This window comes from Styela clava, chromosome 10 (assembly GCF_964204865.1).
Source record: "Styela clava chromosome 10, kaStyClav1.hap1.2, whole genome shotgun sequence".
In the NCBI taxonomy this organism is placed as follows: domain Eukaryota; kingdom Metazoa; phylum Chordata; class Ascidiacea; order Stolidobranchia; family Styelidae; genus Styela; species Styela clava.
The window spans coordinates 2108549-2225591 of record NC_135259.1 but is presented as its reverse complement, the minus strand read 5'-3'; the positions used below and the strand labels follow the sequence as shown (position 1 = coordinate 2225591).

Genomic DNA, 117043 nt, shown 5'->3' with positions numbered 1-117043 from the left:
CATTCTCATCTTGAATTAAATAGGCCAAGATTGAACAAAAGAGTGGTTTTTGTGACGGAAATCACAACCAGCGATATCACCGGTTGGCGTGGCTTTTCCCAAATATATATATATATACATAAACGCATGTATTAGCTATTCAGCGGTTATCAATCCTTTACTGGCCGCGTACCACCGACAAAACCTTTTTGTAGTGGGGAACAATGGCACAAGAAACGCGGTATTGTAGTATTTAAGTTGCGCTGCATCCATTTTAGATCTTCGTGCAAAGTTTCAACGTATTTACTTTATGCAGTAACAACGTATTAATTGCGCGCAAAAGCACGAGAGAATTTGCGCTGATTGCCGTCAGGGCTGAAAGCAGGGGCGTGCCAAACTCTCCTGCTGCCCGGGGCGAGTTTCGGATAATGCTGCCCCATATATCTAACTTCAAAAATAATTCGTGGAATGAACAATTTATAGACGTTGTTATGCATGAGAATAAATGTAAACGTTTGTTTTATCAAATAAATCATCAACCTAAGAAACAAACTCATATTTACAAGATCGAACACATTTATTAGCATAGGCATGTCCATTCGCTACAAATGTCTGAACAACGAGCTCTTTCACCTCGTTAGTCAGGAATTCCTTTTCGATGCTGATCAAAAATAAACTTGACAGTCCCTGATTTCACATCGAAGACATTAAATATGTTTTTATCTGTTTCAACTTTAAGAAAGATCGTTCGCAACTAGCAATTGAATAGCCAATTATGAATAATAAAGAATATGCAATGCACAATGTATGAAAAACATTCCAGTCGAGCCCAATAAACAAAGCAATAAAATCTTCAACATTTTTTGAAAAATATCCGTTTCCATGTCGAAAAAGCGACGCATCAGTAGACATTTTAGCAGCCACACAGACAGATTTTCTCGCATGATTGTAAACATTTCACCTTTTTGCGTGCTATTTGTCAGTTTTTGGTTATGTTTCGGAAATTTCGGTGCGGATCAAATATTTCAACGATTATTCTGTCTACTTATAGTGTAATCGCTACTAATCAAAAATTGGACTGGAAATAACTGTGAAAAACTAGGCTAAACTTTTTTACTGATACTTTCAAATATCAGGTTTACATATTTTGAATTAGAATGATCGTTTGAAACATATAAACCAGTTCAAGGCACTAACTCGCGAAACCACACTGAAAATGAGCATCAGAAATGTTGCAATCGTGGCATATGGGAGTTTTTCTGGGCTCAATAGTCAGGGAAACATCCATTGTTGACTCACCATCACCACAGTTAGTCACAAAAGTCTAAACACCTAATGTCAGCTTCTAATTAAATAAAAACACGTCGAGAAAAACATGTGTACACGCAAACTAAAGTTCCGTTCTGCTGCCCCTATACGTGCTGCCCGGGGCGACTGCCCCCCCCCCCCCACCCCTCTAGGCACGCCACTGGCTGAAAGGATTTGTCCATCGTATCGTTTCGTTTTAGGTGTGCAGTAGCGGGCGAGGGCGCTCTCAAGACAGGAACTGCTGCTAGCGCTATAAAGCAGTTGTCGCCCTATTTTAGCCAACTCAAAAGTTAATTGTTGCAATAATGCTCGCGTACCACTTGAAAAGCTTCCGCGTACCACTAGTGATACGCATACCTAAGGTTGAGAATCACTGATGTAATTTATCCAACTCTGATTAGAAGTGCGAAGTATTGCAGAATATTTGCTTTTACATTCGCGGTTGATTCTGTAGTTAGGATTACGTTTATACAAAAAAAATATATATATAAAGGAGTAGAAAGATCGACTTTCATTGTCTGGTTCTTGACTTGATGAAGTATGGAGAAGACCAAAGTAGACAGATTGCATGAATGTAATTTCTGTGGTAAAGTGTTTAAACAGAAAGGCAACCTAAAGCGACACGAAATAACACATACTGGTGAACGCCCACATAAATGTGTAATTCGTGACAAGAGATATACCCGCAAAGAGCATTTTCAAGAACATTTAGGATCACATTTTCCCAAGCAGCCAGGAAAGATTCTTTGCAATCATATGAAAAGTCATTCAAAAAAAATCGAGTGTGAAATATGTCAACGGGAATTTGGACGCAAATCTCATTTGACCACACATTCTATCACGCATACAAACGAAAAGAGATTTCACTGCAGGATTTGCAAAACGAAGTTCAAGCTAAAAGGAAATTTGGACATGCATATGAGAAGGCACACAAAGGCATATCAGTTTAAATGTGTGTAGCGTACCGGCAATGTATGAAATAATTATCCAGGTTCAGAATATCTTCTAATATGATCTAACGTCAAGTTTTCTCTCAATAGTCCAAGTCTTTATGCTATTTTATGTCATTTATTAACAAATCGAACAGTAAACGATCCAAAACAACCAAACACTCCCCAAAGGAACGAAAAGCATAAAATAAAAATAACAGATACCAGGCAGTAAAATGCAAGAAAGACCACATACACAACAAAAACACTGACCAACCCTGAAATCCCAGACAACTCTGAATAAAAAACCAAATGACCCCTAGAATCTGGTACAATGAACTAGCTACTGCAATTTGCAAAACAGGCCGAAAGTAACTTATGACAGGCATTTATAAAAACTATGAACAATTCTATAGGTGCACAACATTTGAACAATACTGATGGAAGCTAATTCCACGATAAAACTGAAAATACAACACTACGGTAAATGAACTGTAATGGCACTGTACTGGTAAAAACAATAACATGCAGACATGGTCCCTACGTCAGCCCACTGTCCAGCACAAAACATCCGACAGTCACACAACACAGACAAACATTCCTGAAGACCAGAGGCATTCACACAGACATTCAAAACCCACCAATCTAACCGAAACACTCAGACGACTGCCATCTGTCACACACAGCATACACCAACAGACCACGCTGCCCCCGAGAACCGATCGACCGTGTCGCAGCGTCTAAACTGCTAGACTACCAAATATTGAAACGATATCACATGACGTCATTTAACAGGCAAAACAAGGGTCGTCACATTACCCCCCTCTTCTAGATGAAACATTATGAAAGGATGTTTTCATCTCTAGAAAAAGATCCGAACCACAAAAAAGCAGTAGTCAAAACAAAATATGTCCACGAATGTCCTTAAAATACACAGAGTGTCCATGCTCACGCTTACACATCCGTAAAGTTTGTCATTCTGGATTGAGTCCACAAACGTCATCGAAGCGACCAAATTGATGCTGCATATCTCCATTGGCTCAACAACGGCTACTATGTTAGATCTCCGGACGGCCAAGGCTGTTGTAGCTGAACTAGAACAACCAGTCCCGAGCGGCCGGTATTACCACATCTTCAACTATAGTCCCATGACAGCAGGGAGAAGCTGTTTGGTGCTGTACCTTAACATCCTGTCCCTCAAGAACAAAACGATGCGACGAATTTGCCAAGATAGTCCATCCGTGACCCTAGATCGGCGACGGCAACGGTATGCTCCACAGGCCAGCTTTCAATCGTCAGGTTGACATCAAGTGCACCATGAGACACTAACGACTCGCCACTGGCAGTACGCAATGGTACTGGAAAAGAATACAGTTCTGAAATGTCCGAATTTCCTGCAACGTTGAGTAAACAGCGGTGTCTATGAGCGAGACACCCGAACCGAATTTCCCGCAACGTCAAGTAAACAGCGGTGTCTATGAGCGAGACACCCGCACGTGACCCTGGATCGGCGACCACAACCGCATGCTCCACAGACCAGCTTTCAATCGTCAGGTTGACATCAAGTACACCATGAGACACCAATGACTCGCAACCGGCAGTACGGAGTGGCACTGGAACAGGATGCAGCCCCGAAATGTTCGAATCTTCCTGCAACGTCAAGTAAACAGCGGTGTCAATGAGCCAGACACCCGCACCGGTATCAATCAAAAACAAAACAGGCACGTTATTGACCAGAGCCTTGACATATCATCCATTAGTCCAAGTAGGAGAAAAAAAATCATAGTTCATAGAAAATATCCTGGCGTGCTCTCGCCAAAAATTGTAGCGTACCGGCAATGTATGAAATAATTATCCAGGTTCAGAATATCTTCTAATATGATCTAACGTCAAGTTTTCTCTCAATAGTCCAAGTCTTTATGCTATTTTATGTCATTTATTAACAACTCGAACAGTAAACGATCCAAAACAACCAAACACTCCCCAAAGGAACGAAAAGCATAAAATAAAAATAACAGATACCAGGCAGTAAAATGCAAGAAAGACCACATACACAACAAAAACACTGACCAACCCTGAAATCCCAGACAACTCTGAATAAAAAACCAAATGACCCCTAGAATCTGGTACAATGAACTAGCTACTGCAATTTGCAAAACAGGCCGAAAGTAACTTATGACAGGCATTTATAAAAACTATGAACAATTCTATAGGTGCACAACATTTGAACAATACTGATGGAAGCTAATTCCACGATAAAACTGAAAATACAACACTACGGTAAATGAACTGTAATGGCACTGTACTGGTAAAAACAATAACATGCAGACATGGTCCCTACGTCAGCCCACTGTCCAGCACAAAACATCCGACAGTCACACAACACAGACAAACATTCCTGAAGACCAGAGGCATTCACACAGACATTCAAAACCCACCAATCTAACCGAAACACTCAGACGACTGCCATCTGTCACACACAGCATACACCAACAGACCACGCTGCCCCCGAGAACCGATCGACCGTGTCGCAGCGTCTAAACTGCTAGACTACCAAATATTGAAACGATATCACATGACGTCATTTAACAGGCAAAACAAGGGTCGTCACATGTGAAATATGCGGTGTGGGTAAAGTGGTACAATCTCAGCTGGATATACATATGCGTAAACATACGGGTGAAAAACCGTTCAGTTGCAGCATTTGTGATAAGGCATTTGCTACAAAGGGACATTTGAATTTGCATTTGAAAAAACACGCAAATGAATACAGAATCAAATGTGAGATATGTGGTGTTGCAAAAGTACTAAAATCTGAGCTGGATAAGCATATGAGTAAACATTCCAATGAAAAACCTTTCGGTTGCAAGATTTGTGGGAGGTCGTTCAAACATCAAAGTAATCTAAGGACACATCTAGAAGCAGTTCATTTCAATGACAAGCGCTATGAATGTGAGATATGTGAAAAGAGCTTTGCCACACGAGGATATTTGGGAAAACATATCAAAACACACGCTTATTGAGTATTCCAACGCAGGGAACGATACAACTCAACGTCACTTTACAATTGCTGTGTTAAGAGAATCAAGGCTTCGCATAGTCAATAGGGATTTAACACAAACAGCAGATTATAAATAATGCATGTCCTACCTTGTTTTTCTAATTAACAAGACATTGAATCGTTTCAGCTTGTTCATTGCATATGCTTTTTACTTACTATCAATATTGTGAGTTAGGACTTGACCTAAGTTTTTTGTGCGATAACTTATGTGACTTTTAAACTATTCGAAAAATATTACACGTTCTGTTTTGATATAAATCAAGTTCAGAAATGATAGCTGAATAATAGGTAATACATAGTTAAATTTATTGAGTGAATTCTGCCGGGCTTCGTCTTTAGTGAGTGCATGCACAACTAGTAGGTGCAAAGTATGTATACTTTCGTATTACGTTTCGAATGTTTCCATCACGCAGAATTTGAATGTACTTTCTAATATATGAATGAAAATGATAAGTATTCGCCAATACTTATGTACGGATTACCGGTGTCTCTTGCAAGTTTTTACACACTTTGTAAAAATAAGCGCGCGGATTACAAAGGTTAAATTGGCGTACAGCTTTCACAGTATAATTCGATTATTCTAATATTGTGTAATAGTTTTTCTTGAGACTATTCACACTGTTGTTCCGAGAAAGGTTCTGAGCGGCTGTTATGTATATTGAGGACCCCTGACATTAAAAATGCATTAGATTCAAGATGCTCATGAATAAATATATACTGGTACATTGAATGTATTTTCGACTGATACAATCGAGTAACTTGTAATGTCATTGAGGAATTTGAGATAATGACACTAAAGTAGGATAAATTCAGAGTATTACTGAGCAAGAAGACATGTCGCACCAACTATAACAGTAAAACCAACTCCGTATAACTCCCGATATTTGCAGATTACAAAAACAAAATAGAATGAGCAATCATTTGAGAGGGAAGGACCTACAATCGGTCCTAGCACTTGAAAGCATGTTGACAAATGACAGTAAGATCTGAAGATTTTAAATTTACTCTCTAAAAGCTCTAATGAGTAGATGTAGTAGAGAATCACTTTGTATGAATATGTCAGAATATTTTTCATAACTTACCTATTACGTACATTACGTCTGTTCTATCGGTTTACATTTCGATTATTTGCGTTGATTAACCATACGCGATATTCCTTCATCCTTGGATAGTGTGCGGCCGAGTATATTACATTTTCAACCACAACCACAACCACATCAAGAACTGGGAAAGTGATTTTTGAGAATCTCGGACAATTTGCTCATGATTTACCCCAGAGGTTCCCAATTTTTTGTACCCTCGCCTCCTTACAGTACTTTTTACGTTTCCACCGCCTACTTGGCATTACATTAAAACATGAAGGTATAATCAAATTTATTACAAATCAATTCGACAAATAAACTAATCATAGTACATGATGTTTTTGATAGATTGAAGAGTTGCAATTGCAACAAATTTTTTTATAATTATTTAAAAATCTTTTAGTCTCGAGTACAATTTCAAATCTTCGTCATTTTTTAACTTTACGACATTTCTACCAAAAAATATGTTAGAAATGAAAGAATCAACAGTTCTATTTTGTCGAAAATGCCAGATAACTTGCATTAAATTAGATTTAACAAAATTTGACTTATCGAAAATGCGTAATCGCCTTCGGATTTTTCACCCCCTGTTTTATCTCTTTCGATCCACAAAGATCGTGAAATCCTCCCATTCTAAAACAAACACATTATATATATATATTATATAGTAAACAAAAAAAAAATGCAGGAAAATAGTAGCTCCCTATTAGGTCAAAATAATACCTTGCTAGAAACCTAAGACCATACATGTGAGATCATCATGTGCTGAATACATGCTGTGGGGAGTCAAAGGTTTTGAGTTTTCTCTATTTTGAAAATACATGATTTGTATCACCAATCCTAAAATGTCAAAACTGCCTGTAATATGACCTCAGAACAAATATCAGTCACTGGGAGACAGAAATCTTATTGGCCCACAGGTTCATCATTGTTGTTTTGTTCTAAATTCTCGTAATATTCTACAGCATGTGATACGACATCCTGCTGTATTACTGATGTACCCGTTATACGACCAGTAAGCGACGTTGTTGCTGTGTTAGATACTGCTGAAGTGGGCTGTTTCTTTGTTTCCCTTTTGCCCAGCATTTCCCTCAATTTTCCAACCCACATATCTCGAACATCTTTGCGTTTAACACATAGAAGTAAGAAAATGACCAGGCCCTTTAAAACAGAGGTAACGAAAAAAAAATAAGTTTCTGTGTTATGATTACTCTAAAACAGTAAGGAGGGTTAATTGAAAAATGTTGTTAACCAAGAAATGAATTTGCAGAATTTAAAAACGTCTTGAATTTCTCGTATTCATTAACTGTGCCATCTTTCACAATATAGTTTACAAATAGGATAAACAAAAATAGTACTTAAAATTAAAATCCAATGGCCTCCTAAACACCCATGTACATGGTGCCACAGTAAAATAGGATCATGATAAAAAAAAATTCAGCAAATAATGAGGTATTGAATCAAATCGTGTATCACGAAACAGTCACTGGTCACCTGAAAGGCATTGAAGATATTGAAAAGCCATCCAAAAATTCCGTTAACGATTTCATCGTGGGTCAATGTCAGTGGAATCGCAAATACCCAAGTTACTCCAAGAAGTACACCAACCATCACCGTTCGAAAAATATGCTCTGAAACCTCGGTTTTCTTTGAGCGGACCTTGAATGGTAAATAAGTTTTCATTTTATTCATTCATTTAATCGTTAGTGCGAATAAGTTACTGCAAATGGTGGCTTCCTAGAACAAAATTCAAATGATAATCAATGATTTTTATGTAAATGCCTTCATATATTTTACAAGTCGTAAAGCTAAGCATACTTGTTGTGTTAAGTTTTGAATTTGATATGAAAATATTGTGGAGTGAAAATGAACCATCAGAGTAGAAAAATAACATATGATAAGCAAGGTCTGATGGGAATATGATAAATAAAAAAAGCGCCCAGCTATATGCTGAATCGAATCATATTTCATACCTTGGATCCGCTCATTGCGATTTTCCGCGCAATAGCAACACACCCAATCATATTGATTACCAAAACTATTCCGATAGGTGTAAGAAATCCAAAGTACAAAGAATAGCCATGTAACCAGCACAGAGTATCTCCGATGTATTCTGAAGGCCTGAATCTTGTTCCTATAATACACAGGAAACATAACAGATTAGCAACGAAAACGAACTAAAGGAAAGCACTAGTTGCTGATTTTACTAAGCAATGGTAATGAGAATATAAATCTAATCCCGAATACGACATTTTTTATGTGAATTTAATAATTAATTACATGGATCTCTGGGATATGTGCGAGAAACAGACTTTTTAATATTATTTAAGCGCAGTTCGGAAGCCAATTATGCCCGCCTCTTTTTTCGTTCTGATTCTTAACAATCCCCTGCTATTCAAATTTAATAAAATATGTACCATTACATTGCGGAGTTAAATCCATTCAATATATTCTAAGAGGCATTCCGGCGGCAAAAATCGGTATTGTAAGAAGCAGTGTGTTGATATCGCTTGCATTTCCAAGAAGATGTTTGCTTATGAATTTGGATCCAGGTGCCGAGGAATAGTAAAATCTGACCTCCACTAATATAAAGTCATAAGACTATTTTTACAATAATTGCTTAAAATTACTCTTGGAACCTCACCATTTTCTTGTACTAATTTCCATTGATCCCAGCGATTTTTGTCTTTCATAGATATAACCCCAGCATTAATGGAAGCTGCAGCTGCGCATACAACGTAGATTACTACAGCAAATTTCAGAGTATACTTTGGTCCACACTTGGAGTTCATGGTAAAGAATTTCCTGAGTGATATTAAAAATAGCGATTAAAATTGTAATGCGTATAATATTCCGAACCGCCTTAATAGTAAGAAAATATATGATAATGAATTAGGTACTTCAGAGATATGTGCACCAAGATGGCGGACACCGGAACGTATTAGGGTTAGGCTGCAATTTCAGATACAAATAATACGGGAGTCACTTGGCTAGTCCCCGAACTCGTAATAGAACAAAATAACGTAAATAGGAATAAAATTATGGTCTAACCTAAAACACAGACTACGTTCCGGTGTCCGCCATCTTGGTGCACATACTTCTGGAGCACCATGAATTATACTTTGAATTGGCTTACAAATGAGTCAAGGAGTATATTTGCAAGAATTAAAAAATTTTGAAGCTATCATAATTGTTTCGAGGTTCTAACTCACCTGCACATTGTAATATTTTCAGCAAGCATCCAACCCCACACGGAGAGAAGCGTAAACTGAAGAAATGCAGCCACGGACATGCATGCAATATAATTTTTATTTCTCTCAATTCCAACCAGAAAAGCAATATACATTGCTAAAAGACAGAATCCCATATGCATGTGTATTTGATTTATTTGTCCTGAACGCAAGTCTCTGCAAAATTAAAATTTGCATGTCGTGTTTAATTGAACATGCAACATACACAATGTGGATCAATGAGTTAAAAACAAAATATAATTTCTATAACACATCAAATTTCAAACGTTTAATTGATCAAATATGGTAAAACATATATCAAGGAAGATGATAATCGAATAAAATGTGGACATCGGAATAACAGCATAAATTATGAACATTACAAAACAGCATTGCTGCCGAAAATGTGAAAAAAACGTTTAATTATCTAATTAGTCATCAAATTAACGTATTTATTTTTAGATGTGCGTGATCGATGATGTGTCATTGTATAAATGCACCAAAATTACCTCAAAAATGAGGAAATAAAATCGCTTTATTTCAGAATTCAATTATTATTATTGTTCCATTTGCTATATGCTCATAAATTTTCATTTGGCGCATATTTGTACCCTTCGTGTACGGCACATGCAATGCATATAGCTAACGAAACATTCTTTCTGTGCACATACTTCAGATATATATATCCGCATTATTATGCTCAGATTTGTAAATGCAGGTATCTTACCTGAATAATCCATAAATTAGAAGGAAAAAGAACAGACCAACAATAGATGAAACGCATCCTATATATCCAACAATTTGTAGTTCGAATGCAACTGGTACTTTGTATGTTTGCTGAAAATATAATTAAGGTGCATTCATTTACAACTAGGAGAAATTAAACATCCTTCATGTTTAATGTATATAAACAAACATATTACCACAAGAACCGCAAAACTTGTAGCGTGATCGCAAAAGCACCTCGTCACTCTGTCTTCGTTTAATTCTATTCTACATCCATACGTTTCCCATTCATTAGTACTCGTGTTTAGATAAGCACATTTTTCAAAGTGAATAACCTATATTGAAATAAAAAAATAATATGAGGAGAGAAAGATAAATAGTGTGAGTTGAATCTTAGTTGAAATGTAAGAAATAAAATGAAATTCAGCAATTATGAATCATATTTGTCTATAACGATACTTAGACGACACAATATCAAGTATGAGCAGAAAACTATAAATTTATTGTACTTACTTTAGCCTTTTTAAAATCTGGGAACTTCTCAATAATATCCTCTTCATACCCGAATCCCAATTTGATTGACTCAGTAAGATTTGTCAAAGTTATCCCAGCAACTTTCACACTGAGAACCTGTAGAATATTGATAACGAGGTGTTACAGACAAAGTTTCTTTGTTTTATTTTGTATATATTTGACCCGGGGTTATCTCGAGATATATTGGTCATTGCACTTTGTCGAATGACCGTTCACGAAATTACTCCCTTCAAAGCGATTTCACCATCTGTTGGTGGGCAGGAATGAGCATGTTGGCGTAAACAAAGTCTGTTATCGGTCTTTTCCTCTTCTCTCGTTTTTGTTTGCTTATTATTTCGAATCACTGCCATTCGGCTGTTTACAATTTATTTCGTGTTAGGAGTTTGCCGTTTAAGTAGTGCTAATTTATTTGTCGCAATGAGCACATTTGTTTGCTTGTTTCTCAGTTTAATAACAGGGTTTGATTCATTTTGCATACCTTGTATTTTAATGTTGCTATTGTTTGCATAATCTAGAATTAAGTATGTAGTTAACCTGCCTGTTGGGTTGGTCGTAAACTTTAGCAACCCTCAACAATTGATCATTCGACCTCAACACCTCTACAATTGATCATTCGTATTCTACAATGATCATTTCGACCTCAACACCTCAACAATTGATCATTCGACCTCATCACATCAACAATTGATCATTCGTATTCTACAATGATCATAGTTGATCGTTGCGTCTCGACAATGATCATTTGATCTCAATAGTATTGTAATCAATTAAATATTTGGACCTCTACATTCTACAATCTACAATACTGTGATCATTTGTGTTTCTACAATACTGGAATCATTTTGGGTTTTATCACCACACAATTTCGTATTTCACGTGACTGCAATAGATTTCAATCATATTCAAATTGTGGAGTTGTTAACATCGAGAAACCTGGCAGGTTATACATAAAAGGAAGTTAATAGCGCGAAGTGTCACCAGTTATAGGCTTCTTGTAGAGCCTCATCATAAGTACTAAGTCGCTTATAATCTACACGAGGGTTATTTGCAGTAAAATATTGAAATGCTAGAAATAATAAGATGAATTATGCTCTTTTCAAAGATTGTATTTATATTGATGGTTGCTAATTAAAGTGTATCTAAAAATAGCATTATTTATACTTTTTATTATATAAATTTAGACTTCTAACTAGCCTTCGAAATTTTGGTGTTTTCCACTTTTGGATTCGGATACAATGCTGAATCTCTGTGCAAATAAAATGAAGCAACTTTATTTGAAATGGTGTTGTTGTCTGTGGCATTTGTAAACGCAGATGCTGGAATTTCGGCTGTAACTAACTGTGACTTAGTAACGTTAGTATGCTGAAAAGTTACGTTTTGAATATTTGTTCCATTTACTTCTGTTGCCTGTAAAATCAGAGCAAATAATTAATAACAGCTATTTATCAAGAAACTTTTGTTTCCACGACAACGAATAATGAATGGTAAATAATTTCATAACATTCTAGTTTAGACTTATCATTTGTATTTTTGTAATTTTCATACTTGAAAACTCAAGGTGCAGGTTTTAAGCTTACAGCCTGGCTTGAATAGGTTAGAACATTATAGTTGTTGCTCGATAATAACTCCACAATTAAATCATTTTAATACGGTGGATATTCAATATTTAATTTTTCTTCGACATTCTGTGCAAACTCATTATTAGAGAGAGATATATAATAAAAGTATTAAACTAGCCTCACTATGATTTTTTGCGCATTTATCGTAGTTAGTTTTACAGAGATATCTTGAAACTTCATTTGAAAATATAGCGACCGTCGAATTTTTAGTTTAAAGTATCAAATTGTAAACTAATCAAGGCAAACCTCGAACACAGAAGAATAAGTTTCGACAATCATTTTTCCTTCTTCAGAATCTACATTTAAATTATTCGAAAAGTCCTCAACCGCTGTTGTAAACACTGTTATCGTACTATCGTTTGGCTTGTTCGATTTTCCATCAAGTTCGGCTGTGACTGCAGTATGAAACTGATCAGTTGACCACACCAAGAATGTCATTCCAGATTTTTCTACCTAAAATACGGATTTAAATTTACTTTCATAACAAAATCAATGAAGTAACAAACGGAAATAGAGAATTTGTTGTTGGATCAAAAATGATAAGACGTACTGACAGACAATATAGAAACTTGCCGTTGCGTCGCCTTGACTGACTCCTTTCTGTAAATTACTGACGATATCTACAACCATTTGAATATCAGTTTCATTTTCTTGGTTGGATGTAGACATATTTGCAGATATTGCACTCAAATCACCCAAAATAGCTTTTGCTTTGTTAGTTTTAATTTCGGCACTAGCCACCTGAAAGCAGCAATCATCGTCATTATACGTAAATATTTATTAATTTGCTAATATGAGATTTCAGTATAGCCTATTTACATACCTCCTCCAAGAGAGAATTGAATGTAGAATTGCAATTAAATTCCACGTATGTTGAGTAATCAAAATCAATGTCAACGCCATCCGATATAATTGTCGATTTGCATTCTATCGATGAAGCCAGTTCTGAAATAAATATTTGAAATGAGAAATATTTGTCCACATGAATTCAGAATTTATTTATAGCTATTCGGTTGCTTCATTAGTCGTCTATTTAATAAATCTATTGGTATTATTATACTATTTTCACAGGAATATTATATCGAGGTAAAACAAGATTTAGGCCATCACTTCAGCATCTGCATATGATGCGTCCTGGTCCTCATACGAACCGTGTCCCTGCGTACTGTCGTTGCCTTTGCAAATATAGATAAATGATTTTGTGGTTACGATATACGATCATACATGTCAACCTTTACAAAAATATTTTTCTACGCATAAAGTAATCATTTGACTTTCCACAGCGATTTGTGGCAGAATATTAGGACTTCTCGGTTACCACAATTAACAAATCAGAACCTGAATTAACGATATCTGGGTTAATCTAATAAATCCAATAATGAGGCAGTATTCAATCAGGATCAGAATATTTCTAATCTTTTTAATCTGGAAAACTGTGGAACACGCCCAGAAATCTGAAAAGGGGGTTCGTACAAGAGTGGCTTGACATATTAGACAAGTTGGGAGACAATCCAAAATAACACAATGTCAACCCAATACTGCTGTGTGGACTGATGGGATCAGGTAATGCAAAATGAGTAATAAATTTATCGATACCAGCCTGCAATCAATGTGCTAAAAATAAAAATTTGGGTGAATCATATAACAATATGTTAATAGTATGTTAATGTATTATACATCAATTAGAATATTTCTTGAATACATAGGCGTAGCAAGGGGTAGGGGTTAGGTACCTGAGGGGCCATGTCACCCCCCCTCCATAAATTCATACGACTTTTTCAATTTGGTCTGTTCTTGAACGATTTAACGAAAACCGGGCGGTCCTGGCTTGCTATCAATAATCCTTTAACCAGATGGACCAAACGAGATAGATGAAAATGCGCGCTTCGTCGCTCTGTTTGTAGAGCGAATCTTATTACTTATCGATCTTAAGATCGGTAAGTATGTTGATAGGTAATTGTCTGTTTGTTTGTTTGTTTGTTTATTTGTTCGTTTGTTTGTTTGTCTGTTAGATACAGGCGATATCTCACGAAAGCGAAAATGAATCCGCTCCAAATTTTGCATATGCATTCATCATATCTCGGATCAGAAGCCTATTGATTTTGGATGAATTATGTCGTATAATTAGTGATGGGACACAAGATGTCACTATGGAGTAAGAGCGTTGTTTTGGGGGATCCCCTTACTTTCGATCGATAAGTATTCGGTCTCTGACCCATATTCTCGTTGGTATTATTGTTAGATATGAGTGGCCACTTTTAACTGGCTTTGCTAGGAACAAAAGGCACGAGTGAGCGTCGTATTAGGTCATTATACAAAAAAAAATTTGAGTGCTGTCTTGCTACGCTCTTGCTTGAATACTTGTGCTTGGCATTGTCTTTTTTTAGTCCCTCACCAATTCGTCATAATTCTTACCTGAATTATCACACGTCTCATTTGAACGAACATAACGTGAGTTGTTTGCGTCTCTGCATACGAAGTTGTATGTCTCATTTGTTTCATAACTTAGATATTTCAAGTGTGCAACGCCGGGTCCAGCGCTGATCGAATCTGATGAGCATAAGAATTTTAGTTAAATTTGTGGCATTGAAAACATTCAGACTTATAGAACCAAATAATTTTAAATCAAATAATTTAATTTAATAACATTGAGGCATTCATCTCGTCATAGAAGTCTAATCGTCAGCTGTATGATCTAATAAGAAAAATCGAGGCTACCATTAATAAATGTTGTTGTGATCAGTAAAAAGCTTGTACCTGTACATACAATTTTTGCCCACTGCTTGTTAGTACAGTCGCTTGACGTAGTGAGTTTTCCGTGCGTGCAGTTTCTAAGATGATTCTCTTTCCCTGTACATGATATGTTGTCCAAGAATACGGATGAATTTGGTTGAGTAGCTGCCACTGGTAGTAAGGACACTCTGTAATAACCAAGTTGACGACAAACCACTTCCTTATTTAACATCCCCCAATCATTGTCGCACACCAATCCCCATTCCCCTTCCGACAGTATTTCCACAAATCCCTGATTTCTTGATCGACCTCCTCTGAGCCGCACTGCCTCAATCTCTGTGAAATAGAAAATAAGCAATAAATCGTAATTCAATTTTTTTGAGTGTATCCAACTGTAGAAATAAATATAGTAAAAATGTTTTAATGAATACTTACCGGAACAAACAATAGTCACATTTTCTTTGTTTTCGCTACAATTAGAAAACCCAATTGATTGATGTTGACAATCCCTCAAATTTGTTTCGTTTCCAGCGCATTCTAAGTTATCTAAGAAACCCGGAGATGCAGGTTGATCTACTGTAATAGCGTGGATGAATGCAATTCTCTCGTATCCGAGGTGTCGACAAACAGCTTTTGTTTCTTTTGCACTCCACTTCTTGCTGCAAATTTTCCCCCATTCTCCAGCAGATTGAACTTCAACGTATCCTTGATTGATTTTGTCTCCTCCAGACAATCGCACGTTTTCAATTTCTAGAATAGAAAAAAAATCAGTCGACCCTATGCCCACGAAAAAAATTGGCGATGTGTTTTTACACTTCGCAATGTAACGACAGTCATAGGAATCAGTTGGAATTTTAGCTAATTTCTAACTGAAGTCAAAAAAAGACAACCAATACTTTAATGCCCTTCAAATATGCAACTGAGTCGTATGCTCAAGGGTTTCGAATTCCGGCGAAGATAATTGACTTGTGTGGTTCATATAAGATTACCCATTTAGTGAGTAGAATGTTTCTAACAAGCAGAAATTTTTTCTACGTCATTATCATATTATGTCGCAATCGCATCAATTTTGTGCTACAAAATATTGAAAAAAGTTATTGAAATATTTTTATATTTATATTAAATACCCACCCGAACATACAATAGTTACATTTTCCTTGTTCGTGCAGTTGGATTCGCCAAGTAATCCATGATTACAAAATCTAAGTTCCGTTTCGTCACCGGCACATGTAATGTTGTTTAAAAAAATAGGTAATATTGATTTTGTCAGTATTTTTGCTTTAAGAGACTTCCCAATTCGCTGAAATCCGACCTGGCGACAAACTGCTTCTGTTTCATTGTCTCCCCAGTTTGCGGAACAAAGTTGTCCCCATTTGCCCTCTGATTTAACCTCAACATAACCCTGGTTTGGTTTGTATCCGCCAGACAAACGAACATCCTCTATTTCTAAAATTTAAAAACGTGTTACTATTAAACATAGCAATCTTTTGAAACGATATGACTATAACATGATGCAATGCTTTCACATCCGTAGGCTTTCCACATCCGTGAATTCTTCAGGAGAATATTATTGCACGATTTTACATTTTTAGGAAAAAAACTCCATACGTATAACCTTGCAACATTCTGTCATGTGCAATAGCCAGAATTCACACTGATATTCTCGTTTATTTTTTCACCAGCTTTTTCCGCTGGGATTTGGATTTGCGTGTTGTGTTGTTGTTATTATTCAACGCTGAACGATAGGATTAGAAAGGCAAATGATTCATTCCTAACTTCCTGTATTCTATTACGTTAAATCAGCTAAAACGTATTCTATTATGTCATTCAGCTAAAACTATAATACCTCACCTGAGCAAAACACCTTGACTATTGCAATCGAGCAACTAGAAGTTTTTAATAAATCTATGGTACAATCGGTCAGTCTTGTCTCCGTACCCACACACTGCAAACCATTGGTATAAACAAAAGGCGTCCCAGGATCGGTTGCATCGACGGAAAGGTTAGCAAATCGATTAAAATTTAGCATGCGACAGACAACTGCACTCTCCTCGATTCCCCAGTCGTCGACGCATATTCTACCCCATCTTCCGCCAGAAAGAATTTCTACAAAACCTTGATTTTCGGTTTTTCCACCAGTTAATCGAATGTCTTAATAAAAACAATTAGAGAAAATTTACAAAAACTCGGAATTTTTTAATTTAGAAGCGATTTTTTCGGAATATTTTAAACAACAGATTTGCATCAAGTTGTTATGCGTAATCAGAAGTGAAGGTATGTACTGTCTCGATCAATATCACATAAAAACCACACATATATCTAAAATATTTAATAAATTAACAAAAACAAAAACATACACGATTTGGTAAATTGGTACAATATAAAAGTTTGGCATGTAAACGTTTCACATCGAAAAAAATTGATGAAGAAGGCTCTCTACATCTACCATCTAATTTTCTAGTCATGTATTCAAAAGTTGCTTCTAAATGATTTAACACTAACACAAATATATTACTGTAACGTTTCTGTAACTTCCTCAGACATACATAATTTAACTATAGTCAGAAAACAGTTAGAATAGTTATCTCTAATCTTGCTATAAATAGTTTCCTTTTATTATATGTATACGAATCTACAGGCACATAGAAGAAGGATGAGTAATAGTACCCGCAGCGCATATCTATATGGTCTTTCAGGGTAAATTATAATCACTTACCCGAAACTTCCAAGTTTGCTCTGGCAATACCTAAAAATAAACGAAAATATATATTAGTCGTTAAGTATTTAATTTCGAGAAAATCGGTCGTATCGCTAATAACCGTGGCCTTCCCTGCGCAGGAGGGCAATAATAGTATTTTGGTAGATTGACGATTAATAAATTTAGCAAATGAACTTTATCTAAAACAGAGAAAATATGCAGGAGCTCATACAATACGCCATATATCATACTTGTAACAAAAAATGCTTTAGGCACAAATATGTGATTTTGATAAAACAAAGCATTTTCGATTGTATGACGCTGCATCACTATTAGGACAATAGCACAAAATAATTTGGTTGAATTTATAGCGTGATTTCATATAGGCAGTAAATCGGACTGGTTTGGGTGTAACATTGTTAATTACGATATAAAAAATTGGTAATGAGATTACCCACGCAAGTTTTCTATTAACAGAAGCAAAAAGTTTCTTACCGATAAAAATTGAAATTATTAGTATTCTTTCAATCATAATAAAGTTCACATATGAATAATCAAATGATCTACAGATCTACTGCCAGATTTAAATTAAATAACGAATACATTTAAGAATTGATAAAAATAAAAATCCAATCAATGTTAAGAAATGGAAAAAGTAGAGAGAGACATAAAACAGTTTCTGATTCTTGGCGGGTTGAGGGTGAAAACGATATGCAGAAACAGAAACTTATATAAATATCGATGGAGTCAATAAGGTTTGTAGAATTTGCGGGAAGATATCTAATATTTATACAAAAACCATTTGTTTAGCAAAAATGTGTTGTTTACAATTCATTTTTTACAGTTTTACAATGTGTTGTCTCAAAATGAACATCGGCTTTTATCATTTATTTGTAAATTCTATATATGAATTATTCATGAAGATTCGTTGAATTGTACTAAATTCACCAATCTTTAAAGCTTATCCAAATTCAGATACTCAGTCTTCAGGAACTTTTTTTTTCATTTTTCACTTTTATCAGAAACATATAAATAGCCAACATCAACGATCTCACTTAAATTTAAGCGCTGTTTCTCTTGAAGTATTCTATTCAAATATACACATATAAAATGAGATTTTTTATTCCTGCCATCAATAATACTCATTTTCCATACACGCGAGTGGAAACAAGCATCAATAATACTGAAACTGAATCGGGATTGCATGCTCAACCTGCGACAGTACGAACAGTATATGACCGCGATCATCACGTCGTATCCAATAACAACTCTGACTGCAGTTGATGAACAATCTATTTTTAATCGACGTTTTTATATGTTTCAGTGTCATGCTTAGTCATATATTTCCTCTTCCTCGTTTAATTTTTAAATTAAAACTAGAAAACTTTTCTATTTGGGTATTGGATTTAAAGTAATTTTTGATGTTTGATGAAGCATTGCAAGCAAGCATTAAAATTATCGTGGAGTTATCAAATTCAAACAATTCTTCTGTCAAATAGGCATTTTACGCGATACAAAAAGTTTAATTTTTTTTTTCAAATTGCATAAATATTTCTTTCTTATCACTCTCAAAAAATATATTCAAACAGGTTGTCGTATTTCAATAACTACCGCACTTTAATGAAATGTTTTTAAATTTAAGTTTTACGAGTTGTATGGTGGAAATATTAGCTGATTTGACAAAATAGAATACAAAAGATAAAAATGAAGTTAGGAATGAATTAGTTGCCTTTTCAATTCTATCGTCCAACAATGAATATTCAATCACAATACGATTCGAGCAAACCCAAATCACAGTGAAAAAGATGGTGAAAAATAAACGAGAATATCAGTGTAATTTCTTGCTAATGCACTTGCCAAAATGTTGCAAGGTTAAAAATTTATATTTAAACGACTTGAAGAAAACATGAGAGATAAAATTGTTCTCTTCGTTGACTTCTGGTAAAAATAGTTACACATCAGATCCGCATCGGTTTGCCAAAACCCCAATCGAAAACCTGTTTTTGTGACGTGAATCCCTACCACTGCACCGCTAATATAGACGATATCAGCGTCACAATATTGCGCTTTTTACATATAAGAAGAGGTACCCAACACAGCGCGTAGAATGTGCTTAATACACAATTGTTCTTGTTTTATTTTTGATAACATAGAAAATAAAACCCCTGGTGTGTCGGTTTCTATTGTTATGCAATAGGTAACATGATTCTTTATTTTAGTTGTGAACAATAGTCAATTAACCAACTTAATCGAATAAAAATATATTTCCGGCACATTAAGTAATTGATTGATTATAGTCTATTTTAGGGCAGCATTTTCTCGGGACAACACTATATTAAATTCCCCATCAGTCGAATGCCTCGATATTTCGAACAAACAAAACTTTCATTCATTTTGCAAATCGGTATCTGTGTCATCATATTATACAGCCTCAAAGTAATGGGCAATTGAAATTTTCACAGTATGCCAATATGCTTAAGCAATTAGGTCGAATTTTATTACTTTATAGCCGGATATTAGCTCATCAATTCTTATTATTTTCATTCTCGATTGGAATCTGCGAGGGATACCGGAATATATTAGGATGTACTGAGGGTTTGAAGAAATGGGATTGTTTTCATTTGATGAAAATAAACTAGGTAATATCGACACTGCGAGTAGTCATGGTCTATATATTTGCTTATGCTGCCTTGCTCAACTGAAAGATAGTATAAATACAAACACATTTTAAAGAGAATGTTGATGGTTTGGGCTGTAAAGTAGACATTTTGTTACCAGAAATGCTGGAAACGATAGCGGTTTGTTACAGGATTCGACTCGCGCGTCTGTCACTGAATGCTGACTTCGTAACATAAAGTAACATGCAATAAGTCAAAGTTTTGATTGGCTCTTCTATAGAACCGGGTTTATTTTTTAACCTCAAATCTTAGATCATAATTACCCATATATGCAGAATAAGCTCTCTTACTGAAAACACATGGTGGCCAAGGCCTATAAACAGGTGCTTCAGAATTCGGAACTTGTCAATGAACATGTCTGGCAGTTTGCATTATTGTGCACAAGATCTGTTTATGCAGTCTTGCCATGTTTTGTATATCTTTATGTAGCTAGCACGCGAGGCCCGACAGACACATACCATTTGCTGAATAATTACGAACGCGATCTGTATTATAAGTTTAATTTGTTTATGATCGCCTAATTTTTTGGCAAAAACTCGACAGAATTTTGATTTTCTGGTCGACTGAAAATTGAGACTGTTATGGTCATCTAAAATCACTTATAGGGCTGTTGAAAAGCGACCCTATTCTATAACGTTTATCTCAATGTCGAAGGATGTCTTGTTGTAATGACTGCCGATAAGAGTTTTAATACCTTGTCATGTATTTCTGATTTTGTGTTGCACTGTTCTTCCAAGTCCAATACTCTTTTTGCTAAACAGCTTGTGTTTCAAACCCGTTTTGCCGGTACTATTCTGTAGGCTGTTCCGATAATAAAAATATACATTGTAATAGACCTATTTGTATTGACCTAATAGTATTTGGAAATAGCAATTGAAATTACCTCCGTAGTCTATCTATTAATCCACTTTTGATGGCATTCTCGTACATTCACATGAAGATTTTAACCAGTTATAGTTGTATATTCAAAAATCGATTATCGTGCAGATGCAAGACTGCATTGACTGAATAAAAAAAGATGTGAGAAATTAACATGAATCACTGCCCTTTTTCGAGTTGAGGTAGTTGACAATAAGAGCATATATTTTTATATGGGAAAAAATGTGCGTATGTATACAAAACTTAAAATCAAACAAAAGCTCTTGGAGATGATCCCAACAAAACGAGATTAATGAGGAAAATAATCAGGCTTGTCCATGGGACATATTTTTTTGTCCCATTTCCATAGCAATTATGCTTGTCCCATCCCATGGGATTCCCATTGGAAAAGAATTCAATAAAAATTGTTAAATTTAGGTTTAGCTTCTACTAAATAGGACTACATGTACGAAGAGACAAAACAACAAAATTTACGGACCTCGTTAACTTTATATTCATAACTAGTATACATGTGTCCATCATACCCTTCACGAAGTATATTGTTAAGGCTGAATATATTTTGCTCTTTATAGCTAAAAAAGAGATATTCTCAAATATCTGGATAAGAAGTTCATAACAAAATGTTTTACCATCATTTACCCGAAAATCATACGGTTTTCGTGTCCCATGGGAAATATAAATTTGTGCTGTCCCCTCCCATTCCATGGGACGTTTTCCATGGGAATCCCATTCCCATGGACAAGCCTGGAAATAATCCTATAAGGGGATCCCTTAGACCAGTTGTTCTCGAAGAGTGCGCGCGGCGAGTTCCTATGTGCGCCGCGAGAATTATTAACAGAATTGTGTTAACCATAACCAAAAAATAATTGAATACTTTGAATATTGTATTCAATATAAATGTTCTATTGTTTATTATTTAAAATGCCGTGTATAAGAATCAATAAATTCATTTTACCTTTCTATGACGTTTACTTTCTGTTGCGTAGTAACTTCCCCTCTTGTTACGTAACAATAAAGATACTACTTGCTGCGATTTCGTGATCTGCAGTTTATTTATCTGCTGAACCCAGTTTAGCGTATATGAGTGATTTTTTCAGTATCTCGAATAAAAATCAGGCAGAGATGAGAAAGAAGAGTTGAACTTTTTCTTTATTCCTTACAGGACCACATGTTTGCAATCAAAAACTGAGTGTTATTTAGAATTAGCACGAACGAAACGCACGAACAAAACGTTCGGGTACCGCTGTCCTAGACAAAGCAATTAGCCATTAAATGAGAGTGGCATTGTAAGCAACGAGAGTCTAATAGAATGTTATCTCATTGCACACTGTAACAGTTGTTGGTGGCGTCAAGAGCAAAAACAATTAAACATTTTTTATGTAATATGGGCTTATTAGAATTAGACTCCATTAAAATTTTGTGGTAACCCACCTAGATGAAACGTGCATGAAAGGCTTTTTTGTTCATGATCCATAGATGAACGTTATAAATAAAAGATTTATCAAGCGATGTAAAAAGTTATTTTTCACCAACCAACATGTGCATGAAAAAATGGTTTTGACTTGTGTTGCGCTGCTTTGAATGCAGGCAGGATATAAATGACAAACTACTTCCCTCCAGTAACATTGATGCGCACTAAACTTTTAGACGACATGGACGCCAAGCAAAACAGCGTAGACATTGATCAGGGAATGATACAGAATGGTTATTGTGAGAAAAGAAATTTTTTGAGATTCACAGCAAGTGATGATAGTTATTCAAACAAATTTATGAACTGGTATATTAACCAACAATGGACGTCGATTTGTGCAGTACCTGATGGTATCCTCATTTAAAATATGGATTGTATTATGTCCACGGTATAATCTAAAACCGCTTGCCCAATTTGTCATGGTAAAACTCATTGAATCAAATACAATGAAATGCAAAAAACTACGCCATTAAGAAAATTCAAAGTAAATTGTGTGATGAAATCAGTCTGGTCAGACGTTATTGAGAACCTTAAATATCAGACATGAATATACTTACGCACAATCCAGATATCGATTCTTACGTTAATAGAGCCCTAAATAAAAGCGCCAACAGTAATTATTAACGTAAAATATTACCGTGTTGCTAATTGAAAATTTCAGCGTATGACTAAAAAATATCGCAAAACGAAATATGAATTTTGATTTCATCACTTTTTAAATATTTACCGTATTTACTTTGAATTTTATCTTTCACAAATAATGCATGCGTCAACCTTTGGAAATATACAGAGGAAATTTGAATTTTTAAGATTCAATTAATATGTATACAGATTGGTTACAGTTGATTGGTAAATACAAGCTGTTAGCGTCATTCCATTTCCGGATGTCAATGGCAAACCTTCATGAAAGACCTCTTAGATCGCTTCATTCAAGTCGCATGTCAGCAGTGACAATTATTGATAGGTCATATTGACGCATTTGCGAAAAAATACTACTAAAATGTTATACATACTATTTGGAATAAAACTTAATTCCCTTTTATTAGAGTTCAACATAGAGTGTATCGTATATGCACGTAAGATTGAGTTTATGGAGTGAATGAAGGTTTAAATATTTCAGGTTCACTGCAGATAAGGAAAGTATCTCTGTTGCATGCCAGATAAAGTGTCCGTATAGATACAGAAACACTCAATCCGAGGCGAATTCTCCTGTGTTTTACTTTAGAATAAATATCATTGGGCGTGACTTCACACCATTTCTTTTTCTAGCAAGATTTATGCACAGTATAACTGAACTCTTCATTACACGATGCAGTCAATGGCATTGATTTCGATGTTGTTCATCTTTTCATTTTTTGGATTCACAAAATTTACTAATGCTGGCTCGAGGTAGGAGCTTTCAAAATTTATTTTATTGAATAGATTGTTTTTATTTTATCTGTAAAAGTCATTGGTGTCTCACTGCTGCAACAGCATTTATGCAAAAAAGGTCTGTCGCAAGCAGCGCAATGTTGCTGTAATAAATATCGTGGATATTTCGATTCTTGATTGGGTTAAATATTACTTTATGAGGAAAATTACATTATGTTAAAAGTATCTATCGACAAATAACAACGCGGACCAGGCCAATCAGCATGTCTGTCTGTGGCATACTAATGTTATTAATTTTATGAGTAGCCGTTTATCATTGTTAACGAAGACAATTCAACTTTGGCGCGGTTCTGTTTCATGAAATATATTGTCGCATTGAAATATAAAACTACTATGTAATTTTATAAAATATCATCACGCGAAGTATGGTTATGATACTTACATATTCCAGAATAGACATCCCGAGTGGCCAATTGAACGGAAATTGGTTTTCAGATCAGAAACAAATTTCAAGAAGAAATTTTGATAAGCAGGAGAGGGGTAAGAATGAATTTTGATCAATATCAAACCACGAGCAATTTATGGTCATGTACGTTTATAATATCTTGAAATATAGAAAAACTTGAAGATACCTATTTAATTTTAAAGTGTTATTGTCAAAATATACAGCTTGCAGAAAGTGAGGTTGCTTCACAGATTGACGAATCTCACTAAGTATATTGAAATATGATAGTCCGGAAGGAATTAGCTCTAATCTATTCCATGCAGCATAGCCAGGATCGCATTTTAGTAACAGTAATAATTATGCACAGCTGTTCCATACTTTTGATGTAAATTGTGATATACATATTTGAAATTTAATGTAATACAAATTATTCCTAGATGTTGAAGTTATATTCGATGATTAACGGTTGCTGGACAATGCTTCAATTCTCGCTGATATATTTCCAATCAAGAAATTTTTGTGAAGAAAATAACTCAAAACCATTTTCAATGAAGCAAGCTTTTAAGTTTTACCAGTCGACCATTTAACACAAAATATCATTTATTTTGTTAAAAAATTTTAAAAGCATGCCGTCTTTAATTTTTGTTCAAGTCGCACCGAATGATATTGATTCGGTTCCGTTAGCTTTAAACTACCAATTCCAACTGAAGTTTCATCATTTCATGCCGGTATATCTTTTAACTTTAAATTATTATTTTTGTTTTGGTTGAATAAACGTAAAACAATTTACAGATATTTTTGTTGGTATATATGTGATTCTTGAGGCGTGAGTGTGGGCCCTTTTAAAATGCAAAAAATGATTGAAATGACATACATATTGATTTGATACAAAAACTGTAAATTTATTCCGTACTGATTGATCCACGGGAAAATTTAACTTGGTTAAACCAAGATCTCTAACAGCAATAAATTTAACATGTTTCTCAGTTTCATCTAATAATTTCTCGCTTTATTTATAACGTAGAACCTCAACTCTCGCACTTGTTTTGGACTTTTGTAAATGAATTCAAGTGGTATGCAATCTATTACCAGTTCAAACTCGATACAAAGGGAATCTTTCGAATGTCAAAACTATGGCCATCTCTGCTTTCTCCGTCTAGAAATGTCTGGGGTAACTAATTTTGTTCGCCTACTTTACATCAAGTTGTGTAAAAGGGACGAAAGCCTATGGGCAGGGGATATATTCACTTGGCTAACACAAACAGTCCCCGAACTCGTAATATAACCAAAATTAGGAAAATCGGAATAAAATTATGGCCTAACCCTAACCTGGTACACACGATACGGGAGGGGAGTATCAATTAAACTATTGCGTGCAAAGAAAATTATTTGCTTCTTGGGTATTTGCTCTTATACCAACACACTTTCAACTTCTACTGGACCGGCGTCAATCATAACTTGTTTTTTAGAACTTTTGTCGTAGTTTTCCAATATGCTTGCGTTTGTCAATCTATGGCGCATCGTTTCACGTAAACATTTTTGTTCTCGATCCCATTTTCAGTTTTCTCATTTTCTTGTCCTTTTCAAATAGTTCTGACAATGTTGCATGGTCGGAAATATATATATCCTGCACACCAAAAAATATTCGTATTTGGATGGTAATTCAGATTCTCTTTCGTTTTCACTAGATTTAACTTTCCAATCATAGGGACATATTCCGTTGGCTTGTTATAACATGCCCCATAAATTCAGTTTTTGACATTCTAAATTAACACTTTCCTTTATTCAATGTGAGACCCAAATTTTGGAGTCGCATCAGAAGTCTCTTCAATTTTTCATCATGATCGGTTTCTATCACCCGATGAACCACTATAATATCATCTAGAACATTTTAGACTCCACCAAGACCTTGCAATGCTTGTAGCAATATTCATTACCTATTATTGGCTAAATCAGTGGTAAATCGGCTCCCTGTAATATCTATGAAATACTGCTATATTCTATGTCTTATATTTGGTATATGACGCAATAATATGAGGACACCTAGTGATCTAGTTCAGGCCACGTGATAGAACACTTTAAAACTAATCTATGTGAGTGACAGACGTATGTTGTATTTCCATTTACTTCCATTCAATATATATTCTGTGAGCAATTGAAACCTGTGTTACTTGTATTCAAGCCCTTGAATATTACATCTGGCGATGAGGATTATTTTTAAGTCTCCAAAATACGTGGAATAGAAAAGCTCGTCGGAAAAGTTTGCTCTAGGTGCTACCGTAACGCTACTCACAGACGTAGTGTCACCGCTAATTTCAAACGTGAAAAATGGCGTGTGGCGTACAGGACTATCCAATTTTTGATTGCGCTGATTTGTCAAGTTCCGGACCAAGATGGAAGAAATGGCTTGGACGATTTTATAACTTGACCATTGCAATGAATATCAAAGATTCTGACGAAGACAAGGAAAGAAAAAAATCTCTAATGTTGCACTACATGGGTGAGCAATGTTACGACAATTACAAAACCTTGAAGAAGGAAAATGATACTTGACGTAATATTTTGCCCCTAAAGCCAATAGCGAGTACGAAATTCATCTGTTTCGCAAAACAAAATGAATGTGAGTCACTCGATCAATTTTGTACACGACTTAAGAAAATGGCAGTAACCTGTGAGTTCGATCCCGGAAAAGTGAAATCAAATTCAAATAATTCAGGGATGCAAATCGTCTGAATTATAGAAAAAATCTTTAAGCAAAAAGATGGATTCAAAATCCCTATCCGACACTGGTAAAGCAATTGAACTTGCAAAATCCCACTTGTCTGTGATGGAAGGAAACACTGAAGAAACTGCACAAGAAAAATGCGCATCGGATCAAATCAGTGAACCGAAACAAAACACGCAAGAAAAACAATTACTCAGTAAAAATTTGTTTTTATTGTGGCGGCTCGTTACCACACAAAGGTCAGTGTCCAGCTAAGGGGCGAAAATGTTTCAAGTGCAATGATTGTGGTCATTTTGCAAAGTTTTGTAGGGCGCCAAAACAAAAGGAGTTTTCACACTCACTTAATAATTTGAAATCAAGCTCAAGCAACATAATTAAAGTTGAATCTCAAAGTTGTGAAAATTCTGAATACTCAATCAAGGTTGAACAAATTCAGATTTCTAGAAAGCTTCCAACAGTTGAATTGAATGTTAATGGGATTAAATGCTGTTTTATTGTTGACAGTGGTTCTAGTGTTAATATCCTAGACAACAAAGCGTATCAAGAAATACGGAGGAATACTTCCAAATGTTGCACTCACTATGTCCTGCTGATACAAAGTTATTTGCTTATGGTAGTGAAAAACCACTGCAGTAAATTGGCAAATTTGCTGCAAACGGAATGTCAAATGGTGGCCACCAACTGTCAGATGATTTTTATGTAACAAAACATGCCACAGGTTGTTTAATGTCTAATGGCACAGCAAAACAACTCGGAATACTGGAGATTATATATTCCATTGAAAATGAACGAGAAAAGCGTACAAAGGAAATTCTATCAGAGTATGATAGTATATGTCATGGTGTCGGAAAGCTCAAAGGATACCAATTAAAGCTGAACATCGATGACTTTGTGGATCCAGTACATCAAAAACACAGAAGAATAACATTTAAAACCAGAACCTAAGTGGAAAAAGCAATTAAAGGACTATATGAAAAGGATATCTGTGAAGATAACACACCAACTCCGTGGGTATCTCCTATAGTTGCGGTACCAAAATCCAGTGATCCTGATAATATCCGATTGTGCACGGATATGAGAGCTGCGAATAAAGCTATCAAAAGGGTGAACCTTCAAATGCCAGCAATGGATGAACTAATTCACGACTTGAATGGATGCAAGGTATTTTCAAAATTCGATTTAAACCGAGGATATCATCAAATAGAGTTACACCTAGACAGCAGATATATTACAACGTTTAGTACACACCTTGGGATTCATAGACATAATCGTCTCAATTTCGGGGTGAATGCAGCGACTAAAAATTCCAATTCATAATTGAACAAGTTCTTCAAAGACTAGAAGGCGTGAAGAATATTTCTGATGACATCTATATTTTTAGCAAAAATTATGCTGATCACGAGAAGCATATCAGAGCATGCTTATACCGAGTCAAAAAATGGTCTTAAGATGAATTAAAGAAAATGTGAGTTTTTTAAATCATATATGGAGTTCTATGGTAATATTTTTGGTGAACGTGGAGTGTCTCCTGATCCAAAAAAATTTAAAGCACTCAAAGAAGCTTTGAGACCTACAGATAAATCACAAGTGAAGTTTTTGTTGGGGATGGCACGATATCTTTCAAGATTCGTTGAAGATTCAGCAATCCATGTGAAGCCACTGAGGGAATTGACAAATAAAAATTCTGATTTCATCTGTAGTGATGAATGTGAAAGTGCCTGGTTGAAGTTGAAAAAATTAACAATTGACACCATTATGTCATATTTTGATCCTGATCTAAAGACTGAATTAATTGTAGATGGATCATCATTGGGAATAGGAGCAATTTTGACACAAAGAAGCTCAAAAAGTGGAAAAGTACAAGTTGTTGCCTATGCATCAAGAAGTCTTGATGACGTAAAAACTCGTTACTCTCAAATCGAACGTGAAGCACTGGCTGTTCGTTGAGAAGTTGAACATTTTCACTTGTACCTATATGGAGTAAAATTCAATGTTATTACTGACCACAGACCTCTGATTAGTATATTTTTGAATGTCACTGCAAAGCCGTCTGTTAGAATAGAAAGATGGTGTTTACAGCTACAGTAATATGATTATGCTGTAATATACAGACCCGGAGCGAATAATCCAGCAGATTATTTGTCACGTCATCCATCGAAAGCAGAGAATAACCGTGATCTGAAAATTGCAGAAGAATTTCTGAACTATGTGTGTGAAAGTGCTTGTCCAAAAGCTATCGCACAGAAAGAAATAGAAGGAGAGACTTTCAATGACCCCGTGATGCAAAATGTGAAGAAGTGTAATGTTTCTGGAAAACGGCAAGATTATCGAAACCGTGAATAAATGCGAAATTTTGAAAGTTTATTTAGTGAATTGAGCATAACTGAACAAGGCATGATTCTTCGTGGACATTGTATTGTGACATCTTGTAAAGATGAGAAAGGTCTCCATAGCACATGAGAGTAGTAGTTCCTCATGTAGTTCCTGTGAAGATGACAAATGATCTCCATAGCACATGAGGGACATCAAGGAGTTGCTGAAACAAAAGCATTGATTAGAGCAAAATTGTGGTTCCCTAATATTGACTCAATGGTGGAAGACTACATAAAAAATCAGCTGGCAGTGTGGTTCCAATTTTTGACAAAATATTTGCTACACCTGGATTTTGTGAAGTGCTCAAGACAAATAATGGAACACTATTTCAAGGACACGGATTTGAAAGATTCATTGACTACTGTGGAATTCATCATCAGAAAAAACTCCGTTATGGCCAAGAGGAAATGCCCAAGCTGAAAATACCACACAAGATCACCAACATTAAAAGATAAAGGCTTAATAGTTGCATTGAAATTACGTTTCTGTCGAACAGCAGATTTACCTAACTGTTCTCGAGCAAATTCAAAAGCTTCAGATGTTGACGTTTTAATCTTATGTTTGACTACAGAAGTTTGTCCCAGTTTTTCATCAGGACCAGCAAAAACGTCCTGAAATTCGACAAGCAAATCATGAACACGGTGACGTTGTTCTTCCGTTAAATCTTCTGGGTCGTCGACGAGCTTCTTTAAATGTTTAAGGTAGTTCCCTGGTGTCCATGACATCACCCAGCACCACTTGTTCCAGAGAAGAGACAGTCAGGTTTTCTCTTGGGCATAGTAAACCGATCAGCAAATCCGCAGGTATTTCTCCCGCTTCCTTGCTAACATTGATCACCATGAGAGGCACTAGAGAGCATGAGGCGGCCACCACTCCAAGGAATAAAAATAAACCACGATGTCCATACTCGCTCTCAAACACACACGCAGCTTCTGCCACAGCTGTGACCTAACTATTGGATGTCCACGGGCAATTCAAACGACCATAAATCACCATCTCACTCTCTCTGGGAACAGTCACACATTTATCTACAACAATTCTACAACTAGGAACAGACGAAACAGGCTTAGTCAGGGAAACAGTTTTACCATCAACTTCCATTTGACCTACAGACATATGCAAAACACAGTCATGCTTTTGGAAATAATCCATACCAAGCAAACCATAGGGGGCACGGAGATCAGCAACAATCACTCTCTGAACAGCACACACAGAATCAATACAAACTTTCAAGTCAATCATACCACGAGCTTTCAGAGAAGTTCCATTAGCACTTTGAAAACAAACGTCACAAGGAGACAAATCACACTCCTTTCCACCAATAGAACAAAAAACTGCATAATCTATAAGCGTAGCAGCGCTACCAGAATCAATACGAAAACGTACGGTAATGCCATCCACATCCACCATAGCATACCAGCTAGTGGGTAATCTTAAAGAACAAATCAAATTATCAAAGTCTTGGTCCTTGCATAAATTCGTCATTTTTCCAGTAGCAGCTGAGGACCCCCGTGCTACTGATTTCTGTTTAAAGGCATATCAATATTCTTGAGAGCAGGGTGAAACTGGGAAATATTCCCACTCTCACGAGTTTGGCCATTCCCACCACAGGCAGAATTTGAGCTATTCCCTGCTGAAAAATTTCCTACTGAGCCATTGGCCATTTGCTGGGCCGAATACGCAGTAGAAGGCTGCGAATTCTGTGGAACATAATATCTATCACACTGAGAAGCTATATGACCTCTGCCATGACATCTCTGGCACAGGTTCTCCGGGCAATTCCTACGTATGTGACCCTTGGCACCACAACCATAACAAGTAATACCTTTATTCCTACGCCCACCCGTCTGACGGGAAAATCGGGGTTGATGACCTTTGTCAAACATGGCACGGAAACAGTCAAGCATCTCCCTAATATCATTCCGCAGCTTACTAAAGTCAGATTCACACACACCATCATCACAGTCAGAATTATTCACAACAGCTACCATGGGCTTACTATCACGATTACAACCAGGTGCACTGTGCGTAGCATCAATAGAATGACAAACATCAGCCACAGTAATTAATTCATCCAAACTCTGAGTCTGCCTGATGGTCAAAGTCTTACACATCTCGAAATCAGGAAAACCTGAAATGAAACGCTGCTTAATCAGATTCTCACAAGCAATAACATCCAAAGAAGGATAAGCCTTCCTTGACAATGCACGAAGAGAAGTAGCATATTCCGTTGACGTCTCAGTGGCCAACTTCTTCCTGTTATTAAACAAGTAGCAAAGTATGACTCCCTACCGTCTGGATAATAACGCTTTTTCAAGTGATTCACTGCAACACTCAAACTGTGCCTATATGAAAGGAATAATTCATTCAACAAGGACAAAGCCTTCCCACGCATACATGCAGCAAAGTGTACACCAGCGATTTTATCAGTCCATCCATTACAGGTAGTAATGGATGAAAAATGACACAAATAATCATCCAAAGACATACCATCACCATTAAAAGTATCAGGCTGTATATCAATTCTCATACTATGATTCATACCAAAAGGAACTGCGTTGCAATCAGTAATATTACTATTCACACTTGCATACATAGGTGTAGACTGGTCAACCACACACTCATCAGCAAAATTCAATTTTTTAATAGTACCGGTACCATCTATCAAACATTCATTATCAGAGCAGTCTGGTTCACCATTCTTATCAACACTCTTAGGCACCTCAAGGGTTTGTTTTCAAAATAGGTTTATGAATAAATGATGGCACCTCACCCTCAGCCATGGCCTCATCAATGCTCTCCAGACGGCATATCACTCGTTCGAGTGCTTCCTTCATGCCAAAATCTCTTTCTTCAAGTTGTATAACACTGGTCTTGTCTACTTTCAGTTGAGACAAAGCATCTTGCAGTTGTCTAGCCAGTTCTTTTTTTCAGCTTCCAGTGATTTATTTTTAACTTCAATTTCTTTATTTGTGTTTTTAATTTCTTTGTTTTCGGTTTCCATCTCAACAATTTTATCCCATATTTTCGTGCGTTCAAGGTCGCAATTCTTTCTTCGGTGTGACATCATGAACTTTTTATCAAAAAATCGTGTGACTTTCCAATCCTGGCGCTTGCTCGTCAATTTGCAGCAGTACGACTTAACCGGAATACCGGTAGGTGCTCGCCACTAATGGACCTTTCCCCGACATCAAAACATCCGTATTCTCAACCAATCACAAGCGAGCAGATGTAAACAAACATTCTCCGCTGAAAAGTCGCTCAGACAACTTTGGACGCGTTCATCACAGGTTGCTGGCGGTTTAGGCAGATCTTTGTCCCTTTTTTTTCTCAGGGCTGCGAGAATTAGAAAGCGGTAATACTGTATGTTACTTGTTGCAAGTCACGTTCACGAAATCTATATATCTATACTAAAAGGATGTACCGGTACCCGTTGCAGGCACCTTACAGTTAAGGTACCGTACCGTACAGGTCAACCAACTGCTATTTCGAACCAAAAAATTGTAGACAGTCATATCATACCGGTACTGATGCAATCAAGGGTACCGGTACCGTAGCCTACCGTATGTCAGTACGGAAGAATTGGCCTTCGATACAAAGTTGCATTTTTATTAAACAGAATCTATTAGTGAATTATTTTCGTAGACTAACTATGTTTAAACGCTGCGCATATGGTATTTGCCGGTCTGACAACCTGTACGGTACCCCTGCCGTTCAAATGGAGTAAGATTTGTGCCTTTTCCGAAGCCACATATTGACCGCCAAAAAGCAATGATGTGGATAAAGGAATGCAACAGACCTCACATTCAAACTAGTAAAAATCACCAGAAATACCTACGTGTGTACCAAGGTAGGCCAACATAAATATTGTTTTCGATACCTATGATATATTCAATATGTTAATTTTTATATGAAATAAATTTTCATACAAGCAATGCATTTTCATGGAGGCGATGGACCAACTGATGAATACCCTGACCCTATATCAGATTCTTGTCGCCCAAAGCACCATCAAATAGTGAGGTAAGGATTACTTATACCATAATTCAACTTTGGATCATAATTTAACAGGATCTGTCACCAGATACTTGCGAATCTGACGAAAGTGAGAAAGGATTGTCTGGGATTGCCCCCAGACTCTTTAGGTGAAACTACCTCAAGTGCCGCTAATGAAAATGACAGTGCTTTGCCAGACAGCAGAAAATGTAAGCAAGCATCATCATCATTTTATTTTGGTTCTCTGGCATAAAACAACACAAAAAGTCAACATAAAACAAAATGCAGAGAAAACTGGAAGTCAAGCATAACTTAAAATACCGTAGATTTCAAAAAGTAGCTACCAACAAAAAATACGAAATAATGATAATGAAACGGCACGAAAGAATTAACAAGATTCAGAATCGGGCAACAATTTTAACGTAATTCAAAATTAGAAAACACGTACTTCTTCCAGCATTGGGGTCATAATTGCTAACTGTTAAAATGATGAATAAAGAAGGAAAATTAATATTGAAGACTTGGGACTTCATGCAGAATTTTTTACAATCTATTGGTGATAAAATGATGTTACTTTATGGAGGATGCTTCGCATGCAAGCCATGTCCGATGTGACCCTGGTGATTGCAATATCATTTTTATGCGGACTGCAAAGTCATACCAAGCTGATTCTGATACCAGAAGTTGACCCTGCACTTGGTAGTATCTGTGGTGTGTGCATTATTTTGTTAGGTTGTTTTGCATTTATCACTGTCATATAAATTACAACTTGTTCATAATCCCCAGATAACTTTCGAACCGAACCAAGTGGTGGGTGTTTGCCCATCTGACTATGGGCTGACTATATAACAACGAGGTAGTGCTCAGTGAGCGCAATTCTCCCATATTATCAGGAGATGGAACCAGGCAGCTTTAATAAAATAACTCGGCAGTAAAATCTTTGTGATGCATTATGTCTGTGAATGGAATTGTGAAATGAATTTAATTCTATTATTTTAACGTTCCATTGCTTCCATGGTTTTAGTTTGTTGTGCCTAAAAGCATATATCTGGTGTGTATTTTTATCCTATACAACACAATATCTGGGAAACTGTATAATTTGTAGTAATTTTCTTGGATTTTTTTTCTTGCTTGTTCCTTCATCATATATTTTTTATAATCTGTTATATTCTATTTCGACACTGAATGAATAAACTATATTGTAAAACCTATCAGATACCCGACTGTTTTTGGTTGAACCGGTATGCTTGGAACTCTGGCTCGATCTAACTTTGTGGGCTTAGCACCAACTACAGACGACAAAACTGTTGGATCTATTTTGTTCCCTCCATATAGGTTGTTACCAATGCTGGGGAAGGCTTGTACATGCTTGGCTCGGCGGAAAATCTTTTACCCCCTCACTTTCATCTGTTGGATAGTCTTGGTTAGTCCAACGATATGGCAACAAGCACCAGTAGTCTAGTTCTGATGAATATTCAACAATTTTCAAACCATGTTTATCACTATAACATTATTGGTCTTGTAATTTCATGTGGTATGTAATCAATCATAATACCTCAATAAACCTGTTGAATCTAATCTTTCGATAGTATATTTGCACCCATCTTACTGAGCTAATAAATCTGTGTTTCTATGATACGGCATAAACTTAAGTGCCCTCACCGTGCCTAGCATGTACAAATTGCACCAGAGACTTGGTGACTATCCAGCGACACCCCTTTTTGAAGATGGTGTGGTGGCAGAGTCTCCTGAACTTATCTATAGCACTTGGCTTTGAACTCCAGCGTTGAAGATTGACGACTGAACCATCTGGAAAAAATATTCATCTGTTCATAAAAACAGATTGCTGTAGTTTGTGCAATTTTTCCAAAAATGTATTTAAAAGACTTTTCAAACTGCCCCTGCATTTCATTTGTTTCTATACTAAACCCACCACTTTAGTCCTAACTTGGACGCTATCTATTACGGTAGTCTATGAACCATGGGATACGGTACCGGTAGTCACGCAGGTCTCACAGTCCTCTGACATTCTTCAACCATATAAGTTTAAATATCAACTTTCAATGAAAAGTTTTGTATCCTTCTCCAGCTGGTGGAAAGAAAGGTTCTTGGAGAACCAAGTCATCTCTGAGTGATTCCATTTTTGTATGTTAATGAAGCTTTTGGAACTAGGTTAGGTAGGGTAACGGCATTGTGAAGGCGGAATAACGTTAATAATAGATCACTTGACAATATCTTATAACTTTAGAAGCACGAAAATACCGCCATCACCAGTGAAATGCCATTCGAAGGCCTTTAAAACGAGCAACGTACCACTCTATCGCCCTACACAAGCCTGAATATTTGCAATGTTCGTCTGAGCGACCAAAATCAAAACAATAAAAGTCAAAGGTCGGGGAAAGGTCCATACAGTCTAGTAATACTGTATTATTTAGTTCAGAAGATCCCGTGTGCTGCAAAGCCACACAAATAGGTTCAAAGTTCACGATGCAAACGAAGAGACTTTATTAAAATAGTGTAAAATCCACGCTTAAAGCAGATAAAATAAGAGCGACAAAATACAAAGCTTACACTTAGGACAGCAAAGCAGAAAGAGGCTGACACTGCGAATCCGCAGCACAGTTTACATATGCAGTGGTGGTTGGAGTCGAGTAACTGAATCTAACTATTGGGCGAATTAGGGCTCAGACTCCACACACCAATGCATATGCAAAAACTAGGGCTGGGCATTTCGAATCGAATAGTGAATTATTCGAATAGGTTCAGAGCTTAATTTCGAATCGCCACCATCTTGTGTTTTTCTTTCCGCCAATGGTCGAGGTGAATTTTCAAATTTTTTTCCAATTGAAGCCATATATTTTCAACGCGATTCTAACATATGACTATACTCTCTAGTGAGAAACGTGTTTGTTATTAGGTGTGAACGCTCAGTAATCTATCTGAATGACGTATTCTATTTCTACAGTAAATCATTTGTTAAGAAGACCAATTGCTATAAAAAAGTCGCTTCCAATTATATATTTCCAAGTATTCAAGATTCGATTCGAAAAAATTATTCGATTCGATTCTGAAATCACAAGGTATTCGAAAATGCCCAGCCCCAGCAATAACTAGACACTAAATATAAATAAAATACAAAACAATGACAAAATAGGACAATTCCAGTCCCGCCACACTATAACGTCCGCGATAAATGCCTGTTCCATGTTTCACGTGTATTCAGGTTAGCACTTTTTATTGTGGTGTCCCCCACGTGTCCATTACATCCGAGTACCTTGATTTATCTCAGACGGGCGTTTTTAGCCTGGGCCTGGGCTACATTGCCGTCCGGTGTCGCATTCCGAAATTCTTATTACGCGCCATGAACTTCGTGTTGTCACGCCGGCGAAGTTTGTTTGTTGTCCGTAGCGTAGTTAATAAAGATATGGAAGGTTTAAAATCTAAATAGGTATTTGGTAGATAGTTGTAAAGCTTGTGTCCACTGTTTGTTACAGGAAATTTGTTGGTTGCCCGTAGATGATTAGGCTAGACCAGTTGGAACTTGAAGCAGAGCTGCGTTTAACGGAGCGCAAGCGCTGTCGGCTCCTGACTTGAGTCGCGAGCTTCAGGCACACGCGGTCATTAGCTTATAAGTACATAGATCCAAAATATATGCTCTTCCTTCCAAGCCTCCATTGTCGACTGTGAACGAAGGTTCAGCCTCGTGTACAGAATCAAGACAACGAACAGGTCTAGATCGGAGTCGTATCATCTCGACCAACTCATAATGGTCCTGACTGGTCAAGTCTGTCCTGACTAAATAATCAGAAACAATAGATAATAGAGATAATAATGAATCAGCTACATATCAAAATTCAGCAATATACATAGATAAAGTGTATAAACATTGGAAAAGAACAAAACTATGTGTTTTACTTTGCTGGGTTATAATATAAATGCCATTTAAAAATATATATATTTTCTCATGTTTCACGCTGTACTTCATTATCACCGTCGCCAAATTGTACTGTTTTTCACCCAAACAGATTTATTAAACCAGATTCAACTTGCGTATTTAACTCAGAACTCTGATACTCAAATTGCACGTGCTCGCATCTCACTAGACAAGACTGTATAACTCCAACAACGAAGCACAACAATGTGACGTCTTTCAGTGTTCAATGAACATACACCCCACATACCATGTTTAATTTTATCCATGAAAGGAATTTGTACTTGCTTTTTCAGCTTTCAATTTTTTTTTTCTAGATCAGTGAAAGCAACTTTACTTGATAATTACAGTATATATAACATTGCTCCCACACTCTATACAGACATAGTCATACAAATCACAAAAGAGAACTTCGGTGCCAGATGTACAATCTGCCTTCTGGGTGAACAAAATTTTTGATTCCGACAACCAAATCCGGTTTGTAAAAAATTTTGACTCCGAAATCAAATCCGAACAATGAAAAAAACAATTTAGCATATGAAGCATATAGACTTCGGAGTATATCTGTATTCCTAGCAACAATACGTCGCTTTATAGAGTTGACGCATTTCTCGTTTAGAACATCACGCCAATTCCAACATTATAAAAACCACTTCAATTGCCATAAACGTGAGTCACCCGATACATGCAGATAATAATGTACTACAGCCATCAATTTATAATAAGTTTTGTGTATCTGAGAAATAGATAGGAAAAGATTTGTTAATTTAGGCATGTTTTGTATATTATGCTAATAGGCTTTCGTACGAAGCAAAGAAACGACTGTACCGCAAATTATTTCTACAATTATTTTTTATAATTTTGCATCTACCATTTGCTGCAAAACCCGCATTACACCAGTATATAGTCAGTGTTAAACTACCAATCACAAAAGAGAACTTCGGTGCCAGATATACAATCTGCCTTCCGGGTGAACAAAATTTTTGATTCCGACAACCAAATCCGGTTTGTAAAAAATTTTGACTCCGAAATCAAATCCGAACAATGAAAAAAATATTTTTTTTTGCATGAAATATCGTTTAGTAGTTTTTCCGAGTTTCTGTACAAAATTTCAACTTGTTTCTCATCACGAATGAGATTGTCTCAAGTCTGGAATTCTCAGTTCGACTCTTTAATTCGCGTAGACGATGACTCCAGTGAAAACATTACAAACTCGTCGACCTTGCCCCGTATATTATTCATGATGTTGAAGCTAAAGAATTCAAGAGTCATAATCTAGCTTAGACAAGACCGAGAAAAATGTATTGCTTGGCCTACTAGTTTGAAACCACAAATATTGCAATTTTGAGCAAATCGTATGTCAAAACAATTATATCACCATAGGTAAATTTTACACCCTGTAACGCCACCTTCTATAATCTTCGTATCGAGGGAAAGTAGGAACGATTTTTTGGCGCTCCCGTAGTATGTGTACCAAGATGGCGCACAACCCTAACCTGGTACTAATACTATGTTCAGGTTGTGCTCCATCTTGGTACACATACTACGGGAGCACCTCTTTTTTACTACAGTTGTTCGGAACGAGTGGTTACCGTTACAAAGTATATATATATTGAATACAATCCGTATATAGGTCTGACAAAGCAGTTACACCCAAGCTTCGCGAAAAATAAAGCACAAAAATTCATTATCTACAACTCCTCGTCTGAAATCAATTAATTATATTTATTAGAACAGCATGGTGATGAATTGCATATAACATTCTTCCGCCTTTCTGTGAAATTTTCTGCTCAGCGTCATCACCATCAGTAATTTCCAGATTTTAGTTAGTATATCGGAAACATATGGTTTCTAAACGCGTGGGTCATCGATTATTATTATTTGTTGCTTTCCTGTAGGAAAAAGGATGTTAGATAGCTATAATAATTTATATCTTCGATGTGAAAGAGAAATAAGTGCGTGGACTCGTCGCGTTTATATTTTCCGAATCGCACATATGAAAGGCGGTAATATTCTAATCGCACTAAACAACGTTATGCTAACCCAGGGGTGTGCGAATTCTGTGAGAATGCATTTAATACAGGAGCGCTGACTGGATGGAACCGCGGGCCGCACCTTAACATAGACTATCTAGTAGTTGCAGGCGCAAAATTTTTGGTTATTGATCTTGTGGCATGCGTTGTTGGCACAAGCTAGCTGTTAAGGCATTGTAAAGTCATAGGCATAGCCATAGATAATAAAGTGAACTCAAGGCTTCGAAAGGCAAATGGATCGGAATTACTCGCACATACTAAATTAAAAATTTGTTTCGCGGGCCGCACATCATTCGAAATTGGCACTTTTCCGCGGGCACAATTTTTCCTTAATGGCGCATTCGACCAGCGTGTTGCATGTTACACACCCCTGTGCTAACTGATTAGCAAACTGACATTTTTTAAGTAAATATGCGTGATTTATGTAAAATAGAGTTTTGTTCAGTTGTCCTCGCTCCGTGTTTCAAATCATGTCGGTCAATTTATTTATGTTATCCACGTCAGGAGCATATAGAATTCGGAGTATATCTGTATTCCTAGCAACAATACGTCGCTTTATAGAAGTTGACGCGTGTCTCGTTTAGAACATCACGCCAATTCCGCCATTATAAAAACCATTTCAATTGCCATAAACGTGAGTCACCCGATACATGCAGATAATAATGTACTATTCTGTGGGAAAGATACAGCCATCAATTTATAATAAGTTTTGTGTATCTGAGAAATAGATAGAAAAAGATTTGTCAATTTAGGCATGTTATGTATATTATGCAAATAAGTTTTTGTACAAAGCAAACAAACGACTGTACCACAAACTAGTTCTACATTTTTTTTATAATTTTGCTTTTACCATTTCTTGCGAAATTCGCATTACACCAGTATATAGTCGGATAGTCAGTGTTGAACTAAAATCTATATACACCTTCTTTTGCTGTTTCATTCAAACACATTAGCATTAGCTTTTTTAATAATTCGAAATGACTCGAAATGTTCGAAATGACTAACCATTTTTCGAGAATGACTAAAAACAAACCTTTTGATTGTATCTTTTGTTTTTAATAACGACTCTACTGAACAAAAGATGTTCAAGTGGAAGTGCATTTATTTAGCAATTTCAATCCCCACTTATGTTAGGATGTTATCACGATGATATTGATGTAATTTTTTCAACTTGCAGGGTTAGTGATGGGAGCAATAGTACTCAATTTTACAGTGTGGAATCTTGTTATATTTAATAAATATATAGTTTGTATTTGATTCAAAATTTACGCTGCGCACTAACACAAATATATTTCTGTAACGTTTCGTCTGACCCAATGCAGAAATACATTTGTGTTAGTGTGCAGCGAGACTCTTGAATTAAATATAATAGTATACGCCAAGGTAAGGTATGCAGTAGTTTGTTTCACGTAACCCCTGATCTCTGATAGCAGGTCTCAGCCAATATCAGGCCACAACACTTTTAACCTTATCACTTATCGATTTTAATCGGTAAGTATGTTGATAGGTATTTGTCTGCTTGTCTGTCTGTTTGTCTGTTAGATGCACGCGATATCTCACGAAAGCGAGATTGAATCTGCTCCAGATTTTGCTTGTGCATTCATCATATGTCAGAACAGAATCCTATTGATTTTAGATGAATTATGTCGTATAATTAGCGAGTTATTAATTAATTAGTGATGGGACACAAGGTGTCACTATGGAGTAAGAGCGCTGTTTTGGGGGATCCCCTGACTTTCGATCGATAAGTCTTTGGTCTCTGACCGATATTCTCGTCTTTTCGATGTCGTCATTGCAATGCCAAATTTAACATCTGTGACACCCATTATGCAATAAAACAGATAGTTGCATTGTCAGTTGAATATTCATTCGTATTGTTATCTTCTTTTATTTGATATTTTTAGAAGATAATAAACAAATGAATTCATCGTCGTTTCTGCTTTGTCTGGTTTTATTTCCAATAATTTGCACGGCTTCTGTTCTTGGTAAGTAATATTAAATTTACACTATGCTTACTACAGAACGAGACCGTTTCTGGTCAGTTCTAATGTCACAGCAATTTAATAATGGGACTCTTTTCAGAAATAATGTCGAGGTTGAACGTAAAAAAAAATTATCTTTTCGCGAGTAGCTCGCGAGAGTTTTTATGGTAGTTGTTTCAAAAATACAAGCACAAATAGTATGGCTTTCTGATATGGAAGTCACAAATGACAACGGAGGCCAGTTTTGTCGCTTTCTCTGTGTATGATATCGACTGAAACTAAACGAACATTTTCCTAGTCCAAGTCGGCGAATGGACTTGATATTAGTATTGACAGATTATCGTAAATCGAGAACATCAGTTGTATCCTTTCTGGAAAGGTTAATTTAAACTATAAACAACAGACTACGTTTTCGGAGCTTGAGAATATTTCTATTTAATCCAATAGAACCTTCATGGACCCAGTGGTCTTCTTGCAGTGTGACGTGTGGACGCGGATCTCAAACTAGATGGAGAAAAACCTGCAAATATCCCACATCATTCTGCAAAGTGACCAAAGAAGAACAGCGACCTTGCATGTTCCAGTTTTGTCCAAGTAATTATTCATCTTTTTTCCGTTTTAACAATTAAAATTAATTAACGAACTTTAAAGACCCACTGCTATTCGAAATACCTGTAGCATTTTGACTGGAAAAGGGGATCGCGATGTTGGATTGTTCATTTTTTAGCATATTATGGTTTGAACCCTGTTATATACACCTATAGCACTGTTCTATTCAATGAAAGCATATAAGGAAGATGTTTTGTACGCAAATATTAAAAACAGATCTTGGTAAAAATTATAGAAAAAGGAAACGGAAAAAGGGGACAATTACCTAAAGCAATCAAGAATTTATATTGATATAAGTTAAGTTTACTTCCTTAGGTGTTCGATTGATTGCGTGATGTCAGTGCATGAATGAAAGACGAAATCAACGTCATGAGCTGACTCATGTAGTAAAAACATGCATGAACGCAATTTTTACTAAAATCAAAAAAATTAAATTAGAATGTCTTTTTAATGCAGGCTATCTTTCATGGCCGCGAATTCATTTTCATGGAAAACTAGTATTAGATGTATCAACCGTGAATAACAATCGATGTAACTATGACACAAAACAGTTTCTTACTGCCTCCGCTTCGAAAAACGTAAGTAAAACTTGTATCCTAGCTATCCAAAATTCTAGAGGATTCCTAGCCGTATTTTCATTTGGAATGTAAACGTATAGAGTATTAAACCAATATTTGGAGATGGGGGGTAGATAATTGTAGAAAAGTGTTGAACTTGCTTGTCATAAGTAATTTAAGAGTCTGATACTAGTTATCGTACTCCAAACATGTCCAATCTTTAGATCATCTTCAGATCAACATCTCCACCATCCATGCATCTGAAACGAATAAGTAGTTCACTTTTCCCACCGACATGGAATGGTAGCTGGTGCGGGTGCATGAAAGCTCACATACAAAGTTTTGTCAAAGCATGAAATAGTCATTACCAGCTGGATTCCTCGGAGTTCGAGTTATCAAAAACTTCCAGTAAACTTCCAGTTTTTTGAACGCACAGTGAAGGATTTGTGATTAAATGTTCAATTAGCACTGTCATTTTTTGCCATTAATCGACGAGCGCATTGGTTCTCAATCTTATTTTTTTTCGTGGCCCATTTTCTTAGCCTAAATATTCTGTTACACATTAACTTTTTTATGCAAGGTATAAACTACAAGTAAAATAAAATCTCCTTTCGCAAAAATAAACACTTTCACCTTAATAATTAGAATGAAAAAGAGTACCGTTCATTGCTACCACAATTAAAATCTAACCATAGTGACGTAAATCAGACCAAATTTTTCAATACTAATAGAAATATTCTATAGGTTTGTGGCCCACCTCAAATGTTTCTGTGGCCCAGCAGTTATCCATGGCCCGCTAGTTAAAAACCGGGGGTATAGCGTGGCGATATTTTATAATTTCGCAATCTCAAGTAATGATGAACAAGGAAATGTTTGATTATAATACTCCAAACACGTACATAACCTCAAAGATTAAAGACTAGATAAAAAAAAAATATCGATCATCGATTGAGAAATACATAGTTTTAACATGAGATCACACTATGGAACTCCTTACATTGAGATTATATGTCTTACCCCCCAAGAGTTTCAGGCTCCACATGAATTTTAAAATTCTATCTTCAACAGATCGGAAATTGGAATCCCGATGGCAGCGGTCATTTGTATTTTATCGATACAAAAGTGACATCGATTTGCAAAAAACCTGGGAAATGTTCAACGACAGATAAAATAGTCAACATGAAAATCCGTGGTGGGTTGTATTTGATTAATCCCTACGCTCCATTTTGTCATTTTTGGTACGAGAAACCCGGCAATTTTCCCTTTGAAATTAAGTATTGAACAAATAATCAAAACATGCAATCAGAATTTTAATTAATGTCCGATATCGTGACTATCAATTCCTATGTAACAAATTATTTATTATAAATAAAACACTCTCGAGTTTTACTACAAATTTGGTGTAACAACAAATAAATATGTGTATAACTTCTATCCCGCTAGCGATTTTTTTGCACCTAATAGACTGCGCTAATAAAACGTTAATTAATGACCGCCACAATTATCGTCAAACAGAAACTGAAATGGCAGTAATTGTAGACTTGGATCCTGATTGGCAACAGGCATCTGAAATATGGGGTTTCACGATAATCATACCAAGGATACTGGAAGCGAAATATTCCAGAGTTTCGATGAGGAAGATGAGGAAACGATTAGCTGGGAGTTCTGGTGATGTGAGCAAAAGCACAACTTATAAAAGGTAACATGACATCCACGAATATTGCAAAAATTGACTCTTGTTGTTCGATATTTTTGTGTATAACAGAATTTAATCATTGGTCGAAAAATTTGTGATGAGCTGACCGAACATATTTCCTGAAAAAGATGAATTCAAGCTAAAGCAAACTACTCAAATTGTTAAAACTTACACTTAACAAACATACACTTTCATACTACACACACATAACTCTTCATACAATCAATATTGTTTTGACTTTGACACGAGTATTTGCAAATGTCTACAAAATTTAGACAATACATATTATTAGGTTTGCATAGTGTTAAGGGGATCAAATATCACAATAATATTTATAATGCGTGCATCTTTTACTTTCAAAGACTTTCAAAATAGAGATTTCTGTATCACCAAAGTATTCTTACCTACTTATGGTACAAATGTCCTCATCAAATGCAAAGTACCCTCAAAATGCAACGGTTTAATCGAACTACATTATAAATTACAGTACTCAATTTAATTACCGGCGCAATTTACCTCTTGGTGTTCTCAGATATGATAGTTCACACATGTTCACTGTATTCTTCTAGATAATTCATTGTTGTATTCATTGGTGTTACATCAGTGTGTATGCTATATACGTTTTTCTCGTATTTGTTCGGTTGCAAAAAAAAAACTTTGTGGTTCGTCAAACATTCTGCTTGGAATCGCCTGGATATTCATCCAAATTATGTTAATTTTGTGTTATTATGCTACATATGTCTCCGACTGTATTCACCAATTAACAATCATGTTAAAGCAATAAGGGAATGTGATAACGATTCATAATACCTTCTTTCGTACATGTTGTACATTGTATTTTGTAACAAGCCTGGGATATATAAATATATACAGGGGATTGCGATAGACTATGTCGTAGCACAGTGTCCATTTATAATTTCAGAGTAGTAGCCGTAACATGGCAGTACTATTTTAACAGCAGGCAACATCAGTAGTTTTACAGTGTTCACGATTTATATAACATAGAATCTTTCCTGGAAAATCAAATTTCCATCTGATAAAATAATATGTTTCAGGACAAAAAAATTTAAATGTAATTCGTTGTTCCAACTGTTTTTTGTTTTTATACAGTAGGTTATCAAATATCAAATGGTTCAGCAATCATTACAAGCATATGTTTAATAACGTCACAGAGCTGTCGATCTCATTTGTTCTGGATCAGTTTAGATTCGATCTCACCCGGGGGCGAATAACTGGAACAATAGGTAAGTGCAACATTTTATCAGGATATTTCAAATGTTTAATCTTCTGTTATTCAGAATCATGCAGGAACAATTCATAGCACACTGCATGTCGATATTATATTGGCAATGGGTTTGTCATGATAATTTGACTCTGTCGGGATATAGCATGCTAGTGTGTTATACCCAAATGTGCGTACATTGTGAAGATCCCGATGTTGTTGTTAGTTTGCTACTTTACGCTCTGTATTTATTTTCCTGATCTTTATTCTATAATATATCGCCAATATGTAATCAAAGAATATATGCTATTTATTTGTTCCCTGTACTTGGTTATTTGTTAATAATATACCTTTAGCATTTCAATGATGCATTTCAGGGTTAACGTCAAATGACGATCCGGTTCAAACAGTCGCAACACGAGTCATTAGGGCAGATAGCTGGAAAAATGTCGGTTTTGCTCCGTTTTTCGTTCATTATAAAGAGAAGTATTTGACTATGGATATGTCAAACGCAATCACATGTGATAAGTTCGGAATATTTAAAACAACTAAGATTGTTGATATTGGAGTGCTAGTTAAGTCAAAAGATGCCTGTAGGTGAGGATTTTTGTGAAATAAATGCCAAAAAGCATTCTAGATGTCTGTAATTAACCACGACTGTGATAATAGTGGCGTAATCAATGGGGTATTATTATAACTATGTTATATACATTTGACTTACTTGTGCTCGATTTTGTAATTATTTCATTTCAAATTTGACGACTTGTATAAAGATATTATTGGTCTCCGGAGCTATGTTTGAAGAATTACGAACCCGACAGGACAACTTTGCATCTTTTGACAACCAATGGGGAGATTTCAAGGCGAATTAATGCAGGCGCTGATTGGTATGAAAAGCTTGGCGGAGTTTTTGATATAAGTCTGAAAGACGTTGACGACAAAATGATGAAGTTGTTACGGCAAAATCAACTGGTTCTTGTGTCAAACAAAAATCCTGATAGCAAGTATGTTCCAGGAGAAATAGGCAATTTATTTACTTATATTTATATATAAGTATACTTATATATCGTCACGCTAATAACCGAATTGCGTAAGTCATTTTTGGCGATTTTGAGTTTTTTATAAAATAGGTATTTATGTAATGCTGCGCACCTGTCTATTAACTCAAATTTTATTTTAGAAATTCCGAAACCTATAAAAATGGAGATTTAGTATGACATGCACATTTGTGCAATTGTTTTGTCATAATGAATCATCATTGTTACCGCATGACTATTGTGACAAAAGCAAAATAATCTCGGCGGAGTATTTTCGAGTTTTTGCATCTCGGATTCTAGCTTAGCGCGTATTAATTTGAATTTATACTACAGTATGGGAAGACGTGCACTTGTGATATTCACTGTCCGACCGAGTCCAATTTACTTTGGTTGGCTTTTATATTGGGTGCATTGCTGTTTTATTCTTTATATTAAATCTTAGTCTTATTTCGATGGGTGTGCAGAACGTGTTATATTGATAAAATATATACTTTTAAACATAAAAAATAATGTAATTGAAACTGATTAGCTATTTTGGGGATTAGACATAGTAGATACTGAGAATTACATTCGTTTTTGGAATGTTTAGTTTTCAGGACTGGTGCATATATTAAAGTTGCATAATTGCGTATGTCCCCAAGTCATAGACACATTTCTGCCTAAGTCACAGTGCGCCATTATCACGTCACTTAACTGCGTCAAACAAATTAACTTAAATCCGGCTACGATAAAAAAAAATTGAACCATGGCAAATTATTGACTCTCAATGGCATAACAATATCATTAGGAAGTTTTTCACGTTTTTCTCAAAACTGCTAAAAATGACTTACGCAATTCGGGTATTAGCGTGACGATATTATATATATATTTAGCAATATAGTAGTATATACTATAGTATCTCTTCGAATGAAATGAAACAGGCTATAATATTGTACAACCTAAATATTTATTAAGTCATACGAAATTTCGGAGTAATATGTATACAGCGAAAAGGGCTAACCATTTTTTATAACATTCAAACATTTCTACAGACCTTGGAACCTATTACTAACGGAATCTAAGTTTGGTATGCATATCGGTATTATGGGACCAGCTGTCCACAGAATAAATCCGGGTGAGAGACAACGTTTATCAGTTTTTGTTAGCAGATTCGGTATGCCGTCTGCAGCATCACAAGTGAATGTTAAATCTTTGAAGCATATTAAAATGGGAGCTTGTCCATTCCATTGTAACAGGTATGAGAAACAAAATTCAAAAATGTATTGCATAATGCGTTAAAAAAGTATTTTACAAAATGACTTTAATCTAAAATACCATCTAACTCACGTTTTGTGAACTATGTAAAAATCCTTTGCTGAAAACGTTTTCGATCCCAAGAATGTTTTTCTTCAAACATCCACGAATTGTTCAACTCGTTGGATAAAAACACACAAATAAAGATATATATATCGACAATTTAGCTTTTCTTAAATAATAATTTGTATTTAACGCTGAAAAATTTAATGAAAAACTGCAAGGGCAATGGATTAAATTTAGACTTAGGCATCTCACAGAGATTATCACATAAACCCCGATAGTACAATTCGCTGCACTGATTAGGAGGAAAACACATGTTTTGTGTAGGACCTGTTTATACCTATTTCTTTCTCTAAATATTAAATTCAGTTTCATGAATATTCACAGCACTTTAGGATGGCCAGAGGCAGCTCTCTCAATAACACCTGTTGGGACAAAACCGTTTACTAATTCAACTGGAATCGTTGACTTTGACATGTATGGCGTTCGCTCACCCGGATCCCCAAGACAATGTGGATTAGATGGGCAGATTTATCCCTTACAAATCTTAGTAAGGTAAATTTTACCGCCTAAATATCTGAGCTCTAGTAGAAATTGTTCTAGTTTATGAAAATGGGTGTTTTATACCACGTTACTATAGTCACGATTTAGTCCCCAACGTTACCTTTACCTCAGCACAGTGTTTGATTGAGTGTGATGCTCGTGTGTTACACCCATGATACATTACAATTTCCAAATCATCGACATGCACATGACTATTTTGAGCAGTTGCTCTATATTGCGATATACGCTAAATAGGAAAATTACGTTTTATCTACCTAACCGTTCGCTACTGTAGTCTGGTGTACTTACATATTATTTTCATTAATGATAACACAGCTACGAGATAGCAATGTTTAAATGAACAGTTTAAGTTTATTTCGATATAACGTGAGTTATATGATTTATCATGAATACAAGAATTACTTTTCACCAAATTATTCATGTGCCATGATCGAGCTCATGACATGCCACCTTTGGCACAGTGGGCCACATTTATGTAGCTTCATTACCACCGAAAAAAGGCGTAGTTCAAGACTTTCAAAGTCAGTTCTTGTTGGTATGTCGCTAGATTTTCATCTCATCTGAAGTACCTGATTTGGATTCAATAAAAAATTCATCTAATATCTCCATAGCTTCTCTATTTTCTTTACTAAGTTTCTTTCACTATTCTGCATTCAAATTTTTGATTATGTCCACATTATGTAGAGCGAGTCTACCAGATTTCGATCGATTCACTCTTATTTTTTAAATTAGACACAGCACCGAGTCTCACTCGTATGTTTTTGAAGAGGGTTCAAATGAAGAAGTCACTGGATCCCATATTGATATTACTTCTATACCAATCGCTGCTAGGGTTTATGATGAGGTCGAAAATGTCGAATGTCCGACTTGGCAGGATATAAAAGGTAAATGTTGACAAATGTCTACAAATGTTATTCGTATGTGACTTTTTCAGTGGAATGTTAATCAATAAAGTTGTAAGACTATACCGCGAGCTTTTTTATTCTACCATAATTTGAATTTAATTGGAAAAAACAATAGAAACGAAATACCCCTTTTACGTTTTAAAAACATGCCCCATAATTATCACAGATATTTTCCGTCTTTATTATAATTTGTATCCTGTTATGTGGAAAAACAAGATAATCGACACGAATTCTTATGAAGACGTCAAAGCAAAAGCTCGCATTTTGAAAATGGCAATGTTCGAGTACGATATGGAGAACCCTAGGTAGGAACCCTAGGAAATTTCTGTTTCATAGAAAAGTTACATGACATGTGCAACAAATGTTCATAAACATTATATGAGTTGGTTTAAAAGCATACCACATTCCTACTCGTACACCAGTTCTCGAAACCCATGAGGTCATCGTTCATTTCCCACTGACCTTGTTGATCAGACAGCACTAGCAGAGATTATTGTCCAAAACATGCTCATGATTTGGAACGAGAAATATTTTTGAAGGCAGAAAATAAAATAGTCCATTCTCGCTCGTAAATCTTTTTCAAATGCCAAATCAAATCGAATCCTGGTAATGTATATATCGGTGCAGTTGTAGCCTAGAAAATATCTTTTGGGTTTTATTTGTTGTTTGGAGGAAGACGTTTCCTCTGTCGTCAGAAGACGACAAATGGAAACTGTAGCACCTGCACTAATTCCCCAGTCTGTCAGGCACTTTAACGAGGCAATGTCTTTATTGTCAGCTCACGAACAAAGACGACAAATGGAAACTGTAGCGCCTGCACTAATTCCCCAGTCTGTCAGGCACTTTAACGAGGCAATGTCTTTATTGTCAGCTCACGAACACAGTACAACAATACGATTGTACAGGATGACCCAAAACGATAAAATAATAAGTGTATATTGAGCAGATTATATACTGTTTCAAATATTGAAAGTATAGTAAAGTAACCAGTGAATAAAGTTAAGTTGCAAAATAGATTGCTCGAACCATCCACAAATAGCGACTGTATCTGCTGGTTCGCTGCGTACAAATGTAACTTCAACTAAAAACTACTTTGCTTCATTATCTATTCAGGTTCATGCCGACACAGCGCGATTTATCCTACAGTAAAAGACGTTTGATTTGGAATTGGATGAAATGTGGCATGAAAGAAGGTAAATCTCAAAAAGGTAATGTGATGATGATGTAATTACTCAATCCTTTATCAAAGAGTGTTTTAGAAACAAAATCGAGAGTAAATGTTATATTTGGAAATACACATTTTTGTGGTTATAGTATAAATTTAAAAAACCACCTAATACTATATTTGCATATGCTCCCCTCCTTTTCATAATCTTCAATACATATGCAACTGAAACAAAATTGTTTAACTAATCCCATCTAAACATAGAGTTGTTACCTGATGTAGAAAAAATATTAATATTACTGTAAATATTTATGGTGCAATATAACGTCAAAATGTCAATCAATCAAATGCAATTTTACAGAAAGAAAAATATATATTTGATAAAAGATAAAACTTTTGATATTTTTGGCATTTTTTATTTCAGTAAAAAAAATCTCAAAGAACATATGTAGTAGTAAAGCACTTGAAGAAGAAATTGAAAAGCTGAAGCTGGATATACATAACGCACTTTTCCTCGAGTTTGCGGTCATACCGCCGTATCTGACGGCCTGGCTCAGTATAAAATGGGAGCGTGGTCGAAATAAAGAGGTGGCGGACATTTTGAAAAAAACCGTCAATGATGAGATGAGACACATGGTTCTTGCCAGTAATCTTTTAAACTCGGTATGTCGGTACACTTACAAGTTAAAATATCAAATATATTCATTGATCATATTTATTTATCCAGTAATTTCATTTGCTAATATCTCTTTTCATAATCATTTATCAATAGTTTTTCGAAGCTGACCAAAACTGACCAGCTTCTCTCTCGTGTATCAGCTACTACAATTAAAGTGATAAATTCTGAAAAAACTATATAATAGATTGATCTTTGGGCAATTTGGATTATTGCAAAAATGGAGTTGAAAATCCCAACATAAAAGAAGTACTGTGTGCTCCATCAACATTGTGAAACAGCGATATATATACATTCTTCAAATTGACAACTAATCATATTCCGTAAATATCATTCACTGCATTCCCTTTCGTATAGAACTTCTCACAATGCATAATTTCAGTAATACACTATATATGTTAATAGATTGGAGGCATTCCTAAATTTACATCTCACAATCCGAGTTATCCTTTAACACCAACTCTGGGAGGTATTTACGGGCTTGCGAGAGGAAATGTATTATCGTTAGGACCAATGTCAATCGGAACAGTTAAGGACATTTTCTCGGCTATTGAACGTCCCGTCAATGACAGAGGCAAAAAGGTAAAAGTTTAGGTGCGAATAATTGATTGTATGCATTGGTCGAAGGTAAAAAAACAGGTATACTTGTACATGATATTTTCACCAATAAACTCAACGTCAGAATTAAATAATAAGATTCAGCTGCTAGATTATAGAGAGAAGTTTCCTCATTTATACCTTCTAATCTATAATATATATATACATATCTGTGTATATATATATCGCCTGTGATGGGCAATGTTTTAAGTGAGGATTATTTTCTATGCACCAGTCTGTCGCGGAAATTTGTGATGATAAGTAGACAATTGTCAAATCATATTTTGCAGCTCCTCGGTCACATTGCTACACTTTGGAAATTGGTTTCAGAAACAGAAAAACGTACAAACTCATCACCAGAAAGAAATTTAAGATTATCTGCATTACTGAGAAAATTTCTAAGAAATGAAGAGAGTAAAGGACAAAAGAAACATTCAGTGAACTCGAATGAAGAAATGAGCGGAGCATCGACGAGCAAAGAACATATTACAACAGAAAAAATTTGGACAAATATAAGAGACTTCGCTACTTCAAAACTGGCTCAAATTGATGACGAGGACTTGCATACTGTCGGTGGCTTTTATGCAAAGATAGCCTTAAAACTGGCTCAGCTGGAATCTTGTGTAAAACTCCGAGTACTTGGGGAACCTGATTATGATAGCAAATCTAATCGAAACGTCACCTCGACCATATTCACCGGAGATACCAAGAAACAAATGAATTCAAGGCACTGGTATAAAAGAGCGTCCACTGCTGAGAGTAGACAATGTGCTGCTGAATCTGTATCTCAAACGATGGGGACTTTTCCGCCACTTGGAGAGGCTCATGGAAATGAAGTTCTAAGTGCATCATCGAGTAATATGACGCTTAATGATAGTGGTGTATGCACGTCTACGCCAAATTTAGACAAAATATCTGAAGTTATTTTTGAAGTGACCGATCTGTCATCTGCTCTTCGGTCAATAATAGAGATTGTCTATGAAGGAGAAGGAGGTTCATCCTGCTCGCCATTTGAAGATTTTGATGACGAAAATGTCTCCTCCACGTTGTCACACTATTATCGTTTTCAAGAAATAATTCACGGTCGCAAGTTGATTAAAATTAGAGATAATGACGTTCTAGATTACTACGAATGTTTGAACATATCCAAATGGTGTAAGACATTGCAGTCTCCTTGGAAATACTGTTACGCGGGTAGTACAATAACATTTTTTGAAGACGGTGTTTGGCCGATTGTATCAAATCCGAACCATTTTACATATGTTCGGGGCACATTGGCATCAACATTGAATTTTCAATTTTCATTAATATATTCTAGGTTATTAAGATGTCTAAACAAATCTTTTAATGGTGAACCCGACCATGTAAAGTTTTGTATGGCTAAAATGTATGATTTAACAATGATGGGAAAGAAACTGGTTTCAACTAGCATTCAACATAAAAATAACACTGACGGGCAGCTCGTGCCCACTAGAGTAAATGCGTGCCCAAGCTTTGCTTACATAGGTCTGAATAATCCATTTGTTTAATGCCTCAGTCCCTTTCTTCGCTATTACCTCAGTACCTAGTCAGTTTGGTAAAGGTACCTATATGAATATGTAAGTTATATGGCACTAATTCTTGCCATTCATTCATTGTTGCTTTGATTTTTATGATATGATACTAGTTTTGGTAACCTATAACATCAGAAAACTATCCTATACTATAAACTTAAAATGTCTGTTATGCTTGAAAAATCCGAGATCTTACATATAAAGACTCAACGCGTCAAGTATAGAATACAAGAGTGGGGATCGTAACGTAGAAAATGGTTTTCACAGCCTACATTAAACGCATAATTTTTTATTCTTTGAAACAAAAATGTTTGCACGATCAAGGTTTTGCCTATCAGAGTTAACAATTATGTGGGATAAATATTTTTGTTTGCTGTGTTTGTAACGGATATTCAAAGCAATCTTTTTGAAATACAATGAAAATATATATATAGCAAAAATGTAATGCAAATGAATGCATTTAGAGAATTTCAAATTTTGCGCATCACTGTCAAAGCATTACTAACACATACAAATTAGGAGTGGTCGTTGTCACATTCTATTCTTGTTTATGTGATGTGTAAGATTTGAAATCCTTTATTGCTTACAAGCTATTTTCAAATTTTCTGTACTGTGAAATATCTATATCAACTTATCTGCAATAATTTACAGTTATAGAGAATATACGAAGAGTGAATTTAGTGTATCATCGATGTTTTAATTCCCTAATTGCTATTCGTAAGCTTTCATACGGATTAGTGAAATTTCCTTACTCGGAATACTGCATTTTCAGAACAAGCGTTTTATAATAGTTGATATAAGCGTTAAAACTATTTTGTTTCGAAAACTTCACTTGGTAAACTGTCAAGTCTGTTGTGAAGTTATATACACCCAAACAACGCCGTATGTCAGAACCGTATTCACCAACCACACTGAATGACGCTGAGTGAATTAAAGTTCAAAATTCCAGAGGATTGCGGCCAGTTTTGTCTTTCAAAATCCTAGATAACAATTTTGGTATTTCACACCTGGCAAAACGTTGCTTCAGGCATAATAATGATTTTCTGTACACTTGTTCTTGTTGTCATCATCACACTTCGTAGAAATTGATCGATTCAATGTTCAAACAATGATTTGTGGTTGTTTATTTTTTCCGCTTCCCAGTAAAGATAACAATTGTAAGTCATATGGTCGATTTCTTCAAAAATATAAATTAGAAAATTATTGTTTCTAATTTTTTTCACCTAACTTAGGTTATGTATATAGGTAAGTTACCCACTTTTCATTATCTATGAGATTACAGATTGACTTCGGGTTGGTTGATTGAGTTTGATGATTTATCGTCGATTCTATCAGAAACCATATTACACTGCGGTTTCCTTGCCTTTTTTTGATTGCCAATTAACCTTTCCCCGGCCCAAACCATTCGTGATCTTGTGAGGCGAAAAATAGACATGTAAACGACGCATCCAAGAAATTTCTTCGATTGGCCATTTTTTTTTAATTCATATTTGACATATTACTACAAAACGTATTCAGACAGGAGTGTGTATAATACATTACTACTTCGGTGCAGTTTGGGGCTACGGTAGCAGAGTTCGCCGACGGCCATCAGCAGCTTCAACACATTATGGCCGCTTGCAACCCCATTATTATTATTCTCTATCAGTGCTCCGTCGCCTTTCAGTTGAAGACTCGTGGATTGTATAACAAAAAGCAGCGTTCAATGATGGTTTGTTTTCTTTATAAATTACACAAATATTTAATGTATGACTCATTTCGTCTGAAACATCAAATATCCACACGTTTGAAATGAAGATGTAACGATATATATCACTTTTTCGCCGATACCGATACGTCGATATTTCGAATTGCCATTTCATAATCAACGTATATACAATGTTCCTAATTATTCTAAAATGAAACACTCCTATTGATGAATATCTATGTATGCACCAAGCGTCAGCACGAACTTTTGATTTAAATAAGGATCAAGACAAAAAGAATTGCAAGAGTATTGTGTTGGAAATCATCGGCATACTTTGAGTTCGCGAGCTAGGCGAATCGTTCCATATTTTCCAATGTTTGGTGAGTGAGCTTGATTAATCTGAATGAAAAAACTTCAAATCTAACAAATTTCAAACCTTTAGAATAGACAATATGGCACTGACGTCATACCCGCTTATGTCTCGTTGAATTTTTTTCATATCCGTGCCGAATAATAAATAAAAGAGTTGATCATCATGATTAAAGTTGTTCTATGGCATAATCACAGCAGACCCGGAAAGTGATTGAATCATGCTTGATCATGTTTTTGATTTTTACATCAATCTGAATTATGTAAACGTGAGCCAACTATGAATTCGCGGTTTTAACTAAATTATATTATCCCAAATATAGAATTTAATCAAAAGTTACGAATTAATATAATATGTAATTATGAGGATATAACAGTTCATCAATCTTATACAAACAGTGAGATTATTTTTTCTTTTATCTGCACATTCGGGAAATTGTAGTCGAAACGTCGCGGTTTTTCAAATCTGTCATCATCTGTAAATACTTATTCTGTACTTAAAGTTTCACAGAAAAACTCATCTTAGTTGTTAAAAATATAATAAGGGGTGATCACTTCAGTCCAATGCAGACATGTTAATTACTATATCTGGAATTCAACACTGTCTACTATTTCACTGCGTTTTATAGACCGTTGGCAATTACTCCCCTGCTGGTGGAGAAAACAACATTTTAAACTAGAGATGAACCGATATATCGGGTATCGGTAATATAGGCTATTTTTTCAATATCGGTATTTGTTTTAGTATCGGCTGAAATAGACCGATATTTGCAATATATTCAATTCTTTAATCTCATGTTTTGAAGGACCGGTTAGCTTGCTAATGTTGATAACTGAGATTATTTTTGCTGTGGAGGGTGCATGCTTAAGGTCAGCCAAAATGATGTCAATTTTTGCATACGTACAGAGTTACAAGGCAATTTACGATGCAATTAATTAGTATTAATTTCAGCAAACTGTCAGTAGTGATCCCAGTGACACACCATTTAGACATATGTATTACTAATATCAGTTTTTTTTTTCATGTTCTGAAATAAGTCTTCTTCAAGTTGACTCTCAAATAATACGTCATTATATAAAATCTTAGATACCACTGTTGGCATTGCATTGGCATTATTTGTCAATTTGGTATTATAGATAAGTTACTCACTCATATGTGACTAATCACTTACATTCTCAGATAATATATTAAAGCGATAGTTATATGTTAGCAAACACTTTGTAGTTTGTACTGTCATCTGTCGCGTGGCCTCGGTATATCTAATTGATACAATAATTATATACAAATTTTGACAATTTTCTTTGTGGACTAGATAATCACAAAAATCTTGATTACGCTGCAAAGAGCCAATGTTTTATCAATCGCACCACATGGCAGTCCGATTATATTATAAGTACGTTATTTTTGAGGCAAATAAAGTTCGGTACAGAGTACTAACATAGTTTTTGCCAAAATGTGAATTTCGATGATCCTATTTGTAGTGGCGTTGAGGGCTCGTAAATTTCGTTCGATTACGGGTTTTTTATTTTAATGGGAAATTTGTAATGCAGTATTTCAAATCAATATTCGATACAACGAATTACTTTGAAAACTTTTTTCAAAATACGGGACGGGAAAACTTATTTCAAAACAAATGTTTATGTTCATTTCTTCGTTTGTTTCCTTGTGCGTCTTCGATTTTGGGATTATGTACAATATGCGTTGGCAAACGATTGCTTTATTCGCACCGACAACTTAATTTGATATTGTAAGAAATTTATCGACAGTGAACAATTATCTTAATATAGATTTTAATTAAATAATTAACATTGCAGCATTTCATCTTCTATTTTTAGGTTGAAACGAAAATTTTTTTTATAAATTTTTGACTAATTATTCAGTTCCATTTGTGTAAGAACAAACAGTGCCTTCTAATTAATACAGTGGTTCAGTGCTTTACTTTTATCTGTACCGCATTCTAAAAATTAAATAGTGTAATTGGTGTCGGATTTTTTACTCCTAGAAGGGAACGTTCGAATTTAGATTTCAAGTTTAATTTCTAGATATCATTATTTGATGACAGTTCATGAAACACACTATAATAAATGTTTTTCACGGGAATATATATTACCAATATTCCCAGGTTACCCAATACACAAAAACAATCATTAGAATACGAAGGTATTTTCTGTGTACAATATTTTTCAATTTCAGATATGTATATATGTATGACCTTTTATATTCTTTTTCATTTTGTGGACTGGTAGAGTGTGCGATAGAGTGCTAAATGTTTATGGCCGCGGTAACAGTACCACAAAGGAAATATTCCCACAGTTAAAGATAAATAGAGCCTAATTTATAGGACATCAAAAGCTCAAAATTTAGTTCAACATTTACACTAGTGGTTTTCAATTAGTAATCAAATCGGTCTCAAATTAGAGTAAATTTTATTGTGTAATTCTGTACAAACTTTTGGCGTCGTAGCTCAGCAAAAATGTTTACGAGTTTCTGTCTTAGACTAATTATACTATACTTCGAGCAATACATTTTTATTTAATTTACCCTGCCTTTGATATTGATTTTTGATTTCGACGAACGGCTTAAAACACACAAGACAGACGTCTAAAATTAACTGCCCTGACATTCGATCCGCTTAATGTTGATCCCAGATTTGTACGTAAATTTTTCCGTTACTTGAATAAAGGAAGTTGAGGAATGTGATTATTGCTTGTTGCGTTGTATTTAATATATATCATGTATAAATTAGGTTTGAAAATTTTTTAATATCAAGAATATTGTCGAACCGTCTGAACACGTTCCAGTTACAAAATAAAAATAAAGTTGGAATTAACAAAAAGTATTAATAATGAAACAACCTAGGGCCGCATTTAGACGATGCGGGCCCCTCGGCTATTTCGTTTGTGAGGATCCACCAACAGTTACGTCATACAAGATTTTATAAAATCCATCAATATATGAAGCTCAAGGCTGAAATAAAAACGTTATGGCATCAGATAAGTGACGTCATAATACCCGATTGTTGCGAAGGGAGACGGCTCGATTAATAATAAATAAAACATTATTTAGTTGAATTTTATTGGTTAGCCGACTGCTACAATTGCATAAATACATGAATTTAAAACGTTTTTATTACTGATGTTTTAACCTATTCGAAAAAAGAGCAAATTTATTTTTCCAATCACAGTATGACCTGTGTGTCCCGCCATATGCAAGGTATAACAATTATCCTCAACATCCAACTTTTCAGATAGTTTACCTGGATTACCAATTACCTCAGTTTAGAATAAAAGCTTCCGAATAAACACATATCCGGGATGAGTAGGACTTTTTTGATACTATAGAGATAATTAATATAACAATTAATACTAAGCATATATTAAATATTTTATAAACCCGCAACACAAGCGACATAGTACTAATTATCATTTTTGAGAATTTCCAATTTTATTAGAAATCGTCATGAACTGTTGAGAAAGCTGTAAATTGGACCAAATTGGTTTGAATAATCTGCGATAATTTCGTGCATTAGTAAAACTTATTATTTTTATTATGTGTAAATTGCGTTCACCTCAAGTCTGGTATTACTGAAGAAATAAATGAAAATACTAAAATTTGGGTTCAACACAAGTCATTCATAACACTCATCTAATATTAAATTGTTCAAAATATTCGTAAGCTTTACATATTTTTCCATGGATTTCTGAAACTGATAGCTATGTAAACACCTGGTCATTACCAAGAATAAAACTGGTAAAATATTATAAGACCTAAAATTATCTTTAATTTTAATTACAAAAATGATGTAGAAAATTTTGTTATAAAATAATTTTATCCGCTAATGATTTCAGTTTTAATTTGTCGCTCGTATAGTATAGGCCTGTACGGTTTGTATAAATCTGCGCTTTTATCATGTACTTTGAAGAAATTTTACGTCTTATTGTGTTGATAGCGATGTGTTTCGCAAAAGATTCAGACGGTAAGCTTAAAGGAGGCTAAAATAATATTTATGCCATTTATTTATAGCAGTATATCATTGTCATTTAATCTCGAATGGAATTGAAAAATAATATATATTTTTGGATGAGGTATATCATACAGCGAAAATCAGTATGACATCAGAATAAAATATAAAAAAAACGAACATGAAGACTATCCGATCTGTAAATTGATCTTAAAAATTTTGTATCGGAATATTCAGCGACTTAATGCGTTTCCAACGTTTGTTGATAAACTTTATGTTGTGGTAATTGATTTTCAGTGTCCGCGTTGCACTCTTTGTTGACAAACATATGAGCATTTGTTATGATAAGTCAAAGGGTATAAATTAAATATATAACACAATAAATATTTCTGTCTAGGTTGTCACTCGCCAGGTCCACCAGGCCTTCCGCATGGGCTTATGACAATGTTGACCAGTCTAAGCAGTCAAAAAACTGAAGGTATAGATGAATGTGGCGCTGATTTGATTGAGATGATCATAGTACGTACATATTTGACTTATATATGTATTCATAGTTGCAAAACATGTCAACAACAAAAAATAATAGTATATATTTATATATAGCAATGTGTATAACTGACCCAGGTAATCCCATGCAAATTGCAATCAGAATGCATATTATGGTCTAACTCCAGAATGTTACAAAATTTAGTTTTCATCCATAATCCACTCAAGTATACACTCACAATTATATTATTACTTGGTTTCAAGGGGCACAAGTTTTTTCTGTTCAAAACTACTCCGACTCAATTTATTACACCTTGTGGCGCGTGTCATGATCGGTTAAGAAATCATCCTTAGCTGGCTAGGTTTGAATCCAACATCCCTAACTGTTTATGCCATTGTTCTTACTTTACGAAAAATTATCGAAATTCAAAATACTGGAATTCGTTCTAACTAAGAAAATATTTCATGCAGGAAAAATATGGCGAAGACGCTCTCGAATGGGTATTGGAGGATGTGTCTCATGTTCTCGACATGGCCCCGTACGTCAATTACCGAACGTTTTTGTATTACTTGTCTAAGACAGAGTCTTGTACCAAATTTCCTGGATATTGTAAAATATTTTCGGTAAATATTCTTATACGTTTATTTTAAATTACTTCAACGGTTTAAACACTGAAATCTATAATATATAAATTCCGTTTTCGGTGGATATCATCTAAAACTTTTTAAGAAGCCTCTGAATACGAGAATTTGAAATATTTTCTGGAATTTAGTTCCATTCACTTCCATTTATTTATTTATTTTTTGATTTTAGAAGTTTTCATAAATTCTAGAAATTTTTAGATTGTATTAGTTCGTCGATAACAATTTAATAAAAATGGCGGTAAGGGGCATACACCGATTAAAATAGCTCACAACGTTCAATGTAATATTCAATTTTTCAACCAAATATTTTGATGCAACTTTTTGTTTTTAGGATTGCATCCGGGACAATAACCAGATAACATGGAGTTGGTGGTAAAAATCGATATGCTGATTCTCATCAATTGCTTAGTATTATATTACTAATGTATTCGTTAGTATATAACAGGGTCTTCAGTAAATGTTGACAGTACAACGAACATTTTTCTCTTCATTATAATTCCTTTTTAACAATTACTTGATCAAATTTAATTAAAACCAAATTAGATAATTTTGAAGATATTCATTAAATACAAATGAATTTGGAATTTACTAGAACTTTATTATTGATGACGAATGTTCAAACTAAGTATATATATTACAATTTTCCCTGTCATAATGTATGATTGTTATATATATAAGCAACAAAATTCGTTGGCAATAATCAATGGGAGTATATATATATATATATTTGTTCAATAAATGAATTCTGGACAAAACCTGAAAAAATAATTTCTGTATCACAATTCTATAATAAGTTTATAAATTTCTGTGACATGCACTGTGTATTTTTACAAACAATCAACATTAAACTTATCTTACTATGATTGTACTCAAAAGTTTGGTTGTTCACTATTGCAAGACATCGGTATATTTAGATATTTCCCCAGGTTTATATATTTGTCGTTTCTGATATCCTTTAGTGACGATTTAGTCTAACCGCACCGCAGCCGTATAGTGTGAAGGGAGAGACATCTATATATCTTCACTACAAATAAATACGAATGATTACGTAGAGAAATAAAGACTGACTTTTATCCAGATCACAACTGAATAGCTTCTTCACTGAGCAAAGTATTACAGCATCAACCACGCGAAAATAAAAAGTTGTAGGCGTGAATTGAGCTGAGCACATTCTTGGTTTTGTGCTATATGTAATACTCTTATAAATTAACTCCAATTTTACAATGGAAAAATATAAAACTTCATCGAACATTATATCCTTAATTTTAGTTTTCTTTTCGTCACATTTATGTGAAAGTACAGGCGAACTTGCTACATCTTATCGCTTATGAATACAAATATCAATACAAAATATATGCCATAATTTCATAGCAAACTTTATTATGAATAAAAAAAATATATAGGTAATACTTTACAAATATGAGTTACTCATGTCTGCACTTAGTGATTGAGTCATTTTCAAATAATATAGGTACAAACATCTTATCAGATACATTTAAAAATATGGACACAATTTTTAGTTTTCCTGCAACTTTTACCTCGATGATTCACTTTTATAAAAGAATCTTATTCGATAAACGCCACAACAACCCGAGATCTCAATCACAATGATTTACGTTAAGATAACATATTTTGAAAACTCAATTTTAAATAATAAATATTAGACACATTTGAGTCTCAAAATATCATTAAACATTACAAAAATGCTATAAAATTTATTTTGTCTACATTGCATCGAAGGCGACCAGCCTGTCAAGTGGGGTTTCTGGAGCGGCATGATCGCACGGATCACCACATATAATAACTCCCAAATCTTTTGAAAACTCAGCCGTCAACGCTTGGAATCCCAGTTCCGCTGCAGCCATAATCATGTTTTCTTCTTTGCCTGCGATGTGTCGGAGCTGTTCAATATTTAACGATCCTCGGTTTGGTTTGACGGGAAGTACGAATGTCTGGAGAAATAAGTTTGCATGTAAGATTTATTGTCATGTACACCCTAAATGACGTATGAGTTTGCACAATGTATTTTTATATTACGAGAGCAAATCAACATTATTCGGAAAATATAAGAGAAAAGCAGTGTCAGCCCTTTCCAGTGAAGCTAAAACGAACCTCCACTCCAGCATTTCTCAGATTTTGTGCCGCTTCCTCGACCGGATCTTGAGACATTCCGTCTGTGATCACCAACAAAACATCTTTAATGTGCTCTCGATTTCCATTTTCTTTTGTTAACAAAACATCTAGAGCGTATCTCAATGCTTTTCCAGTTAAAGTTCCTTTGAACAAATGGAAAATAATAAAAATTAGTGAACTATTTGAGTAAGACTCATTCATAACTTCGATATTATCCACCAAAATACACATTAAAAAGGAACAAGACGAAAAAATTGGTGCTTTCTTATGGCTACGTACTACGCCCATACAAAAGATTACGAAGCCGCCATTTTAATTAAGAAGTTTAAATAACTCTGTTCGCCAGGTCAAAATATTTAAATCAAGTTGTAAAAGTATTAATCCAGCGCGAAAATAATTTTGATGTAACAAAATATAAATGACAAGCCGAAGTGTGACATTTTCGTTAACGAGAAGGCCAGCACGCGACAATTAAACCAGTAATTAAACAACTTTGAAGTCTACTAATTAGTTTAGGATTATGAGAAAATGATCGGACGTCAATTATACTGTTTGAACGTTAATGGTGCGCGAGAGAGCGTCCGACAGACTGTCTCAGCTCAGTTTACATGGCGAGAAGGGCGCATTAAATCTAAACGATAAGTGATATCGATGGCCAGTTATATATAACAGTTCTATTTACAAGATCGGGTGAGGATTGGACCACCATCAATTGCCAACAGGAGTCGCTATCAGACATTACGTGACAACATTGTGAGTAGAGAGCATTATCTTTATTTCTTCTGGTCGTTATACACATGGTCATGATGGGCTACATTCAATAGTTTTATTTCACAAAATATAATGTATTTTCAACCTGATCCATCATATTTCAGATCTCCCATTTTCTTTAAAATAGGTTGGATGTCATCAGTATGATCTTTCAGTAAAATCTGAAACGATTGAGTAGTAGAGCATTTGAATCATTTATTTATCATATATTTCAATATTTCCACATTGCACAGGTGGAAATATGGCTTTTTCGGTTAATCTATTAGTTCGCTGATGCAATTATGTACTTATGTACTACAACCATATTGTCATATACCTTTCTAGTCATTAAATGATACGAATTAAACCATCCCAATCAATCGGTCGGTTATATTTGTGAACAAGTCTATAAGATTTGCTAAAGTCAAACAAGGGTTGGTTATTATTTCTACTTTATGCTGCAGTTATCCACATACCTGTTGATCCACATCGACATTCCTATTGTAACGCAAAACACCAAAATTTGTACCATCGTACTTGACTAGAAAATCACTGAAATCAAAAAGAGGATTTAAGAATACTTCAATTACAAAGGCTGCCAAAGTTAGATTCATCTCGGAAACACTACGTTGTTATGACTTGGTTCAAAAAAAAATTTCCATTGAGAAGCAGGCTCCCTCCACAATTTCAGCCAGACGAAATTACCCCTACCTAAATGTCCCCTATTTGATTTAGAATATTCAAATATTTAACAAAAAAGGTCAGTGAGAACTTCAATATATTAAACATGATTATCCGTTATCTCTATGAATCTCTGAAAATAATAATGACTCAATTAATTTTTGTAGTAAGTAATTTGAGTAACTAATTTTTCCAAAATATAAAATAAATTGTCCTGTCATAAAGTTGCCTAAATATTCATGTCGTATGAAAAAACGACCATCGGAAGTGATAAATGACAGTTATCCACCCAATAACATAACCGACTTACTCCATGAAATCTTGTAAAAAATCAATCATTTTCATCCAATTTTCTACGCCGATCGATGAAGACGAATCAAGAATCAGAACGAAATCCATCAAGGCATATGGAGGACAAGGACCTATGAATAGTTATGTGTATATATGAAATAACCAACTATTTGATTAGAATTTCACACTCTCACACACTAATACGTCGACCAACACAAGTGACTTCTAATTACTTCAACGCACTAACCAATGAGCCATTCATTATGACTATATAATAGAGATATTTTCTGACTGTACAACTTTTACAAATATTTGTATTCCAATGGCAATCAACGACGTTCGTAGTTGTTGCGTGAGAACTAAGTAATATATGTACGAAGTATAATTAAATATGAATCATTAAATCAAAGCTTGTTTTGCAAAACAACCTATTCTATATTCGATAATGAATTCTGATCAAAAGTCAAAAAGTGTTTAAAAAGAATGCATACTCACGAGCACAACATGGTGTGGGTTTATCCCATTCGCTATCACCCATGCACATATTGGTTGAAAGATCGGGTGGATACAAACTGTAGTATGGCGTTGTGCATTTGAAATCGCACGTCGATGTAACATTGTTTTCCTTTGAACACTTAATTATACCGTGGGGAATTCGTTCCTGGGTTTCACATTGAACGGCTGAAATGGGAATCAAAATAAAATATTGTTAAAAGCATTTTTTAAATATGTGCTTTCTGCCTTGTGACAAATAACCATACTGGTTTGATACTAAACAAAGGTTACCGATAATTCAATCGGACTCATCCTCATGACTGTTTGAAATCTACAACAAATACAGGCTGTTCAAATGAAAGTGTTGGTTCCAAAAAATACTCTCTAACCAAACAACTACAAGTTCCTAATAATATTTCAGAGGGAAAGAGTAAACAATATCATATATATTTCTTAACAAATGATGCGTCTAGCTTACCTTCGCAGTATGGCTCTTCTTTGTCCCAGTCGACAGAACCATTCGGATTTGGGATGCATTTACGAGTGGCATCTCCAACCAAATAATAATCTACCTCGCAGATGTATTCACATATTGATCCTAGCTTTGCGTCATCTGTACACACGACACGGCCATTCGCCACCGATATTCTGCTTGATGGACAATATTTGGCTGAAATAGCAAATGTTTCAATCAAAGCAGAGGAAGATTCGATTTAAATTTCGATTCAAGAATTCACCAATGTTATAGTAGGGTAGATTGAATCCAACAGATACGCTAAATAAAAATCCCTTCTTTAACTCATCTAAGTTGAACACGAAAATACACAAACAATGTTTGCGGTTGAAACCTACAATTATCATGATAAATAGTAAAAAGTAATAGTAAAAGATATTTTGTGACGAGGCGTTTTCAAACCTTCACTCTAAAAATGTTTCGGGTGAGCAGCCATTGATTCCCTACTGCGGTTTATAGGAACGAACTTTTTTGCGCCTTGATAATATGTAACTATTTATTACATACTGCGCGCAGTTATAGATATCGGCATGAGATTAAACCTTAAATGTTACTCGAAATTATTGTGTCAAAAAGCTTCATGACATTAAAAAGCTTTGTTTCATAAAAATTCTGCAAGTGACATATTTTTTATTTTGTGTGATTACAGTCACTTACACTCGCAATGAGGTTCGTCTCCATCCCATCGTAATTTACCATCTGATGTAGAGATGCAATTCCGCGTAGAATTTCCGACCAGATCATGATATTTATCGCAAATATATTCGCATTTAGTTCCCAACTTTCCATCGTCAGTACAAACCATTTTGCCATTGACTAACATTTTACGACTTGCCGGGCAGTAAGCATCTGCAAATAATTATATATTTTTATATTGAAAACATTGTCTATACAACAGACGACATCGGTAATATGTTTGTCTGGTATGGACAAAATGCTTAGTTTATTCAGAAATGACTAGTAATTTGAATTTTCATTTGTCAAAAGAAATGGTCACAAAAGAAGCGAACAAGGTAATTCACGACGAATCCGCGAATCCTTTGGCAGTTAGGTGAAATTGTAACCAGCAATACTAACTGATTCTAATTGACCTGAGAGACATAACTGTTCATTTCCACCAGTTAGGCAAATTTACAAGTATTTTGAAAATTCTTTTATATTTGAACGAGAACGTGCAAATTTGAGTATATTTTATCGATCGTGGAAATTTATATATTCGTGAAATGGATTAAAAGATATTGAATTTGTATTTTACAAATGACTGATCGAAAAATCCATTGATAATACTGAAAATGGACTACTTAATTTATCATACCTTCACAAATTGGAACAGATGGTGTCCAATATCCTGAACCGTCGCATTGCGCTTCTGATGATCCGTTCAATTTAAAACCAGGCTGACAGTAAAATCTGGAAGGATATCGAGATTTAATGAAACTTAATGCAGTATTCATAGCAGTAGGCTTGAGAAATAATAGCTATATACGCTGATAGGTATGTGTAGAAAATTTTCGTTTGCTCGTTTCAAGACATTTATACTCCAATGTCATTTTTTTGTTACCTGCATACGCTTGAATATCTATTTCCATTCGTACATTTCACAAATCCTTTATCAAAATCAGTTTTAATATTAGAACAACGGATATCTCTACACAGGGGAAGTTCATCATCCCATTCCAACGATGACTCTGTGGCAAAAACAAATCAAATTTAGTTTGATATATTTACGAAATTCCAACCATCAATTATGAAAATGATTCACAGTTAACGCAGGCGCTAATCGGGTATTCATCTGAGCGGCGATAAAATAAAACGAGAGAATTGATTTTTTGTATGTAATTTGGTATTTTATATAGTTGATACAATTATGTGAACACCTGCACCGCTTTGTTACATTGCACAAATTTAATAATTTGAAACATCGCATTGACTTTTCTCAAAAATCTACTTACTGCACATAGTTTTGTTTCTTCCATCAAGTTTGTACCCTTCCACGCATTTGAAATTACAAATACTTCCAACCTGGTTCTTCACAGTACATTCCACCAAACCATTTTCTAAGCTTTCCTCCAATGATGGACATGTTGTCACTGAAACTAAATTGAATAGAAGGTTTTTACAGATGTTATTTATAAAATTTTGATTAAGAAAGAAAAATTTCGAGGTAGCGACACAGATGACAAGATCGCCGGAGCTTATCGCACACACGAACTATTAGTTTGGCCGCATTGTGTGATTATTGTAATTATATACCTAAAGTTTTATATTCACCAATACTCAAAATTACTGCTCTTGATTGACAAAGATTACGAGCAAATTGTAATGCCTGACTTACACAAACAGCTAAGCCTTGATGTTAATGTAAGCATACGGAAAAGATAAGAAGTTTGTTGAATAACTAATTTATAGCTTTTATTTCATCATACTTACCAACACATTCAGGTAAAGGCGCTGACCATTTTCCATTTCTAATACATGTGGTTGTCGATGGTCCAAGCAACTTGAAACCGTCATCACACGAAATCCTATAAATTATGGATACAATAAAGATCTAGCTTGCACAAACAAAATCAACATTCTCATGACTACAATGGATATCCTATAAGGAAATACTTCTAGAATATAAAAATGGTTCATTACAGTATAGTAGAAACTTCGGAAGCCTACCTGCAAATGCTTGTAAATGCATTGCCGAGTGAACATTCTATAGATCCTTGGTTGATTTTCAAATGCGGGCATTCTGTAGGAACGCATTTAGGAGGTTCACCATCCCAACCAAACTCATCATCTGGTGCGGAAAAGTAAAATTGCAAAGTTACTCACTGGATGATAATAAAAAATAATTAAAACTAGAAAACACATTATCATTTAATTTGTCAAATATTCTAATACTTGACAACTTCATAATTAATTTCTAAGATATCAACAATAGAATGGTCGATAGGTATCTTACTGCAAACCAACGTAGACTCCCCGACAAGCGTGAATCCTTCTTCACAAATGATCTTACAACTACTCCCAGCTTTGTACGAATCCGAACAATTCAGCAATCCATTTGTCAGCGCCAGAAGTTGTAGATCGCAGCCATCTCCTACAAGTATGAATCAAAACAAATAATAAAATAAAATACCTCATGTTCAATTTGACATTGAAAACGGCCCCCAAGAGTGGCAAAAGCCAATTGACTTTATTTTCACAAATTATTATGTAAACCTTACTTTGACAAGACGGTACGGGATTGGACCATGTTCCATCTTCAGTACACTCTGTGTTTTCCTCTCCCGAAAGTATAAAACCTTCCCGACAGGCAAACCTGAATTGAATTTAAATTATATACAATGATCCATGAAATTTATTATAATTGAAAAATCATACTAACCGAAATAAAAAATTGCTCAATTATTGATGACTAAATTAAAAAATTGTATTATATCCACGAATCGCTTTGATCTTAATTCCGAGTATTTCTTTGGCGTCACATTTCGATGGGCAATAATGGGTGTTTGATATGAATCTCACATAATATATCAAGGCAAATCAAGGAATTATAGGGAATCGGTGTAAACAACATTCCGAGAAATGAATTTTGATGAATAACTCGCTGTGTAGACATTTCATTCTCCATGAATTCATGTTTGGATAAGGTACAATAGTACTGTGATAAATTGCTACTCGTGAATATTAATCTTTTAGGTAAATAGCAACCGTCAACAAATGAGTGATGGGTTTCGTAAGAGAACATGGTCCGATAAACACGTTGATAATAGTTTCTATGCCACCTTGGGGTAGAAGAACCCATATGTACAGAACTACTCAAAATTAATTTTGCAATGAAATAAACATACTCACTTGCATTTACTAGGATAAGAGTTTCCTAGAGAACATGTTATAAGGCCATTCAGGAAACTGCGAGATAATGAAGAACAGGATATTGCCTCACATTTGGGTGCAGGAAAGTCCCATTTCATTGCATCGGCTATAAAATAGGAAGAATAGTGCAAAAAAAATTACAAGATATCCCAATTCATAAATAGAATGCTTATCAAACGAATCACGTTCGAATACTAACTAGTCTACTCGGGGATCCGTAGGAGCAGAATCTTACTCTGAGTCCAGAAATGGTTTGCCATATTTGGTTGAACTGTCATTGCGATATATAATATTTTAATTTTGATTTTACAATGAAAAGCTGAATTTTAGTTCAGATAATTTAGCATACAAGTGATTGTACCTTGGCCAGAATAGATAGACAACATTGTGACTTGTAAGACATACTCCAAACAGTTGTGAATAAATATTTTGGCGGGATTATCTAGTTTAATAACGTTACAGGCAGATTGGGGAGTGCGACTTCTCTCAAATACAACAGAGGCTTGTTTATTTTGAAAAGTAAAAAAATTCTTACTGCACGTTAAAAATCTTTCTCCAGCTAAGTTATACCCAGAATCACAAGAGAATTCACAAATGCTTCCGATTTGCTTATTTTTCGAACAAGTCACAGCTCCGTTCTTTATGTAGTCATGATTGATCTTGCAAAAATTAGCTATGAAATTTATGAACATCTTTTTAATGTGAACTTTGTAATAAAATTCAATATTTACTTTATATACTAGACGTAGATGTGAGATGTTGAACTCAGTTTGGAACATCTCTAAGAAAATAATTGATAATGAATGTATATGTTTTTGCAATGAAAAATTATAAACGATTCGTTGCCATAAACAAAATGAGAAGTATATATACTAACTAAAAAACCTCTATACTCACAATGACAAACTGATGGTGTTGGTGTCCATTTTCCAATTTTGTTACACGTCGAAACTCTGGAACCAGATAGCTCATATCCTGGTTCGCAGGAAATTCTGCACAATTATACGATATTAAAATTTCAATTCTCTCAATTTCAAATAAGTGCATAAGTCACCTTATCTTCACTTACGTGCATCTGCTTGAGTAATGGTTTGCTTTACTGCATTTTACAGACCCGTACATGATTGTAGCTGGTAAGCCCGGACAAGTTATAGGTTGGCACTCAGGAAGTGCCGAGTTCCATTTCAGGTTCGGTCCTAAGTGTAAGAAAATTCATTATTTCCATCCTTTTTCTTAATAGTTATTTCGGCTGGATACGCTACACTTAGTGATGACCAAAATCGATATAATATCCTAGTTCGTGCTATGACAATCAAAGTATGAGTTATATTTTCTGGAGTCGTTTATTTTACCTTCTTTTACAAGCATTAAAACACACAGCAAATGAACGCGGTAATATTAACAATATACTCCCGGAATAGATAAGTTACTCACTGCATGTTACTGATTTTTTCCCCTTCAGTTTGAAGCCTTCGTTGCATTGAAAATTGCATCTGCTCCCAACCTCTTTCCCGTTTGTACATGATACTTTCCCATTTCTTGGGCCATTTTTTAGGCTTGGACAATGTTTTGCTTAAAATGAATTTATTTGTGTTTAATTAATGTTGCTATAGTCGAGAAATCTACCGCTGGTATGACGGTAACGTAACAAAATTTAAATTTATCGAATTTGGGAGCAGGATTTATGAACACCATGTTATTTGTTTCGTGCTATGGAATTGCTACACGTTGGAACTCGGAAATACAAAACATTCAGTTACATGGCACTCAATCAGTGAATTATATTGTACCTCAACACTGGTTGGTTTAAAACAGAGGGAATTGTAAAACGCCAACTCGTGAAATGTTGGACAGAAAGGAACAGGTTTCGGTATATAGAACGTTAGAAGAATGCATTTATGGAAGTATACAGACAGTACGCATTTTGGGTCAGTCAGAAAAGGGCAAAAGATCTGTTTATTACACATGGATGTTCTGAATTTACAAAATAAAATATATGTAAATAAATATATACACTTACGTTCATCCCAGCAAATTAGAGCATCAAAGTTACATCTGTCTGTTTCACAGCAACATCTACAAACAGGACTAGATGCCTCTGGACTACATTGACTTGATCTTCTTAGTCCTTCTAAATTCTGTAGATATTAAAAATACGAAGTTAGAGGAGCACTGCTTATTTCTCTGTATTGTATGACATCAATGCGCAATAATTTCCGAACTATTATACTTTTATATTATAGGATTTACCAGATGGATATACAATATGCAAACAGCTTCTATGATGAGCCACTACAATAATGTATATTTAGTTGTTGTTTTTTTATACATGAATTCAATTTATATCATGACCATCTGGGACTCTGATGTCCACGCTTTTATCTTAGTTGGGGGCTTAGCATCTTACTACGAATAAACTTAGAAGAAGATAATTTTTCGAATAAGTTTGGGATTTGATGTAACTTAATTCTGGATTCTGAAATTAATTCACTTACTTGCTTAAAATTGTTTTCACATGCTAATGCTTGCTTGCATCGTTTCGTGATCTTGGGGTGTATTCCCCATCCTTTTTCGTATCGTACTTCAATTTGACAAGCATCCTTAAAACATTTTTAAGCGAAATGAAATTATATATATATCTGGAAACGAAACAGTTTTGAGTGTATCGAAATTTTTTTGATTAGAAGAATGTCTATAATCAAAAAATAATTACAATATTGCGGTTATAGATCCCACACTCTTCAAATTCCACTTTGCTGATCCCTCGGAACGATGGGAGTTAAAAATATATACAATCAAAGCTTAACACACACATACCCCTTTTCCAGGACACTGTACGGCTCGACCATTATCTCTGCACTCCTGTTCGCTGCTTACATTTGTACATGTCCAACATAAGATCGCTGTGAAATGATAAAAATCTTTTAAATTGCACAAAATGCAAACACTTGATAATGCGCGATGCGGTTCACACTATTTGGCAAATGCAAAATATAAAAAAGAAAATGATATGAACGAACCTGATACAATATCAGTCGCTAAGATAATACTGAATAAAATTAATTCAAACTTCATCATATACACTAGGTCTTACTTTTCACAAATGCTAGACAATACTTTGTGTCTTTTGCTTCTTATAACCCAACCAGGAATCAAGGGTAAAAATGAGATTGTTTTATAAATACCTGACGACTGTAGTTAGTGTGTAATTAGTATGCACGATAAAATTTTGTCACCCGTTCCGCCCCCTCCCTTCCGCTTTGGACATGTCGTAAAAAATGTACAACGAGTAACATTTCCGAATAATTAATTATGTTACTATACTTCATGACAAATCACCATGACAAATAGCATTTCAAAAAAATCATTTTTCGGAATTGATTCGACTAATGTAATATCTAAATGTTTGAAAAATTGCCAATGAAAGTAAATTATTTCAATTTGTTGTTTTATTTAATTTTATAAATATGCCAGGATTTGAGGACCGAGAGGGAAATGTATCACGCCAATTGGTGGTATCTAGGTCGCCAAATGACACAAAAGAGAATGATTTTTAAACTTGTATTACTCTTTAAAGTTGTCCTTATAGTTCACAAAACAACTATTCATGACCCACACTAAATATAGTAGTTGAACTGAAGTTTAAGGAAGTTTTTTTCATAATTTGAGATCAACTGACTTTCATGTAACTTAGACCAACTTGCTATTAAGCGAACACCATTATCGGGAGAAATCATGGGTGGTTGATCACGCGGTTTTAACCATTATACATAAAATACATAAAAAGTGGGACCTTATTATCAATATGGGGTTCAATTTTATGGAAAATATGCAATCAAGTTGCTAGCGTACTTATGATCCTTTATTTCGCAAATATGTTGACCATAGTCACCTAGAAAAGTATTCAATCGTGTGATATCGTCGTTATGTATTTAGGGTTAACATATGAATTAGGCTTGAACATATACAATCCAGCACGACGGAAAAATCAAACAGCATATTTTGAGCCAATCGTGTTATATAAGAATCCAATGATAACAATATTTGTCTACAGATAAAGAACTACGGCTACTACAAAAAAAAGATAAGATAGGCGAAAATATGCAGATTACACGAAGAAATTATTCAAAAAAAAAAGTTCCTGGACGCTGCAAACTTGAAGGAAATAAAGATAAGTTTCTACATAAAAATGACCTGGAATATGTTTCTAATATTATTCTATTTTACTAACACTTGTCAAACTTAACCGAGTAGATGATTTTTCTTGCGTAATATATGGTTTGGAAGATGTCAGTTCCAGATAACAACATCAAAAGGTAGCCAAGTGTATAGTGGGAATAATTGAGAAAAAAAGAGATTTGTAGAATCGCATTTGTCTTTTTTATGTGACAGAGTATTTATATATATATATATTGTGACTGGCAAGAATAACAATTATGACTTTTTCAAAATCTTTCTTTAGTTATCTTAAATATGAATACAAATCAATACCCACGTATTAAACTTCGGCCTCAGCGAACGCAACAAGAAAGCTTGAATGGTCTTTGGCAGCAATCTAGAAATCGAAACGTACCAAGAGCAAACGTACAGATCCAGAGGGGAGGCAGCAACCTCAACCGTGGTGCCTCGTTCCCCGCAGGTTACACGAACGCGGGAATAAGATTTGCTAATGATTTAAACTTGACTCGACAGCAACAACCGATTTCTCATCACATAACTCGCCAAGTGACGCCCAGAAGTCAAAATCACCAACAGCAGTACCTACAAAATTTTATTTCAAGTCCAGCTGTTCGTTTTGCGACTCAAAATCAAAGCGACATACGATTTGCAAACTCACAAGTTTATCCGCAGCGTCCTGGCGTTATCTTTCGAACAGTGCAGGTGAGAGGCGTTTTGTATTGAAAACAAAGTGTATTAATAGATCGAGTTGAAATAAATACTATTGCTGTACTACCTGCTTTCATTGTGCTACAAAGTTTTAAAAGTGGAAAATAGTAGTATTTCCTAGAACGCTATAACTTGCATACCAAACAATATTTCAATTCTGGGACAAATGTTGAGTGTATTAGAATTCATTGTATTGTAATTTCATGTCAAGGAAATTATATTGTCGGTAGTTTCGTAGTATTTTTTAGTTAGATTTTTAAGAACAAAACATAGCTCAAGTGATTAAATGACAAAATTAAATTAAACTAATTTAATATAACATGGCAATCATTAATAGTAGTATCTTTAACTATTCAGAGAAAGTCTGGTTGCTAACTGACTCTAAATTGCATTACAAGCAATCTATTTTCCTTGAAATCACCGCGATGAAGTGAGAAAATGCAATACAATAAACTTATTGCATATTTCTTACTCAGTATTCTGTGTTTTAACTAATTTGCGTTTTATACTTCTTGTAGGGACGGGGCAATTCATATCAAATTAAGCCGACTCTCACACATCAGCACGGAAGACTTCATACTGTTATAGGTCGTCAGAATCCTTATAAACAATTTCATGTTGTTTCACGCAACGTACAACAACTCAACTATTTCACTCCATTCCGCTACAATTCCGCTCAAACGTCCGCACAGCCCCAGCCCCGGAATTTATCAACTGTGCAACAAAATACGATCAAAGCTCCTTCAAAGATACATGATAACCAGACGAAAAGTCAAGTCCGTGATATCAACACTGCCCAATCCCCAGAACGCCCAGCTATAAGTCCCGACATATGGGAATTTGTAAAGTCTCCTCAGGCCAAATGCCACTCACCATTGCAAGAAAAACCAGAAACATTACCACTGAGTATTGGTGATTTATTCGAGAATGCAACATTACGAATCAACGAAACCCTCAAACCTATTCCTAGAGAGAATTTATTTCACGTGAATTCGAATGCTGTGGAAACACACACACCAACAAGCCATGATATCGAGCTACCTAGTTCATCAAGTAGATACGAGGAGATGACAAAATACGCTATATTTGGCCAACATGAAACAAATGATGAATCAGAAATCATAAATAGCAGCGCAAACGGTAATTCCGACGAACAAGTTAACGGTGAATTGTTAACAAATTCAAAGACAAATAATCGAATGACATCAAATGACTCAATATCACAACAAAGTCTCCATACCAAAATAGTGGGAACTGAATCTGGAGGAAATGACAAAAAGCCAATACCACCTCCGAAGATAATTCAGCAATGTGAGTTTCCAACTTCTATTCAATTAATGGAGGATACCAAATCAAGAATTCGAGAAAAAGATATGATTGCAGATAATAATGAGCGTTTTGCTACAGAACCACAACCGACACAACAATTTAACGAAATTCCAACCTTGCAAAGCCTATGCTCGGGTCTGCTGACGAGACAGTGTTTTGGGGAAATCGATTCCGACACGGAATATCGAAACTCTGGAAATTCTTCACAAAACATAAGCAGTTTGCCAACAGAGTATGCGGGAAAGGAATGTGAAACGGAAACATATTCCAAGACATATTTATGCAATAAAGAGAAAACAATGTCTGATACACAACCAGAAGAAAGTTCAAATGTGAACCAACACAAAGAAAAGGCGGCTAGTATGAGTAAATATAATGATACACAAAGCACAATTCAAGAATCAAAAAAGACGCTAATTTCAAATATATTAAATAGCACCAACAATGTAGAAGTTACATTGGGGAAAGTCGCCATAACAAGTAAAAAGAATATATTTTCACATACAACACGTAATCAACCAACTTCCCAAAACTTCAAAGAAAGTTTATTTGGTCAAAACACCGGGAAGAAATTAGAAATACCGGGCAAAATATCCAAACGTTCAACACGTAAAGTCACACCAGAAAACACGAAAAATCAGTCCCCCAATTTGAAACTCAAGCGAAAACAGGATACTGCTAAATTTCCAAATGGTACAAAAGACGTTTATGAACCTGTGTCCAAAACGAGAAAAACAGAAATCAGTCTAAAAACTTTTAATCCAAAAACTCAAGCAAAGACTATTGAATATTTCTTCAAACCCGTAATAGCAAACAGTACATCACAAAATCGAGGTAAAACTCCAACTTGTGGGCAAAATTCAAAACCGCTCTGGAATTTCACCAAAAAGGGCTGTGAAAGCACGATAGCGGTTCCAAAGGAACCATCCAAAGAAGAGTCATGCACCAAAGCAGATGATTCCGCATTGCATCAAAGGAAAAATTGCCTGAAAAACCGCCAACAATCTACAGACGGCATACTAACATTGCCTTTACATAAAAATAATGGAAGGATGAATCATGAAAAAAATCCGTACTTAAAAAAAAACAAGACCAAAAGATCTACTCGGTTGGGTAATTGGAAGGCAAAAGATTTTCCAAGAATACAGAGCATTCCACACCGACCATTACCGTTTGAAAATGTGGTAAGTCTACTTTGTTGAAATCTGTAATGCCTATGTTGATGAAGACGAGCCTCCACAATTCCATTATTTGATACATCTTTTTAAAAGCATTTCCTGACGATTTTATGCCATTATAGGTGGGGACTACAGAAATACAGAGGAAAAAAGAAATTTTCACTGCGATGCGAATACTTTTCAGTACGGGTCTCATTTCTACAGAAAAATCCCAAGATACCTATCACGTGTCTCAAAAGAATTGCAAAGAAATATCAGGTAGACAAGTTTTAAATTAGATTGTTTTGAAACACAACGGCGGAACACTATTGCATTTACCATGTATCGGAATACAATCAAACGGCGGAACGTAAGCCTACTCAAATATGCATTCAGTATGAAATCAATCCGGGGTCGAATGGCTCCAGAATTGTATATCTTTCTACATATTTGAGAGATAAATCTCAGAAAAACTCCACGTATGAACAACCGAGAAATCGAATTTGAACAAACAGTTTCAATTTATTTTATCCCATAGTTGGAGTGAAAATAACATGACAATTCGCTCATCTCAAAACTTGCATTTCAGCCGGACGCCAGACGTAGCATAGAGTACAATTTATTTCTCTCCTAGGTCAGAACGCAGACATTGCACGTTGCAGTCAAGTTCAATCGGGGGAGAAAAAATCCAATCAACCAACGAAACCTTGTTTTGTCAGAATGACCAAGTTGCAATTGCATAGTTGACTAGATCAACTCTCCGGTTGATTCAAATGAAAGCATCTCTTCGGGTTCCATGTCGTTCACTTTTGTGCATCATGTCTGATGAAAGCCTTGTTTTGCATATAATTTCTTTTTCAATTTTTTTGCTATTTATGGTTCTGATGAAATATTAACTTGAAATGAAACGTTTTTCGTCGAGGTTACGAAGAGAATAATAGATAATGGAATTACAGAGAGCGACTTCGACGTGACGAAAGCAGGATTTATATATGAAAGAAGTTGTTCACATACTTTGTTACCAGTATGTTCCCCAGCTTTTTTTTAGGGGGGGTGTTTCAAAATTTAGGGGGTGGTAATTAATTTGCTATTAGAGATAAAACTAGGCTATTTGTATTCTTAAAAAAATGGTATGTATTTAACGATGTACATGGGGCCCCCGAAGTTGATTGACGTGAGCCCTAGTTACTTGCTAATCTGGCATTGTATGAATGGCTACTTATGGCTTGTTTTGTTACACATTTCTAATTTTTTTGAACATGTTTGTTTGACTTTTGTATGAATTAAATTTTGAAATAAGCTCGTCAACTGATCATAATGTTGTATTCCTTCAGAACTGAAATATTTTGTTGGTAAGAAGACAAATCGCTAAAGTTTGATTCTTTTCAATAAAGAAATAAAAACGCTGTCATTCATCTAAAAAAAGTCTGTTTTCAGTGCCTAGTTTTCGTTTTGTGACATCTTTAAGCTTTCTTAATATACGGCTGATATCTAAAATACTGCAGTGTGTAATCCTAATACCCATACGTATACATAAGATACCGGAATAATTCAATTGTTACGAAATAAACGTGCTCAAACTGTGATAATGATGTAACAATAGACGGTATCTAAAACTCAAAGGCCGTAATTGGCCCGCAGACTGCGGTTTAAAACCCCTCAGTGTGGAATCGCACCTCAAAATTAGGGGGGGTGTTTGAAATTTTAGGGGGGGGGGGTGTTCACCCTCTATAGGGGGGGTGTAGGGAAATCACTGTTTGTTACTTTTGTGCTGTTGCGTTATAATGGCGCATATACCGATGCGGGTTGTTTTCCGCCTGTTTCGCGGTTCTACTCGATCTGAGGTAATGAATGGAAATCTAATTTAATCGCGTTCGAGTCTGCAGTGAGTTTGTCTTCATTACAATTCATAACATCAAGAAGTTCGTATTTCAGCGCAAATGGCAATAAAACCTCTTTATTCCAAAGACTGGTATCCATGGGAGTAAATGTTTACCGGTACAACATTTCTGGGAGCAAATGTCCAGAGATGCAAATATCCGGGTGCGAATGTTCATGGGTGCAAATGTACGTGGGTGCAATCGTACGTGGGTGCAAATGTACGTGGTTGCAAAAAGACGTGAGTGCAATTGTCCACGGGTGCAATGTACCCGGGTGCAAATGTACCCAGGTGCAAATAGACGGGGGTGAAAATGTCCGTGGCTGCAAATGACAGTGGGTGCACATGTAGGCCTATGGGTGCAATTGGCTATGTGTGCAAAAGTACGCAGGTTCAATTGCCCTGTGCGCAAATATAGGGGTGCAAAAATAACAAACCACATTCAATAAATACCCAATAATTCATAGCTGTGAAAATTCACTTTTTGTTACATTGAGCTTACAGTCAGTTACATATTTATTTTTATTGCATTATTTGCGTTTACAAACAATAACGAACGTTTAGCGACCTTTAAAATTGATTCAAATGAAAAACAGTAGCTAAATGTGTTTAGTAGGCTACCGGTTGCGCAATTATCACGAATGAAACATAACAGACCTATGCTTTTATTAAGAAATAAGAGGGTTGTCCAAATCGAATCCCAAAGTATTCGAATCTCTTTTCATCTAATTTTAGAATGATTCCAAATAAGGCCACTCTTCTTCGTCAGCAAGGTGTTTCGTTTCCGAGAGAAGTCTCTGAACGATTTTCTGGGCTTTGTCACCACGTATTGTTACTCTGGTGATTTGTCATCTCATGTGCGATCGCGCGACGCATACAGTCGGGCGTGGACATTGCCCCCATTTCCTTGCATTCATTCATTCGTCTCGCATATATTCATCAAATGTTGGATGTTGAATAAGTTGGGATCACGCGCTTTCTTACGATGCCCAATAAATTGTCGCAAGTCGGAAAAAAGTTGACTCATTCTGAAGGTTAGGAAAAACAATTTGTACTTTTTCCCGCTTTTCAACAAATAATTTTGATAAAAATAGTTGAAAGAATCGACTTTTTCAGGGGATGACTCCGTTGTGCAAAATATTCAATCCGTGACCGACACCAACATTTAAAATATCTTGCGGTATTCGTTTAATTCCGTTCAACGCACCTCGCGGTTGCATCGACTTAATGAAAAGATGGAGCATTATCACTCTGAAATACCACAGTCAGCGGACATAAAATGAGTGTTAATATTATATTGATTTCTAATTCGTATTTTTGCGATACTGCGAAGTCGTTATGGCCGTTAAAGACAACAAGATTCGCGATAGAATCCCAAGGAATACTCTTTATTTTGGTACAATAATAAATTGATTGAAAACGTATCTATCATAATCCCGGAAAAAGTCGGTTGACTGTTTCAACTTCAATGACTATTAAATATGTTCCGAATTTTTCCAACACACCTTAATGTGTGAAGAAGACACACGAAATTTAGGTGATTTACAGGGCACAGGATAAAACATCGCTTTTTTGTCACGGTGCTATCAATACAAATTTTACGTTGTTCTTTGTTTAATGACTATTTTACTGACTTGGGTCTTGCTTGCAATTGAAGCACATTCATTCAGGTTTAAGTTTCAGCTACTGGAAATCACTCTCTTCATTTCCCTGCAATTTGAAGAGGTTTTGTGTGAAGTAGCCAGCCGGAAATGAACATATTAAAATATGCCTGTTGAAATTTAATGGCTAGGGATTGAAGATAAGTTATTCCATTGTTTATTGTATGAAAATTCCTCGATGCAATCAGAAAAGCTTATATTGCTCGATACTATTTTAGAATATATTTAATATTCTAAAATGATAATTTAAAATGTATTCGAAATTGACCATAATTATATTGTCACTTCAAAGGAGCGTTTACATAATGACATACTATTAAAACTTTGTAGCATTCCGAGTAGTCGAACAAAGTTCAGCGAAACCATTGGTTCCTCTAACCGTGACTCACATGAAGCGTATCAACTCAGTAGTGTTAAGCTCGGTGGAAATGCCCGGTCCTCTTTAATACAATGGTGAGAAAAAGACACAATCTTAACGAAAAGGGAGAATTAACCATAGTCAACTGACAGGATTGGATCTTCAATTCTCGAATATACGCAACTTGAAATGATACCACTGACTAGTATGGCTTTTTCATTAGTGTACAATTTACCGGTAATAAATGTTCTAAAAATGCTCGTAATGCCAGAAACTACTGATGCACCGACCAGAAAATATGAAAGCTGTAGTCCCGTATGTTGGTTGTTACATTCGGTCAAGATTAAATAAACTATTCTGAAAAAAGTTATAAAACAGCCTATTTGAAAAAGTTCTCTGCCACTGCATAAACCAATTCGGCCATGGCAACCGAAGTCAAAACATTCAATAGCCAACGAAAGCGACAGAGGTGTGAGATTACATGACGGCTCGCCCTACATCACAACTTCCAAAATACTTTTTAACTTTCGCCAGTGATTACAAAAACACAATAACGCGACTGTTTTTCCCAAGTCAGCAGACAAATAATTCAATAACTGTTGAAGATTGCCACAGTAGTTTATATTATGAGGTTGCGCCATATAGTTATTGTAGAAACAAATCGAAAGTAAATCAGCAAATCGGAAACTGTGCATAATCAATGTGTAGCTTTATAAATTTGAATCCCTGCAGAACCTTTAAATTTCAAAAACTCAGAACTTCCACATATTGAACTTTCTGCATCCTTTAAACCAGTAGATCCATCTTGTTTATTTTGAGAAGGAAACAACAATTCAGTTTTCATGTCATGAAGAATAGAAAAACACACCATGTGCCATATATTAGTCACAGATAATCCTTGCGTCCACGATTGATTCGTACATGAAGAAAGAGGATTTTCAATTGAGAGTTCCTTTCGCTTCACCACTCGTTTGGGTTTGGAGTTTTTGTTTTTGTGTGTTCCATTTCCCATTAGTAAACTCAATGGCGTTTTTATACCTGTCATACAATTTTGACAGATTATTTATTTCCTGACAATTTCAATTGCATGTGAATACAGATATTTGTGAACAATCATGGGTTGCCTATACTGACTATCTGATCAAAAACAATTTTGGGTACTCCTGTATTATATGTACCAGGGTAAATACGGATTGGGGTTAGGCCAAAATTTTATTGAGATTTTCCCAAAGCTTCCTGGTTGAACTGAGAATATTTTAGCTCTATTACGAGTTCGGGAACTGTCTGTGTTAGACAGTGAAGTGAATATACCTCCTGCCCATAGCTTTCAGTCCCTTTATACAACATGATGCATAGTAGACGAACAAAATTAGTTACTTCGTATTGGTACATACACTCAAGGAGCGCCCAATTTTGTAATATAAAATAATTAAAAGCCGTCTAATTAATCCAATGTCAACTTGGTGATAAACAAATATATGAACTCACCTCTGAGTATTTTCCCAAAGTGATTTTCTACCTCAGATGACAAAATTGCAATAAAATGTTCTGAGGTCATAAAACCTTGCTGTTTATTTAGATTTGGCACTGCAATTTGCTTCATAAAATCGAAAGCAATTTTCAGTTGCCACATTGACATTGTATTTGGCTTTTTAAAGTTTTGCAGCTGATAAAAGATCTAAAAGCAAAGTAATGAATAATAATAATAATTAAATATAAGGAAAATTACAAACAAAATGAACAAAGTGAATTTTAAAAGAGAAACACTTTAATTCACTCACTCCACAATTTTCATTATGATTAGGCACCATCCTGATTTTTAAACCATACTTTTTAACATAGTTTTTCCACCTTTCCCTATTTTAGCATGTGACTCCAACCAAAGCCGCTCACTCTTATTGGTTTGGCATTTATGCCTGAAAGAATTCAATCACATGACACCGAATGTGTAATTTTTGAGAACGGCTTTATCACTATTTTGGACCTCATGGTGCGCGCCTGCTAGCTGCGATTACTTGTAACAAGAAATATTTCCAATAGTAACCTGTTGCAATCCGCAGAAAATATGTAATGTTTGTGATTTTTCCTCGGTGACAAAATTTTCCAACAGAGATGACGAGAGAGAAATTCTTCTTGCAGCTGCACTTATGTCAGAGTTGTCTATTTTGAAAGTGAAGTTATCAGTAACTCAAAATAATTTCTCTATATTTGTTTTGTATTAGATATCCAGATATCCAGTTGAAAGGAAGGCTAAGGTAGAAAATTAGGTAAAGCCTCTCGTCAGCATTCTAGTCCACACAAGGATATCCATACTAACTGTGTGATAGTTCTAGTTACTACAGCCTGGACATTGGTAAGGTTATTAAACACAAGTGGTGTCTCGGACCATTCCACAGAGGAAAGGAGTAAATCTTTTGTACATAAATTATCCTACAAATTCAATTCCAACAAATAGTAAATTTGACAGTGTCAATATCATGACAGCCAAAAAGTGTGTATACCAGTGCAACAGCTTTACATATTTATGGTAAAAAAACATGGAAGGAAAATTCAGATTAATATTCGATTGAACTTATATTGAATCTGATGCTGTGTAATCTAATCCTTGAAATCTACAAAAATTCACCTGAATTATTGTCGTCAGATACATAGTTAAGAAAAGTTTCTGCATAGGAACGAATATTATAAACATCATCTGTAAGAAGCGAGCTCCAATTTTGTGATGAACGAGCGAGTAGACTTCTGTGACCCTTAGGAATATAAACATTGAATCAAAAACTGTAACTCGAACAATTTTTCATTATGTAATCAATGGAAGACATGAGCAAAGTTTCAATTTTTGAGTAATGTTTTCTACAAAGTATCAAATCCATCAACAATATTGAAATCCATATATAAAAAGTAAAACAAGGCGACTTTACGAAGAGCCAATAAAACATTCACAATATGAGTTGAAAACTTAGAAACATTTAAGCCTTGATGACAAAATTCAAAACATTTTTCAACGATACGTCCAAAAAGAGATAATTATAACCTCTTTACATTGCTGTACACAACAAAATTTTGTTTTAATTCGCAAACACAAAAAAATGAAGAAGTATAAATACTTTGGGATCTTTGATATAAGACTGAAATCCAGCTCTTCTTTGAACAGATAAACCAACTTCAAATAATTCTTTCAACTTATCAGCTTGCGTTTGTATATCAACGCACAGAGGCCAGTGTCTGGGATCATCAACTTTAACCTGATTAAACAATAAACATAAGAATATATGATCGATTATGGGAACACATATGCAGTTTTATTCTAAAAAAATTCAAATCTATAGTAAACTTGATCTAAATGAAAAATAATAAAAAATTTTTGAACTTCACATTTTCGTCAAAGTGACAGGTTGATATTTTTTGTTGTTGCCTCTAACCAATCAATATTATCTCAAACAAATAGAAAAAGTGGACATATGAAGAAGAAAAAGTACGAGAGATACAAACTATACCATTCAGACGTTGTTGACATAGTTACAGAAAGTGGTGAAAGAATTACATACACTAGTTGCAGTTTTGTGAATAACAATTTTTTGTTGAATTCTTCAGAATGTAACATGAATGAAAACAAATAAGGTATTTTTTAAATTCAATCACCAATATGTTTCATAAACAGTCCAAGGAGTATGAGTTTGGACAAATTTTTTATTTTTATTTTACAAACCTTTCGCTTTCAATACACATACCTCTTTCAACTGTGACTGCTCTGGAAGCATATAAGGTGCCATCACCAGACATGAGTGTTCCTCACCGGAAAATTCTGTTGTAAACTTGATATTAATTTGTGCATAGCAAGGTAAATTTGTTGAACTATCAATGGGAACCAGTAATCGTTGTTCTGTTGCAAGAACATAGAAATGACGAAGTGCCTGAAAAGTATTGAACAAACCATGAAAATATCATGCAATATTCAAAATTAGGCACTTACAATATAAACAAATTACCTGCAGATGATATCTGTTATCTGTACTTGAACATGGAAAACAGGGAAAGACAGCAGTAAGTATGGCACATATACTCTTGTTCGACGTTGAGAGTGTTTTTCTGAAAAATTATCAGAACATATAAATAAAATAAGATCAAACAAAGGAAACAGAAAATCCAAATTCTATAAGTTGCATCATGTTTAAAAAATAGAGTACTTTGCGAATGTTCATGTATATATTCATGATCAACTTTTGTCATTTCTTGTGATGTCATAATTATGCATGAACGCTGCCATGCCTGAAAGATACTGTCCTTTGAATAATAATTAGACGACGTTCTCTGTTCTTAGTGACATAGTGAGTGTTAAGTAAATTGTATTTGCTGTATGAGGAGTTTCATGAGACGTTAATTTTGTGTTATGACAACAAGCATGATTGGTAGACTACGCAAAAAGTTGCATTTTTAAAAATAATACCCATAAAATTGCTGGAAATCATCATAATTTAGAGCTCAGACTATTTTTTCACAGAGACTATACTTGATATAAATGTAGTACTTAGCGAGCAATATTGAGTTTTTATACCAAATCAGTGCAATATTCCAATACCTGCAATTTCCCAAGAACAAAAACCCTAAGGCCATATGAGTTGCCATCTGCATCCCATAATTTATTTCTGCACCAACAGTAACATGGAGAAATCGACAAAGCTGGAAATACGAGAAAATGCAGATTAAATATATATCATTTTTAATTAAAATATCATTTTTAAACTTCATAAATACATGAATAATACCTGCAATGTTTCCATATCACCAGACCCAGCAACGACCATACTCAACGCCAGTAAGCAGGTTGTGAGACAATTTTCCAGTGTGTATCTTCCCATTACCTGAAAGCCAAGATGAAGGTACAAATCTCAGAAAAAGTTGACAAAGGCCATTGTTTTATTTTTTAATTCTTGAATGACACAAACATCAACAGAATATACATACGAGGAATTTCAGAAAAGGAATTTTCCAAACTTTAATAAATACCTCCAGAGGATAGGCTGATGCTGTAGGCCGTGCTGTACCACTTTGTTCGTTCCATATCGATAAGAAAAACAAGATAAAATAACGCAATGTACCATAAGCACTCTTGTTTTGAGAACCAGCAAACCTGTATAGAAAATGTTTTGAAGATGGTGGAAGGATAACATTTTGGCTGTCTAAAGAAAAATACTGGAATAAAGATGGAAAGTGAGCAATATATGTGGCGGATCGTGCTAAGGGTTAGGAAAACGCTCGCCACCACACCTCTGACTACCCTGTGTGGCCTCGCAGGTTTAACTCCCATGTGGGATGGTTATGTGCGAGAGGATTGCTGAAATCCTCGGCGCGGTAGGATGGTTCACGTAACCGCTGGTCGGTTATGGCTTTCTCCACCATCAGGTCCATGCTTCAGAAAACAAATAACTGGCTAACTAATTCCATATCCGACATGGACTGGTAACCGGATGAGAGGCTGTGGTTCGCCAAGTGATTAAGTTTTCTTATTGACTTTCCTCCCCCCCGGGATAAATATGTAATTGCTATCCTAAATATTCTGTTAATTACCTTATTCCTAGTGCTAGGCAAGCACCAGTTAATATAGAAGCATGGCATTGTAATATCGTCTGTACATCCACCAATGGATCAATCGAACTAGATTCAGAGAAATTTCTTGATGCTGATAAATGAGTTCGTATCACAGATGGAATATGATTTTCAACCTTAATGAAAAATGAATGCTGTGTCACTCAATTTGTTGGCAAGTCATGTGCCAACTAGTGTCTATTAATATAAGATGACATAGTGTCCGTGCTTAAATCGAGCATGATTGCCACCGGCACCGCCCACCAGGTATATTCATGTAATTTGCCTGTATTGCAGACTGTGTTTTATTTATACTGTACATAGTATCAGTGTGTCGTTATGTAGCTCTTTGCGTGATGGTGGTTGTTTATAACTCCCGTAACAGTGATTAATTCAGGTGGGTGAGTGCACGTCCACGAGACCCACCTAAATAAAAAAAAAAGTTTATTTGATCAAATTTTTCTCTAGAATAGCTATAATGTACTTCTGTATTAACTGAAGATACAATACATTTTGCATTATGTGAAAAAATATCGTTCGCAGATGCGGTACTACATTGGTTTCATACCCATTCTTTTGAAGGAACTACAAAATCCCATAAAATCAATGATCTTGCCATCGTACGAAGCATCAGATGTTGAGGTCGTATAGCTTCCAATAAAAGTAGTGTTTCAGGAGCCGTGAACCAATCCGCAATAGTTCTGTGTTATGTATTACAAAATTTAAATCATGCCGAAACAAAACAATTGGCAAATACATGAGGAATATCATCCAAGACAAATATGCTGGTGCTTTATGATAAAAAGTGAAGGGAAAATGATATATTAACAGTCAAGAATGTTAAAACTATTTTCTTTATAACCATCCCTGGTATAGAAAGCACTTACATATTTTACGGTATATTTATTTACTCATTTAATCTCAAGAGAATATAAAAGGGCTTTTCAGAATTAGTTTCAATTTAGCCAAAAACCTTAGGGTTCAAAAATATCCGAAAACATGTGAAATATAAAATAGTTTAGACAAAATAAATGAATTCAAATTCAATTTACATGTTATTGGTTTTTAGAAACATCAAAGTAAGAGCAATAATGGCACCCGGTGCCGTCACTTCTATATTTACTTGATCTCCTTCAAGGATAATGCTGTAATAGGAAAAGAGTGTAAGATAATAAGAGTACAATACAAAGATGTAAGCAGTTTGGTTTTGTTTCTAATTTAAGAAATCACTGTAGTCTACATATTACAAATGATTCAATATTAAAACGAATTTTCGAAAAACTTCTACACATCAATATTAGTGATCCTCATTGAGATACAATAGGGGGAAAAAAATCAGAAAAATGTCAGAATTATTGCAAAACTTGTTTTGTTGCGTGCCAATTTAAAATGCTATAAAAACTTGGTTTAATCGCTATGTGATAACAACGATTATCCTACAACTGGCTGGAATCCATATTGTCAGTAGGGCAAAGTTTTTCAATTAGGAGTTGGGCTCATGAACAAGCAAGCGCTCTACTAAAACAGTACCTAACTAAAAAATAAACAAAATAAAACATTTCATACTCTGATTAGTCTACCTATTTCAAGTTGACTTTCTTTGCAACTTTGTTTTTTGTATTGCCAGAGGTATATGATAATGTAAAATGTGCTGTAAGGCAGCCACGAAACAAGGTCACAAGATATATTGAATAAAATCTAACCTTTGTCCAACTGGTTCATTAGACGGCTTTCTTCGGCCCGTTAAGTAGTGGTACAATTGATCAGTCATGTTAAGATCTGCAAGTTCAGGTATATTACTGCCCCTCCCTAATGTTATTGCACCGAGAGCAATTCCACAGCTGAGTGCATAAGCTTCTCGTTCTTCCCCGGTGTCATTTTCAGGACTCAGTGGTCGATCTAAGAACATAATAAATATCAGTACAATGTTTACTTATACTAGTATCATACCAGATCGAGTAAGAGGAAATCAACATCTGTACTAATTAGACTTGGATATTTAATGAATTTTAAGAAACAGTAACTCTACGAATATTTTATCTAGATAATCAGAAATTATGGCAAGATTATTTGAAGCTTTGGAACATTTCACAATGTGTTTTTGAAATACTTTACTTTGCAAGTAAAGCTACACAAAGAAGTGAAAGGGTATTGAATAAATAATATATGAACAATTTTGTCACCTATTTCCCTGAGCATAACTTCTGCTACAAGACGTTGAGCAGATCCTAGATAGAGATATCCAACGGCAGTAACAGCAGCAGTTTGAATTACACGAGGAACATCAAATTCTGTCGATGTTGGTGGGAGTAATGCTGGTATGTGAACACTTAAAATACGCATGATTGACAAGTCACATGATCCACATCTGAAAATAATGAATCCTTTCTCAAGATCAAGTATAAATTAATGTTGAATAATTAACTATGAGACTAGTTTTACAACCAATACATATTCATTTAAAACCACTACCCACACAAAAGTATGCAGTTCCGTTGAAATTTATTTCTAACTTACTACTATGCAATTTGCATTATAACATACTTGGAAGTACCAAGTCCAAGCAAAAGTCCTATTGTTGTCATTTCATGAGTCCTACTCAGATAATCGTGTATGTTCAATGTGTGAAGTTTTTCAAGATGTCCATTCAATCCCAAAGCAAGCAAAAATCCTGAGTAAAAAATTAAAAACATATATGGAAGTGCCAGTCAAAGGATACGTTATCCAGAAGTGGCAACAGAAAACTGAATAATAAATATTTATTTTCAGAAAAATAAATAACGCTCAACACCAACTCCATATTACGTTGTTGTAACTATATCAAGTATACACTTTTGCCACATAGAATTTGTTCTCTCCTTCAATGAAAGCATATATAAATATATGATTTAATAAATTACTTGAATTGGCTTAATTTGCAGTCGCTACAGCAAGTTGATCTATTGCCATATCCAAACATGATTGGGTTTTTGTGACATTACTTCAAGATAACTAATCAGAAGTATTCACTATTTCAGTGAATTGAACAGGATAACTGTATCATAGAATATTTTTTTCTTACTAGACACCCAATCATGCTATAGAAATTAGAAGTTAAGTATGAACCTACCAGCATGTTCTGATGACAATTCAGTGGGTGGTTGATTATTTGTTCGATTAGAAACGTTTGTATTTGTCTTGGGTTTGTTCAAATATATCCAAGAAGACTCGTACTGTATAAGAAAAAGCCAATGAAAATCTGAATGGTACTTGGCAATTATTTGAACATCACAACACCTTAGCATTCAATAAAAATTAGGAGGGCGATGCATAAGTATAGGAACATGAAAGTAAACTCTACAAAATCCAAGTCCGAATTCAACAAAAAATACTGCATTAGGTCTCTAGAAAACACTCTTCTCTCAATTACAAAAATTTTGAAAAAGATTGGTCAGGTACCGTAGTTTAAAAAAAAAAAATTTTTGCCTGTACAAATTTTCTTTTTGTTTCATCGTAGCACAAAATCATACCATATTATCTTAATCACAATTAAATGTGATTGTACAGCTACATGAAGTTTGCATCCATGAAGATGAGATATGTAGAGACAAATTAGGTAATCTAAAAATCCAATTACTGACTGATTAAGCATTTAATATTTGATTTATCTTAATATGACAACCTTCTGTGGCATTATCTTCAACCCAGCAGCAACTCCATTATGAAATTCAGGCCAGTTTTTCATAAGAGGAGGAACTTCAATATTTCCACTGTCCAAGTCAACCGTCGTGTTGCTGAAGAGTTCAACAAATTGTTAATTGAATAATGTCGATAAAATGTAGTATAATTATATTGTAAGTTGAAAAAATTAGGCTAATAATTAGAATTATGGGTACTCCTGTAGTGTATGTACCAGGTTAGGGGCATGCCAAGTGAATATATCCCCCTTTCATAGGTTTCATTCCCTTTATACAACTTTATGTAAAGCAGGCAAACAAAATTATTTACCTCCATCCATATTGGTACACTGGAGCGTCAATTTATGATATGTAGGAAGAAAGTAGGGATACAATTGAGTAAACAGACAATAACAAGCCCAGGTATTTCAGGTCAAAGTTTATAGAAATACATTGTGGAACTGACAAAAAAGTTTTCAGAAAAAATAGGATATTTTATTTACGTTTTGACACATCTTCCTGTCCAATCTATATGTGGAATTTCGAATGGTTCAGTTGGGATAGGCTTCTTTGTTCTAAAAAAAAATGACAAAAAAATGTATAATATAAAAATCTTGACCATTATAACAATATTTCATTAGAAATTTTAGAAATTGCATGTTTAGATTATTAATTAAATATAATTTTGAAACTGCCAATTATTGGGGCTGTTGGCAAACGATAAAAATTTTCTATAAAATACTTTAATATTTGGACGAAAACAATATTGAAAATTGATTTTTTAGATTTCATAATGCTAATATAATAAAAAAAATAGTGCTCCCGTAGTATGTGTACCAGTTTAGGGGTTGGGCCATAATTTTATTCCGGTTTTCCTTATTTTAGTTCTATTACGAGTTCGGGGACTGTTTGTGTTAGAGCCAAGTGAATATAATATACAGCCCATAGCTTTCAGTCTTTAACTAAGTAAACGGTCAACTAAGTTACCGTCATATTGGTACACATACTTCTAGAGCGCCAAAAAAATAGCTGCACAATAAGTACTCTGGAAAATATTGTAAAAAGTTATGATTATAGATTTGAAATAAAATTGATATCATCTCATTATAACCTACTGCAATGACATCATCCCACTTCCAACAGCAAGTGCCATTGTACGATTACAAAGAGTAAGCAATCTAGCTCTTGTTAGTTCTTGGAATTCATGATCACTGGAAATACAAAAAGAATTATGATGAATAAATACGGAACAATCGAAAGTTTGAATTGACGATCGATCTCCTTGACAAAAATTCAAGAACCTATAATAGGCATAGAAACAGACTTTTTTTCAATGGTATCATAATTTTATAACAAAGAAATGGCATGTGAGGGTAAAAATGAATATTGACTACCGGTAATAAATAAATGAGAACTAATTTTTTTTAAATAAAGTAAAAAACGCATAAAATACATCTACTATTTGGTCACATGATAACTGCAGAAAATATGTCTTATCAAGTATTCAAACATAAGGAATAAAATTCCTGTTATAATACCTCACTCCCGGTTGTTGTGTTAAATCGATCAAAATAGGCTTTTGTGCTTGCAGTAAGTTGTGTGCTTCCGATATCCGATGATCATTTGGAAAAAGAAGTCTGAAATAATGAGGAAGTCTATAGAGTTAGTTGTTTCATTCATTCAGTGAAAATATCTATTGATTGTTACTTAGTGTTGAATAACATAGTCTTTTTTCCAGTAATTTTTGGTTAACTTGAATTGAGTAGTATTTCAATATCTTGAACAGCCCAATAACCTGAATAATCCTAAGATTTGAACATAACATACTACGTTTCAGAAAGCGTGATTCGAAATATTACTATACCGTGTACATAAGGTCTCTGATGATTCTTTGCATTTCAAAGTGCAAAGACATGTTAGGATAATGTGTATTGTACGTGGTAAGAGTATCAAAAATAATATTATAAAATTAAGCATAAAACATCAACTATATTACCTTGTAACATTGTCATCCCCTGTATCTGTAGAAACATTTTGCAGTTTCGACTTCGCGGTATTTTGATCAAAATTATTATTGTTCGTCAAGGACAAATCATTCTCCAAAATAGCAGAAATAATTTCCTGTTCATGATTTTCATCGGCAGATATGTTACTTTCATCTGTTGATTGCCAGGCACATAAATGTTGATCTGTGAACGATGATAGTGGGGCATCTTTCCACTGAGACATCATTGGAGAGTTTTGATGCTGGAGATCGACACGACCTGATATTGAAGATGAGTCTTATTCAAAGTTAATCATAAATTAACCATCATGGTCGCATCCAATTTCAAAAACATTTTGATAAATTCGTAACTTTTACTTGTAATTTCTAGTCACACAAACTCACAAAAAATACATTAGAAAAATATAAGAAAACAAAAAAATGATGACTTCCTCAGATAAAAAGTTTGAAGTAATACATTTGTGTTTGTGTGTAGCAGGACTCTTGCATTATGTAGTACTGTTTATTGCTACTATAACATCCTTGCATTATACGCATACGGCTCCACAAGTAGGCTACAAAGGCATAAAATAATGATAGGGAGTTACCCTCGATTAACCCTAACTGATGTATCATAAATTTAGTAAATTTAAACAATCAAAATAAAATGCTAACCTATCAATTCTAGTGCCTTGTTTGAAAAGTTCAGGTCTGGCAATTCCTTGCATTGGTGTAGAGCTGTAAATATGGGAAGTGCAACACCGTGTGGTAAGGTATGAAGTTGTTCACTTGTAATACCAATGTCAATCATATATTTCAAAGCACGATGAGCAGCAGAAATTCGATTTCCAGTTCTTTCATCCTGAGTGGCGCAAAACTCTTCTGACATATCAATACTCTTATCTTTCCTGTTACATAAGATAATATTTTAGATAAAAATGTAAATTCCTATAATACGAATCAATAAAATATTTCATTTTTCTTTAAATAGGATGAAATAAGCTCAAGATGTTACTTTGATTCAGAGTAGGATAGAAGAATGGGATTTTGCATATTTATCCAGTGAAATTAAAAGGCTGATGAAATGATTTAATCATATTTAGAACCGCAGTCTCTCATCCGATTTTCAGTCTTGTTTCTCAAAACTATAACAAACTATAGAATGGAGCACACCTTTACTCAACATAGGCTTTAAAATAGTTGCATTCACATGTACTTTGGTTATTGATCTTATGATATGCGTTGTTCGATTCGCACAAGCTAGCTGTTAGAGCATTGTAAGTGTAACATATTGGGATTACTCGCACATGACAAATTAAACTTAACTAAACTAAACTTGTTCCGCAGGTCGCACCCAATTCAAAATTGACACTTCTCACGGGCCGCAGGTTGCGCATCTCTGATCAAAAATGTCAGATAAAGAATTGATTAAAACAACCTACTTGAAAGTTGAAGTCTGTGTGAAATGGCCAAGTTCAGTTACACTGGAACTAGCATTTTCATCTTTAAAAAGACAATCATATATCTAGAATAAATTTTAAAAATAAGTGATTACAAGAATCAATAAAATATAGGCATGCTGTATTTGGATGAGATGTATGTGCAGTATAGAGTGGGCCATAATAAGAATGTGTTAAAAATATTAGATAAAATCATCGATGCTTACGACGTCAGAAAAAAATATTGAGAAATAAGCCAACTAGCTGGCACAATATTGATACAAAGATAAACTGTTTACCATTAGAATTTGTTTAGTGCGTGTTGTGACTCTGTCTATAACAGGAAATGGTGCAGTACAGTTCTTATACTTTGAAATGTGTTGAAGATTTGAGAATATATTCGGTTCCAATTCAGAAAAACAAGCCGGTAGTTTATATGTTTGAGGATCAAACCCTGTAAATTAGATAATAGAAAAAGGATATAGAAATAGATATAGAAAAAGGAATAAATATGTCAAAACTTTCGTAAATTCTAATTAAAGTGAATAATGAAAAAAAATTAAATGCCACACAAATATTTATGAAATTTATCATAAAGGTCAGAAAGGTCATAAAATAATATGAATCAAAACTGCCAGGAAAATCAATGAAAAGAATTTTACAAGTCAAAAGTTTTTCATAAAGAGCATAGGAATTCTGAAGTAACATTTCCTCTAATTCTACTAATAAATAAACTCTGGTAGTAAAGATGCTAGGCTTTCTCTGTTGTATGGGTATTGTTATAACCTAATAAATACAAATTTGACAATACATTATAGAACTTTCTGAAAATAGCAAAAACATCATAAGGAGCAAAAAAAAACGTCTGGGTGAATAGAGGTTGTTGGCAATCTCGAGGTTGAAATAACCAGTGCTTTTTTTTAATACTCTTGACCATAACTGAACCTGAAATTTATCTCACCTATAATAATAATCATTCATTGCAATGTTATTAAAGAATGCTTCTCACTGGATTTAAAACATGATAATAATCTAAAATTATCTTACAAAGAATCCAAAATCCCCCAACTATTGTTAAAATATGAGGTATAATAATACAAATTAAATGAATAATACAAATTTTTTAAGCCTAATAATTATTTTAATTTTACTGATACATACAGCAGGATAGCCAGGATTTTTAAAAGGGGGTGTGTTTCAAGAACCAGAATTAAAAATTCCTATGCAACCACTTTCAAAATAGGCGCCATGATTACGCCACCCGATAAAACTTTTTCACCGGATAACGATTTTTCTGTTGTGTAAAATATTCAATCAATGTCTTGCCATATAAATTCGATTGTGTTCATCATAACTTGTCTTTGTGCAACTTACGATGAAAAAATCACTACTACTCTAAAATGCTACGTCTAAATCATGATCAACTGACTGATTATATATAGCTTGTTTTCGATTATTTAACGCTAGTGTGTGGTGTATATAAAGCATACCTTTAATTTTATCAAGCATGTCATCACATATTAAGTCTGGATTATCCATGGCATAAGATAATGAAAATTTCTTTAGTCCAATATCATTTGCTAGTTGTTGCAAAAATTTTGACATGACGATAACATTTTTCCAGGTCATTATATCCAACTTTTGTTCCTGAAAACAATTTGAAAATTTTAATTAATTTGGAAAAAATCAAATAAAAATGTCATCGTAAGATCAATTTCAGAAGATTTTTCCATGAAATTTCTTGGCCATGCCAATAACTAAATTGCAGAACGATATTAAATATCAGTTAGGCATCATTTATTATATCACTACACCTTTACTATAAATAAGCAATGTAAGCAACTTTTTGGGTTTGAAATAAGGATGTTCATAAACTAAGAAGAGAACAATGAAGATCAAAAATGGTAATGCGACTTTGACTTATTAACTAAGTAATAGGAAATAAGTGAAAATTTGATGTGACCTATTTTGAATTTTCTCAACAGCTTTATCCTCTCTTGAATGAACGAAAAATGTTAACATGGAGAGAAACAATACAAAGTTGTGACATCAAAGTGGTTTTCAATAGAAAAATGAAATCCAAAAAAAGTTTGAGCTTCAAGGAAAGGTTTTCGCTCGTGATCACCCTATATCAAGCTTGTCTATGACAAGTTCTGCATGCAGTTTCAATATCAATATCAAATTTTTTATCCAGAGGGCGCCACATTTTCAAAATAATCAAAAAGTCCAGGGCACTGGTCATGTTGGGCACTAGAATGAAGTATTAATACAAACCTCATAAACTAGATGCAAGACACAAAATACCGCACCAAGAGGATGCATTGTATTTCCTGATCTATCAGTAGATCTATCAAGACTGGATCGACGACAAATTTGTGACAAATTCTGAAAAATTGGACAGATTCTGTGATAACACATTAAAGATGAAAAATTGAAAAAATAATCATGAAAAACAATTAAAATCTTAAAATATGCCCATGCAAAATAAACTATAAATTTTTTGAAAACTGCAAAAATTATTTGCATTCAGCCATTTTAAATATGAAAAAATCTAACAACGCAATAATTTACTTGAACTGAACAAGAGGGCGATTGTAATTGTTTATCAAAAACAATTCACAGTACGTGAATAAACTACAGTTTCTTTGTAATCATTGAAACTTGTGAGGTTCAAACAAAACCTTACCAGCAATTCAAAGTTTGATTCCTTTGATTTATCATTTTGCAGTGAATCTTCATCTTCAAAAGTAAAAATTCCAAAATTTCTGTGATGTTTGATATGAAAATCACTGTCTAACAGATATTTCCAATCCTGAAGAAAAACAATTCAGTCTAGTGGAATAAACTTTTATTCTAAAACCAAGTAGACATTGTATGAGTAAAGGTTAGTTAGTATGTGGGCACATAATTGTATAGGCAACTATTTGGATACATGGGACAGGTAGTATTCAAGGTATTACAAAGGAGTTAAAGAGTGAGACACGAATCAACACAATTATAGGAGTTCTTACTTGTGCACTACTTTCTTGAATATGACGAGCTTTTTTAGCGGCAACTACAGGGGATACAGAAACGTCAGCTTCCATCTAAATACAATATATTATTACTAAGGTAAATAACAAAAAGTTTATAGAATATTAGGTACTTCTGTAGTGTGTGTACCAGGTTAGGGTTAGGCCATAATTTTATTCCGACGCCCATAGACTTCAGTCCCGTTACACAACTTTATGTAAAGTAGGCGAACAAAATTAGTTACCTCTATATTGGTACACACACTTCTGGAGCGTCGCATATTATACACTTTTTACAATGAGTATAATTGGGAGTTTTAAAAATTTGATACAGTTGAGTAGTGCAACCACAAGTTCCACAATGAATTCTCTTCTCATTCTAGCTATATTCCTAATTGCATTTATTTGAAACAATAGGACATACTATATAATACCCATTTTATAAGTTGTCAAATGTCAAGCATCCTTGCCTACCTGCTGTGATGTGCCTGCAGTGTGTCTGTTGGACAAGTTTGAATAACCAATGATCTCTCTCAAGCATGCTTCAAAGATTGCCCATTCTGACTGATAACTAATAGATGAAATGATAAAATAAAATGTTAATAAGGAATACATAACGAGACTTCTCAGATTGAAACAAAAATATGATCATAGATTTATTAGCACTCCTGTAGTATGTTTACCTGGTTAGGGTAAGGTCATAATTTTATTCCAATATTCCTTATTTTAGTTCTCTCACGAGTTTGGGGACTGCTGGGGTTTGTCAAGTGAACATACCCTCTGCCCATGAGTTTCAGTCCAATATAAAGGCCTGATTAATAAATATAAATAAATATGTAATAAACAGAACTAACAGAACCTTGTCATTGCACCTGGTGAATATCTCATTGAATACCATTTGATGATTATTTGTAAATATAGATGATTTGGTAATACTTGATGCAATGCTTTCAAGCATGTTTCAACTGCAAAAATAAGAAAAGCACCCTTAATGCCTAATAGAACTAAGACATACAAAACAATTAGTAAGGTATAGGAATAGCTAACCAGATATTGTGAGGATATTCACAATAATCACCTGACCACAAGTCCACAACACATATTTTTTTCAATTATCACAACACATATTTTTTTCAATTATGAGGAAAAGAAACTGTACTGTTTTTGAGAAATAACTTTTTTCATCTATGCCTGGTATATTAACAACCACAGTGCAACTTTGGTACTTCACAAATGTTGAGATGGGTTAAATGTTAGCTTCAAAAAAAATTGTACAATGTAAGTTTTGCATGGCTACTTGCAATAATCCAGCATGAAAAATTATTTGTTTCACCCAAAATTGCAGATCAAAAGATATTACCAGCACATTTCAGAGCAAAAGAACTGTAAAAGAATGCTATCTCAATCATTCATACGAGCCTGCCTCGTTCGCCACCCACTGGTTCCCAAAGGAGACGCCAAAAATTAACAGAATTGTCCTCAACATAACTAATATATGATTGCATATTTTATATATTGTATTCATTACAAATGTTTTATTGTTATATGAATTATAAATTCCTTTTACCCTTTGTTGTTTACCTTCTGTTATATAGTGTCTGCCTCTATTGTCACGTAACAATAGTGGTACACACTACTTGCTGCGGTTACTATAAATGCTGAACACAGTTTAGCGAGCATGGATGATTTTTCAATATTTCAAAGGAAAATCAAGCACAGAGACAAAAAGAGTTGACATTGCCTTTATTCTTTAGGCCTACATGTTCGCAAATTTGATAGGCATAAAGTACACAATAAGGATCACAAAATTGAGTTTTACTTATTTTTAGGCAGCAATTTTTTTCATGTCCCTGATAATTTGGCGCAACACAAACGATTTAGGAACCGCTTCGCTACTTGCTTGTGTCCGGGAGCATTTTCGGGATTAAGTTATGTAACTGAAATTGGCGTAATTACGAAAACAAATGTAAATGATATCACTAAATGATATGTCATTCATATATGAATCTTACTTAACGTTGTTGTAAACAATTGTGGAATGTCTGATTTGTAGTAACTCCCGCTTGAAACTTCCAAAAACAAGCTTGAACCAACAACTTGAGGAAGTGATATGATGGCTGATGATGACGTTTGTCCAATATTAGTAAATGGATGTTCATCTAATGTTAAAAGACTAATATCTGTATCTCCACTGAAAGCTAATTCTGGCACTGGTGAGAGCAAGTTAACCTGAAATGCAATTATTAATTAGTAAACACATATTTTTTTCGATATGTTAAAGAGTTAAAATATTTTCAACACTCAACTAACTTCTTCAAGATTTCCCAATACGCTTCCGGGTCTACTCGGATGAGCAGGAGTAGAGACAGGTTGAGGTGTACCAAGAGAAGGTGTTGGATTCCTCAGTCCGTGAGATAAACTCAGTGAGGACATTGGAACACCAGTAACATGCATCTTTACCATCTGAAAAGAATATGGAAGAGCAATATTAGAAATCCTCAAGAACATAGCTTATTAAACAATATCAAAATAAATTATATGTTTTCTCAAGACGATTTTTTGGAATCAACGAAATTCCTTGAATTTTAGAAACACATATTGAACATGTAAAGTGAATAGACATTAGGTAAAAATTAAAAAAAAAGAGCAAGTGTAAGCGAATTTCAGAATTGCATAATGACTTTTTGATTAACCATAGCTACAGAAATAAAAAAGAGTGAGTTCCTGCTTCAGAATATGTATATGTATTTGGTTAGCAGTTAGCACTATGGTATGTATACGCCCATTTAGATCGCAACAGCAGAATATTACCTTCACAGTACCAGTGTACAAAATGACGTTTCCCACCATATCCAATAGAGCAATCATATTGAGATCCTAAAAAATATTTAAAAGTTACGTTAGATAACTTCCAAACAAAGAAAAAATCTTAACAAAATCAGCTTGTTGCAATTTTATAGAGAATAATTTTATATAGCAAATATCACACAAAATTAAATAAACTTTTAACAAATGAATATCTTAATTTTATAAATTTAAAACATATAAAGATGCATTCACAAACTTTTAATTGAGTGGCATCTCTAGCGGGATATGTAACAACTGCACCAAATATAAATTGTGATTTATCATTCGTCAGACCATATTTCACCAATCTAAGCTGGCGCAAATTGTCAATGTAATAAACCAAAAACTTCTGTCCGCAAACATCTTCAGATAGGAAAGCTTTTGTCGCACAACCTGAAAAGATTGTTGTCTTTGTTGAGTTTTTTAAAAATATAGAAGTGTAAATTGTTTAACTACAACAGTTACAAGGCCAAAGATTTCATATTCATTCAGGTGGAAGGCATCCTCCTCTATCCCGTCTACTGCCAAGCCCTGCTTCAAACAAAAGAGTTCTTGCCCTTCGTGGGTTCGCAGGTTCGAATCCCATGCGAGGATAGTTATGAGTGAAGAGGATTGCTGGACTCCTTGCCACTGTAGGGTGGTTCACGTAACCGCTGGTTGGTTACGGCTTTCTCCACCATCAAGTCTATGCTTTCAAAAACAAATACCTGGCTAACTAATCCCATACCCGACATGGACTGGTAACCGGACGAGAGCCCGTGGTTCGCCATATGATTAAGCAGTCTTATTGGCTTTCCTCTTCCCTGGAATAAATGTGTAAATCCTAATCCTATCCTACCAACACTGAGTCCTTCTCGAGTTCCAACAACATTTTCTGACCAAACATGTTCCAAACAAATTTCTGGCCTCAGAGGTTCTGCTGACTCATGCACACTTTCATTTAAGCAGAGTGATTCATGAGAAATTGGACCACTAGGAGATCGGAAGTGAGAAGATTGATGAAGAGGTGAGAAAGTGTGACTGAAAGAGAATAAATTATAGTTAGTAGTATTATTGCATTTATGCCTGTGTATCGAAATTCGAAATAATGCGCAAATTTTATAACATGCAGCACACCACTCTTTTTGTGCAACCTTACAAATAAGAATAGCAGTCATCCATTTTCTTTTTATCTATGATTTACAAAACTTAACCAAACCATTTTGACAGTGATTAATAAATATACAAGCTAACAATATGAACTACTGGATGAAGTACCTTGGATAATTGATTGAGTTAACACTCGGTGAACACAATCTACTTGAATTAGGAGTTTGAGATAAATGTGCAAATGATGGATTTCGACTTGTGTGTGGAGTTCTAGCTAATACAGATGGCAGCAGCTGCAGTCCACTCGGACCAGCTGGAAAAGAAAACAAACCAACATAAATTATGAATGTCTGTCCTTTAGATGTTTAGGAATGAATTGTAATTCGCAAAGCTGAAAATTGAACATAATAGAGCAGGTGTGGGCAAGGTTTTTCGTCCAAATTTTTCCCACCTAAACTGGCGGTGGCGGGCCATGTAAGTACGACGTAAGAAGTTACATTTTATGAACAATATTTACAGTGTTACAAAAGCAAAAGTTAAAAACAATAAGCCTTGTGCCAAAACTAAATTTAATCGCAATCTCAACAAATTCCTTGAGCTATTTTTTAGTTATAACCTCAAAATTTGATTTTAGTTTGGTTGAGGTAGCATCAGGCGGGCCAGATTAAATACCCAACGGACCGGATTTGGCCCGCGGGCCGTGGTTTTCCATGTCAGTAATATAGACTAAATTTACATCAAAAAGTTCAGCTTCATTTTTAATACCTTAAAATATGAACATGCTCCAAAAACATAAATTTGGAAGTTAAATTTGGTTAAAACAATGTAGAGAACATTTGAACTTTTACCAATCATATGTTATTTTTAAACAGTAAGACTCTCCTCTGGTTATGTGACAAATAGGGCTGTCCAAGCGAACCAAATATTCGAAATCGAATCGAATCGCAAATTATTCGAATCGTTTTTCGGCTAATTTTCGAATCGCTAAAATTAGGTACCGGTACATAAAGCGGAAACCACCTTTACGGGATGTTTTTCATTGGGCAAGCGGCGGCGCTCCGAGCTCAGACAACTCTCGCTCCCGGCTTGCTTAATTTAATTGGTTTCCCGATATTTCTCTGGCCTTCATTTTGTGATAAACATGTCATTACTAATGCCCGCCCGGTGGCACGTGATTAGCCATTTCATGCGTGGTCATCATAACAAGGTAGGTATAGTCGATCGTGACGTTTTTGAGAGAGAACAAGGAGAAAAAGGAGACAATTTAGAAAACGATAGTTCTATAAATAGAATCGATTTGAAGCTGTTGAGTTAGTTATCATAGGACCATGGTACAGGCAACTCAAAGCTGAAACAGGTGTTTTGGGATCCTTATGATGGCAATACCTTCTTTAAATGGAATTTGTAATTTCTCATGATGGCATTACTGTATTATCCATCTATATACCAAGACAAATAATTGCACTCTTGCATTTTGATGGCTGTTGTACACTAACAATATCATCAAACTAGCTTGGAATTTTTAAATGGAATTTTGAACTTGAGCAACAGTTTTATCTATATTGATGGTTGTTATTATTTTGCTGAAATTTACACAAAAAAACATAAAGACTAGTGAATAGGATTAAAATAGCATCTACAGGCTTTATATGTCCTACTAAAACTGAATCCATCAAAATTGAGATTGCAATTTTTGAATAGTGCAATTTTTACTCTTAACACTCAACAGTTTTCGAGACCCAAATTTTGGAGTTCTCCAATTTTTTTGACCAGTTCATACAAGCGTGTGATCTCCTTTGATGTAACTGCACATACGTTACCACAACATCGAAGGGCAGGCGTTTATTGTATGATAGAGACAGATTTACTATTGCGCAATAATATTCGATTATTCGGTTCGATTCGGCGAAAATATTCGATTCGATTCGAATCAAAAAATTATTCGATTTTGGACAGCCCTAGTGACAAATATTTAAATATGATAACAGTAATATTTAAAATGTTCGCACCAGATATATTTGGTAGTATTGGAGCGGCAGGTGATCCTCTGAAGCTTCCACGCATTGGTGATATTCCAGGACTTGAGATTGTCATTTGTTGATTACTGCTCATCTGTCATAATGTATGAGTTTGAACATTCTATTCTACTAAATATTATTTTTAGCTATTCTGACTAAGAAAGAGGAACAATTTCAAAATGTTAATCAATATTATAAGCATTGTTAGGGTCTATTTTGTGATCAAGCAAAAGCTAAAGAAAGAAAACCCCTACAAGCAATGGTTAGCATAATCAAAAATGTAGTATCATATAGACATATACGGTATATATATGAATATGATATACCCTTCATTTTATTGATAGTGTGTGGGCCCTATAATAAAATATTCTTGCAATAAAAATACAAGTAATTCTTATCTGATAATTGAAAATATTCAAGATGCCCAATGTTTTGGGAACCACACAATAAGCATAATATTGTCCTATGCAGGGATGGCCAATTCGAATGTATTCGAATATCTCGTCATTCGAATATCGGAATTCACGTTCATAAGAATATCGGATATTTGTGTGACGTCACACATTTTCGACGCCGCTTTCAAGACGTTTCCGTTGAATGAAAACATTCTCGATAGTACCTTGCGCGTGATTGTTTTCATCACTCATCAGCGTAACGTAATATTTAGGCCCGTAAACGCCTTTACAATTGTGTTATTTTCTCTAAAACGAAAATTTTCCACAAATTTGTTCCACGATAACGATAACATTTATTTTATTTTTGTACACGCACGGAATTGTGAATCTGGTAAATACGTTCATCGGCGGCGAGTTTCTAAAGACAACGCAACTTTTTGATTGAAAAGCGGCAATTTAAAATACTGAAAATAAAACCGTAAACAATATAAGTTTTATTGATGCCCGCGAAAATTTAAAAAACGCTTTTCTAGGCAGTGAACGCAAAATTTCGTGTGCCTCTGGCACACATTATGTTTGGTCGGCGTTTAGAAACATATCGTCACTAATTGAGGGCGGGATTTGCCTGATTATCCATTATTTTAAATTGCCGTCAAATATTTTCGTGTTAACACGATACAAGGTTTGAAACGCGACTTTTTCCCGGGTTGTGAGGATGTATATAATATAATTAATCTAAAGTATATTCAATCAATTTTATTTTGATGAAATAAGATTTACTCTGAGATATTACAGCATATTTATGGATTTTTCGAACGGTTTTATCTAAAAATAATCCGAGTGGCAGCATTTCGATCGAGCGGAGTCACTGTTAACAAGTACATCTAAATATTTGCCGAATTCGCAAAATACGTATCAAAACAATATTTAATCGGACAGTTTACCTCACGTTTTTATTTTTATGACCGCGGATTGCAATGGTATATAAGAGTGGTGAGGATTTTATTTTGTCGACGCAACCGCAGGTTAAATTGAAGACAATTAGATTAATAAAGCAAGACATTTTAAATATGCCGGTTTCGGTCACGAATTCATCACTTTGCACAACAGAAAAATATATATTCGTTGTTATATTATTTGTTGTAAAAGTCGACTCTTTCAACAGGTGGCATAATCGCGGCGATGAATATGTATTTTTAATTTACTGCTAAACTTTATATGTATATTCATTGTATGAAATGAATTATACTCTACACTTAACAGGATTTTATATAATTATTTGAGATTTTTCTAACGGCGATAACGAGTTGGCAAGTATGCAAAAATACGTATTAAAATTAAATACATCAGGCAGTTTATCTCGTAATTTTAGGTCACAGATCGCCGTGAACGGAATAGTAATGTTTCTTTTTTGACGTAAGAAGAAGCAACCGCGAGTTACATTGGACACATTAAATTAATATATAAAGATATTTTAGAATCTCGTAGTTGTCATGGATTGAATATTTTATGTAACAGAATGATCATCATTATACGCTGACAAGACGACTCTTTTAACGAGCGCGTAATCGCGGTGGTTGTTACAGGCGGCAATGGGAAATTCCGATTTCGAAAATCCTGGCTGCGCGCTCGCAGTGATGGTCATCTATTCTCTACTAATTTATTTCTAATCCCAAACACAACAATATATTACACATAATAACAATATGGTTCTCATAAATTGATATACAAATATACTGGTAGGTAGTAGAATACTCTAGGCCCAAATATTAGAATTTTTAAAGGCATAATGGATTTTCGATTGGTATTGCCAATAAATTTTATTACTCTCAGAAAATATACACAATTATCTGAATGCAAGTAGTATTTTTGTCAATAGACTTGACTATTATCGTAATATCATGGTACCAATGATAGAAAGCGTCAGACAACTTTTCATATGGTCATTTGTACAAAGTGATTAATTTTAATTAACTGACTGTGTCACAAGTTGCTATTATTTTTTATTGATAGCTATAAACTATCAATTACTTTGTGTACATATACTGTTGGTTTGTGGCTTCATTCTGATATTTCTATTGAAGCTTATTTCCTAATTTACTGGGTTTTAATCAACTAAAACAAAAATGTGGTATTTTAGAATGTATTCGGAATTCCAGATTCGAAAACATTATTTTTTTAGAATGTATTCGGAATAGTTTAGTATTCGGAAATGGCCATCCCTGGTCCTATGATTAAGAAAAAAGTCATCACTACCAATAAAATCGAGACTGCAAAACATCAAAATATTTCCAAGCTCACTTGATTATGAATTTGTTGTTGTTGGCCAACATTATTATCCAACGAAGTAATGTCATCATTCACAATTCTCCGCATTTTCCAAACTGTGTGCAGTCCATGTTTCGAGTCAAATGTCATTAGAAGATTTTCCTCACAGAAAACAACACTTTCACGTGTACGATTCATGTAGTGAACACTACCTAAATGTCAAAAATATATCAAGATATCATACAAGGATCATACAAATTGGAAATGACATACAAAGGCGGACTATGCGTTTTCATAATAAACAGCATCCTGATCCTTAGAAATGATTTAAAAAATGCTGAATATTTGAGCAGACTTTTTTCTGTTTAATTTAATGCTCCAAAATAAAAATCAGCAATCCAGAAGTGTGTGTATCAATATTGAGGTAACCAATTTTGTTCGCCTACTCTACAGAAATTTTCAAAGGGGAAATGAAATTTTTATTTGCCAAGTTAGATCGAGACTGCATAGCGGGTCCTACCGAACGCAGTAATTCACTTGGCTGACACAGACAGTCTCCAAACTCGTAATAGACTTAAGATAAAGAAAATGGGGATAAAATTATGGTGGTGCCTAAAAAACTAGTACCCAACTGTGAAAGTTTACAATGCTCGTATCTTGTAGATTCTTGTGAGTAATTTTCTCTTAGGCACTGTTGAGTCAATGTTCATATAAATTCGCTCAATTAAAAGTATGAATTTACTCAGCACCCAAATGAGTTAAAGAGTATGAACCACCAATAAAATTTCCTACCTTGAAACTTCTTGACCACAGGAGCAAATTCTCGCAAAGGATGTTGAAGACAAAATACAGTAGTTAGTGCTTTATCTGATGATGATACTGATGGAGCTGAATCACTTGAATTCTGATTTCTTTCAAAAACGAGTCCAAAATCAGTGTTCCACACTTTTCGAACCTGCGATAAATTGACCAAAATTTCATGCAGTGATAAATCTTAATTAAAATATGACCGTGGGACAATTTTAATTACAGGATTGTAATGTTTTGAATTTTCTATACACTGGAATTGGCTAATGAAAAGGGTAGTTTCTGTTGATTTATGTTATGATACTTGGTATGAATTTCTTTTCATTTGTAATTTGACAACTGACAACACATACTTGGAATGGCAATGCTGTCACAAAATCGTCTCCTTCTCGAGAAAACACATGCAAACTTCCATCAGATACTGCAACAAATCCTTCAACGTTTTTCTTATTTTCACCATGTTCATCAGTATTTTTATATAATTCATGAATATGAGAATCTTCCCCATCAATCACAAATGAACACCAAATAGCCTGTCATAAGTCAATAAACATTTTTGGTTTAATTTTTGGATATGCCATATTTTCCGGCATTTTATTGGATGGCTATGCTTATTTTATTTTTTTGTGGGGTCGCTTATTTGCTCAAAATTTCTGTTGCATGGGTCTTCTCAAACATGAAATGTATTAACTTTGCATCAGGATTAATATATTTTTTAATGTATTTGTACCCAAAAGGTCTGCCAATTATGTTATTTACCATAATTGACTTTGATCTGATATCCAATATCAGTACTTCAAAAATAAAAAGGCACTTCAAAAAGAAAAGAGCTTCCGAGCGATAAAGGGAATGATGATCCTTTGATTTTGGCATTCAGGATTCAGTGAAAAACGATACCAGACTAAAAAACAAAACTGCTAACAGTGCTAACTGACCATAAAGGTACAGTGCAGTACCTATCACACCATATTGACAGGTTATTTCAACATTCCAGTTAATAGGTTGTTCAAAATGATTGAATGAATATCATCCAAGAAAAAAAAAGTAGAAGCCTATTCAATTTGCATCCAAGACATCCACTTAAAGCTAGAATTAGAAGGAATTATATCTTACATGAATTACAGGTGAATCAATTGTATATGTACTGATGACTTTGTATCCTCTACTCCATACTATAGTATTTTTACAAATATATAATTCCTCTTCAGCATTTGCATATTTCCGCAGGTGCCATCTCTCAGAAACCTGAAAATATCCCAAATATATTACATTTACATGTGTATTAAATAAATATAAATTAGGCAATGATTATATATATTCACGTAAGACACCGATGCAGTAGGCCTACCTATACACATACATATTATTGTAATCTCAATAAAAACATTCACAACTATGGCATCCGTAATTATATACATCCATATGAAAATTTATACCCTATTCCTGTCATCCAAGCTAACTTTGCTGAAAGAACCGATTAAACTTCGATCTAATCTTAGAGGAGCTTGTGACTGATGCAAGTGAAGACAAGAAAGGCCTGTGAAAATAAAACAAAACAGGATATCAAATTTTTTTTCAAATAATCCAGAAGTAGGTGGCATAAGGTTGTTTACATTAAGTTCTCAACGCCAGTCGGCGTTCGGAGTCGTTTGCTTAGTGAGTCCGGAAATATCCGGTCTTTTCAAACATATTTATGCCAATGTCAGTATTTTGGCGTCCGACTCCTCACTTTAGTACTATATTGAGTTTGTTTTTTAAACTTGTATGACCCAATGTTAGACTATTCATAGGTGTCGCTGCTCGATAACCAATGCTGGTTTATCGCATCCCTTTTTACCCTGAAATGCATTATTTTCCTCTCTTTTCTTATCTCGTTCTGTATGTACAGTGTGTATTTCTTATATGGTGATAAAATAAATTACTGATTACTGTTCGATGTCACCAATATGACAAACACTGATGGCCTGAAAAATTTAAAGCAATTTGCGAAGAAAAAACTCTCATTTACCTATTTCTGTTTTCACTTATTGGTCAGCTACCGGTACTGTATTTGCAAAATGCTATTTCTTGTGCATTCTCAAACCATACAAAACATTTTCTTTTTTCCACCCTTCTTATTTTTAAGGTAGGTAATAGTGAATTTTTGGTAGGAGCAAATTGATAGAACACTAAGAGGGACATAGTAATACTGTGATATTATCGCTCACCTGGATGATTAGAAATAGCATGGCGACCATAGGGTATAAACTCCACTGGTTCCAGAGCGACAATCATTGCATTAACAGAAGTTGATGTTCGCAGTAGATTACTGGAGTTATTCATGAGTCAAAATAGGTGTCTTTATTTTTGTAGAGTGATTCAAATCCATTAATAACAAATACAGAATTACCTTAATAACTTCAGAACAAATTCAAAATCTTTATTCTTTAAGCAATAAATTTATAGCTTTTAGAGTAACTACTATCTGACTATGCAATGCTACAGTTCAAAGTTATACAAAGTTCTGAACTCTACTGTGGGTCAATGAACAGATAAATGACTGCCCGACCTCTGATCTTGAATATCAGAAATGGAGTAAGATGTTCGGTATCCACAGGAGCAGTACTGCACTAGAATCTCAGAATCCCTCATATGACTCCAGTCATTTCTGCATTTGAATATGAGCAAGTGACTAGTGAGAATGCTTATTCCAGAATTACTAATCAAGGTGTATAATGTTCACAAAACTAAACTGAACACCTCAAAAAAAGAATCGCGAAAGAAAAACATACAATTTGAATGCAAAAAGGAGGAGGAGTTGCACAATTAGAATAAAATAGAAGCGATTTATTTAACTGAACAAGAATGGGCTAGATCTGAAGATAGACTTACTGCAGTACCGAATGATTTGACTGAATTAAAAATGTCTCATTACAACAGAGAACAGATATGAAATTTGTAGTGAGTTCTGGAAATATACCAATAATACTGTACCGTAAATAATACAGTAATAGCATTACTGAAAACTGGCAGATCAAAGTGTGGACACCTGATAAAGTAGACGAATGTCAAAATGTGATTCCAGTAACTGAGTAAGGTGGGGTAAGGTGAATGTCTAAATTCTGGATTCTGTAATTGAACATCCACTCATCACTTTGATAACCAAGGTTACCGCAGCCCACACCTGCTCAGGCTGACGTCAACGGGTTAACCAACTATTTTACTGACTTTGTAAATGTTATTACATAAAAACTTGGTGACTCTTGACAATATAGAGACCATATCTGATATACACAACGCAAATACAATACCAAGCACGGCCCAGTTACCCCTAGTATGGCCTGACAAAAACGGGTGTGGGCTAGCGTCACACGAGTGTGGGCTGCCATCCCCATTAGTGGGATAGCGTCACACGAGTGTGGGCTGACGTTCTGACATCCTAAGGCAGGGATGGCGAACCACTGACCCGCGGGTCACAAAGTGACCCACCGCGTTTTATTCGTGACCCGCCAAGGCACGAATAAAATAAGAAAAATGCTAACATATCAGTGATAAAAAATATTAAAATCGGCCTTAAATTAATCTAACAATACCTAAACTATTATAATGTACCGTCAGTTGGGCAGTCAGGGCTGCGATCGCTTATATTCAAATTGTTAATTTCCGTTATGATAATATTCAAAACCCCCAATCTTGGACGCATGTCTGCACCGTTGTGTGCCGTTATTCAGCTATTGGCTCTGACATCGTTTATGACATAACAATCGAATTGATGTTCATTTCTCGCAACGTCTTGTCTCTTCAGAAGTGCATCTGCAGACTGTTTTAGGGGTTGTACGAGAACTAGATGCCACTTTGCATTTTATTAGTTTCTCGCCTACAATGCCGTTGAGAATACAAAATCTTTCAGACTTGAAATAAAACCTAGAAATCTGGAATAACAATGGGGCAGTGTAAAAGTGCTTTTAATATGGTTAAAGCTGATATAAAACTATAGCACTATCAGAGTGGAATTCCCTTCAAACTCTTTGGAACCGTAAAATAATTTGCCGCATCATCCTCAACGTAATTCACATGTGTGTTTTCGTACCCTTGATCGAGTGCCATAAAAAGTTCCTGATAAAGTGCTGTAAAGTAAAGCACTAAACTACACCAACATTAACAGAACCGTTGTATTATGATTTGTTTCAGATGTTTCTTATAGATACAAACATTGATTAAATATCTGTGACCCACTCTCTTCTGTTCCGCGATAAAAATATGATTTTTGACCCATTCATTGATAAAGGTTCGCCATCCCTGTCCTAAGGCATCCTAAACGTTCACAGATTACTAAATTACATATATCCATGTTTAACTCAGCGCCAGAAGTCCGGCAATTGATGGAACAAAATAGCCACAATTGCCAGAAAAATGAATCAAAATCAGCTGAACAATAATATCTCTAATCACTGTTGCCAGATATATTGGTAAACAAGCATGAATTCACAGGAGGGTTTCACAACAAAAAAAATTAAATCTAAGTGAAATATCAAACCTATTCATTTCCATCAATACAATTGAGGTATGAACAAATCGAATCTGATTTGCACAAATACATCTTTTAAAATAAAGATTGAACAAGCAAATTCAAAAGCAAATTAAGTAACATTTACCCAAGGAGATATATTGTATTGATGGCTTTGAAGCCTGATTTCGGCACTTCTAATACTTTGTACACCATGAAATCGACTTATTACATTATTTATCCAATTATCCAAAAAATTACAAAAAATTCTACCGGGGGAAAGCCTTTAAAATAAAACAAGAAACTACCTATGTATAACGATAATCATACAGTACTGCAGTAATAACTGAATAATGAGAAACATTATGATAATAATAACAACGGAACGTAATAAATTTGGTGAATCTTCATTGCTTTCATTTCAATATACAGATATACCGTTACTGCTATAACAAAGCTTTGACAACATCATCTAGTCATCTGGATTCAGAGATTTGAAGATACTGAGATAAGTTATTGCTGTATTCCAGACTGGATTCCATGGCAGATGCACGCCCGAGGGCGCTAGCGCTCCACAAAAATGCACGCGAGCGAATTCAATTTTGCACGCCGAAAATTTGCAATTGCTCACCAATGTAAATCGGTTTAAATAGTTTTTAAATCAATAATCTAGTAATATAAAGATGCCAAAAAATTATAACTTTACAATTGTCGACTAATACTTGCTTGCAAGATTTGGCCTGATCGAAAAATGCGAAGCAAAAATCACCATATCGTGTTGAATGATAGGAATCCCGTGAGAAAAATCGCCTCCTCACCGACGCTGGCCAGTTATGGCTCTGATTCAGCGTATTTTTAATACAATAATTTTACACGGATGTACTGAACAGTACCGGTATCTAAAGTCGCACAAACACTCTCAAAATTAGTGACAAAATATAGAAATGATGTTTTTGGGGGTCAAAGGTCAAACGTCCATTTTTGCTATGATCCAACTTATTTTTACGCGGATGTATTGAGAGGTATCTTAGTTCGAAATCAGTTTAGCGGGCGCAGTTGTTTTGCACGCCGTGAGCTATAATTGCACGCCAGAAATTCTTATTTGCACGCGGGAATTTCTGATTGCACGCCCGATTTCTCGTTCGAAAAGGCCATGAAATCCAGACTGGGCTGTATTGCTGTATTGCAGTATTGAGATATAAATGCACTTACTGCAGCACTGACTTTGGACAGGCACATTGCAAATACAAATAGCCTATGTGGTATTGTTACTGTATTACAGTATTCTGGTATTACATAGCGGTAGTCTACTGACATACGTATTAGATGCGACATGCGAGTAGCCCAGCTTAGAAAGTTAATCGAGGCAATCCAACAGTTACCGTACCGTACTGGTAGGCTATCCACTGATTAAGCATCTAGATCTAACGTTACATCCTGCCATCAGTAGGCCTAGTTCTCAACCTTTTTGGTGCAGGTCTGCAGCAGGCACAGCAGCACAGGGTAGGTCTGTAGGTATCCCCAACCTGCCAACGAAACATTCCAGACTGTCAGAGGCAGAGATGCTCGAGGAACTGTGCGATATAGGCGTTTAGCCGGATTCCAGATAGACTGTGCAAATGTAAAAATAACACCAGGTACCAGTACAGCTTGCAGTAGTACGGTATAAGTATTGCTTGTTTTACAGTTTTAGCTCCAATTAACTATAACTCAGTACCGGTAACTCCAGAACTCTGTAACCGCACGATCGAGACGGTCTCGAAACATTGAAGATCGCGCTCTCCACTCTCTTCGCTCTAACGACCACGGCGCACTTATTAAATTTTCGGGTTTGGGCCCCGGGAAAAATTTGCGGCTGGAAGTTTCCCCGAGCATCCTTGTTATATTTACTTTGTGTAACATAGGCTCGTCTGCAAGATATAAAGAGCGACATAACAATGAAGGTATAGCGACCACTAAGACACTTTTGTCACTCAGACCAATGAGCATGTATATATGCTTATTGGTCTAATCGGTCTAACGGAGATATTTACGGTTTAATGTATAGAAATAAAATGTATATGTACGAGTCAGCAATTTTATTCTAAAGGTAATTATACAAATTGTGGTGTCATTAGGTCACATGTACCTTTGAATGTGGACAAGTCCTGAGAATCAAAACATTCATCAAGATTAGTTTTTACAATCATTTAAAATAGTACCGGTCTCGAATACATAGAGAGAAAAAAACCCAGGCAAACGGATTATCACAGATTCAACAATAATTAAAAAGATAGAAAGTATCTTTAACAATGGCTTTTTTTTTAGGCTGAACAATAATAATCATCACATTGATTACAGAGCAGTATTTAGTGTAAGTTCTGCACATTTTACCATAAAGGCATATTAAACTTGAGACATTAATTAAAAGAATTAGTTAATCAAGAGGCCAACTCCAATAGCACAAGCTTTTGTTCAAAGCTGCATCTAGTGTTAAATACCGATGACGTAAAATGTTTTCAAAAACAGCAAAACAAGATAGCCAAATCGAACTCGCATGATGTCCAAGCCTTGGGTGTTCAAACATCCCGAAAAAATCACGCCTTGCATTTTTTCTACATTCCACAACACATGTTTATTCTATTTCACTGCTATTCGAATTGTAACACAAATCCGATTTGACAGCCTAATCACGACTGATCGCTCTGTGACATCAACCATTTTCATCCAACATCTCAGGACTGGCAAGACAGGAACCCGGCCTAACATCAATACCAAGATGCACTATTCACCAAATCTTCAAGCGAGTCACTATGCAGACCAATCAAACTTTATCGCTAACTTGTAATGCAGCATCACGTTTATAATTCTTTCCATCACGGGTAGAAACTCCGTTTATATATGACTCCTGGTAAAATAGTTCATTATTTGCTAAGCTAGTCTCGTTTTTAAGTCAGTAGCTGTCTCATCTGTAGTATATCATTCAATCCCAGACTTCTGACCGAATTCCATGCGTATATGAATAGCAAACTGTTTGTCACATTACAGCACATGCGTTTCATGCTTCTTTGGGTCTCTCACCATTGTCTCTTGTTTTCCTTGCCCAGTTTGCACTGCTGACTGAATAAAAAAACATTGGTTAGACAAAGAAGTGATATGCTAAGCACCACAATGCTGGATGAACATAACTAAGGTTACAGAAACATTTATGTCAGATGAGATAATCCTGAAAAGATACTTAAAAGCACGGCTCTAAATACAATAGTCGGAATGAATAGAGCCTATTTGTCCCGTTTTAGTCTGCCATATTTTGTAGTATTGAATAGAATCAATAGATCAAAGATTCCTAACCACGGATCCCGTGAAGAAGTTGAACTATTATAAATTTATAATTAATTATCCATTGGAACCTATAATCAGTGGTTCTAAAATCTTTGAAAAATTATTCAAAACGGTCCCCTTGCAATTTTTCTGAAGAGTCGCAGTCCATTAAAGAAATGGAAGCAAATAGCAACGCGGTATATCAAGCATTCATCCATTGAATGACATTCAAACAGTTCAATGAGATGGGTGCACCTAATTGGTTCTCACTATCTTTTCCATCTTGGGTTCTGTTTTGGATAATGCAACTCCCATATCGTGTCTCACGTCCATTCTGTTTCAACATTTTGTTTTAATAGGGAGTAACGTAAAAAAGCTACCTTACAATCGTAAGTTTTTGCAAATGGAATGAGCACTTTTAGTGCCATCTTAGCGACATCGGGATAGGACTGGTTTACATTCGCGAGAAAGCGAATAGATCATCCACGGTCCACTGGTCATCCACGTTAGATTTATCGAGAATTTATACCAACAGTAGAAAAGCACGCAAGCGGCGTTAATTAAATGGGGAACGGGAATGAAATAATCAAAGTGACTATAGTCAAATATATAGTATAGAAATAGACAGTTCATACTGGAACCCCAGTTTAAGAACCAATGCTATAGAACAGGGGTCGGCAACCTTTTGTCGCTCGCGGGCCAAAATTAAGGTTGCAAGTCATTGGCGGGCCGCACATATTTTTAGAAAGTTGAAAAACCGAACGGATGGTACTTTTTATAATAAAAATCAAACAGTGATACATCTCTCGAATAAAATATAGATTTATTTCCTTATTGCATCTCATAAAATTCCATTTGAATATTTTCAGCGCCATTGAACCCTTTGCACTTAGCATCAACTTTTCTGCGTTTTGTTGCCATTTGCTTAATTATAATTAAATTATATGCTCATTAAACGAGTAATTGTGAAATTTATAAATGTTAGGTTATAATATAATTTCGTCTAAAAAATATATTCGTCAAAACGGATGTTTTGTTACTATAATTTAGTGGAGCGTCGCGGGCCGGATTATAATGCTCCGCGGGCCTGATCCGGCCCGCGGGCCGTAGGTTGGTATAGAATATAGATAATGCCATCTTTGAATTGTTGCCTTGTTGCCACATTTCGACGCTACTGTTGTCGAATTTTATTAATGCTGTTATTCTCCTTCGGACAGTTTCTCCGACATATGGAGCAATTTGAGAACCTATGAAATAGATAGTATTACAGTTTTGAGAGATACTATCAAGAAAACCATATATTGAAGTATATAAAGAAATTGGATCCTGATACAAGGAATTTAAAACTACTAGCATTTTAGCAGTTAGCAAAACGGTTATTCAAATACTGAAAACATTGATGAAGAGTCGAAGACATTCTAAAATACATATTATTCAGACAAAAAAGCTTGAATAAATTCACGGTTTCTTACAGTCATTAAAACAAATGAACAAAAAGTAGAAACATGTTGCATAAATTTTTCAAATTGATTGAAAATGATATAATTTTTTATTCATAAACTATGCCTGAACTGTTTTACTGAATTATTGTAGCTGGGCTCAATGGTTCTATTTTTTTTAAACATCTGGTGGATGAAGACAAATGATTCTTATAAGAAGCCATTTACTTTTGTTTTTTATTGCTTCTATTTTAAAAAAACCATTCCACTCTGTGAATTATTCACTAAATGGCAAGCCCATAGTCACTGAACAGCATAAACAATATTCCATGTCTGAATACCTATGAGTCAATTTGCACATACAGTGACACACACATAAATAAAAAAGTTCATCCAATTAAAAAAAAAGGCACTCTTGTAGTATGCGAACCAACATGGCAGAAACCAGAACGTAGTATGTGTACCAGGTAAGGATTGGGCCATACCTCCTGTAGTATTTGTACCTGAAATTATGGCGTAACCCTATAACCTGGTACACATACTATGTTACCGTGTCCACCATTTGGTTCGCGATTCGCATACTACAGGAGTACGAAAAAAAATACAATAGGGCCTATACCATACAAGTTTCAAGAGTAATATAGGAATTCATTGGGGAACGTGACTATTGAGAACGTTCTTAGTATGAAATATAAACCACCACTCTATATTTGATTCAAAATTTGAGTTACGTTTTCATCGGGCCTATGGAAATCAGAGTGACTTGATAAGAGTACTATCCTGTATTTTTCCCTTTGTGGAGATTTGATAAATATCTCTAGCACCGTTTCTGGCGTGAAAACCTTTATTTTTAGCTCGGCTCTATGGAATTGGACTTCGCTTGATGACTTGGACAAACTTTGTAAAAAAGTTATTTATACAGTTTTATTAACTTAGGTCACATGTTACTTACAACTGTTAATCCAAGAGCAATCATTATACTTTGCGTAATATAATAGAGAGAGAGAGAGAGATTTATTTCGTCAACCAGAAAAAAACAGTCATAATAATAAATAAATAATGGCTATAAAAAAGTACGCTTTTTTCGGTATAGACTGGAAGGAGCGATACGACCATGCGGTCATCGAAGTCAGCCCCCTCCAAGTTTACGCTGATAAATTCACAGTAAAATATGATTATTAAAAATGGTTGAAGTTCACGACACAAAATTTGAAAAAACAAACAAAACAAAAAATGAAGTAAATAAAAGTAATTAATTTTTTTTTCCGTGAAATCAATTTTTAAATGATGAGATTTGAAAGTGAGGAGTAAGACCTACAAATTAAAAAAAACAATTTTGGCTATTGGACTACTATACTCAATGTAGATTTGGACACATAACAATTGTTCGAATCAGCAAGGAGCCAGCCTTACATGTACGAATGAATTTCAGAAGATAAACAACATGGTACGCATGTAAAACAATTGTTTCAAGAGAGGAATCAACCTTCCAACGAGAATATCGTTGCTGCAATGCTGCAATGGTTCCAGTCATGATAAAAAAAGCAAAACTAAGAAAAAACTCTCAATTAAATTCAACAAGTCATGAATGAGAGTGTTATATTTCTCGATCTGCTTCCAACCACATTAAGGCACTTTTACATTGGTGCCCCATTGGTATTTCGGATTTCTAGGTTTTTATTTCAAATCTGCAATATTTTGTTTTTACAGCGGCATTGTGGATGAAAAACTAATAAAATGCAAAGTAGCATCTAGTTCTCGTATTACCCCTAAAAAAGCATGCAGGTGCACTTCCAAAAGAGACGAAAAATTGCGAAAAACGTTGCGAAAAATTACCAGATCAATTGCATTGTTATATCATAAACGATGTCAGAGCCAATAGCTGAATATCGGTACACAGCGGT

The 117043-nt window shown here is 34.9% G+C and overlaps 6 protein-coding genes and 1 long non-coding RNA gene across 9 annotated transcripts; 4 read left to right on the top strand and 3 right to left on the bottom strand.

Moving 5' to 3' along the window:
- Positions 1-4829: 4829 nt before the first annotated feature.
- Positions 4830-18469, bottom strand: LOC120338021 (uncharacterized). Of its 2 annotated transcripts, XM_078117472.1 has the most exons (19): positions 18395-18469; positions 17918-17947; positions 17053-17352; positions 16333-16647; positions 15637-15951; positions 15226-15537; positions 14884-15018; positions 13292-13413; positions 13038-13209; positions 12715-12917; positions 12044-12256; positions 10829-10945; positions 10513-10650; positions 10317-10426; positions 9572-9766; positions 9004-9164; positions 8333-8493; positions 7854-8018; positions 4830-7520 (listed from the first exon to the last, which is right to left on the bottom strand). In XM_078117472.1, the coding sequence occupies exons 1-19, from the start codon at positions 18429-18431 to the stop codon at positions 7266-7268; spliced, it is 3456 nt and encodes a 1151-aa protein (XP_077973598.1). In that variant the 5' UTR covers positions 18432-18469; the 3' UTR covers positions 4830-7265. The 2 variants fall into 2 exon arrangements, with proteins under 2 accessions (XP_077973598.1, XP_077973599.1); XM_078117473.1 differs by lacking the exon at positions 9572-9766.
- A 4336-nt stretch (positions 18470-22805) lies between these two features.
- Positions 22806-25263, top strand: LOC120337707 (uncharacterized). The gene is made up of 3 exons (XR_005568988.2): positions 22806-24316; positions 24750-24838; positions 25181-25263. It is a non-coding gene; the product is annotated as an uncharacterized LOC120337707 (long non-coding RNA).
- Positions 25264-41247: 15984 nt separating this feature from the next.
- On the top strand, positions 41248-54863 carry LOC120338016 (uncharacterized). 2 transcript variants are annotated; one of them, XM_078117324.1, is made up of 17 exons: positions 41248-41292; positions 41706-41786; positions 42231-42377; positions 42849-42970; positions 44018-44141; positions 44465-44648; positions 45756-45889; positions 46245-46464; positions 46641-46871; positions 47936-48139; positions 48588-48755; positions 49497-49648; positions 49836-49974; positions 50783-50862; positions 51259-51497; positions 51916-52092; positions 52398-54863. In XM_078117324.1, the coding sequence occupies exons 2-17, from the start codon at positions 41720-41722 to the stop codon at positions 53634-53636; spliced, it is 3627 nt and encodes a 1208-aa protein (XP_077973450.1). In that variant the 5' UTR covers positions 41248-41292; positions 41706-41719; the 3' UTR covers positions 53637-54863. The 2 variants fall into 2 exon arrangements, with proteins under 2 accessions (XP_077973450.1, XP_077973449.1); XM_078117323.1 differs by having other exon boundaries at positions 41249-41292; positions 50783-50877.
- A 4700-nt stretch (positions 54864-59563) lies between these two features.
- On the top strand, positions 59564-62014 carry LOC120337750 (uncharacterized). Its single transcript, XM_039405629.2, has 4 exons — positions 59564-59693; positions 60076-60197; positions 60636-60788; positions 61141-62014. The coding sequence occupies exons 1-4, from the start codon at positions 59627-59629 to the stop codon at positions 61183-61185; spliced, it is 387 nt and encodes a 128-aa protein (XP_039261563.2). The 5' UTR covers positions 59564-59626; the 3' UTR covers positions 61186-62014.
- A 150-nt stretch (positions 62015-62164) lies between these two features.
- Positions 62165-72687, bottom strand: LOC120337748 (sushi, von Willebrand factor type A, EGF and pentraxin domain-containing protein 1-like). Its single transcript, XM_039405627.2, has 24 exons — positions 72564-72687; positions 72361-72446; positions 72039-72143; positions 71564-71681; positions 70978-71115; positions 70613-70739; positions 70441-70535; positions 70079-70216; positions 69523-69649; positions 68892-68986; positions 68627-68764; positions 68341-68461; positions 68104-68198; positions 67626-67769; positions 67235-67361; positions 66989-67083; positions 66331-66522; positions 65638-65829; positions 65160-65345; positions 64684-64795; positions 64169-64244; positions 63799-63874; positions 62922-63085; positions 62165-62761 (listed from the first exon to the last, which is right to left on the bottom strand). The coding sequence occupies exons 1-24, from the start codon at positions 72619-72621 to the stop codon at positions 62534-62536; spliced, it is 3033 nt and encodes a 1010-aa protein (XP_039261561.2). The 5' UTR covers positions 72622-72687; the 3' UTR covers positions 62165-62533.
- Positions 72688-74924: 2237 nt separating this feature from the next.
- Positions 74925-77838, top strand: LOC120337749 (uncharacterized). The gene is made up of 3 exons (XM_078117252.1): positions 74925-76943; positions 77060-77195; positions 77551-77838. Exons 1-3 carry the CDS (start codon positions 75498-75500, stop codon positions 77661-77663), a joined length of 1695 nt encoding a protein of 564 aa, XP_077973378.1. The 5' UTR covers positions 74925-75497; the 3' UTR covers positions 77664-77838.
- A 3575-nt stretch (positions 77839-81413) lies between these two features.
- Positions 81414-108974, bottom strand: LOC120338019 (anaphase-promoting complex subunit 1-like). The gene is made up of 44 exons (XM_078116879.1): positions 108122-108974; positions 107351-107451; positions 107028-107159; positions 106268-106447; positions 105900-106062; positions 105141-105319; positions 102436-102538; positions 100595-100739; positions 100176-100357; positions 99555-99730; positions 99302-99367; positions 98801-98953; positions 98503-98719; positions 97350-97455; positions 96965-97061; positions 96491-96565; positions 96166-96291; positions 95754-95864; positions 94970-95126; positions 93779-93933; positions 93483-93565; positions 92716-92948; positions 92053-92320; positions 91595-91693; positions 91172-91267; positions 90560-90631; positions 90062-90173; positions 89510-89612; positions 88945-89071; positions 88584-88768; positions 88104-88299; positions 87453-87545; positions 86969-87101; positions 86383-86537; positions 85822-85945; positions 85581-85676; positions 85394-85494; positions 84804-84903; positions 84546-84728; positions 83922-84059; positions 83441-83564; positions 82859-82974; positions 82303-82492; positions 81414-81852 (listed from the first exon to the last, which is right to left on the bottom strand). Exons 1-44 carry the CDS (start codon positions 108234-108236, stop codon positions 81512-81514), a joined length of 6207 nt encoding a protein of 2068 aa, XP_077973005.1. The 5' UTR covers positions 108237-108974; the 3' UTR covers positions 81414-81511.
- Positions 108975-117043: the final 8069 nt, after the last annotated feature.

What these genes read in the sequence shown, in the direction of transcription:
- LOC120337750 (XM_039405629.2), top strand. Translation starts at nt 59,627, where the DNA reads ATGTACTTTGAAGAAATTTTACGTCTTATTGTGTTGATAGCGATGTGT. An exon ending in TTTCGCAAAAGATTCAGACG is followed by an intron (nt 59,694 to 60,075) that starts GTAAGCTTAAAG and finishes ATTTCTGTCTAG; the next exon opens with GTTGTCACTCGCCAGGTCCA. An exon ending in ATTTGATTGAGATGATCATA is followed by an intron (nt 60,198 to 60,635) that starts GTACGTACATAT and finishes TATTTCATGCAG; the next exon opens with GAAAAATATGGCGAAGACGC.
- LOC120337748 (XM_039405627.2), bottom strand. Translation starts at nt 72,621, where the DNA reads ATGATGAAGTTTGAATTAATTTTATTCAGTATTATCTTAGCGACTGAT. An exon ending in GAAAAAATCAGTAACATGCA is followed by an intron (nt 70,740 to 70,977) that starts GTGAGTAACTTA and finishes TCTTACACTTAG; the next exon opens with GACCGAACCTGAAATGGAAC. An exon ending in GCCTTTACCTGAATGTGTTG is followed by an intron (nt 67,770 to 68,103) that starts GTAAGTATGATG and finishes TATTCAATTTAG; the next exon opens with TTTCAGTGACAACATGTCCA.
- LOC120337749 (XM_078117252.1), top strand. Translation starts at nt 75,498, where the DNA reads ATGACAAAATACGCTATATTTGGCCAACATGAAACAAATGATGAATCA. An exon ending in CATTACCGTTTGAAAATGTG is followed by an intron (nt 76,944 to 77,059) that starts GTAAGTCTACTT and finishes ATGCCATTATAG; the next exon opens with GTGGGGACTACAGAAATACA. An exon ending in GAATTGCAAAGAAATATCAG is followed by an intron (nt 77,196 to 77,550) that starts GTAGACAAGTTT and finishes TTTCTCTCCTAG; the next exon opens with GTCAGAACGCAGACATTGCA.
- LOC120338019 (XM_078116879.1), bottom strand. Translation starts at nt 108,236, where the DNA reads ATGAATAACTCCAGTAATCTACTGCGAACATCAACTTCTGTTAATGCA. An exon ending in ACACAACAACCGGGAGTGAG is followed by an intron (nt 91,268 to 91,594) that starts GTATTATAACAG and finishes TTGTATTTCCAG; the next exon opens with TGATCATGAATTCCAAGAAC. An exon ending in CTTGGACTTGGTACTTCCAA is followed by an intron (nt 88,769 to 88,944) that starts GTATGTTATAAT and finishes CATTATTTTCAG; the next exon opens with ATGTGGATCATGTGACTTGT.
- LOC120338021 (XM_078117472.1), bottom strand. Translation starts at nt 18,431, where the DNA reads ATGATTGAAAGAATACTAATAATTTCAATTTTTATCG. An exon ending in CAAGTTTTGCGGTTCTTGTG is followed by an intron (nt 10,427 to 10,512) that starts GTAATATGTTTG and finishes TTATATTTTCAG; the next exon opens with CAAACATACAAAGTACCAGT. An exon ending in TCGCAATGAGCGGATCCAAG is followed by an intron (nt 8,019 to 8,332) that starts GTATGAAATATG and finishes TTACCATTCAAG; the next exon opens with GTCCGCTCAAAGAAAACCGA.
- LOC120338016 (XM_078117323.1), top strand. Translation starts at nt 41,720, where the DNA reads ATGAATTCATCGTCGTTTCTGCTTTGTCTGGTTTTATTTCCAATAATT. An exon ending in CTGCCTCCGCTTCGAAAAAC is followed by an intron (nt 42,971 to 44,017) that starts GTAAGTAAAACT and finishes TATCTTCAACAG; the next exon opens with ATCGGAAATTGGAATCCCGA. An exon ending in TACGATATGGAGAACCCTAG is followed by an intron (nt 49,975 to 50,782) that starts GTAGGAACCCTA and finishes TTATCTATTCAG; the next exon opens with GTTCATGCCGACACAGCGCG.